This window comes from Colias eurytheme, chromosome 16 (assembly GCF_061535395.1).
Source record: "Colias eurytheme isolate Ceu_HAF_F1 chromosome 16, ilColEury1 Martin Lab GWU primary, whole genome shotgun sequence".
Lineage (NCBI taxonomy): Eukaryota > Metazoa > Arthropoda > Insecta > Lepidoptera > Pieridae > Colias > Colias eurytheme.
The window spans coordinates 9946172-10090350 of NC_142995.1; the positions used below are offsets into that span (position 1 = coordinate 9946172).

At 32.2% G+C, this 144179-nt stretch overlaps 1 protein-coding gene across 1 annotated transcript; it reads right to left on the bottom strand.

Annotated features, from left to right (window-relative positions):
• Positions 1-24376: 24376 nt before the first annotated feature.
• LOC149902036 (uncharacterized) lies at positions 24377-107189 on the bottom strand. The gene is made up of 2 exons (XM_090111103.1): positions 106705-107189; positions 24377-29744 (listed from the first exon to the last, which is right to left on the bottom strand). The coding sequence occupies exons 1-2, from the start codon at positions 106822-106824 to the stop codon at positions 29031-29033; spliced, it is 834 nt and encodes a 277-aa protein (XP_089967229.1). The 5' UTR covers positions 106825-107189; the 3' UTR covers positions 24377-29030.
• Between the last annotated feature and the right edge of the window lie 36990 nt (positions 107190-144179).

Consider the following 144179-nt stretch of genomic DNA (forward strand, 5'->3'; position numbering starts at 1 on the left):
ACGATAAATAAACAAAGTTGCAACTAAAATTGCTCTAACCAGCCCTTTAAGGGGATACCGAGGTGAGATGTACCTTGTTTCGAAACGTAAGCATTGGAGCGACACTACAATTAACTAGTATTTTACTTATTCTGTTACTGTGATGGGAATCGAACTTGTGACCTGTGTAGATTTAAGGTAAAAACACTAAAAAGGTTGACGAAATCTGGCGATGCAACTTATCATCACTTTTCATTGCGTGATAGGCTTTTACAAATTATGAGAATACAAAATGATAAATAAAATCATCGTTCTCAAGATATTAAATTTTTTATTTGTGTTTCATAGAATAATAATAAGTTTCCACTAGATAACTGTTTTTATGGTTCATGACTAATAAATATTCTATTCTTTTCAGGTGCTACGCCGGCTGCCGTCTTCAGTTTTATAATGCTTAGATGTTTAGTTGCTCAATCTATACTAATATTATAAAGCTGAAGAGTTTGTTTGTTTGTTTGGACGCGCTAATCTCAGGAACTACTGGTCCGATTTGAAAATTTCTTTCGGTGTCAGATAGCCCATTCATCTAGGAAGGCCATAGGCTATATATCATCACGCTAAGACCAACAGGAGCGGAGCCAGGAGGGTGAAACTGCGGAGCGCAGCTAGTTACTAATAACAAATGACTTGATTTGAATTGTAAATAAGTAATTATTCCATAAAACCTGGATGAATCCTTGTAATTACATAAATGTAAAAGTTTAAAAGACAGTTTCTTTACGATGCAATGTACAATAATACTTTGTTGACATTTCAGTTTGAAATACAATACTTATACTCACTACCTATTATAAAACAAAGTCGCTTTTTCTGTCCCTATGTCCCTATGTATGCTTAAATCTTTAAAACTACGCAACGGATTTTGATGCGGTTTTTTGTAATAGATAGAGTGATTCAAGAGGAAGGTTTTAGTATATAATTTATTAGGTTTTAGATAAAGCGGGCGAAGCCGCGGGCGGAAAGCTAGTTAAGTAATAAATGAAAATATAATAACTCTACTCAACGAAACGTCATGTTAAGTATAACTGGAAAAGGCTGCTATTAGCTATTTTGAGTCGCATGAAACAAAGTTACATGTAAAAATGAAACCAGTGGAATTACATTTAAATTAAATTTAAGTGCAAGCGCTGTCACAATTATGTGCTTGAAGTTTTTAATGTAGGCAAAAAATATTTAACGTCAACTTGGAAAATCGTTAATTATACGAAATGTGGATTGTATATCATATTTTGGGGTTCCGTGAATATAGGTAAAAACCGTTTGTACATGTTTTTCTCTTATTTTATGTTCTTTCTGTGCTATTTCTTATGTGTGTGCAATTATTAAAGTTTAAAAAAAAGAGCGTGTGTGCCGAGCACACGTGTCTGGAGTGAAACTTCTTTGTCAAATTCAAAAATACTAAAATCGTCGCCTTACACCATGACGTGACGGTATTGCCTTGACACAACCTTGAAATTTTACTCTTAACGCGCTTAAAGTTCATCAATAAATAAAAAAGTTGTCAAGTTAATAGTTAATACGAGTAAGACGTATAATAATCTAAAAGTGTTTGTTTATATATGCCATGCAAAATATCTTGAACCAATTTGACAAGAATAGGTTGTATTTATATCATATAGATTGTAACTTGAAATTCTGTATCGGAGTTTATTTATATTGGTCGATATTACTCGAGAGAATCTAACCCATATTCCATTGTATGTATCACAATTCTCAATAGAAACTATATTTGTCAAATCTGAATTGTAATACAGAAACAACGATATATGTGTATGTAGAGAGAACATTTAAAACATGTACGGAACCAAGGAATATGTTTTACTAAATACGTCCTACTAATATTATAAATGCGAAAGTTTGTGAGGATGTGTGGGTGTGTGTTTGTTACTCTTTCACGCAGATACTACTGAACCGATTACAATGAAATTTAGCACACATATAGAGGGTAACTTGGATTAACACATAGGATAGGTTTCATCCCGGAAATGTCACGGGAACGGGAATTATGCGGGTTTTTCTTTCAAAACGCGGGCGAAGCCGCGGGCGGATAGCTAGTCCTTTGTAAATGTGAAAGATTGTTTGTAGGTCTGCTTTACGCCTACACAACTGAACCGATATTCATGATTTCTTTTATAATATTTAGAACAGAAATTGACTAATACACTACAGAAATAACTTATATTTATCTAGAAACCTAAATTTTATGGATTTCATATAGGCGATGTAAATAATATTGTACGGCTGTTTTTAACGGTGGATTTACATCGAACGAGCGAATGGTCATTCTACCCCACTATGTCAATTTATTTTAATGTAAACAAACGTTGAGCATTCTTTCATTGTTATTAGTGCGAAAAGATTCTATGCAATGTAAAATGTTCTAATACAGAACTGGGGCCTTAGACAAAGTAACAATTAAAAAACGATAACGAAGTTAGAAAAGGCAAAAATGTATGGGATTGACATACGCCGCGTTAGATCACGTGGTCTATCTAATGTCAATCCCATACATTTTTGCCTTTTCTAACTTCGTTATCGTTTTTTAATTGTTACTTTGTCTACGGGCCCTGAACATTGAATACGAATTATTGTTTACACTAAAAGAACACGAAAGAATGCTTTTGCTCTAGCTCTAACTCTACGTCCGTTTGATGTTAGTTACATGAAAGACACGCCAGGAAAACCGCGATGAAAAGCAAGTCCAGAAAAACTCTACATAATTCCAAATAAAAGCTTTTTATTAAATGCATATTAAATATAAAATACGGAACCATTTAATACGTTAATGAACGCAACTCGAAACTTGTGTACATCTGACATTTTATTGTATGAATGTTTAATATTTTTGAACGTAAGTATCATTGTACATGTAATTCGAATATTCATCGTAGGTTATGTTACTTCCTTGTTTCAGGAAAAATAAATATAATTCTTAGCGCTTTTTATTGTGTGGGGCCTGTAGCTGGACCCTTTGGATTTCCTTGCAGAGTTTATTTGCAAGGAAAGCCACAGGCTCTAACGAGCTAAAAGTAAACTATGTTTTAATCAAGATTATAATCAATCTCTAAGTAAAACTACAATGGAGTACCTGAAAACAGGAAAAAAGTATATTTTCTGTATTACTTAGGAATCATGTTCTTTTCCCGTCTTTAATATGTTCTACTTTTTATGTGTGTTACCAGAATGTTTAGTACAAAGGTTTTGATTTTACTTTTAATTTTACAGAATATTCCGATATCATATGCAACAATAAACCCTAAAAAGGCCCAATATTAACAGATTTTACGACTTATATTCAACACCCCAATTTTTTAATTAATTTTTATTACACTTTTCATTCAGGGGTACATACATAGGGACAAAAGATTGATCCCAAAACGACAGTCGAATCTGTAAATCGACTACTAAGAGCCTGATTGACTTTTTATAGGGGGAGGGGATGTATATATGTTTGTATAATTAATAAGGAAACCTGACTGGATGTTGTTTTGTCCAATATAGCGGGTTTATTACAGGCTTAATTAATTGTGTTAACAAAAGGCAGTTTATTCGATAGGTATAGGAAAATCGCGTCAAAACCGGTCCTGCCATTTCAGAGATTGACTGACACAAAGCAATTTTAATGTTTTTTTTTATAAGTTTTGCTTTCAAATGCGATTAATATCTGTCATGTTAACGTTACAAAGGGACAACTTATTTCGTCGTATAAAAATTTAAAATACACAACACGTACGAATATTTACGAAATACGACTATAATACTGTTTTTGACGCGAAACAATTTTTTCAAACGTCTTAATCTTACATTCGTGACATAATCTCAAACGTTACTAAATCTGTTGGATCGTAAAATTTTTATTCAAGATATATAGAAGCGTAGAAGTCGCTTTTTATGTCTCATTTTAGCTTTTTATGTATCGGATTTTCATAATTTATACTGTGCCAAATCAAGTTCATAAAAGAGTCAACTTGATGCACAAATACTATGCTAATAAGAGGAGGAGGAGCTAAAGGGGGGAGGGGGTTATTTAAAGTGCAGTTTATGTATTCTCACTTGCATTCGTTTTTATTTTCTGGAAAATAAACTGTGTGTAATGAAGGAGGAGTATATGCAGTACTAAAAACTTGCAAAGATAGTTAGTTTTAGTTATATTTATATTAATTGCGTAGTGGTTTGTGGTTGCAATTTTCTTAAAAATCGATAAAATTATTTATACAAAAAATATCAATAAAAACACAATCCCGAAGGAGATAATGTTAAGATTCTATAAGTAATATTTATTTTCAGGGAACAAAATAAATATTTCACATTTATATAAATATAGTTCTAAGAATACACAAATCCTTACAAGAAATGTGGATTTCAAGGATTTGTGCAAAGGTTCCTAGTCCGAGAATTTATAATGTTTCACAGTTTTTAAATAACTAGCTGTGCTTCGCGGTTTTCCCCGCATTACTCCGCTCTTAATGGTCTAGACGTGTTGCCTATAATAAATAGCCTTCCTCGATAAATGGACTATCTATGTGTGAAGTAATGTGCACCACGATCAAATCGTGTCGATTTATGTGGTGTTTCTTCTGTATGCTTAATGTATGTTTATTTTTCTATCAATAAATGGTTGAAAAAAAAAATTGTCAAGACCCGTGGTTTTTGATATTATCGCGTTCAAGCAAACAAACTCTTCAGCTTTATAATATTAGTATATCTACATAAATAATTTATGTAGATAATAGTAGGTAGTAATTATTACCGATTCAATTTAGCTATCGAAGACGGACAAAGCCGCGGGCATAACTTGACACATATGTATGAATGATTTATCAAATGATAACCAATATTACAATTACATGCGGTAACTGACAACGAAATGTTGGTTTACGCAACCTGACAGACAGACAGGGGTGTGTGTACATATAAGTCACTATATACAAAAAAATATAAACAATTTAAAAATTGTTAAATGTTATTCTAATTCAATTTCAACTTATAGGCATAAAACTATTTAATACAATGCAATTAATCCATAAATCTTGTGCATCGTTTATATAATGTATACTTATTATGTGAATAAAAAATCTCGAAAACGTTATACGATATATACTGATAAATAAGAATGCAAATCTCTTAAACAATATGAACATCTTCAAAACTTCCATATACATATTATGATGTACGAAATAGTTTTAATAAATATCATATTTTATATGTTGCCTAAGACAGAAATATTAAACATCACTGTTACATTTTTCATTACGGGCAAGAACTTATTTTCTTTAGACTTTAAGTTCTAATAATAAGATTAGTTCGGACCTTCATTTTGTCTCCTAGCTGAAATTTTTAACTACCTATTATATATTTATCAAACATTTAATTTATCCATATTAAAACCAAATATGTACATTCACAAAGAAAATGTTATTCCTCAGGCCGCAGGCCGCGCAGGGCTGACTCACATTACTTATTCATACCGAGGGTTGCTACTTGCTCCCAATCACTCCTCTAAATGTTAAATTATTATACACCAATTCAATAAATGCTTGTAAATTATGGTTTTATATGAGAGTATACATAAGGTTACCAATAGTACCCAAACTAAATTTTTCGGAGTACTATATTGACCCCCAGGGGTTGAAAACTGAGGGGTGTAGATAGCCCTAATGTGTGAAAGGAAGAGGTTAACAGTAATTGAGAAATTAATATTAGATTATCGGTTCAATAAATAATTTAAAGTTAAAAACTAATTAAATTAAATGAACATACATACTACATACACTGTGTGTGATATAAAGTGAAGCCCCATGTCCCCAAGTGAGGTAAGGGGCAGATGCATTATATGCATACATCTGTTTCACTGATCGATTTTTCTTTAGGGACAATTAGGTTATCAGCCTTCTGTGTCCTGCCAGACCGAGACATATTTTTTTTATTCGTCTTCACCGGGAATCGAACCCAGGACCCCTCGGTTCTACGCTCACGCGTCAACCACTGTACCAAGGAGGGTATGTGTGATGTATTAAAAACTAAATTAACGTAAATGACCTGAAAAAATTAGTGAAGGAAAATGCAAATAAAACTGCACATATTACATACGAACAAAATTTATTACTTTTAGGACAGAATAATAACTACTTTTAGATACAATTTTAGGGATAATGAGAACGAGTGTTGAATATCTTCGAAATAACTTCTGTTTCTTCTTTTTTAACCGACTTCCAAAAAAGGTGGATGTTCACAATTCAGTCGTATATATATTTTTAACTAATAACAGCTAATTGGTTTCGTAGCTCCAATGCTACAAATAAATACACATAATAAACATATATCTCAATGTCGTGGTAAAAAATACCAAAGGTTTTCCTCAGCAAACTTTATGCATCCTTCAATAAATTATTTATAAGGATGTATGTCTGTTTATTTGTACAACATGACTATTTATAGTGAAGGACCTTCTATATTTGGAGATATTTTATTCATATAAATTATTAGCTTATTCGATACATTTAATCCTTAATAAATATTATATTTTGTGTATATGTTTTGACGTTTATCTCTTAAGCACTCCGTAACGACTGAGCATTATTGGATGAAATTTTTGTTTATATAATTTGCTTATTTATTAGTTTTATAACAGTTTTACAATGTTATAAATATAAAACATTTATAAAGTTATTTATTGTCCTTTTAGCTTTCCACTATTAAATAAATTTCCGTGTTGTTTTATCTTTCATATTATTTCCAAAAATATGAGATATGGTTCATCACAAACATACGCGCAGACCATATACATAATTAATATATTTTTTTCGATTTATTATAAGTTTTTGGACAATAAATATCAAATAATTTGGAAAATCCAAAAGTGCACGCCTCATAATTTTTTTTTAATAATTATTTATTAATTATTATTTTTGTTTATTTAATAACAATTAAACCACATCGAATCAGACCCTGAAAAATGAAAGGGATTCCTGAGCATACTCAAGCGTAAGAGAAAAAAAAAAGACTCGATTAGTAAAGTATTTCGGTCGCTATCGTGTTAACAAGAAAAAGGATCCGCACATACAGACACACGGACGTCCAAGACAGAACTTTTTTAAACTGTTTTTTAACTAGTTTAAATAACAAAAATGACATCAAAAATATCATGAACGTTAAAAATAGTGTTTTTTCTTAATATGTGTGTGTATGTATTATCTTACAAGTGCAATGTATGATACATAAAGACATTTTAAGTTTGAAAAATCAGATGTTTTGCGCGAAGTGACAGTAGTACCCACCTCAACGCTTCGCTTATGAGGCGTGCAATACTGGTTAAGTTCACAAAGTTAAAAAAATAAACCATTTAAAAACCAATCACCAAACCTTGCACAAGATAATACGAAATAACATTTCGCTATTACGAATCTAATATTCTAAATAATCACGTGGCTGATAAGCGCGGGGGCAATGACCTCTTATCACTGACCTTTCTATCCCGATGCTGTTATGACCTGCACGTGTTATTATTATTATTTAAGTATGAATAATTTTAGCATGATTTCAAAATGGTACCTGGTTCGATTCCTGGTCATAATAAGTTGATAACACTACTTAATTAAAATTAAAAATGTAAATTATTGTACTTAGTGATGAAATATAAGAAAGATAGGCTAATCGCTAAAGACAATCTCTTCCAGGCAACCATTCTAGAATATATAATTATATGTCACTACATAGTATAAAACAAAGTCGCTTTCTCTGTCCCTATGTTCCTATGTATGCTTAAATATTTAAAACTACGCAACGGATTTTGATGCGGTTTTTTTTAATAGATAGAGTGATTCAAGAGGAAGGTTTTAGTATTAGTATTAATTTATTATGTTTTTAGACAAAGCGGGCGAAGTCGCGGGCGGAAAGCTAGTATTTTAATAATATATATTTTTACGAAATTTAACTCCAAAATTCGTTAGACTTCAAAGTTCAAACATATATCTATAAATAACAAATATATAGTTTTTATTATATTTTATGTTCCAATAATAAGTTCAAATGATAACAGGTACATAGATAACAGAACGTTGAACTCGTGTATTTTGTTTTGACTTGATTTCCATACTTGACGGTCATTTGCGATTATTTTTACGATCGTCTGATATTTTAACTAGCAGTTAAATTATGTATTTTAGGACCGATTTTTCAATCCATAGTTAAAACTTTTTTTTTTTTTTTTTATTCATAACAGAGCAGGCATTTGACCGCGATCCCGCCTGGTGGTAAGCGTGGATGCGGTCGATCGCAAATGATGCCTGTCCTGAAAAAGCCTATTCACTCTGGTTTTAAACAATTCCAAATTATAGTTCTCAGGGAACACAGAAGGCGGGAGGGAGTTCCACTCCTTCGCAGTTTGACTTATCCGCCCGATAATATTAAAATGTCACCCGTAAACTCTCAAAGGCGGGCAAAGAATACATTTTTGAAATAGTAGTTTAATACGTTATTCGACGAATAAGTATTAACCAAGGAATGAAAAATTAGCCCTTAGTGTAATTGTGAAACTTAACATTTAAACTTTTGCATTAACAATAATTTAATTTTTTAGTGTCATAAAAAATAGATTATTACCTTACCTTTGGTAATCTATTATGCATTATGCATGTCTCATTATTAATAATAATAAAACACAGTTAATTAAGATAAAAATAATGTTATTTTATAATATAATGACAATGACATATTTATATATATAAAATTCTCGTGTCACAATGTTAGTCTGCATACTCCTCCGAAACGGGTGGACCGATTCTCATGAAATTTTCTGTGCATATCGGGTAAGTCTGAGAATCGGCCAACATCTATTTTTCATATGTACCACGGGCGAAGCCGGGGCGGACCGCTAGTATTTATATATTAAAGTCGAAATTAGGTTGATGAGTTTAAAATAATTATATATTTATACTTTAACTAAATAAATATAGTTCAAATTCTAACATTTCATGTACCTTTTAAATCCATACTGATATTATAAATGCGAAAGTAACTCTGTCTGTCTGTCTGTTACTCAATCACGCCTAAACTACTGAACCAATTTACATGAAATTTGGTATGGATATATTTTGATACCCGAGAAAGGACATAGGCTACTTTTTATTGCGAAATATGTACCACGGGCGAAGCCGGGGCGGACCGCTAGTATTACATATTTATTAACTCAAAATCTAATTATTTGACTCAGTATTCATATTTCATACTACTCAATAATAATGATGATTTAAAGTTCTTTGCACTTTAGGCTGATGACCTCCATCTACAAAACAATGTTATTGATAACAATATGATGACAGATAAAAAGATTATAATAAATAGCAGATAATCTCTGATAAGCGGTCAACGACCTTGGTAGAAAGTTGATAAGGGTATTACACAATTTTTTCGAGTTTCAAATCGGTGAAAGTAATATTAAAAAGATTGTGTACTGGAAAACAATTCTTAGTAAGATAGTATATTTTATGATAGGGATTATTTATTTTCATCATATCTATAAATTAATTATTTAACGATCCGCATAAGCAATCAATATTAAGGTGATGAATTAATTTTTCTAACATTTACGGCCCTTTTTAAACCTTCGTAATTTTTTTATTATTAAAGTTGTCGTGATGAAAATCCTTGACAAGAAAGTTCAATAGTAACACAATACGTCTACCGTTTTAGAAACATGATTCCATGATATTTTCTCGATAGAAAAAAAATACAAAGTTCTCATTGTTATTTTTTTATAATCTCTGGCATCTTCAAAATAACAAACGTAAAGTTACGACTTTTTGGATATTAACTATAAAATATACAACCTATACGTCTACCGATTTAGAATTTTGAAATATGCGATGGTTTTGAAATAAACAAGAAATACTTGAAATTAGCGCGCGACCAGCCAATATAGCGAGAGCCGCCCTGTACCTTCCTACCCCGATCGCTGCACGAGTCATTCCCGCTACGGCCGTCACACGGGGAACTTGTGTCGCTCGCGCAATCGTAACAAAGGGTGACAACACGATAAGACAAAATGAGACAAATGGGGACAATAAAGAAAATAAGAAGAAGAAACATAAAGGTTGGAGGAAAAAGAATGCTTACAATGGGAACAAATTAATGAAGTAAGTTGGTTTTATTTTAAATTTGATGATAATTGTATTATAGACGATGTTTGATATGTACCCCTGTTTTAAGTACATAACGAACGTGTAAGATTTTTTCATTTATATCATAGATAATCTTTTCAGAAATCCGGAATCCAGAAGGAAAATAAACCCACTGATTGTTCACAATGTGAACCCACTCCTTCGTAAGTACCTTTATTCAGTCAAAAATGTATGTTATCAACGCTCTACTGGTTTTATCGCATGATTCCATTTTTATCAAAAAGCAACAAAGTGCAAAGAAATAAAAAATCATGGTGAACTTAGTGGAAGTATGGTGGACATAATATGGAACAGGAGCTCATTGGAGTAGTATTATATTTAAAAAAAATACGAAAAAATTTCAAGAATTACATTTCTTAGTAGGTGGTAGATAAGTATGTTGTATAAAGAATTTGATGTTGATATTTATTTCATTTATAGTTACTACACCTGTGCGGGAAATTGCTTAGTACTAAAACAGGTTTATATTCATATTTACATAGTAATGTGAGTTTTCATTTCGAATAATTTTGTGTAAGTATATTAAATTGAGTTCCTGGATGATCTGGAAACACAATTGGGCCCGGAAGATGGCGCTGCAGTCACTCCTCCTAATCGCATGAACCGATTTGGATGAATATTTGTGTGCACATTTCATTGTTGTGGGATGATTGGTTGATTCGTTTTCACATTAGCTAATATTATGTATTTTTGTTGTAAACTTAATTTAATGTTTATAATACATTATTATTGGTATAAATAAGCCAGTGTTCGTCTCACATTGCTGTACCTGCCTACCTACCCTACCAGGGCCTAACTTTGTTCTGGCTATTTTATTTTGATTATTTGTAATGAATAATTACAATTATAATAGAGTGCAAAAAATAAATACATGCGTCAATATATTTTTTGTCTTTTTTAAAACAATTTTTTTATTTAAAAAAATATCATTCCGACCGCGGCTTTGCCCGCGTGGAATTAGGTTATATCGTGAATCCTGTTTTTTCCCACAGAAGTGTTCAGTTCGGATAAAAAGTATCCTATGTGTAAATCCAGGCAATTAGCTATATTTTATCAAAATTGGTAATGTAGTCTTGACGTGATTATGTAACAACTAACAAAAAAATATACAAATTAACATCCAAAGTTTCACATCAGTTTTACTGTATTAGTGATATCTTCCACTCTTGACTTTGACTGAGAAGAATTAGGGTTTATAACTTCTTTCAGAAATAGTACCTTTCATTTGTGGGCATGATGTAATATCTACGTCAGCATCAAATTCTATCTAAATGAATTCAGTAGTCCGCGTTATTGAGTACCTACCATTTCATTTTTTCAGAGTATCAATATTTTTTGTTATTTTAAAGATTATTTATAACCTGTATTATTTTGTAATAAAGTAAACATTACGAAATAATAATAATTATTAATAATGTCTAAGTAGTTGTTAAAAAGAAGATTATTTGTTTATAAGCAAGAAAATAAAACCAATAAATCAACAATTAAATAAATGTATAACAATATTATAACTGTATGACGACTCCATACATGTTTGTCCCGAGTCGGCCAGCGGCAGCGCGGCGAGTTTGCAAGAATGACTTCGCGCACACCCGCGTTAGCTATTAGACTCCGCCCGCCAAGCAGTGGATTTTTTTTTGTGTATCGTCTTAAATAGGTGCATAAGACTATGTGATATTACAATAATTATAAATACATACGATAAAATAAAAAAATTCATACGATACATATGACAACAGCTTCACCCGCGTAGTCAAAGGAAAACCCAAATATAAACTATCGTATGTGTGCCTTTCATGAAAATCGGTTCAGTAGTTTTTGCGTGAAGGAGTAACAAACAAACATACACCCTTTCGCATTTGTAATATTACTAGGATTAGGATTTACGTAAAACCTAGTTTCAAGGCTTGTAGCACTGGTAATATCAAGTATTGCTTAATCTCAGGGCTCGGCCATGAATCACAAACTATTAACCTAGATACGAAGCTGAAATTATAAGTTATGTAGGAAGTAACACGAATGAGTCAAAAATCGCGTGCGCGTGCGGCTACTGTGTATACGGACTTGGGATTTGTTTTGATATGTGGTGCATCAATTTTGTAGACTACATAATATTGTAATGTAAATAGTTTTTTGTGGTAAAACAGTTAGTAAAATATTACTAACTGTCTTACCACAAAAAACTTTAGACAGGGATTAACTTAAGATCTCTTTAATTTGGTGTTGTCGTATTTCACATAGACAACTATTAAGGTGACAGATCCCTGGTTTAAAGTTAGACTGCGCTTAAATTGTTTTGTGGTAAGACCATAAAATATGTTTCTTGTAACTTTTTTTTTGTTTATTGATTAGATTAGATTGGCTTGGATTAGCTTCGTCGGATGGTCACGTGGTCTAGGAGGGAGCATGTTTGCCTAAATAATGCCTACATCATTTCTTTGGAATAAATCCATTTTGTATTTTCTGGGATAAAACGGAAACCGGCTTTTACTTTTAACTAGTTAAATAGGGATTTGAACTCTTATCCAAAATTATATTTCTACGATCATGGTGTTCTAGATAAATTTTCAGGTAATAAAACTCACAGGTAGATATAAATATAATTTGCATTTGGTTCTATCTGTATGATTGTGAATATTATACAGTATGTTTATATTAACATACATACACATAGGAATTGATGTACATATTTATTAAGAAATTTTTTTTTAAAGAATTTTCAAATATTTAACTTATTATTTAAGATGTGAAGTCGATATACATAGTGATTACCGTCTATATGTATATTCGTGCGTTGTTTCAATGTTTTCTTTAATTACAAACAAATAGGACGAGTAACCAGGTCATTGGTGTTCAATTAACATTCAGTTTTATCTCAAGATCGAGATCATATTTAATAGTGTTATTATTTATTATGATTATTCAATTAAAAAAAGCAGAATTGGTGGTATATGAATCTATACTAATATTATAAAGCTGAAGAGTTTGTTTGTTTGAATGCGCTTATCTCAGGAACTATGTACTGGTCCGATTTGAAAAATTATTTTGGGGTTAGATAGCCCATTTATCGAGGAAGGCTATAGGCAGGAGCGGAGCAATGCGAGTAAAACCATGGGGCACAGCTGGTTAAATATATATATTACGTTTATTTTTTTGATTAGGTACAGATGGGAAATGTGATTTTGTGTCATTCTCAATAAGTTTTTCTTTTAGTGTAAGTTATCTTAAATTACTACTTTTATTGAAATATATGAATTTCTTGAAATGTGTGTGTTTAAATAAATAAAATAAATAAATAAAAATCATTTATTGATCAATTTGTGGGTTAGGTACAAACATGTAACATTTGGACCCCAAACTAGGACAGCCTGTATTTTGGGGTCCAAATGACTAGTAAAAATAAAGATTTATTTTCTAACTTCTTCTTTTCTTTTATAGATATATCATCAAACTACATCATATAAAGACTTGTGTTTCAGGTACTTATCCCGGAAGTGGTTATTAAAATGAAACATTAGTGCATCGATGTGTCATTTATATAAAACTAGCGGTCCGCCCCGGCTTCGCCCGTGGTACATATGAAAAATAGATGTTGGCCGATTCTCGGACTTACCCGATATGCACAGAAAATTTCATGAGAATCGGTCCACCCGTTTCGGAGGAGTATGCAGACTAACATTGTGACACGAGAATTTTATATATAAGACTATGTTGAGTCTGCGGCGTCGCTCGTACGGTAGTTGGATAAAATGCTACTCGTTTAGAATCTATGAGAAGGTATATTAAACAGGTAATTAATATAAAAGCATATCTTTTGTTTTCGGAATAAAGGATTTTACTACAATGTAACAATTGTGTTTATTTTCAAAATCGATTTAGCAGTTTCTAACTTTATCCAGTTTAAATACACAAAATTCAATCTTCGTCTTTAATATAGACTAATGCAGATTGAAATATATAATTAAAATTAAACACATAAAGAAGTGCACTTTGGATTTATGAACTTTATAATTATTAATAACTATTATAAAGGCGAAAGTTTGTAAGGATTTATGGATGTATGGATGTATGGATGTTTGTTACTCTTTCACGTAAAAACTACTGAACCGATTACAATGAAATTTAGCACACGTATAGAGGGTAACTTGGATTAACACATAGGATAGGTTTTATCCCGGAAATCCCACGGGAACGGGAACTATGCGGGTTTTCCTTTGAAAACGCGGGCGAAGCCGCGGGCGGAAATCTAGTTATTAATAATTATAGTATTAATAAAGTATTAATAATAAATAATCTAGATCAGATCACAATAAGGCTCAATACTAGTCATTTGTTTACAATTGTATCATATTATGAAAACTGACTCATTCGCTTGTTCAAGGTATATAGGTTTTGAGTTAGGTCACAGATTACTAAATAGGAACTACTTTAGGTGCACTATTTAAATGAATTAGTAGATACTATTGTTACTTTTCCTTTTGTCGGTAAGGTAGGTCTAAGGATAATATCCTATTACCTAGCGGGAAAAAATGAAATGAATATGATATACTAGCGGTCCGCCTCGACTTGGCCCGTAGTACATGTTTATGTTTTTTTTTCGTAAGAACCATCCTCGTACTTCAAGGATTAAATTAAAAAAATAATTATCGAAATCGGTCCACCCGTTCACGTGTGATGCCGTGACCAAGGAAAACGGGTTTCATTTTTATATATATTACTAACGGCCCGCCCCGGCTTCGCCCGTGGTACATATGAAAAATAGATGTTGGCCGATTCTCAGACTTACCCGATATGCACAGAAAATTTCATGAGAATCGGTCCACCCGTTTCGGAGGAGTATGCAGACTAACATTGTGACATGAGAATTTTAGACTAGCGGTCCGCCCCGGCTTCGCCCGTGGTACATATGAAAAATAGATGTTGGCCGATTCTCAGACTTACCCGATATGCACAGAAAATTTCATGAGAATCGGTCCACCCGTTTCGGAGGAGTATGCAGACTAACATTGTGACACGAGAATTTTATATATAAGAAGATATATAGATGTCAATACGTTTTATTGTTTGTTGTAGTTCGGGCTTTTTTGTAATAAATAAAAAAATACTATATAGGTTGTAGTAATAGGGCTAAAAATTTGATTGAGCTTTAAATAAATATAATACCTACACTGTATGTGAATGACTGAAATTACTCAGTACCAAGTTTTATTTTCACTTTGTGTAGACTCAAACTCAAACATATTGTATATTTATTCAATTCGACTTCGTCTAGAAGCATAAAACTTTGAATCGTCGTAACACATTAAATACAGCAAGTAATTGGTACAATATATATTTTTATGAAGACGATTCTAATCAAAAATAAAGACATGTACTTGCGTGTTCAATAAACAATTGAAATAACAAAAACAGAATGATGACGAAAAAAATAAAACAAACAAAAAATAGAAAAATTCCATATCACTCATATCAGGCACTGCGACCTTGAAAAAAAAGAAAACCAAAACAATGTTTACAGACTGACAAACATATAAACATATCTAATGTCACGTCCTAGACAATTTGAGGTCGTTTGGAAAATATAACGACCAGTGTGACGTCAGAATAAACGGCCCAATCAGCTGCGACTGCCGGTCAATGACATTCGCTCTGACGTCACAGATTAAAATTTATTATCAGCTGTAATCGGAGAAATTTTACTTTTTAGATTGTGCACTGTGCAGGAAAATTTACAAGTCATAATTGTTTGTCAATATGCAAACATATTTCATATCGAACGGAAATTTTATAATTTTTATATTATATCATTAGGTGAACAGTGAACACAGTACCTATCTATAAATAAAAATAAAAATATTCACTTGAAGTAGAACAAATGTTGTTTCTTATGATGTTAGCTATCTTGTCCTGCGAGGTTGCTGGTGTTTTACAAATAACCCTGTATACTAAAACCTTCCTCTTGAATCACTCTATCTATTAAAAAACCGCATCAAAATCCGTTGCGTAGTTTTAAAGATTTAAGCATACGTAGGAACAGAGAAAGCAACTTTGTTTTATACTATGTAGAGATGACTAAATAGTCCGATTGCGTGAAAATATAATGTTTAGTTTCCTTGATGATAAATTGCAACGTTATAAGAGTTGTTGAAATCGAGTACTAATTGATAAGGTGATTATTATTTATCATTGCGAATGTATCTTGTAAGTAGCCCTGTCGGTATATTTAAGTACTACCCTATAGTGCAGTGGTTAAAGAGCAGGGAGAGGTAATAGGTTCGATGTTAGAGCAAACATTTAATGAAAATTTCCAAAGTTAATGTTATTTATTTTCAATATAAGTATCATGTAAGTATATTAGTGTTTAGAAAATGAAGTTATACTAGCTGCGCTTCGCGGTTTCACCCGCGTGGCTCTGCTCCTGTTAGTCTTAGTGTAATGATATATCCTCCTTCCTCGATAAATGGGCTATCTAACACCGAAAGAATTTTTCAAATCGGACCAGTAGTTCCCGAGATTAGCGCGTTTAAACAAACAAACTCTTCAGCTTTATAATATTAAGTATAGATTAGTTGATGTGTAAAAGGAAATGAAATTTTGAATAAATTGTAAATGGAAAAAATGTAATTTAATGTTTTAATTTTGATTTATTATTCAACTTTACTTCTTAATATTATATCTTGTATGCAATCGATTTTGTAAGAATATCATAATAAGATAATCTCTGTAATAATTTTCCTCAATTGAGAATCGAATTGATGTCAATATTCATGAACACTTACCATTGTTATTCTTTATAAGAGCATCAGGAAAATGTGAAGGAAATAAACTCGACCACCTTTAGTTTCATTTTTGGATCGTCATAATTCATAAAAATGGTTAACATTCGAAAAGCAGTCAAAATCACGTTTTGAATTCCATAAATAATAGATTTAAGGCTATTAAATCTACACAGCCTATAGCACTAAAGGACCACGTACATTGAAAAACGGTGAAAGTATTTTGGAAATCGGTCCAGTAGTTCCTGAGGTTAGCGTGTTCAAACAAACAAAAAAGCAAACTCTTCAGCTGTATATTATTTGTGCTACATACTAACTAATAAACGTTAAAATTAATTATTTTAAAAACAGAACGAATGTACTTTTACCAACCACACTCGGGAATAATTTTACCTCTCTGCTCGTGAATTCATCAAAATCGATCCAGTATTTCCCACCATATCTAATACATACAAAAAACACTATAAATTTAGTGTTGCCGAACTATCGATAGTTTGACTATCGATAGTTGACCTTGAAAATAAGTCAGAATATCGATAGCACTATCGATAGTATCGATATTATCGATACTATCGATACTATCGATAGCGTTAATCATAGAATACTATTGATGAACTGCAATAGTATCGATAAAATCGATAGTATTGATTGCCAATAGTTGCTATACTATCGATACTGTCGATAGTATCGATACTATTGCTACTGAATATTGCAACTACAATCGATACTATCGATAGTACTGATACTATCGATAGTTTTGAGCTATCGATAGTAGTAAATTGTGCAATAGTATTGTTCACGATTTCTTGGTATAATGGGTCAGTCAATGGGCTTATTGGATTACGAATTAACGAACTAAAAAAAATGGATTGTACAAAGCGCCAATAGATAACTTGAAAAGTATTATAACCAAACATCTAGTTCTCTGTCATTCCACTATAATATTATTGATAAAGCAATACTATCGAGAAAAAGGTCACTATCGATGGGACGATATTATCGATAGTATCGACACTATCGATAGTATCGATAGTTCGTTCGATATTGAGCTTCGATAGTATCGACACTATCGATAGTATCGATAGTTCGTTCGATATTGAGCTTCGATAGTATCGATACTATCGATGGTATTGCTATGTGTCGATAGTATTTACGCTTATAGGACTATCGATACTATCGATAGTATCGACACTATCGATAGTATCGATAGTGCTATCGATACTATTGCTTTTCCCCAACTATCGATAGTTAATCGATAGACTATCGATAGTGGACTATCGAGCGGCAAGTGGCAACACTAAGTCTATAATATAACAATTCAATTTAAAAATAAACCATATCGCCGACAGATTGTCTGGCACGGTCGATTAGTTGAAGTGTCTGATAGCGATAACAGTAAACGTGTCGTATTTAATATCAATATTTTATTATTTTTCTATTAAATATAGTTTTTTAGTGCCTCTTCTATATCATGTATAATCAGGGCTTCGAACCACGAAAGAAAAAAAAGGAACCCTTATAGTATCAATGTGCTGTCTGTCTGTCTGTCAAGACCATTTTTTTCATGAATGCATGGAGGTATGAAGCTGAAATTTATATCAAATACTCAAGTCCACTGTCCCTTGAAGCTGTGAAAAAGATATACTTCGAAGCAATCACAATCAAAAGATACAGCTGTTTATATTTGTACTACAATCAAATTAAAACCTACAAGGTACTTCCCGTGAACTCTGAATCTTGAAATTTGGTACGAAGCATCGTCTTAAAGCGCATTAGCTTTCCTCCCGCGGTTTCGCCATCTTTGTCTAAAACCTAATAAATTATATACTAAAACTTTCCTCTTGAATATCTATCTACTAAAAAAAAACGCATTAAAATCTGTTGCGTCTTTTTAAAGATTTAAGCATACATTGAGACATAGGGACAGAGAAAGCGACTTTGTTTTATACTATGTACTATTTATCTGCTATACATAAATTTTGAGCTGTAACTTTAAACATTTCTCCTTTACTTACATTGCAATAAAAATACTTGTTCCCTATATATCCTACTAGCTGCTCCGCGCGGTTTCACCCCCGTGGCTCCACTCCTGTTGGTCGAAGAGTGATGATAACTTTCCTCGATAAATGGGCTATATAACACCGAAAGAATTTTTCAAATCGGACCAGTAGTTCCCGAGATTAGCGCGTTCAAACAAACTCTTCAGCTTTATAATATTAGTATAGATGTTACTGACCAATAACCATTCTATCGTAATATGAGTACATAATAGAAAATAGAATAAAATAATAAGAATAGAGCGTGCCTTATATTTGCGTTTGTTTGTCTGTACTCTGTATATGTATATCCTGTTCAATTGGTTCTGCCGCTTCTTCAAACCCTATTGAAGATAACGTCTCTAATAATAAGCACACAGATAATATAACACGGTAGTGTATGTAGTTTAGATATCGTTGCTAAGTTCCTCTCAAACCTAACCTAGATTGATTGCGCAGTGGTTAGCGAAGGCCAGGTACAGGGTTCGATACCTGGGTAAATTTTAACACAGACAACACCTGACACAGGTTTTTGTAAACTTTCTAGGAGGACCCATCCATTTTCTGTCATTGAACAATTGTCTGTATGAAATAAATATATTTTTCATTTTCATTTCCATGTTGTATGACAATTTGGTTTGATACTTACCCGGTTATTTATCAGGTGTAGGTAATGGGTTCGATTCCCGGTGCAGACTAAAAAAAATGTACACAAAAGCTGACCGTCTATTTTTGTCCGTAAAGAAAATGTGAATTCATTCTCACATAATATTATGTATGTCACAGACAAGAAAAATAAGTATTCACGAAAGAATGGCTAAACTAATCTTGATGAAACTTTTCATAAATATATTATAGATTTCGTTACCATGGCAAAAAAGTATGCAAGCTCAATCGTTTTTAACAAGTAATTCACGTTTTTTACTCATGTTTTATACATACGACGTATTTTAAGATGTTAAATTTAAAGCCAATTCCTGATATTTACTGAAGATAAGAAATCACGATTATTTTTAAAATACTCAATACCGGTAATCAAAATATTTATTTTTATGTTTCTGTTTTCAATTACTTAGATGTAGTTTTGTTTTATTTACCAACTACAAAAGAAGTTATGTTTTTCGAGTGTGGTAAATTTTTTTTGACTTATAATGTGTCGTTGTTAAAAATAATAATCATCAAAGTTGCCTAGATAAATTTGCAGACGGGTTTTATGTTTTCATAATAATAATAGTTCACTTACAAAACATAGTTTACAACCTATTCTCGGACCTGTGAAATATAATTGTATTTTTTTATAGTCTAAGGTTCAAGAAATCGTTCACTTGACACTATTATAATATATTCTGTGACTTGACAGTTAATAAGACCGTAAAAGTAAGTACCTATTGTATGTGTTCATTTGTCTAATTAATAAAAAAATAATAAAAAATGTCGTTATACCACGCGGCCATTTCACTCCAACATAATTTTCGCAATTTTTCGTTATTAAATTAAATTCTGAATTCTGGGCAAAATTTGATGGCGTCATCAAAAATGAGTAATGCGTCGACTAATATACGGAAAGGGCATATAAAATTAAGGCGATAAATTTGAATAATAGTCACTAAGGGACGGTACTCGAATCTTATTTGCGAGTTTGCTTAATTAAACGGCCTTTCGGTCATTGTAGCCAGGGCCGGATTGGAGGGACGCGGTTTGACGCCCTTGACCGTAAACATTTATTATGTTGTTGGTGAAATTAATTGCGGGAAAGTAATCTTGTGTGTAATGACACTGTAGTGTAGAGGGACGAAGCAATTATTTTTAACATTCAAATAAGTGGTATGTTGCTACCATTTAAAATACGAAAGTTTATGGTTTATATAGATCGGCGATTATTACTCTCAAAAAGTATTCAGTAGTTCAATATAAAGAAACTTTACAAATTGGACCATTACGGTTTTATTTCCTGAGATAGTGTAGATATTAAAATTTTAAATAGCGCATAGGATACTTTACCGGTCGAGCCGTCCGTGAACGTCGCTCAGCCGTTAACTGCTCGAACTGCCCGTGTACGGCCGCTGTAAGAAACATTATTATGCAATATGCAGTCCTGTATCGGTAGTATAGTTGCTTATGGTATCGTATAGAAATAAACTTATTTAAGTTTATTAATTAATTACTGAATCCGGCCCTGTAGCTAATGGGTCTCACAGACCCTAACAGAAAACTATGAAGGGTGAGTTTAACAATAATAGAGAAAGTTGAAATAGATAAACTCCAATGTAAATTACGAAATCAATGTCCCAACTTGTGTTTGTTAATTGAATTTACAGAATGTTTCTGCTAATGGCATGAAGTATATAATATATCTATACTAATATTATAAAGCTAAAGTTTGTTTGTTTGAACGCGCTAATCTCAGGAACTACTGGTCCGATTTGAAAAATTCTTTCGGTGTTAGATAACCCATATATCGAGGAAGGCTATAATATATCATCACACTAAGACCAACAGGAGCGGAGCACTGCGGATAAAACCGTGGGGCACAGCTAGTGTATTTAAATATACTGTATATATATTGAAATTAATTTTATTGCTGAAACGTGCAATAAAATTAGCTGGTCAGGGACGTGAGTTCGATTCTTGTAATAGTCCAGTTGCATTTTTAGGGTTCCGTAGCCAAAATGGCAAAAACGGAACCCTTATAGTTTCGTCATGTCCGTCTGTCCGTCTGTCCGTCTGTCCGTCTGTCACAGCCGATTTACTCGGAAACTATAAGTACTACAGTGATGAAATTTGATGGGAATATGTGTTGTATGAACCGCTACAAAAATATGACACTAAATAGTAAAAAAAAGAATTGGGGGTGGGGCCCCCCATACATGTAACTGAGGGATGAAATTTTTTTTTTCGATGTACATACCCGTGTGGGGTATCAATGGAAAGGTCTTTTAAAATGATATAAAGTTTTCTAAAAAACATTTTTCTTAAAGTGAACGGTTTTTGAGATATCAGCTCTCAAAGTCGTAAAAAGTATGTCCCCCCCCCTCTATTTTTATAACTACGGGGTATAAAATTCTAAAAAAAATAGAGGTGATGCATGCTAATTAACTCTTTCAACGATTTTTGGTTTGATCAAAGTATCTCTTATAGTTTTTGAGATAGGTTGATTTAACTGTAATTTATTATATTTGCTGCTACGGAACCCTTTGTGCGCGAGCCCGACTCGCACTTGGCCGGTTTTATTTATCTTATAAAAATATTCGTTACATTCTCAAATTATTTTTAAATCTTTCTACAAACATAGATACTAATTTCCTTTCCTATAAAACATGCTAGTAGAACATAGTATCATTACACATTTTTCCCCAAAATCGAACCTAGATACCTTAAAAAACCAGCACTAACCACTACCCCATTGGTTTACATTACCATAGTAATAATGTGTACCTCATTAGCGAATCATTTCCTTGATTACATGCAAAGAAATTACTCGTCGACATTTCGCACTTGACAATTATCTGTTATTAAGTACATTATGTATATAACCTCGGCGCTACATTCCTGCTTCCTTGAGGCCTTCCGTCGAGTGTCTTCGTGGAGGTTGCTTCGAGGGCAAGCGTCGGTGGGCGCGGTCGAGTGGTGGATGGGTCGCAGTGACGTCACAGGAGCTATATAGATACGACTATCGGGAGCTATATTGTTTGTAATACAAGTATATTATGGGAATAAAAATGGTAGGACATTTCCTCTTTACAGGTAGGTAATTTCATTAAATAATAACTATTGAATAGGTATTGAATAGGTATTGAATTATATCATAGCGCATAGTGATATTCTTGCATAGTGAATGGTCAATGATCCTGGGTTCGATTCCCAGAAGGAATTATTAATTTATTTACTTTACGTAATACTCATTAGGTAGGTTGTTATTATATTAGTATTCTCTCGTATTATATCGTTGTTTCAGTGTCACAATGCAGTTTTCTCGAATATTACATTATATTCAGTAGATCGAGTTTTGACCACTAGGCATTCCTAGTTATGCTTATATTTCATAGACAATTACATTGTAGTTAATATTTTACGTAATAAATAACAATCATGAAGTGAAGTTTACTGTGGTCGTAAACCCTGACTATATTTAAACGTTTTAAAGACAATATGATACTGTGAATCAATTGCACAATGTTTTATTTATATTTTTACTAGTTATAGCCCGTGACTGCACTTAAAAACTGTTTCAGAACTTCTGAATATATTGTTGTCAGTTTATCTATCAGATAAAATGGTATGTTCCTAATTATAGTAACATATCAGTAACTTTAGCAGAAAGTTGATAATGCTATCCGTTAATTTGCATTCAAGCATTATAAAAATTGGTTCAGTACCTAGTTTTAAAGTGAGAGAACAATAAGCAAGTTCAAATTATGACAGTTCCTTCAACAAATTTCTTGAAAAAATAAATTATTTCTATTGTACTTTATATTCATGTAGAAAATGATATTTTTGTTATAAATAACATCAGAAAATTAAGTGCGTATACGTACTCGACCTAGTAATTCATAATTTGATCAATAGGTGGCGCATGTCTATGCATATTATGTGTATGAAGTATATATATCTAGTTTCATTTTATGTAAGAAACTCATAAAATCATTTTCTTTAAAGATAAGTAGTTTATCATCTGTATTGATTCATTAAGTTTTATAATGCCCAGTTTATACCGGGAATCGAACCCAGGAACTGATTCTTTTACTTCAGGAGCATAGAGCATTTTCAGTTATATAAGATACAGGTTATGTCAATGAATATGGCTCCATTTATTTACAACTAGACTAGTAAGTAGTTCATCATCTGTATTGATTCATTATACCTATAGTAAACCGGGAATCGAACCCAGGGTCTAATGATTCTTTTACTTTAGGAGCATACAGGATTTTGAGTTGTATTTGTTGGTACTTATGTCAATGAATATAGCTCCATTTATTTCAACTTGTAATTTGTGAAATGAAAATTTAAACCACACCATTTTATGTAAGATATAAGACAAAAAAATCTGTTTTCTTTTCTTGTTGTTTGACTAGTAAATAGTATATCATCTGTATTGGTTCATTAAGTTTATTGCCAATAGTAAACCGGGAATCGAACCCAGGAATTAATGATTCTTTCACTTTAGGAGCACAGAGGATTTTAAGTTATATGTATAAGTATAGGTCAATGAATATAGCTCCATTTGCTTACAACTTGTAACTTGTGAAATTTAAATTTAAACCTCACCATTATATTTTTCATAAGAAAAAAAAAAAAAAGAGTCTGTTGTCTTTATTATTAAAAAAAGGGTAGTAAAATAAAATGCCGGTTTAAAAACTGGATGATTTATTTTTACCATATAATAATATATATTCATTATTGAAACAAAGTACGATACAAAATGTACACGTTTGCCTTACTACTACAGTAATGTTACTTCATACTTAACATTTTAAAAAACTACGTACATTATATGCAATAATAGTATCTTAGAAATATAAGATAATAATTTATACACCGACGAGGAACCGCGGCTCCTCAACTTATCCTTACAAGAACGAATGTCTGCTTGCTCAATGAAAATACCCACTCGGGCTTGAATCGGTTCAAAGCATCTACATCACATCACATTATATACATTTTAGAACCAATGTTATCGAAAACAGAGTTATTTGGTCTGCCGAAAGCCATAGTGCTACTTAATATAGAGATCCATCGGTAACGGTGTCTAACAGCATCAATTATTTTTGGTATCAATTGAAAAACAATCTAATAAAAATCAGGTATCAATCATGGAAAGGCCACCGTAAGTTGATCCGAAGCGACTGCTACAGAACGTCTAAATGAACACAAATATCTGCCCGAATACTTCTAGACTAGAAAACTTCACACGAGCGAGTCTAGTGTGGCCTCACAATAAGCTATTTACAATACAGAACTACAGAAATGACTGTCAAATCAAAACTTCAGTCCAATCATTAAAGCCATGCTTTTTAGCTTCGAAAATAGAAATTCGTTTGGCATTATGCGCTTTACAGTTTAAGCACACACTATTCCAAAGGTATACGTATGCGGCTAACCAACTACCTTAAAGTTACGTGATAAAGTTTAATGGACCATTTTTTTATAAAATTTTCGTTTAAATTAAAATTTATTTACAGTGGAAATGAATGGAATATGTCTAAAATTATAAGCTTTGTTGCTGTGTACTAAAACATACAAACGCTGAAAAGTTTGACGTGTGTATGCGTTTAGTACATTGGGTACAAATAGTTCCATACAAGGGGACACCTAGAGGACTACATCAGAAAACATGGAACGAAACACTATCACGCTTACAATGTTTATTTTTACTTTTATATTAATTATTATTATTGTTACACCTACGTTAGTTCCTTGACTTCATTGTGCGAATTTTGTTTTTTATATAATATCATTATCATTATTTATAATACCAATATTTATGACACAGCTACATCAACAAGATCCTTAATACGGTAATACGCAAACGCTACAGTTTGTTGTCTTATTCATTAATATTAATTGGTTAAAATTGTTTACGAATTATAGTTATAGACACCAATTATAATTAAGTAAGTGCTAACAGAAAGCTGAAGTTCGTTGTGTCTCAAAGTGGAAAAGATTATAAACCTTATAGAAGACGCTTATCCATAAAATCAACAATACATACATATGATACAAGTAATATAATTGTTCAAATTTCACAAACAACATAACGAGAATAATTTCAACCTTTTTTTTCAGTTCTGTGAATAAATCACTAACATTTTTAAAACGAATTTAAAAGACCTATTAATATACATGATAATAGTACAAGCTTATATTTTTACAATGACCTTATATTTTGATTCTACACTCACGTTTATTTCGTGATTACATTGATACAAGAGGAAAACAAATCTTTCATTCTCTTATCGGTCGATTTATTATTTTGATTTCAGAAAGAAAATATTTATTGTTTTCAGCAAAGTAAAAACAATGTCTCGTTTAAGATTCATAATAAAATAAACCAATGAGAATGAGAGTTTTAGAAAAGTGAAAGAAGTTCTAAGAAAGAGTAAATGAAATATAGAGATAGCTTTTGAAGACCACAACAATTTCTTTCATAAAGATACTTTATATTACGAAACTACAACAAATACTACGTCCTCTATGATATTTTATTTCTTTGAGACGCATATATTTATAATCTAATATTTCTCACAGTGTCGCTTTATTTTGACTTTTTCAATATAAACAATTTTAATACTTATTTACATTTATTACATTTACATATTTGAAAAGACAAAGGCTACTAAGATAAGAAGCCTATATTCAAGCAAAGAAAACACACGTGGGACAACTTACACCGACGACGGCGAACAACGTTTACAATCTAAATTTTTAAACGAAACATCAAACCCTGATAAGTCCAAATATTGAACCTCAACAAGCGCTACATACATTAAATTCGATGTTGTTTTAAAAATACTCAGGGGTTCATTAATAATCTTCTCTCGAATCGAAATTACAATCACGCATTGCAAGAACTCGAAAGTGGTAATAAAGTTTAATCCATGTGCTGTAATTTAAACCAGAGAGAAGATTTTACACTTATTTGAGCGTTCTCGTCACTATAAGTTTATTGCTTTGAGTCGTTGAATCCAAATATGCAGTGAAAGCAAAATTTAGCATGTAAGAAGCCATAAAAATAAACGACAGTGGTAAAGCTAAGGTGTATTCAGAACGTACTCGCACGAACATTCTCGTAAGTCTGTTCCAAACTTATACAGAAGTAAAATTTTATTGTCCAAGTTTCAAATACTCGTCAAATAAAGCATACAAAACGTGAATGTGAATATATTGAAATAGTGTGCAGTACATACTGAAAAATTGATCAGACGTTTAACATAAAATAGATACAACTGAACATGTAGACATTGCAATTGGTAGAATTCGTTATCGTAACGTTTAAAAGCAAACCATACAAAATGCAAACCTGGCAATTGAAAATCTAAGTGTTAATAATTTCACATCGATATAACAGCAACTACATCTACTCGCTTATAAAGATAAATTTGAGCATCACTAAAATATACATTTGAAATCGAAATTTTTCTTAGGCACGAATTTATTTTTTTATCTTTTATAAAGTATCGATTGTATATATAATATATCATATTGCCCTACAACACACAGTAGATAGTATAAATTACAGATTTGCAATACAAATAATGTATAGATAACACGTTTTATGCATCTTTAAAAATAATTGGATTTCGTAGACACTCACTAAGTACACGAAGTTTTTACAATATGTTTATAAGAATATAATAGTATAAGTAAAGCATTTTGTTTTTTATTAATAGAGCACAACGGATCCCTTATTTTATATGAGGGACACAGATTATCTACAAATATGGATTCGTTATCTGAAGTAAAGTTTACACCGAGTTTACAAATATCTTAAAACGAGAGAGGCTAATTTGTAAATAGTACGCAAATAACTGACATGATTTTCAATGAATTGACAGTTTATGAAAATACAAATAGTTTTGTTGAGCGCTTTGCTGTGGTAATCGAGTCGGGCTGGGTTGAAAATGTAGCTATGTTCGTAATTACAAGCCCGATTGCCACAGAGAAGCAAAATATCAAAAATATGTCTTGTTTTACCATTAGAGTTATGCCCAGTTCTAAAAATAAAAAAAGTTCGAGAAGCTAGCGCTGCTAAAACTAATCTATGCGATATCAGTCTCCACTATATATCCTTATAATTTAGAAATTCCGTAAAGTAAATCACAGAGTATGAAACAGCAAAATATTTGAGTGAAAACGAGCTATAGTTTTGTTCGTTTGACCATAACCGTCCCGCGATACAGTACGTTCCCTTCATTGATATGTATCTTTCTATAGACTTTGTGAAGCATGAAGACTAAAGAAATCAAGGAGAAAGTTGAAGTGTCCCTTAGCATCGATCCTGAGGTGCCGTCGTAACTTTACATTATACCTTACCATCGTACGTAGAAACCTTATCTTAAGCAACCTAACGTATATATAGCGAGACATACAGACTCGAACCTACGCTCCCCGTGCCGTGCGTCCAACGAAAGGTTTGGAAGGAGTCACGCGCGCAACGGTAAAAAAGATAACCGACAAAAGTGGTACGCGCGTGGCTCTTTGCAAAATGCGAACACGGCAAGGGCCCTTCCCAAAAATAGCTTACTCGAAATCCCGCACTCCGAAATTCTTACCAATGACATTCCGATCAGCTTCCGCCAGTAAATCATAATCCAACTATCATCTATGTGCATCAAAATATAAGTGAACTTACGTACGAACGCAAGAGAAGATGACTACAAACTAGTTTAATTTTCTATTACGAATTATACATGTTTAGTTAACGTAAATAAAAATTGTCTACAGGGTAAAAGTTATAAAATAAAGTAAGGGAGCGAGGGTTGCAAACTTACTATAAAGAAGCCAACTCGAGTAATGTACACTTATAGAATAAACGGACGCGACAACGCGGTGCGAGCGTGCGGCGATGCAAGCTCCGCGGCTTGCTAACCAGGCGACGGAGAGTAAGACGGATTATTTACTGAGATGCGTCTGAGACGTGCCGTTTGGAAATCACCCCGATAAATTTGAAAAATCAACGAAAGCAACGGTTTAAAAGAACCAACTCACAGCCTATATTAACCAGATCCGACCTCGCCTTTCCAGGACGCCGGCTTAACTTTCTAAACTAAACGATAAACCGAGAGAACCAAGGTGAATCGGCCACGTGGCCGATCGGCGAACTAAACACACTCGAAACCTTATTAAATAACTTTGTACATTGAATCCAAATGTCGACACGTCAATTGGATGTAGGCACTCTCTAGGCGGGGCGGCGAGCGGTCGCCGCGTCGTCGGCCCCCGTGTGGCGGCTCGAAAATGAGATCAGTGGTACCGGCCAGCGGCCGAGGCGACCCTACACCGCTCTAAGACGACGTGAGGTACGACGAGAACGCGGTCTCGTCCCAGGCGCTCGTCACGCCGATCTCGCTCAGCATGTCAGACACGTCCGGCGTGCAGGAGAACTCGAAGTGCGAGCCCGAGGAAGACGACGCCGTCTCGAAGGACTCCATGTCCGTGAGCACGTCCAGGTCGACCTCGCAGTCTGCGGGCAGGCGGAGGAGGTCCGTGATGGAGTACAGGTCCGTTAAGTCAGTCTGCTCGCGACGGGAATTGTCATCGTACAAGCAAGCTGATTCGGGAGAATCTGGCGAGCCAGCAGGAGATGCGGGCAGAGCTGGCGGTGCGGGCGTCTCTATGGGCATCATCGGGACGCTGGGAGGAGTGGGCCGCGATCGCCGTCTGGCCACGCCTCTGTTGTTATTCGTATCGGCACGTTGTTTGCGCTTCTGCTTAGTGACACCGCCGTTCCTCTGCGCCGGTTTCGCAGTCTTCTTGCGTGGCCTGTACTTGTAGTCAGGGTACTCTCGCATATGGAGCTGCCTGAGTCTCTCCGCCTCGTCGATGAAGGGTTGCCTCTCTTCATCGTTCAAAGTTTTCCAAACGCGGCCGAGATTTTTGGATATTTCCGCGTTGTGCATGTCCGGTGTTTGCTCGCATATTTTTCTGCGCTCAATCTGCGACCAGACCATGAATGCGTTCATCGGCCTCTTGATGTGGTTCGGATTGTTCTTTTTCGTCTGCGAACAAAGAAAGAAACTATTAATAACGTAAAAGGTTCCCTAAATTAATGGTCGAAGTGGAATCTATTAAGTAGATTTATGGTTGAAACAGAAAATCGGTGTTATCAGTTAAAATGTAGAGAACGTGATTATTATTTCAGGCATGTCCGATCTGGCGAGCGCTGGCAAAGAGCTGGCTACCGAATTAGTATGCATGAAGTGGTACCATTAAGTTTGCGTCCTTACTATTAATGATATTGTTATCATAGGAATTATTACTATTATTACAAACAAGTCTAAACGTAATAAATTGTAATGGACCGCTGGAAAATTTTATATAACACACCAATCGAATGTGTAATTGGATAATTCGATTTCACGAATGGTGCATGTTACGCGTGACCCAATTTTATTTCTATTTCAAATTATCTGGTGCGTAAATGTAATGTGAAGTGCTCTTATTCGCTTCCGCGTCTCAATCGAATGTTATAAAACATTGAATCGAATCGCCTAACGAGGATATTAAAGGACGCAGGAAGTCATTATCAAATCGTATAGGAAGCGTTGAGGACGCTCCGATATGACGATATGAGGGATTATTGTTGATCATTTTTCTCTTACGTCAGGAACGCGTAATTTCAAAGCATATTTCGTGGCATGGAAAACTTTACGATATTATCTTCGCGGAGGAACAAAAACAACACCGCACTTGAACATAAGCGAATATCTGTTTTATTATTCAAATCTTACTTTCGCTAAACTCGGCCTAGTCCCAGTGGAAACGACGAGGGGAAAAAATCTCACTCGACTTTATATTTTTTGCTCGTCTTATTTATATTCAGGACAAAAAAAGGGTTTGTCAGATGGCGACTAAATCAAGTTTGGTACGCCCACTGCGACTTTCAAGGTGAACTAAACTGTTTTTTGGAACCACTCTAACCTATATGTTCGGTTTTGTAGGATCACGATTTCTGTATTTGGTAAGGCGAACCGTCGACAGGTAACAATCCTGTTTCGTTAAACTTTAATTTAGAAGCAATTAATCACTCGCTTAATAAAATGTTAAATCAGTTTGAAATCTGTGAATAAAAATATTTAATTTAACGTTCTATATTCAAGCTTAAAGAAACGCTTTCAAAGAAAATAACTAGGATAAAATAAAAACAATTTTCATTCAAAGCTGAAAGTCATAAAAGGGGATAGCAAAGGGACAGCAGAATAAAAAGAACATAAAAAACTCAGGGCTTATAAAGGTTACAAATGAAGTTATATTTTGTAAAGCGATAAGAAACTATTTGCGAGTAAATTGACAATTTTCTACGACGGGAAAATTACTTGATTTCTAGCGGACATATAATTTGTGAGTGCTTTTAAATTTTTCAATGCTTCAAAGTTGTTTTCGTTTCTTTTATTTTTCTTTACATTTGCTGGTGATTACGGGTTGACTTTGTAATTTAGCTCGCATTTAGCGTTATTATACGATTATGCTGTTATAATAGGCTTTTATTAGGGTTTAATATTACGTTTGCATACACTAAACATTCGTAATTTTGATACAGGACTGTAATCTTTTCTTCACATTTATATTTATCCTTATGTAGATGACATTATGCATGCTGCAAAAAGATAATATAATTTTTTATTCTAGACGACTTGTTATAATTTTATCTAGCAATCAATCTGGAACTTTATGAATGTGCAGTGAATGTTAAATAGCATGATCTAGGAAGCAAACGACTGTGTATAAAACTCGAAATACTTCACAATTGTTGATAATTTGAGCAGCGATAAAAATGTTGGTTGCTTAATCACCATGCCTTGAAGCGTACTATAAACTATTTTTGACATTACAAGAAAAATATATGGGATTGGCATGAAATAGAGGTTAAGAGAAACGGTGCTAACCCAAGGCCTTCTAAAATGAACGGCTCAGGTACATTTACATAATTTTAAAATTATATATATTCTACAAGACCTTGTCACGGAGTAGGTTTTGCGTTGTAATTGGGAGGTCGTTGTGCTCATTATCTCTTATCAGAGGGAAATTAGACGGAGGCGAGGCTCCAAATACTTGAGGTTAGAGTCTGGTATTAATCTAGGCTTTCCCTTTCAATGTCATTCGATAGTTAACAATTATATTAATCGTCTTGAGAATCTAAGTGTGTATTGGAGTTCTTTATTGATTTTACATTTATTAATTGTGCTATTCTAGTATTATTTATTTGTTTGCTACCTTAATATTTTTCTTCAAAACCAAATATGTATATGTATTTAGCGTTTATGGCATTTATAGCCAATTTTATAAGATTTTAGGTACAATAGCAGTATCGTGACAATCCCATATCCTTCAAGGAAGTGGGAACTAGTTCCTACCATGGGTTTCAAGTTTAACTCAAGGAAAACCTAATATTCTGTTAGGGAACCTAATCAAACGCCGATGGCGGTACAACCTTCTATTTTAGGCAACACATGCGCGCACGCACAAGGGCATAACACTTCCTGAACTCCGTATTGAAGGCTTTTTAGCTAGATTTGGTTGTATATTATCGATACCGTAAGCTGCATTTAGGAAGGGTTCAAAGGGAAATTCTTTTTGACATGAACTGACTTTTCGAATGTATTAATTTTAACTAATGATAATGATAATTTTAGCTATGATGAAATATTAGAAGATACATCTAATATTTTTAATTTTTATATTGATCAACATAATATCTTATTTTGAAAATTATACAATGCGATAGCGAAGTGACTGCCTTTTAAAAAAATTGAAATTAATTGTGAAAGCTCTGATATTGCTCTGTTACCTTATTAATTTATTATCATTATTTGAATAAATTAACAAATATATTTTCTTCCGATGTAATATGAATGATGATTTTTATTATCTCCTTACCGAAACATCCAATGCAAATCACGACAGATTTAAAAATTCAAAGCATATCCCATGACATTTAATTCAATTACCGAGTATTTCAAAACGCAACACAATAGTATAGATTACGGTTCAATATTAACCTTTTGCTTATTATAAGGCAATATAAAGCTTACGACGTAGGATTCAAGGTCCATTATAATATGTGAGCACACGGCCGATTGCGAAATGAGTGTGAATACTCAATCTTCAGTAAATTAAGATTTAATTCACTTGTGTGCCAATTTATTCGAGCCACTGAGTTACTAGGTACTAACTGATCATGTCGCAACGATAAGATGCTGAGAGAATTATAGAAATTTGACACATTAATTGTATTATTGCATATGCATCTATACTAATATTATAAAGCTGAAGAGTTTGTTTGTTTGAACGCGCTAATCTCAGGAACTACTGGTCCGATTTGAAAAATTATTTCGGTGTTAGATAGCCCATTTATCGAGGAATGCTATAGGCTATATATCATCATGCTAAGATCAACAGGAGCCGAGCTAGTACATACATAGATTAGTGCTTTGAGTGCCGATTGTTTATGACATGAAGATATAAGAAAGGTTTGTTTTATCGCTTCTGTTATTTTATTTACTAAACAGGTAGTAGCTATTACAATATTCAAATATTCACTTCGTTCGAGCTTTAAATTAAGCATGAATAAAAATCAATAGAAAAAGACATTCTTAATTAAACTATAGAAGAAGGTAATCATATTGTCTAATGATCTAAGACTCATCTAGACCTATATTCTGTTCATAACAGTAGGTACAGCAGCTCTCGAATTCGATTCCGTGGCAGGATTCGAACCCACGTCTTCTGCCTTACCCGCGAAGACCAGAATTTTTTCTTTTCTATAAAATTTATAGCCATCAAAGGAGTTGACTCCCCATTGCCACACCCGTAAATAATTGCTGAGGCGACTCCATCGGTTTCCGTGTTTCGAGCACGTTTATTTTTCAATTCCGGCCGTTTCGCGACTCCGAGGCCGCGATAAGGTTTTTTAAAGATGATTTATAACAACTTCCTAAAAGGAAACGCTTCGATACGTGTGTGTTTTGAGCTGTGTTCCAGACGTGCTAAAAATTGCTACAGTTTTAAAGTTTTGTAAAATTTTAAGTGGCCTATTGGCATAGTAAAATTTTATTTGTTTACTTTGAGTCTTATAGAACTACTTACTAAACTAATTTATGGGGTTACATATTTAAAGCCATGTTCGTATATTGCTAGTCTAAATTAAATTACCTAAAGCATTAGGTACCTACAGTATGGAATATTCTTTGTATTTTCAAATTCAATATGTTAACATCAATTACAATTAAATTATAATTAACAGAGAAGTACAATTCTAAATTAGGTAAAGGAATATTAAAAAAGGTCAAGTGGGAGTTGCATACATTCTACAAAATTAGCATAAAATATAGCCTAGATTTGCCTAGATCACAGCCGATGTGAAAATCCTTGAAAGTCCTTCCCAAGACACTTACTATCTAATGGCTGTTGCTTTAATATTATTTTATATATTGCGTTAAATATTAACTTGTTCCTATAGTTTCTAACGGATTTAAAACCAGTCAAAATTCATGTAGAATATATTCATGTTCTGCTTTCCGAATCCGTGGTAAATGTTAAAAATATGCACCTAATAACGATTCAAGAGTGCTTCTAGAAGAAGTCTAATTAAATAAAGAAATGTTTGAGTTTCAGTTTCAAAATCTTTTTTTAAATAAAGTACCTATTCATAGTGCAAAAACAAATTGATAAAATTCCTTAATTCGTAATCGAACCTGCGATATTTAATTACCACTCATAACCACTAAGCCATTTCGCTATTTTAACAAAATTATTTACTCGATACTAAAAATTCCAAATTTAACGACTCGTAATTAATAAAATTAATTATTTTAACGTATGGTTTCATGAGTTATACTTTAATAAACATACGGAAGCTGTTCAAATAATTTATATATAGATAATTACATAAAATAACATAAAAATGACCAATGTTATTATTTATGAACTAGTTGTGCTTGTCACTGATTTGTTAAACATGACATATGTAAATAAGCATAATATAAATAAATTTAATCGTTTTACTATTTCATAACGATATTTTTAGCGCCCATTTATATTCTTCATTGATTTCTTTCACCATCTAAATCATTATAACAGTAAATAATTATATTTCTCAACACAAATGTTCATAAAACTAATAATCACATTTACGACGCAGATAAAATACAATAACACCGGTCTAGTAATTTATGCGATGTTAAAACAACAATGTACGAATTAGCTTGAAAATACTTCCATTACGTCTGCTAAGATTTCACGTCAGTATTATACATTCAGGAATTACAGTTTTTAGATTAGATTAGCCTGTCTACTAGTGACAAAACTGCAAACAGTTGAAAATACATCACTACATAGTATAAAACAAAGTCGCTTTCTCTGTCCCTATGTATGCTTAAATCTTTAAAACTACGCAATGGATTTTGATGCGGTTTTTTTAATAGATAGAGTGGTTCTCGAGGAAGGTTTTAGTATATAATTTATTAGATTTTAGACAAAGCAGGCGAAGCCGCGGGCGGAAAGCTAGTAATTAATAAATCGTACTATACAATATTTGAAATCCAATACAAAAATTTATCCTCACTTCCAGAAATAATATAATAAACTAGACGTCGCCACGGGCGATAAACAGTCAATAATATTAATGTGAATTCTTATAATTTCACACAAACAATCCGACTGAAATCCGAGTCAATATTGCAAGATGGCGACTAAATTTCATTCTTTATTTTCAACGGACCGATCAAATTGCTTCAGTAATAAGGTTGAACTTTAATAAAATCTCCGGTCAAGCGGAAACTGGATATTTTTCGAGGGTTCCGTACCCCATATCGAAAACCTTCTCCGTTGCTATGGGAAACGATGAACATTGCCCTATTTATATTTAAATAATAACACAAAAATAATAAACTGGTCAGTGAGATGTTTAGAAAATGGAATTGATAATAGGCAACAATATTCTGTTTGAAAAACCAAATATTTTAAAATGTTGCCGTTTAATAATAATTTGCCTTATAACTAAGTCAAATACATATTAGCGCACCTTGATAATTTCTAGCTTCCTACTTGTACAAAGCTACACGTTACCACGTTAATCCCTTAAAAATTGACATCCACTCGAAATGAAGTCCTCTTTTTGATAATTTCAATAGCCATTGTCAATAAGTCTTGGAAAGGTCCCGAAAAGTTTCATTTGGACTATTGTCATTACCCACGAACAATGGTGCTCATCTGTACCCATACAATGGGTCTAATCGGGTCTTTGTCAAGGAATGGGGATTGTCAACATCTCCATTAATATTTTACTCATTCAAAAGAGGTATTACGCGTTTAACACTAAATTTAAATTGTCTTTGAGATAACGCTGGGTACGGTAGCTTTTGTTTTGGGTGTTTGTACAAATCATGATCGTAGCCTTGATATATACAGGACTAGCTGGTTTCTGCTCGCGATTTCACCCGCGTTTTTAAAAAAAACTCGCATAGTTCTCGTTCCTGTGGGATTTCCGGGATAAAAAGTAGCCAATGTCTTATCCTGGGTCTTCAGCTGCCTACATACCAAATTTTATTGTAATCCGTTCAGTCGTATTTGCGTGAAGGAGTAAAAAACATTCATCCTCACAAACTTTCGCATTTATTATATGAATAGGATATAGGGCAGAAGTGACCATTTTAAAGGAAGTTACGCTAACAATAAGGTTTATCGTACGTCGCCAGCCTTTGACCATGTCAGTTCAAACTTCGGGCTTTCCAAACTTATAAATCCTAGCCAAATACATTGGAAGACTGTTACATACATTTATTATTAACTACTTTCCGCCCGCGGCATCGCACGCTTTGTCTAAAACCTAATAAATTATATACTTAAACCTTCCTCGAGAACCACTCTATCTATTAAAATAACCGCATCAAAATACGTTGAATAGTTTTAAAGATTTAAGCATACATAGGGATATAGAGACAGAGAAAACGACTTTGTTTTATAGTATGTAGTGATTGTCAAAGATTAATATTGCAAAAGTTAGAGGATAATAGACTAGGGCAACAAACAAAAATATGAATTTATTGTAATACGCTTTAGATAACTTTAAGCTGTATCCCATTGTAGTATTGTAATTGTACACATTTTGTTGGGTTGCGATCTGCTCGTAAAATTGATGTGGCGCCTATGGACCCGGCAAGATCGTAGCCTGTTGTGTGTATTTAATTTGAATAAATAAATAAATAAAACAATTAGATTCTTAAAACTAACGTAATCTCTTTATAAATAAGTCAATAAATAATACAATGAGAATACGAAACAGACGCACAGATGATAAATAAAATCTCATATAATTATAGATTGGAAACGCATTTCAATTCATATTTAATGACTTCCTCCTTTGCACGGGCGTGGTAGGTTTAGGTCACGATTTATATTTCACAAGCCTATATAATTATAATCCTTATGTTTGTTTAATAAATTTAATATACTTATTAGTTTTAGGTTTGATAAGAAACTAAGTGTTGCCCGTAGCTTCTCTGCGTGGAAAAGATAAATTTTCATGGTACTTTCATCCCCTATTTTTCCCCTTGGGTGTAGAATTGATCGAAATCCTTTTTTAGCGGATGCCTACGTCCTAACATCTACCTGCATGCCAAATTTCAGCCCGAACCGTTCAGTGGTTTGGGCTGTGCGTTGATAGATCACTATGTCAGTCAGTTAGACCTTTGAGTTATATTTATATTTAGATATTTTTACTAATCATATATAATTAAGACGAAAAACTGTACGTCCGTTTGTAATTTTAAACAAAAAACCTGGTTGGATTTTTATTAAATTTAGTGCATAAAATATTTAAACGAAATAATAATTCATTTTTTATGATACAGTAGTTTTTAGATTACCTTGAATATAACACTAGGTACATAAATTCATAACTTTAACACTATCAATCATAATAATTAAAAACTACGTATAAATAACTAAGGATTACAATAAAAACAGAAAAGTATATATATATATATATATATATATATATATATATATATATATATATATATATATATATATATATAATAGACTTGTTATCTACATTCTAGACCATAAGATGCCTAATTAGTTTTTAAGTGTTAAAATCATAATTAGTAGCTGTAAACACCCTTTTTACGCTCTGTTGGTTAACAACGTTAATGCTGTAATTATATCATACTGGGCGTTCATTGTTCATAGAGCGAGTAAGGTTAAGCGGAGCTACGCGCTGCCGATTTTCGGATGGGATCAGGGGCATTTTGTTTACCTTTTTTGAATCTAAGGTCTTGATGTATATTTGGATTTCTAATATTGACCACGCCTTATTCTAACGATTTAATGGCTGCATATAAATAATTTTATGCTTGTTTATGGCCTGTAAAAATATATCTGTAAATACTGACTGAGCTGTCAAGTTATTTGATACTAGCTGTAACCCAAAGTTTTACCCGAAGTGATTCTCTACTGTTGGTCTTAGTATGATGATACATTATAAATGGGCCATCTTAAACTGAAAGAATTTTCAAATCGGACCAGTAGTTCCTGAGATTAGCGCGTTCAAACTAACTCTTCAGCTAAGTACTATGAAAGAATCTATTACCTTGTAATTTTTTACCCATACCTAAGAAGGTAAAGTGTATAAATTATTTACAAGCTTGAGAATCGAACCCACACCCCTCTAATAAAACACTAACCACTATACGGTACATAACTATACCTAACTAATGAGATTATCAAACGTAACCACAAACAAAATTGTACACACAAATCATTTCTATTACACCTCAAACCACACGCGAAAATCATTCTTATTACTTGGGTAATAGAGTACATTATTGCGTACATAATATTGATTGATTGTACGAATTTGTGTGTGTACAATAAATAGACGTATCAATTAAAACAGATTTTCAATTAATTTCGTAATATAATAGTTAGGATTTTAGTGGTTTTAGCAGTCATGTATCACAAAACCTATCAAATATTTTTGCTAAAACATTGTCAATAGTGAACTAAAACCACATTATTTAGGTATTATATTGTAGAAAAATTACAGCCTTCTCCAGTTTGAACAATATCAGTTACATTTTAAAAATAATAAAGATGTTATATGCCCCGCGGTTTTACCCGCGATCCCAACCACAAAAATTTTCTACTATTTTTAATCCAAATTTCAGCCAATTACTAAAAACATCATTTTAATATGATTTTTAGTAACCAATTAGTATTAATTTAAAACATAATAAATTCAGATCACATAGCCAGTCTATATACAGGGTGTCATCTATAAGCCTTAGGCTCCGAATTCAATGGCTCTCGGTAACAGCTCAAGCCGTATCATGTTTTATTCAAACTGTATATTTGATATGTATTATAATACTAGCGGTCCGCCCCGGCTTCGCCCGTGGTACATATGAAAAATAGATGTTGGCCGATTCTCAGACTTACCCGATATGCACCGAAAATTTCATGAGAATCGGTCCACTCGTTTCGGAGGAGTATGCAGACTAACATTGTGACACGAGAATTTTATATATAAGATTATAGAGTTAAAATAATATTGTTTTTAGATAGCTATTAATATTAGTAGTTGTTTGTTTTGTATATACATATATATATATACTTTGACAATCATGTCTGGTAGAGATCGCTTTTTATGAAAAGGCTGCTTTTTGGTGGATATAAGCAAGCATGCTATTTTGTATTATATTTTATAGTTTTTCTTTGTTTTTCAAACCTCTTTTATTTCTATAGGCATTAGGTAAATCTATCGATATCGAATATATCTATCTAAATATTAAGTAACAGCCAAAATCATTCAGCAGTTTTGCACGAAAAGAAAACAATAAAAAAATATTAAAAATAAAAAGGTTTTATCAAGGGTCACAGTTACTTGTACATGTCTATTCTACATGTTAAGAATGTAAATCGTTTTCTTATGTATATATGTATGTATGTATGTTTTTATGCAAATGCTCTATATTGTTTGTTGATGTCGCTAACTCGTGGTTTGAATAAATAGTGACACGTGTTTTTAATATCGGGAAAGGCTAAATTAATTTATTATAACTAGGCTGAGTAATGCTTACTATAATATTAATTTAATATTATAAAGCTGAAGAGTTTGTTTGTTTGAACTCGCTAATCTCAGGAACTACTGGTCCGATTTGAAAAATTCTGTCGGTGTTAGATAGGTAGCCCATTCATCGAGGACGGCTATAGGCTATCATCACGCTAAGACCAACAGGAGCGGAGCCAGGCGGACGAAACCGCGGAGAGCAACTAGTACTTTAATACAATTACTAGATTTTTAATTAATTGTATGTGTAATATAAATATTTAAATAATAAATGGCTTCATTATACAACACCATGTAAACTAAAAATCTTCGATTATAAAAACTATATATTATGTATGTACCAGTTTCTATCTAATCAAAATCTATCTTTACCCAAAAACTCATCAAAATCGGTTCATCAGTTCAAATGTGGAAATTTAACAGACAGAAACATGTTCGCATTCATAAAGTATGGATAACTTTAAAATTACGTAACTCAAAGTTAACTATATAATATAAAGAGATCAGTAAGTCAAATATCTTTGTTACAAGGCCATCGCCTAGAGCACTTTTTTAATAATAGCATATATATTTTATAACTATCATTTTTATGATTTGGGTCGGTATCAAAATTGTGTACGGATAGCAAAAAAATATAATGAATTTTATATTTCATTAGGTATTTAAATTATTTTCTCTTCTTTCTTTATGCTTAGTAAATTAAGAAATATGTAATAAAAGTATTTCTTAAAGTTTTTAATAACATCAGAAAGATATGATTTCATATCCCTTCGTATATTAAAAAAAAAAATATACTACATTTTGAGTTCCATTTCTTTCATTCATATATATATATATTTATATTTGATTCACAATAAAATTTTGCTTAGGGTTAATACCAATAAGTACTTAACCGATTCATGGGTTTATTCAATTTAGTCTGTTTAAAAACATGTAATATATTATGTATCACATAACATCAATCAAATTGATTAATATATCCATTCGTCTCAATTTAACAATAAATTCGTTTTTTTGCTGACGGTACGTACCTATTTCGAATCACGTTCTAGTCGGTAATGATACTTGGTTTTTTGTTAAAAACCACAAATAATAGCTCGTTTTGTAGTTTGTGGAGGTGAAATGAAGGTCGAAAGTACATTTTTTGTTTTAAATTGATATACATATTACAACTGTAACGGTCATGTTTGTTATTAGCAATTGTTGTTATAAATTCGAAGTTTTTTTGTGTTCTTTTTTTTGGTAAAGAAAAATCCCACAAAGCATTTGTTATAAACAAAATCACTGAGATTTTGTTCTTTTATCAAGAGCCATGAAAATGTGTGCTTAAGATATTTAAAAAAAAAGTTAAAATTCTAAGAAGCAGCCTTAATTATTTCTAAATAAGTTATACAGTTTAAATCATGATCGAGATGTTAACATGTAAAAATGTTAAATGTAAAAAAAAAATGTTGATGTTAAAATGTAACCTATAAATTGGTTGCATTAGCTTGTAATATGTTACTAAAAAGTTTTTACCTCGCTTATTTACATTTTCCACTATAACATTAAACCGGGAAAGTAAAACTATAATTATAATTCAGATAGATAAGTAAATTAGTGCTTAGGTCTGGTTTGCACTAGGTCATGCAACTCGTTTGAAGGGGAGAGTGTGCAACAGCTTTTGATTGTAACATGCAGTGAAATCGCTGTGGGTAATACTATTTTAATAGAATTAGAAACATGTGAAAAATATTGTAAAAAAACAGAGATTTTTTTAACAATGAAAGGAGAAAAATTTATCTATGTATCATTTACTAGCTGTGCTACGCGGTTTTACCCGCATTGCTCCTTTAATAAAGCCTATAGCCATCTTCGATAAACTGTGAAACATTTTTTCAAATCGGACACGTGGTTCCTGATATTAGGGCGTATAAGCAAACAAACATTTCTTTAAAACATTAGTAATCTAAAGATACATAAAAAAACAATCAACTCAAAACAACTGTTTAATGTTTATACGTTTAAAACATGTACTATTATGTTATTAAGTTGAAACTTGTTACAAATTGGATACAGAAAGAAAGCAAGTTAACAGTGCTGCGATGGAAAATTTTAAACAAACAGACAAACTTTTTCAACTCCAATATGTGCCATTGGAAACTCGATAACTTAAAAGTAAAATGTTAGTCTTTTAAATTATTATTATATTGAGTTTACTACTGTTTTATTTAAAGGTAAGTAGAGTTTTCTTGACGTTATTTTTATACCTATAAAAGTGACGAAAAGAAAAAAAAGACGTGTGGCACTCGGGGACTGCCGCGGTAAAGCTATTGCATGCTATGCCTTCAAGCCACACCTCCGTGCCCGTCGGAGTGGGGAGCGTGAGGTTTTTCGTTACGCAATTTCTGGATTCGGTCCCCGCGCTCAAGGCCCGCGATAGAAGCTATGCAATAGCTTAAAATATGTAGATAGGTACATATTTAATAATATAACACATGACTCATATTAAGATAAACGTTAATTTAAAAATATTCATATATAAAATACATTTTACGTTCAATTAAAATTGAATCTTGGACTTTTTAACCATTGCCAGCGCTTACCAAATACGTTAACTGCCTTGTAGATTTCGCTCGTAACTTTCTTACCACAAAAGTTCTACCGAAAACTGTCTACTGTTTTGATTAATTGAACATATTTAACCAAAAGTAGTATATTGTTGCGGCAGTTACCTGAAAATAAATAAAAGAATTATTAGTTAGTTTATTTTACATTCATATTGAAGTAAATACTTTTTTCTTATGATTATGACAATAAATTAATGACATTTATATCCATAACTAGTTATGCCCTGGCCCCTGCGGTTTTACACGCATTACTCCACTCCTATTGGTCTTTGCTTGATGATTTTATATAGCCTATAGATGGAATTATTCAAGTCAGACCCGTAGTTCCTGAGATTCATTGAACCAAACAAACAATCTTCAGCTTCATAAAATTAGTATAAATAAATTATTTTAAATTAAACTCAATTACATTAAACTAATTTATTATTTATAGAAAATCACACACGTTTCACCAAATAAACACCATACATGTCGGATGCAAAATATCATTACGGTAGAATATATGAATTTAGAAGATAAATCGACTTGTGGACCAGTTCGTGATTTCCTGTATTGTAATGTATGCGAGCGAGTAACGAAGGTTGTCATAGAGTATGTGAAACAGATGTGTTTTATATATAGTAGATTACTTCTTACCATTATTATATTTTTAAGATTTTTTGCAATATATTTTTAAGCTATTGCATAGCTTCTATCGCGGGCCTTGAGCGCGGGGACCGAATTCAGAAATTCCGTAACGAAAAAACCTCACGCTCCCCACTCCGACGGACACGGAGGTGTGGCTTGAATGCATGCTATGCAATAGCTTTACCGCGGCAGTCCCCGAGTGCCACATATCTTTTTTTTAGTCTGTGTTATTCAGGAATAATATGATTTTGTATATTTCTAGCTAAGGTATTGCTTCGAAAATGTAAAACAATTGTGAGGTCAGTAACAGTCTATTTCATTGGCGAAGAATTTTGAAAATTGTTGATGAAGTACTTTTTGAATATTATCCTATTTTGTTGAGCTTTAAATCAAAGCAAAAAAAGGTAAAATTTGATCATATACACAATGTTTAATTACTATTCAACTAAATCTCTATTCCAACCTTAAAACACTAGCTACTCTGTTACCATAGACTAACATACAGACATGCAAACACATCTGTTTTATATTTACTTACAAATCACGTTCGCTTGATAAGCAGTTTTTATTCACAACACAATGCTTATTGAATCCAGTGTATGTATGACCTTAGTGTCGCGAAAGTTCAAGGTTTGCTGTTACGGTTTTGATAGGATTTTCACGGAAAAGCGATCATGTACGGAAATGAATTGTATTAATTATAATGAGGGGGTTTTTTTGTGGTAATTTTTATCGATGATAGTTATTAATATTGTAATAACTTTATGAAAAAGGTTTGTAAAATCTCTTTCTACTGATTATTAAATTATACGTTAGGTTATAGACTTAATAATAAAATTAAATAGTGAGTAAAAAAAATAACAAGTAACTCTTTTCATTTCTACTAAACTAAAAACAAAGTATATTTATATACATACATATATTTTTATTGTATACATAGTATATTTATCTACATCAGAGTTTCAAACACGCTAAAAGCACTTCACATAAAAATCTACTTCCAAACAAAACATTTCAAAAATGAACAATCCAGATTTGAATCTCAAAGCCATTCCCCGATGTATATATTTATTTTCAATTTTATGTACATATAAAAAGGTAATGCAGTCCGTCTGTCTTTTATGAGTGCGTCCACCGTCTCATACCGAGACATAGAGATTTTATTCGTGTCATAAAAGCTTAGTATATTTATTTTATTTTTGTTGGTATTTTGTTGTAAATTATTATGTATGGATTAGGTATTAAAATCAATACTTTATATACCTAATATAATTTTCATACAATATTATAGAAAGTTATAGGAAATTTTCAAGTACAGAATAAGTTAATAATGAACGTTTCCAAACGAAATATCTATAACAAAATATAATATACTAAGCAAGCATGTTTAATTTTATTATAAGCTTTGTTTAAATAACTATCGTTTCAATTGTCTCTCTAGAATCTCTCTAAAATATCAAAACTAAACCATTTCTATGTAACTCCAGAACACAATCTACATTATCATTATGCTGAGACATTAAGATTCGTAACTTCAAACTCGCAAAAAGGAGTTTTCCTTTTGAAAACGAGCAGACATTTAACTTTAACGTTTTGAATTTTTAATTGTTCGTATTTACGTAATTTTCTTTTGAATAAAACATACTGTTAGTTTTATATCAGTTAAAATTGTTTTGTTACTTGTAAGTAGTTATTTGTTATTTAGTTAACTTAAATGAAGTTTTGTTTCTAAAAATACGTGAAACCAATCCCTTATTTTGTAATTAATTACTAGCGGTCCGCCCCGGCTTCGCCCGTGGTACCTACATGTTTAAACTATCCTATCTCTCAAGTTGGATCGAACTGCACATAGTGTGCGAATTTTATTATAATCGGTTAAGTGGTTAAGGAGTCCATTGAGGACAAACATTGTGACACGAGATTTATATATATTTAGATGAATACTAAAGCCATAAGCCCAGATGAATAATTTTCCAAGTATGTTCTGAGTACATAATAAAATCTCATTTAAAGTGCTAGGATATAAAGAATGCTAAAGCGAAGCCTGTACTAGCAAGGAATAAATCATTATAAGTTGTTAAGTGCGTAGAATTTCCAATAGCAAGCAGCTACGGGTCAACATACATGTATGTTATAAATGGCTTTATGGTAAGAGCCATTCAGTACATTGTTGATGGACTTAATGTGAATTTTAACGACTGCAGCCTTAATTTTGTGACTTTTTACGATAGCTTATTTTATAGGTACCTAGTGTGAAAGTTTAAAACTTTTTCATATTATTTGAATCAAGATATTTATAGGTATGAAAACAAACTTCACTACATAGTATAAAACAAAGTCGCTTTCTCTGTCCCTAAGTATGCTTATCTTTATAAGTACGCAACGGATTTTGATGTGGTTTTTTTAATAGATAGATAGATGATTGAATAGGAAGGTTTTAGTATATAATTTATTAGGATTTAGACAAAGCGGGCGGAAAGCTAGTCATAAATAAAATAATCAAGATTCTAAGTTTAGGTACATTGGTACAATACAATCAAAACCCATATATTTTAGAGTTTGATTAAAAACGAAAAACTCGAAGACTCCATAAATCTAATAGATTTTACAAGAGCTTATGAATTCATTCCACCATAAGATGAAGAAAATTTACCCCAAAAGCATTAATATCTTACATCAAAGCAATTACAAATAAACCTAGTTACCAGACTCGTGTACGCATAACTCCGAAACACATTTAGCGAGTACAGGAGATTTATGTTAGCCGGCAGGTGAATACGATTATGGCTTTGTATGACTAAATATTTGCGTACTAAGCCAATTTCTGGAACTTCTAGCCGTCTGCGAAAGTACGGGTGTTTTTCGAGTGTATATTTCTTATTTTACCCAGAGAAATCAACTTCTTGATTGAAATGTCAAAAATTAATAATTTTTTGCACTTTTCACTAAATGTTTATGAACTTTATAGAAATACAATTAACAATTTCGTTATAATTATATTTTTACTTAAGTACAAAGACGTGAAAATTCAATATTCAGTCGGGCATACCACTAAAAGAAACTAATTAACGTAAGAAAACGAACCCTAAATAAGATACTCTAGCGTAGGTACTTACTCCCAGAATTTGATAAAAGTATAAATAATGTAGTAACCTATTTACAAGAAGAGCCAGAAAAGTCCAAACTTGAACCACGAAGACAGATTGGCTCTTTAAATAATCATGTAACTAAGCTCCTGATAACAAGGTTCCTAGTTTCGGCGTCTGTCTGAAAATTGGTTCATCAAACTCTGCGATTTCATAGCCAGCCACCGTCCGTATAAAATATTAAATTTTCCTTCGCTAAAAATTTTTGCAGCTCATCCTCGTTGAGGTTGAACGTCCGTAAATTCTCGATGAACGTCGCAGCGAAGTTTTTGCTCACAATTTTCCGACATGCAACCCCATTGAATGTCGAGTAGCTATATCAGAATCGTGGAATTTTCGACGTACAAATATCAAAACATAGACGCCGAAACATTTTTTGTATAACGTCATCTATAGACGCGAATGCTTTGTAACCTTTTTAAATTTTCAAATTAAAGAGACTGAAAGAGACTAATTGAATTCAGACTCATTAAAATTATCAAAACATTTTTAAATGCTCTAAAATGTGCAAAATTATCTAGTGAAGCTGGAATAAAAGGTGTGTTTTCTGACAAAAACGTATTACATGGTACCAAAACATACACCCAATACAATGTTGACTCCGATTTCACACTGTTAATTATAAAATCAAGGCTTTAAAACTGCGATAGCGGTCAAGAAAAAAGGCAAGAATTAATTTGCATAAGGGATCACGCCACGAGCAGATTTAATCTTAATAATTAGGTACAGTACGTAAAGCATTTGATATACTGGTCTGTAATTTACTGTGTATGGTGAAATTGTTGAATATTTTTTTTCACCGTCACAATGATTAATGAGAATTTGATGTGAATTACATTGTTGATAATTATAGTGTCATTATTTCTGTTACAGCATATTTTTTATCTGATAGACAATAGGAAGGAGCTATGATTAGAAATACATAGTACCAAAAACAAACAATAAATTTTTGTCAGTGTTCTATAAAATCAAAATAACAACGTCTAAAAAAGAAAACAAATAAAGTAATTTTTTTTCAATATTGCTGAAGCAATTGAAGTTAATAATAAATTCGGTGATCTCAATTTTAGAATTGATAATTGTAATAATGTACCAGCTTCCTAATATTCATGTAACTATGTTAATTGGTGCAATCTACATGCAAACGCAAACACGTTAACAATTTCAAAGGCAAAACATTTTTCCTTGAACTTAGTACCACAGTATATTAATAAAACCAGTTGATAACGCGTAAAGATAATTCAACCATCTATCTTCATTTGCGAATACTCAAGGGGATTGATTAAAGTCCAAACATACGAATGCGCAAGGGAGCTACCAGACATAATCGCACTAAAGTAACGACTAATTACGTTACAGTCATCTCAAATGTACCAATTTGAAACTCCAAGTTACAGGGTTTCAATGGAAATTTATTAGTCCAACAACTATTTGTCAAAATTGTCCCCGAGGGTCGGGAATTGCAAATATCAGTGGAACTGCCAATTTGTTGACCCTCTACGGTAGAACTCTCGTACAGTTTTATTAACTCCATATTTAACGGCAATTACTCATTATTTCGCAAAGGTTTATGGATCCCTTAAGTTTTCATAATTATAAAAGTGGCTCAAATATTTCGGGTAAGCCCGGTTTTGTAATTATTTCTAAGCTCGTATTTCAGGTCGAGAGCTTGCTCGACTGGCCTTGGGAATACCTTATAATTGACGTATAAAATAATCTATAGTTTCTACAGGATGTGGTCTACCGGTGTGCTGAGTTTTATCGAAATCCGTTAAGATTTTACGTGATGGGCGAACAAATTAACAGACAGACAATCGGCAGACATCTGTTTTATTACATTTAATTGTATAGTGCCCTAGTATATTGTCTTCCATTCAGCGTAGTCGTTAAAAAGGCTATAAAATGCAGTTGACATTCATTTTATAGACAAGAAAATAACTGTAAAATAAATTTATTAGTTCTAGCAAACGATAAATAATAAAAAAAAAACATTTCGATGAAATCTTTATTTATCTACCTAATAATGCAAGCACTAGAAAGCAGTACGATAAAAAAGCTCCCAAATATACGACAAACTGTTGCCCAGTTTATTTTACAAATAGACATGTCTTGCCAAGTATTTCAGGCTGTTTCGCGGTCTAGCAAGTCGTATCGATAGTGACTTTAAAACTCACTACTAACTCAAGCACAACTTAATAATATATAGGGAAAACTTGTTTCAATGGAGTCGAGGAGCGCTCCGAGCCAACTCTTTTGTTTGCTTATTCCATTCCTTCTTTCTTTTTAAATACGACACTTTGCATGTCGCCTGCAATCGGGTCTTCAAATCGCCCGGGAATCGTTCGAGCAGATACTTATTGCCACCGAACATAGGATTGTTCTTTTAACTGTCCCGAGAGAACAACTCGACACTATCGTGTGATATAATAAGTCGCAAAGTCGCCCAAAAAGCAATAAGCGTAAACAAAACTCCGGCAAAGTTCGTTTGGAAAGAGGTTCACAATATTCAAAACAAGAGAGGGATGTTTAATGATATTCATGAATGTTAAAGCGGAGCGTTGTTGTGAAATGTCGCTTAGACTTGTAAGTTACAAAACAATGACACTAACTTAAGCCCGGGATGTAGAGCCGGTGCTATCTCCATTTGATAGCGTACATAAACAACAGACAGTCTTTATTACCACTCGGCAATTCCGTATTATAATTCAAAGTTTTGGAAACTCTCGATTCGGGAGCGAGATCCGAAGCACCTTAATACTTTGGCATTAAACAGAGCGTAATTCACTTAAATTCAAAGCAAATGAGACAAGTTTGTTCGCTTATCGCCTCTCTGGACCCGTCCGAAACTTTAAATAACTAACTGTTTAAGAAAGCCAAACAAATTACGGATTAACTTCCAGCCGACCCCGGGCGGCGGGGGTAGTCCGACGAAAATATCTTTTATAGTCCCGGCGGAGGAATAAAAGCATAAACGTGTTGTTTTAACGCAAAATGAAATGACGTCCAGCCGCGGAAAGAGAATAAATTAAAAGTAAGGATTCGGTTTATTCTGCGCTGCCTTTTGCGAGTCCTTCTATGATATTACTTGAACGTGTTTCGAAGAACCTCCGCCATGTAATGTGAATTTATTAAATCTCCGCTTGCAACAGTTTAATATCATTTACATATACTTGGCTCAGCTTTTTGTCTGTCCACTGCGCTCGGAGCCACGATAAATTCTTCCTAGCCAAAGGACTGACATGGCGATCTCCGATCATAAATCAAAATTTAGTCAGCGCTTGTACTAGCGAGGATATCGTCTCTTTACTCCGTTATCTTTTTAGTGGAATATATTCTGAATAATAATGCTTCGTTCTAATCAAACTTTGGATATTGTTGCCAATGTTAACAGACTGAACTATGAAGGTTTACAATAAATACTCAAGGTTGTCTGTTACTTTATTCTGATGGGATGAAATTTTTCACAAAATGATATTACACCTGAATTTTTTGTATGTGAACAATCCCTCGACGATACATATGAGGCGAAACAAACGAAACACTAAAATTTCATAAAGGTAACATTAATAATATGTCTAGCCGCAATCGATCGCAATTTTATTTCTATGCAAAATCGTCTGCATAAATACGCTCGCCCGAACCCCATTAATAGATCCCGCAAACGGAATTTTATATCAGGGACTTATTGAAAATAAACGCGATAAAGCAACAAAGTTGTATTTATGAGAGCTCTGACAAAACGTACAGCTGGATACAATTTTCCATTTCAAAATGCTTTACTTGGGCCACTATAATTTAATATTACACGAGCGAGGAGCGTGGGGCTTTGCTTGTATTGTGAAAGTGAATAATTTGACTATAGAGATTTAGTTCGAGCATGCGGCGACTACGGATGCGTCTAAGCAATTTATTTGCGACTAACGAGTGATGGGAATGATGCATTAGCAGAATTTAATTTGTGCTAGAATTGAGTTTGATGTCGGCCATTATTCGTGGCTTCGTGGATAGAATGAGTCGTAATGCCTCGATTACGACGACCCGTTTCGCAATTGTTTTAAAAGGTATGAAACTATAAAATTACGGCTACAATGAATCGGTTGTTTTACTGTGGATTGTTTACGTTTAAGCTTAACGTAAAAATAATAAAGATTTAATGAAATAGACGGAATTTGTTTTGAACAACAACTTAAGGGTTTTGGTCGTATTGAACCGAACTATAGAACGAAGTAAGGTAATAAAATTATTAATGTAAATAACAAAATGCATAATGTAAATAGTTACCGGTGGACTAATTTAAATAGTTTATGCATTTGTTTTGTAATTATAATAGGTTTTTTATTATAAACGATGTTAATTAAGCTGCAGTTTAGAATTGATTATATAATTATTAGAACAAAAATATCTGACCTTTAATGTGTGTTTATTTTGTACCACATGTATGTTTGTTTCTTTATACATATAATAAGAAGTTATTATATGAAAAATATTCTAAATAAAACGTGTTTTAAATCGGTTATCTGTACATCTGCTGTAAAGCAAACAATCGCAACAAATAATGTTATCAAAACAGCTGATATGACGGTTTATTGATTCCCCCGAGTATCGATTGCTCATATGTAACGGTAATTTGAGTTTTAAATACAATAATGTATGACGTATATATATAGAAATAGTATATTAACATTATGTATGATGTTATAGTAATAGTGATAAATTGGAATGTGGAAAGAGTCGAATTTTGAAAAAAGAGTAGTCAACTTGAAAAATTTGCAGTTACGTAAAATTTGAGTGTATTATATAACTTACAAGTGCAATCGATTGGTTGACACTTTTAAATTAAAAAACTGTCTATAGGAAGTTCGAAGAAGTATCTTGTTTTTAAATAATAATAACAATATCAGTCTTAATATATTTCGTATCGAAATCTAAAATATAAAACCACCAAATATCAAACCAAGTCGATTTCAAAGTAAATTGAACGCAATACACTAAGTATTCGGGCCTAAAATGATTGTGCTTTGGATCATTTTTCAAAGTAACATGCACTTCGTGTAGTACGGTTTATTAAATTTTAACAAGATTGCTCCTAGAGCGTGTGTGGATGCGCTTTTTGATATCACGATAGCTTTGCCTTTGTCCAATTTGGGGATATTATTTTGGATAGTGCCTTTATATAAGCTGGTATATAGAAAGAGTTCTGTGTAAGTGAACGTTAGCAGATATTTTAAATCAAATTTACTTGCTCGTATATGGTAATTTGATTGATTTGATTTCAGAGGAATATTAATAATATTAATAGTCTTTTGTGTGTGTTTGTGTGATTTTTTAATATGTATTGTTTCTTATACTTAAATTTTAGATGGCAAACGTACTTTTTTATTAGCCACTTTTGATAATAATAATATTTATGTATTTTAATACATGTTTTGTTGTATACATTCTAAATAGAAATCCAGTTGCCCATAGCAACGAGTAAGTACAGGATTAGCATCGACGGGTCGTCAAACTAAAATCACCGTGAATTACCAACTTGGCGTAAAAAAGAGTAATTGATATTTAACTTTTAAATGCAATGACAATCAATTTATAGAACTCAATCGTAATAAAATCGTAAAGACAAGAAAAACTGTTGATTTAATATATATTTCTATTCCTAGAATTGATCAGTTCACTTAAGAAAAACATTAACGTACTTATTTATTAAAATTTTGATAGATACATATACATGTATAGTATGTGTTTAGAAGTAATAGCGTAACAATACTGCTACGCTTTTACTTCTAAACAACTGAACAGATTCTACACGACAAGTCTAGTAATACTAGTCTATGCACCTGGTTTTGTACGCGTCTGAATCTTGCATGGGCCACAGCTAGAAGGTACAAAATAACTTCCATTAATTCATAAATAAGTAATAATATATTAAAAAATCTTTCAAAGCACTCATATATCCCGTTAATGACCAACTTATCTTATACTTAATAGCGGAAAAGCAATCAGAATGGAAAATATAAAGAAAAATGAATATTTTGTTTCATTTCAACATATCTTGTGCCTAATTTAAGTACATAAGCGTGTTTTTGTGAAAATATGCAAATTCCTTATCTTATTTAAATATATAATTATGAGGATCCAGGGCTTTTCATATACATATATGTAACTGTAATCTATACCTACTAATATAATAAAGCTGAAAAGTTTGTTTGTTTGAACGCGATAATCTCAGGAACAACTGGTCCGATTTGAAAAATTATTTCGGTGTTAGATAGCCCATTTGTCGAGCAGGGCTATAGGCTATATATCATCACGCTAAGACCAACAGGAGCGGAGCAATGCGGGTAAAACCGACGGGCACAGCTAGTTTTTTATATAAGTCCTGTCTCTAGTGGGGTAGATACATTTATTATCTCTTTGAGTGATCGATTTTCTCTAGATAAGTAGGTCATCTGTTTCATTCCTATCACATCAGGATAGTTTTCCTCTACTGGGAATCGAATCTAGAACTACATGATAACGTATTAACGTGATTTATAAAAAGAGGTTTCAACTCGTATTTCAATACTTATTTTTTAAGAGTACCTAAATTGTATTTGTTTATGTTTGTAACGAATAAATTAAAAAAAACTTTTGGACCGAGTTTAATTCTTTACCGTTATATGTTTAAATTCTGAAGTTATTATTTATTGAAAATTAAGTTTTTAGGCACTTTCTTTTACAGCTAGGTACATTATGCCAAATGAAAGAGGGAACATAATTTGAACGCGTTAGCAACAAAAAATATTTCAAAAATATCTCATTGTATTCACTTACAGAATTAAATTCGGCATTGTTAAACCCCCGAATGGCAGTCATAACACCGCAGTAAAGCAGCACCATCTGGTCTGCATCCAATTTCACAAAACGAAATCAAAATAGTGCGCGTGTTCACACGCGCGAGGCGAAATTCGCGCGAATGTTCGCTTAGAATCTTTTTTGAGTATACATTTTTAGAGAATATTTATTTATTTCATACATTTCAGGTAACAGACAATAAATTGTTCAGACCCATTGAATATATACCTTACAAAATGACATACATAAAATATTAGAAAAAATTAGATTTCTGCCTTATCGAGGGGAAGCCTCACCACTCGGCCACCCGTGATCCCTAAAATTCAACCACGAAACGGGATTCTTTCTTTAAGTTAGGTTTCATTGATTCGTAATATTCTGTTTACCCTGTCGGTAAAAATTATAAATAATGAATGCAATCTTTATTAAAACCCAGTAGTATGTATAACGCTGAACATTCAAAACAACTCTTTCCTCTCAAACGTAAGTATAGATCAACGTTAGATTAAGTTGATTTAAACACACAATTATCTACACGCTCTTGAATACACACGTTATTTACCGGTTCAAAAACCTTCTATCAGCATTTTACACAATCTTCCTTTAACAAAACGAGTAAGGAAACGTGTTTATATAAAATCTGATCACGTTCACACAGCACGATCTCAGTTCGAGGCCAGGGCGAGTGTGAAGGTGCCATAACTGCAGGTATATGGAAAATATGAAATGGTCCGTATGAAAATTTTATGGCCTGTACATTCTTAATTATTAGTACACAATAAGACCTTAAAGTACCTACTTGGCCGTGAACGTTGAAATAATACGCAGTCAAGTAGTTTCCGATTTTATTTTGTTTATGTATGATTAATGATTATTGAACAAGTGTTTTTTTAAATAAATGTACTTAAATAAACCGTGAATATTGGCTGGAAAATTATTAAGCCTTACAACATTCAGAGAAGATATAGGTACGTTAACAGGTAACAAATAACTCATCAGCAAAATGAAAAAGCGACCGAAAATCTCATAATTGTAACCCATCAGTTTTGCATAAAATGACTCATGAAAATTCACTTGGAGTAAGCCCGGCTCAGTCGAGACAAGACGTTGTTACTGCCTGTCAAAATGTCCGCCTGGAGTTTGGAGTGAAATACTAGTTCGCTATTTCTCTTGAGCACAATTTTTTTATTAAATTGCCTTTCATATTGCTAATGTGGGAGATTAGTTTTGAACGAAATTGTTAGAATAAGTAGTCTGTAACCTGACATAAGTTTAAGTGGGAATTGATTTAAGGATCTTACAGTAGCAATGCTTTAGTTTTTATGATAGTACCGTAAAGTGTGATACTATATGGTTTAATTAGAGAAAGAATAATCAAAATATGAACAGCATTTCCTGAGTTAACATAGTTTGTACAAAGACATTATATTCATAATTGAAATCACGTAAAATTGTAATGTAAATTTATAGTTAGTAAAATTTAATTTCTATAAAAAAAAATATAGCATCTGTAAACAATATTTTACCATTTACCAGACTGACCGGTTGGCTTGGTTTGCCACTGCCCTGTCTACCAAGCCGTAGGTCGTGGATTCAATTCCCACCCGGGGCAAATATTTGTGTGATGCAGTACATAGATGTTTGCTTGTCTGGGTGTTAATTATCTATATAGGTATTTATTTAAAATTATATATGTATGTTTATCAGCCTTTTGGTTTCCGTAACACAAGCGAAAGCTTCGTATGGGATCAGATCGTTCCGTGTGTGAAAATTGTCTTGAAATATTTATTTATTTTAAAAGTAGCGTACTTAAATAGGTTATTTGAATTCTACTTAAATTTTAACAATATTGTAAAGTAAAATAATACCAAAATAACTCATTGTCAAAACTCAAAACACATATTTTTAGGCTTTTCTGAATGGGGATAATAAATTAAAATGTCGTGACTGTTCGGTCACGAGCCGAGCGTTATTTTTGTCGATACAATAACGGTTAATATTGTATAGGGCTTGCAAGCTAGTGATTTACCACGACTTTGCTCGTAATATTTAACAAAATAACTTTATGTAATGCCTATTTCTGGTTTTTCATAATCTATTCATATCGGTTCCATTCACTGGAGAAAATTTTATTTTACAAAAATATAATACATACTAAAAGGTGTCCTCTATAAGTGTGTGGATATTCATCAAAATCGGTACAGCCGTTTCGATGTGGAGTGGGTGAGCAGAATGTAATAAATTGCTTTGATTTAATCTGATTTTGAAAACATAAAATAAAATATGTACCATATTCACACCACCTCTTCGAAGTCGTATAAAAATGAGAATAAAACACGAACACAGAACTGCGCAAAAGTTAATAGTTTATGAACAATATTGCATTAACATTTCCAGAAAGTTCTCTTTTACATCGCCCCGACTTATTTATTTTCCAAACTCGAGAACACAAAAGGAAAACTTATGAAAAAGCTGCGATGCTCAAAACTTGAGATATTCATTCGATTTTAAGATTCTTGTAAAACCATAGAGCAAAGGCAAGCAAAGGCTGTTTATTGATAGATTTTTATATGTTGGTAATAAGTCTTTTGTTACGACTTTTCTTTAAGCCTTCACTTAAAATTACTATTTTGAAAAACTCGCATAGTTCTATGTGTTAATCCAAGTTACCCTCTATATGTGTGCTAAATTTCATTGCAATCTGTTCAGTAGTATTTGCGTGAAAGAGTAACAAACACACACATACCTACACATCCATCCTCCCAAACTTTCGCATTTATAATATTAGTTTAGTAGGATAGGATTGGCTTAAGGACATTTCACACCAAAAGTCAAAATAATCCGGATAAAAATGGCCGCTTCGACATTTTGATTCCGGCTTAACCGTATTGACCGTTCGATAACCGTGGTTAATCTACGGTTCAGAGACATATCCGCCATAATGCGCGACAGCTTTTGATATAGTTAAGTTATTGATTTATTTATTTTATGAAGTATATAATTTCTCTTATACTCACAACATAAAGCTGTCTCGAAAATAATTGTAAGTTCTATTTTAATTAATTTTTGAAAGTTTCGTACCTACGCATGTTTATTTCCTTTTTTTTCTGTACAAAAATAAAAACGAATGAATATTAATATTTAATTACCCGTGATGAAATTATTTACTTATCTGTAAATTTTACAGTTATTTTTTTTAAATTTGATAGGATGTTTGTTTTTTGAACAAATTATTCAAAATTCAAAATTTCGTTCTTTATTCAAAATTCCGCTTCTATGATATTCTAATAAAAAAAAGAATAATCAAATTATCTGAAGTATGAATAAGTAAATAAATTTTCAACTGAGTAAACTCTTTCTGTAGATATAATGCGATAAGAGTAAAAAAAAATATTACGAAGAATGTCATAAAATTTAAATAATTTTCACAAAAGTATTTAAAACGCCGAAGGAAAAATAAATTTAAATAAAATAAATATGTATTATACGAATGTCTACTAATGTGTAGTTGGGTTGTTGACCCCGATGGCGTGCGATAGGATGCGCGTACGCATGCTTCGCGAATTGCAATAAATAACCGATTTTTTTAATTTTTTTTGCACGCCTCATAAGCGAAGCGTTGAGGTGGGTACTACTGTCACTTCGCGCAAAACATCTGATTTTTCAAACTTCAAATGTCTTTATGTATCATACATTGCACTTAGTAAGATAATACATACACACACATATTAAGAAAAAACACTATTTTTAACGTTCATGATATTTTTGATGTCATTTATGTTATTTAAACTAGTTAAAAAAACAGTTTAAAAAAGTTCTGTCTTGGACGTCCGTGTGTCTGTATGTGCGGATCCTTTTTCTTGTTAACACGATAGCGACCGAAATACTTTACTAATCGAGTCTTTTTTTTTCTCTTACGCTTGAGTATGCTCAGGAATAGAACCCTTTCATTTTTCAGGGTCTGATTTGATGTGGTTTAATTGTTATTAAATAAACAAAAATAATAATTAATAAATATTTATTAAAAAAAATTATGAGGCGTGCACTTTTGGATTTTCCGAATTATTTTATTACTTTGTCTCAGTTAAATGCAAAATCGATTATTATTATGTAATAAAAAATGACCCTCCTGAAATGTAGATTTTAATTATGTCAAAAATTTGTCGTTATGATTTTTCAGATTATTTACGGAATTAATTTGTAAGTCGTTTATCTCATAAATTTTTACCATTTCAAATCCATACTAATATTATAAATGCGAAAGTAACTCTGTCTGTCTGTCTGTTACTCAATCACGCCTTAACTACTTAACCAATTTGCATGAAATTTGATATAGAGATATTTTGATACCCGAGAAAGGACATAGGCTACTTTTTACCCCGGGAAATAGGATAGGTTTTATCCCGAAAATCCCACGGGAACGGGAACTATGCGGGTTTTTCCTTGACTGCGCGGGCGAAGCTGCGGATGGAAAGATACCTTATAATTTGAATGAAAATAAGTCTCAAAAATTAACTCAGTATTTTGTTAATTCTTTCATTTGTCTTTGATGAGACATTTTAGTAATTATTCTTTACCGTTTTCTTTGCGAAACCGTTATTTCAATAAAAACATTTGACAAAAAGATGGAACGGGTCACATTAGCTTTGTAATTTTGTAATAAATACTTTTTCAAACAGTTTTTGTCGTTTTATAAAATATGAGAAGATTGTGCCTGCGGCTCTCAAAACATAATATCATTTAGTTTTTTTTCATTTGTGAATAAATATATTTTTTGAGGAAATTCTCAATTCTTTCAAGTCTGAATTATTATTGGTTTTGTTACCTAAGAATTTTTGTTTGGATGAAGTGATTTTTATTATGTTTTATACTTTTATCTATATCTTTTACCTACTCTATATTCCTATGTGTAGGTATGGGAAAATAACCCTGATAGATATTATCAAAGTTTCGTCAATTACTCTGATAGATACTTTCTATACTATTTAATTCCGAACCCCATACCTAATTGTAAAACCTCTAACCACTGAACCATATTCAACACCTAGAAACAAACATACGGAAGACAGGTTACAGATAAGGCCCAGGTCGACAGTTATCAAAAGTGGGTCGCACGTACAATAATATTTAAAATAATTATATAAACAATAATTTCTAGATTACTATTTAAGGTTTGTCAATTGCACGCCTCATATTAAAGCGAAGCGTTGAGGTGGGTACTACAGACTACTGTCACTTCGCGCAAAACATCTGATTTTTCAAACTTAAAATGTATTTATGTATCATACATTGCACTTGTAAGATAATACATACACACACATATTAAGAAAAAACACTATTTTTAACATTCATGATATTTTTGATGTCATTTTTGTTATTTAAACTAGTTAAAAAACAGTTTAAAAAAGTTCTGTCTTGGACGTCCGTGTATCTGTATGTGCGGAGGATTTTCTTGTTAACACGATAGCGACCGAAATACTTTACTAATCGAGTCTTTTTTTTTCTCTTACGCTTGAGTATGCTCAGAAATAGAACCCTTTCATTTTTCAGGGTCTGATTCGATGTGGTTTAATTGTTATTAAATAAACAAAAATAATAATTAATAAATAATTATTAAAAAAATTATGAGGCGTGCACTTCAGTAGTGTCTCACATCTTGTAAATGTATAAGCTGTACGGATTTTACCCAAATAAGTTCAGCATTTTTCACGTAAAATAGGAACAAACATCCAACGATATTAAATTTCGAGTTTTTTTTTATTAATGGCCTATTTTAAGAAATGCTTACGGGACACTGGACAACTATTTTTATACCAAATTTCATCCGTAACAGACAAATATGCTTTTAAAATATTATTTTTACATATTTTTAAAAGCATATTCTACATATTTTTGTAAATAAATTCCAATCTTTGTGTACATTAGTAAATTAAAACCATACAATAAAATACTAAATTGCAATTGTATTAATGAGCGAATACAAAAAACGAGTTAACGAACTCAGTTTTGGTTAATTGACGGTACATTGACATAGGTTTATGAATGTATAGACGCGACCAAACATTTTTTAATAAAATGATTTATATTTTTGTGACTATAGTGTGTTCATTTCAAATTGATTAAAACAACTTATTTAAATGAGTATTTCGTTGAATAAAATTATTTATCTGATACATTTATAAGTAATTATTATCCTTTAATATATTATTTAATCGTATCTATTTATAAATAACGCAAACATAATTCAAAGCGCCAAAATTTATATATGTTTTGTGTATCCTTTAACAGCTTTTTTTTCACTACAAAACGCAAGCAACCCCGCATTATAAGTATAGCATATAAAATTACCGTAAACCAAGGTTGTGCCACCGAACATCGGCCGAGACAGATCCTTAGAGGTTACTTACCCGGTGATTAGCCTCTGTGCACCTTTACAGTAAACGAAATTAAACTACGTTTTGATTAATCTAAGTTTAAGGTAACGGCCGTTTAACGTAATTTGGCAACTAATAATTGTATATTTTAATTGATACATTATAATCATAATTGTCAAATGCTCAAAAAAGCGACACGATGTAATTTTTCTGTAATTTAATAGTAAAAACTCAACCCATCCAATTTCCGGACTCTCATAGCGTCGCTTAACCCGATCAAAACATCGAACGTATAGCAACAAATTTGAATTCAGTTATGCTAATATCAGTCCGAATATTATAAATTTAAAAACTAAAGTCAATAGACGTCCTCACTTAGTTCAAAGACCCCACGATGCTCTGAAATCAAATCAATTATTCGACCTCGGATGAAAACTTCAGAAGGGTTTTTATTTGGCTATTTTTAAAAGCAATTTAATGGACATGCGAACAGGATTTAATTTGTGTTTTATTGACGATTGAAAAAAATAATAACAAATAATTTATTGAACTGTCAAAGTGACGTTTCTCTCATATCTATGTATTTTTCAAAGATATTCAAGAATTTAAATTAAAAGCCTTACAACTACGAATTTAATAAGTTAACGTTACGTGATACTTTTAAATCAAATCTATGTAAATGAAATCAAATTTGATTTATTCCTTTAAAATTTGAATTTGATATGACGAAATGTAATAAGCTTGCAAAATTGTCCTATATATTATCTTCGTTCTGATAATGAGGTTGTTGACCTCGCTAAAGTATCAATAAATGAATAATTTTGTAGACGTTAGGTATTCATTGCTATTCTATTTTTAGACGGACAGTTTTAATTTTTTGACACTGTATTATTGCATTTAAACAAATTAATTTGTTTAATCTGGATTGTACCTTTTTTGCTGACCATACTGTCAAGTATACCTTTCCGAATGTAACTTTATCTGTTGACCATACAGGTCGTGGTGTATTCTTTCAAATACACGTGAACTTTTAACCGTTAGGTACCTGTTTTGTTGACTGTACTGTTTTGCTTCATTTTCCTTGGGTCTTACCTGTGAAAAGAAAAGTTTTATTAAATATATGTAATTTAAACAAGATTAATAGATTCTAAAGTAGATTATAAACTATGTTTAAAATACTACAATCGGCTGGTTATGTTTCTTTGAACAGCTGTTTTAAATTTATCTAGTACAATGATGTGAAAAAGTATTTAAAAACATTTTATTAATTCTAAAAAAAAAACAGCTCCGCTTCCTATAATGATTAAAATAAATAGCGTGCTTAAGAAAAAAATCATTTATTTCAATACACAAATTATATATTTTATAATATTTGAAATTATTTTTATACGTAGTTTTATCAATCTACGTTTTATGATTTTAATGTTAAATTAAATTAAAATTGTTTATTTAATAATAATGGTTTAGTTACGGCGTGTTAGTTACGTGTAGTATATTTCTATAACTTTGATATAAAATAAAATTATTCATGGTAGAATCTACGTTGTTAAGTTAGGATAGGTTAGTATTTCATATAGTAATGTTTTGAAAAAGAAATAAATCTTTGATATATTAAATTTAAAACATCGTGTTTGTTTTCTTTCGAGTCTGGACAAAATTGTGGATAGTTTAAAAAGGGATTCTGTAATTTGCAAATTAATAGCATTAATATTCGTATACATCTATGACAAGTTTGATTAAAACTAGGGATGTAACGATACATGATTTTGCCGATACGATACCGATACCGATATTTGTAGTAATGTATCGGCGATACCGATACCGATACCGATATCGATGGCTTGGTAGAACAATAAATAGTGAATTATGCATAAAAAGTTACCAACATTTAACAGAGACAACTGTTAATCGTATTCTTTTAAATAAAAATGCCAAATCAAAAAACAACAAAACCATTTATTTTAGTATTATTATTTTACGAAGTCAGTTAAACTTTAAGTAATACACAATACACATACAATCAGTACCTAATAAAAGTTTACTATAATTGGTAGAGTTTTTTCAGAAAACAAAGTGCGCACGCGCGGGCGGCCACCCGCATCGTTCATTGGGCGCGGATTTTTGAATTATTTGATATCAAAAAAATTGGTTGTTTGTAAAGTAGGTTTACGATCGAGATGTTTACGTGATAACATAATGCAATGGCAGCGCTCGAGATGAAACGGGAGATCGGTCCGTCTCTCTCTCGTTATACCTGCGATCGCGCTCGTGAGGTTTTGGTGTGACACAAGTTTATGAACATGTCACCAGACTAAAACGATTTTAAAAACGTTATCACGTTAAAAATTAAAAAAATTCAAAATTATTTATTTATTTCCTTTACATAAACAAATTTGTGATTGGAACACTCCTAGTAAGCAAATAAAATGCTTGTGTCAGGAGGTTCCGCTCTTCCTTAACACTATTACAGAAACAGAAATAAAACAATATGAATACAATGAATAAAATGCAAAAACATAAAAGAAAAGAAAGAATTTAATAAAAAAATATCGGTATCGGTTGATTTATTATCGGCGATACCGATATATCGGCTTGCCGATATATCGGCCGATATATCGGTATCGGTATCGGTATCGTTACATCCCTAATTAAAACAATTTCTAAAGCATAGAGAACATAACATACACTATGACTAAACGAATGTAATCATAGCACATGCAATATTCTAAGTACAGTAGCACCTCGTTAAGTCGAACCTCGATAAGTCAAAAACCTCCAAATCTCGAAAAAATGTCTTGTTCCCTTCCCTTCAAACCCGAAAACCTCCGTAACTTGAAATCTCGGCCCTCTGTTAGTCGAAATAATCACCGAGTCCCTCCAAGCCATTTTGGTACATATTTTCACTCTATAACTCGAAAAATTAAATTTGACCTCTGTATCTCGAACATGGCAACATTTTATTTTACAATCTTTATAACTTGATCATTTGGACTTTAACAATTTGCCGACAGTGCAGTACACTATATTGTTTCTTAGAAAATATTTTAGGAGTATACGATAATAAATTTATGACTCACGTAAACACGTGTTTGCATTAAGTAGGTATCTGATGACGAAATTATCGATTCAGTAGCTCAGAAAACCGATACTAATGATTAAGATGACATAGAAGACGTGAATAGTACATGCGCTCCATGCGTTTCCATCAAAGAGGCAAGAACCGCATTGAATACCTTACGAAATTTTATAGAGCAAACCAGTATCTCTGAAGAAGAAGAATTTTCTGTTCTTTATAGATTAGATAATGCTAGAGAACAACCAAATTATCTAAAGCAAAAAAAATACTGACTTTTTTAATGCCATATTTTTTATTTTAAAATGATTTGAAATAATGTTGATTTATAATAAATAAAAACATGTTCGTCACCTCTGCAAGTTGAATTTTAATGTACTTTACCTCTCTAACTCAAAATTTATAAGAATAAACCTCAAACTCTGTATGTCGAATCAAAATCCGCCTAAGTCGAAATCCTCCATAAGTTGAAAACTCTATAACTCGAATTTTTTGGCGTCTCCCTTGATATTCGACTTATAGAGGTGCTACTGTATATACATATTGTCAAATCAAAATAATTGATTCCAATAAAATCGCGCGATATTCGCGTGGTTTCCGGCTTTTTATTCACTTATAAAAAAACGATGAACCCATACATGAATATATAAACGGAGTCCATTCACAAGTCCATATGGTTCTTGATGAATAATGTAAACATATACATAGTATTAACATGTTTTTACATGTCAATATCTGGGCTTCGAGAGATGTGTAAGAATTTGGCCGGTCGTTCAACCGCGCCTTACGTCAAGAAGAATGATATCGTTTTGTGACGCGATCTGACGTTTAGAGTAAGAATGGAGAGGTTAGAGCTTCTGACTGCATAGTCCAGGGTTCGAGTCTAGAACTAAATATACCACGTTATCAGTCACACCAGTCTACTTAACTATTTGACTGATGATATATCAATATTGTATGAAAAGGGTCTGGAATTAAAATATGACTAAATGTTTTGGTAATTTCTGCCTTTTTTCAAGTGACTTATATGTACTAGCATACCACCCGCGGCTTCGCCCGCTTTGTCTAAAACCTAATAAATTGTATACTAAAGTCTAAAACCTTCCTCTTGAGTCACTCTATCTATTGAAAAAAACGGCATCAAAATCCGTTGCGTAGTTTTAAATATTTAAGCATACAATGGGACATAGGGACAGAGTAAGCGACTTTGTTTTATACTATGTAGTGAAGACCACTCTATATACAGAAAAATAGTAAAACTATTTCGCATAATTATATGAATTTAAAATTTCTACCTTGCAAAATGTACACAAGGTATGTAATAGGTTTATTCATTATTGTATTGCACATAAGCAAATATGTTGGAGGCTGAATGGTCAGGCTTTAAAGGGATTATATATGAATAGAATTGTACACGTAAAATGGTTTATTTCATATTGGAAGAAAATAATACAGTTATCTGTCAAGAGAAGTAAAACTTGTAAAATGCAAGATTCTACGAAAAGTTATTTAACTTTTCAGTTTTTACTATTAAATTTTAATCCATTTAATTACAGAAATAGGTCTCATGTATTCAAGTTTAGTTTATTTTGTGAGCAAAGCCGCGGAAAATGATGAGTATTAGTATTTTAATTTTTCAGATTTCTATTTATCAATACATAGAACAACCAACTATACCGTGGCTATACTTTATAAATAACTGATTTTTTACTAATTTTAAATACATCCACAAACGAGTAACAATTAAACACGTACTACCATACACAATCATTTACCTTTCCATCAAAAGAGCTGCACAAAAAAACAATATCCAACCAAATCTTATCCACAGTTATGAACAAAGGAAAACCGACTAACCGTACCCATAACCGTACTATATTACCCCGAATATTACCAAAATATCCCTAAGCTACGGTGTTGCAAGTTAAATACGGTGTCGTTGAATAAAGTTACGTATATTGGGAGAAATTGTTTTTAGCGCGGCAACACTGAACATGTTTATGTTTTGTTTACTCGAGTTTTATGATGCAGTTGCGATTTGATTGAAAAAATACTGAAAAAATGCTTTTATGGGAGGAAACGTGTAATTTACGGAATAAATTGAAAAATAACAGTTGTCAAATGTTTTCGTAATTTCAAACGTGTGTGTTTCAAATTATTTTAGAAAATGGAATTCTGTTTTTCAATTAGCACGCAAAAATATATTTAAGTATTTTATTCATAAAAAGAGAAATTTTTTATCCATTTATTTATGGGCTTTTAAAGAGAGATTATAAAAACGAAATGGGATTGTAATTAACTTATTTTAAATACTTTACAGGAAAAACAGAAATGCAAATAAAATTATGTCAATTTGTTCACTACACAGATTTGGATGTACATACATACATCTATATATATATATAAAACTCAAAGGTGACTGATATAGTGATCTATCAACGCACAGCCCAAACCACTGGACGTATCGGGCTGAAATTTGGCATGCAGGTAGATGTTAGGACGTAGGCATCCGCTAAGAAAGGATTTCCCGAAATTTTTGCGGGAATGGGGAAAAACGGGGATGCACGTACAAAGCCGTGGGCGGAAGCTAGTATTTTATAATGTAAGTACATATAAATAGAAAACAAATCTAGGATTTATCTATTTGATTATATTATTCATCCCGACGCGGATGATACCACTTTACAGCAAATGCAATTTATTTCACATAGGTACTTATTTAATAAACATAAACAACACTTCAAACCGTACGCAAGGTATGTTTTATGAATACAAAACATACCCCCTTAATAAACCCCAGAATTAACCCCTAAAGCTGTAAGATGAAACAAAAAGAAATCGCTAAAATATGACAAAATTTCCTTCAATTTACGACGCTGCATAAAAGGTTCTTATGGGTGAACACGGCTTCCGTGTTTTAAATTACGCTTAATGTAGACTAGCTTTCCGCCGCGGATTCGCTCGCATGCACTTCTTATTAAGTATTACATGTGAAAGGAAAAAAAGGTACATGTTTATTTATTCATGTTTTTGGGGTTTGGATGTCTTTGTGTTAAGTAAGCAGCTTTTTAGTGATAGATATCTATACTAATATTATAAAGCTGGTGAGTTTGTTTGAACGCGCTAATCTCAGGAACCACGTGTCCGATTTGAAAAATTATTTCACTGTTAGATAGTCCATTTATCGAGGAAGGCTATAGGCTATATAACATCACGCTAAGACCAATAGGAGCGGAACAATGTGGGTAAAGCCGCGGGCACAGCTCGTATCTTATAAAAACAAAGAAATTATAATAAAATATAACTTTAAATTCTTTGTCTTCTATTGGCGTCGATTTTTATAGGACTTTCTAATATTATTAAAGCAGAGCAATTTATTACAAAAAAACGTTATATCTATAAAATAAAAAACAAAGCGATCTCGTTAGCATTTTCCGATAGTTTATAATTTAATAAAAAGCTATAAAATAAAGCTGTGTAACATGACCCATCCATTTATGGGCCTCGCACGTGGGCGCTGCACCCAATCATGCGCAACGCGATAATGTTAATCTAATCTTGACCTTAATGTGATGGTATTTGAACACATTTTGCTTTAACGATTTGGGATGGGCATTGGGTATTAAATATTAATTATGTCAATTATTTTTTATCTTATACATTTTTAGTAAGTTTTATCAAGTAGGTTAGTAGTTTGCGAACTAGTAGAAAGCTTTGAAATGTAAGCTTAAAAATTATAAATTTCAATAAAATATATAAATTTTAAACTAGGTATTATTTATAATGTTATTTCGAATTAACGAAGTTCCTTTAGACTGTAACAACACAACTTTAACATCTATCAACTTAATAAGATTTTACAAAAATCGATCCATCCATTTCCGAGTACTTGACAAACAAACACACATTGCCACTCAATTGGGCTAAGGCCAGATCCTTTAGCGTAACGGATCGGAACAACTATAAGTACATAAAATATAATTACCTACTAAGGTGTAAACGTGATAATTACTCCGGTGATTCACATAATAACATCTTTGTCACGAAACAACAATATTCCCGAGATCTTCATTATAAAAATCACGCAGAGGTTGAGGTTATATTGCATAAGCGGTAGCGGATTTGGATTAATTTAGTTTTACATTTAGGTAAGCAATTTCATGTTAAGGCTAAGATAAAATTTCCATGTACATAATATTTCAATTTACGAATGGTAAAGTAGTACATATATCTTTAGTAACTATTTGTATTGAACGATAGATAATTTGTTACTGTCTGATTTCATGCGAAAGTTTACATACAAACAAACTTAGAGATAACGAATCACTAACTATGAATACAAAATTTAATAAACATAATAAAAACAACTCAGCCCAAAAAAAAATCACAATCACTTGAAAAAATCTTATAACTCCTATAAATTGTCTTTCCAGACATTAAGATACCGTACAATTTGTCAAAACAACTCAAAGCTCAAAATCGAGATAAAAACAATTAAAAGTCAACACGACACGTTTATTACACACGAAAATAGTTTGTCAAAATGTACATTTATAAGACGTGGAGATCGTAAAAATGAAAATAAGTTACTTAAAAAGTGACACATTAAAAACGCAATAAAAGTTTAAAATACATTAAATTTTAGTCCGTCTTTTGTATAATAAATCCGGGATAAATATTGTCGGCTTTTAAATTTCAACGTACTCGTTAATATAATAATGCGTTTTTACTTTGACTTTATACCGAGCTAGTACTCTTGACTCAAAGACGTTTCTCAGTTTCATTGCATTTTCAATATTCTTAAATTTGAAATATTTAAGTAGCGTAATATAAATTGCATTAAAATGATATAACCTCGTAAATTGAACCTATGATTAAGCGATTAATTACCAAGGCAACAAATTGTTTCAAAAGAAATTTTACAAGTCCTCCGAAGCGATACTTAATTGTATAATTTGACTATCTTTATTCATCAGTTCAGTACTTGAACATTTTTCTGTAAACTCATAGAATTAAGTACAACAAATTTAAAATTAAACCGCTTCGCTTATCACGCGTTTCCATCTAAAAACCAAGGCTTAAATCTCATTTCGTAGAACCATTGTTGATAACCATCTTGCGTGTATACCTCAGCATTAAATTTGGGGGAAAATTTAACCAGCCAAATAAAAATGCAGGTCGCCATTACATTATAGTACTATAGCGGTGTTCATTTAATTCGTTCGTGTTATAATAATAGTGATAATTGCAGCGAATTTAGTCGTCACGTCAGGTGGTTATATTAAGATCACTGATACTATTACTTTGGGCTTTAATTATTACAATTAGCTGTTAATTTGGAAATGCAGTGAAAACTATCACGCTTGGCTTGTCTGACAGAGATCGCTCAAGGTGATAAGACGGCCTATGTTCATGTTTTTAGTATAGCTACATGGAGTAATTTGTAATTTTGGATGTACAATAATTTAACTTTTCATTCTGATTAATCTATACTAATAGATATTATAAACCTGAAGAGTTTGTTTGTTTGTTTGAACGCGCTAATCTCGGGAACTACTGGTCCGATTTGAAAAATTATTTCGGTGTTAGATAGCCCATTTATCGAAAAAGGCTATAGGCTATACTATACCAGCTCGCTAAGACCAACAGGAGCGGAGCACTGCGGGTAAAACCGCGGAGCACAGCTAGTTCAATTATAAATGGTCCTTAATCAAAGCATTAAGATTACTTTTCTAAGTTATTCATAATAATAAATATTATTAATATTAGATTCACGGGCGTAATTTTAAGATATTTCCACATTATAACTATTACAAACATTCCACAAAAATATTATAACGAGAAAAATAATACGCATCAATTTAATTAGTTTCTCCACGATCTTAAATAATTGTTATTTTAAACAATCCTAATTGTAATAGGTATATTAAAACGGTATTTTTAAAGTTAATGAGCCCATTTTAGAATTTATTTTATCTTTTAAGATATATTATCTACTTTATCTATTTCCTTTTACCTTATATTCATGTTTTAACAGTTCTTTCGTATTATCTATACTTTAGTATTTATTTTTAGGGTTCGTCCCAGATAACAGACTAGGGTATGTGAAATCAGTGCTAATGAGATCAAGGTTTGATTCCTAGAAATAGTAACTTGCTAAAATCAAACAAATATTATAAACTAGTTGTGCCCCGCGGTTTTACCCACAATGTTCCGCTCCTGTTGGTGTTAGAGTAATGATATACATATTATAGCCTTTCTCGATAAATAGGCTATCTAACACCGAAATAATTTTTCGAATAGGACCAGTAGTTCTTGAGATTAGCGCAAACAAACAAACAAATTCTTTAGCTTTATAATATTTAAGTAATAGTGAAACTGTGAGGATGGATGTAGGGATATCAATTATATTGCCGCAAAACAGCTGATTGGATCTGTATTTTTTTTTTCGAGATATACCTATATTATATGGATTAGCACATAGCTTATTTTTAGCTGAGTATCACGCAAGTGAAGCCGCAGCCTACAGCTAGTTTTTAACATTTTATAAACCCTTCCCGGATGAAAATTCATTAACTAATTTTAGTGGGTAACCTCGAATTTTTTAGACCTTGTAACATTATTGTTAAAATATGCGTAGATATCATACTATGAATACTACTATTGCAAAAGTACGTAAAATAAGTCATAAAGATATTTAAAAAACAATGTATTAATTACACTATATTTTTGTATTACGCTGCAAAAAGTTTATATACCTATGTGTGTTACGACCTTAAACTATATTATATATATTAATTATAAAAACTACATTTATATATTAAAACATAGTATAAAACCTACATTTTATTATAATCTTTTCTTAATTGGTGTATTTAAATATTAATGGTCATCCATTAACAGATAAAAAGCAATCTCACCAAAAAGGTATGCGCTATAAAAATATTTTCTTCCCGAACGATAAACATTATCTAGTAATTTTAAAAATATTGAAACTTATATTATTTTTTTCTTCATATCTACCGTTTATAATGTCTTAATTATGCAAAATATTTATAATATTATGGTAAACTACTGAATTGAAGAGTTCTATCGAGTTGTTTTAGTTCACGAAAATCTATCAAAAACTGTGTGAATATTTATTTCCAAGATGTAAGATTAATTACTTTAATACATAATATATGCAAATTTTATTTACTTACATATTTTAAAGATTTTTTTTGTTTGATTAGTTTTAGCTTAGGTAGGTAGGTAATATAACTGTCAATTTAAGAAAATTAATACAGCCAAAGCCGGGTCGATCAACTAGTATTCATATAAAATAAATAACCTCGAGTTTAGCAAGAGGTATCATTACGTGCTTAGCCGATGTTACGTTATCAAGATTTGACCTTGTTTTTATATTTGAATTAAATTATCCGAATGCATATGGATTGAAATTCAATTTTATGATTTAATTCCTAATTATTTTAAAGAATTATGATACTTATTTAAAGAAATAATATATGAATTTCTACAATTTTAACATGGTTAAATGGTCATCTTTATAAAATTGAAAGGATAGGTATTTTTATAAAAACCTAAATAATATTGCCTCTAGATTATCCTAAATGCATATGCTAAAGAATAATTAGGATACATATATCTTCATATAAAATCAATTCCTAACATTAGCTATAAATAAACAAACATACATACTAACTTCCTCAATACTATGACCATATATTACTTCCCGTAGAAACCAAGAACGTATTATATTAAAAAAACAGGTCCTAAATTGGTCATTTCTATAAAGTGATATAGAGTGGCGCCAACGCTTACAAATCAATAAAAAAAAACTGGTTTTTCATTTACATTTATTTTTATAGGACGTATGAGATTTGCATCTCCATGGCTTTATTTGTTAAATTTAACAAAAATGTACTCTATTTCAAGGCAATAGAGTTTTAATTTGTTTATTGAACATTATAGTTTGAATGCGTTGATTTAGGATACGAAAAGATAGAGGCTGAACCTATGGATTTATCGATTTGAACTATTCTAAGATAGTTTATAAAAAATCGTATAATAAATATATAAATATCGATAGTAAAACAAAATTGATATCTAGTATAAACTATATATTTTATGTATCTAAAAATATAATTAAGTACCTTCTTACTTAAAAATATGCATCATAGAAAAATATCGTATTAAAAATATCTATAACTAGCTGTGCTCCGCGGTTTTACCCGCAGTGCTCAGCTCCTGTTGGTATTAGCAAGATGAGGACCTTCCTCGATAAATGGGCTATGTAACACCGAAATAATTTTTCAAATCGGACCAGTAGTTCCCGAGATTAGCGCGTTCAAACAAACAAACTCTTCAGCTTTATAATATTAAGTATAGATTTATTAATTAGTAACTACATAACACATTAAATCTCATCACTAATTTAAATCTATAAACTTTAGTATACAATCTAAAAAGTCTACAATAAGGTAAACTGATAAGTATCAATACTAATAATCATTTAGTTAACTGCGGTTTAAGCCTACATGGCTCATTAGTACCTAATGCGCCTCAGGTTACAGATAGACTAGTGTATTCATGCGGTTGCGTCCGTGTTAGATTACTTAATGGGAGAATATGATATCGTATACCTTTCTATGTGAGTTTATCTATATTAATATTATAAAAAGATTTTTTGAAATTTTGTATGATTGTAGGTAATGTTCGGAAGGACTGATCCGATCATGATAATTATTTTAGAAACAGAAAGCTCCTAAACTACTAAGCAGATTTTGTTGAAATCTTGTAGGTTAGATAGATTAAGACCTGTTATAATATTGATAAGCCGTGAACAACAAAACATGAAGCTATTATGTAAATTAAACTATTATTTTGTTTTTTAAATATATTTTATTTGCACATTTTAATAGAAAGGTGGAACCTATTTCTAAGAATTTTCAATAGCCCATAAAATAACTGTTATTTTGCTTTTGAACAATACAATAATAATATTATTATTATCAAATACAATATTGCCCACATCGAGGGAATATATTGTCGTCGCAAAATCCAAGATTTATTAATCAATCTAATCATTCATGACTAAGCCGTTCCTGGGTTTAGATAACTTGGCCAGTCGTTTTCGAAACCCACCCACGTAATATCTATTTTCGACTTTATTTTCATAGAAATACACATCAAATTCGTGTGATACGATTTATTGGCCCTTTATCATTTCTGAGGTCATAGGTTTATGGTATATCTATTAATATTATAAAAGTGACAGATTGTATTTCACTCTGTTATGCAAATGCTGAATTGATTGGGATGGTAATTTTGCGTATTGATAGCTTATAAATTGCATTGCCACATAACCCATATTATTAGACACCTATCATGATTTTAGTGAGGTAAAGGATGATTTTTTTTTCATATTTTTCGCGCATTTTTAGGGTTCCGTAGCCAAAATGGCAAAAACGGAACCCTTATAGTTTCGTCATGTCCGTCTGTCCGTCTGTCCGTCTGTCCGTCTGTCACAGCCGATTTACTCGGAAACTATAAGTACTACAGTGATGAAATTTGATGGGAATATGTGTTGTATGAACCGCTACAAAAATATGACACTAAATAGTAAAAAAAAGAATTGGGGGTGGGGCCCCCCATACATGTAACTGAGGGATGAAATTTTTTTTTTCGATGTACATACCCGTGTGGGGTATCAATGGAAAGGTCTTTTAAAATGATATAAAGTTTTCTAAAAAACATTTTTCTTAAAGTGAACGGTTTTTGAGATATCAGCTCTCAAAGTCGTAAAAAGTATGTCCCCCCCCCTCTATTTTTATAACTACGGGGTATAAAATTCTAAAAAAAATAGAGGTGATGCATGCTAATTAACTCTTTCAACGATTTTTGGTTTGATCAAAGTATCTCTTATAGTTTTTGAGATAGGTTGATTTAACTGTAATTTATTATATTTGCTGCTACGGAACCCTTTGTGCGCGAGCCCGACTCGCACTTGGCCGGTTTTATTTATTTTGTAATATGTAGTTTTGATACAAAATAATCTGATGAAAATTACCAAAAATTGACTAACTAATGAATCGAACCCACGTCCTTAATCAATTGCGGCACCTAGCAGCGTCGCGAAGGCTACCTATATTTCATCATGGGTTCACCTTGGTGGTTGCGATATCCCACGTGCAAATATTAGATATTCTAGATCAATATTGTAATTTACTTGTGTCTATAGAATTTATTAATTTTAAAAATAATATTAAAAAAGTGACAAAACTTCGAAATCTCTCGAGATAATTTTGATAACGGGTTATTGACTCTAGAATATTTACATCACCTGACTGCATATCCTTGTAAAAAATATATCTTAGCTACCTAATAAGTAATAATTAAAATACTTTTTATCTTCGGCTTCGGCTCATTAAAATTGTATATTCGTCTCTATTAAGTCATCTAAAAATAATTACAACAACTCCAGATCAATTCAAAGATCACATTCAAAAACTACATCAAAATCTAACTCAAATAAACGATAAAACCTCACCCTCTTACTGAACAAACCCCCATTTCCTTGAAACTTAATAAAAATTGCTCCCAAATAACTGCATAAAAGTTAAACATTCGATACGAAAAGCTCTTGAAAGCAATTTATCAAGGAACTCCTCTTAAATTTGTATCTGATTTAGGTATGATGGATTCGTGATTAATTAATGAACGATTTAATGGTATTTAATTTGCGTTAGGTTAAATGTGAAGACACCATTTGTATTTTAGCAAATGGTTAGAATTTATGTTCCCATAAATGTGCTTTTTCTGTGAATCTTATGTGCTTTATGGCCTCGGATCACACTGTAGTTTGTGTTTTCGTTTAGTAGTTTTGCTGTGATAAACAAACATGAGAACAACACTTTGTATATATGAAATAAGTTACTAATACTACTACTTTTCCTACTTGTTTAACTAATACTGAGTATACTATAGAAAATATTAAGTATTACAATGACTTAAAAATAAAACCGAAGTCTTATTTTAGTGTTTCAAGCTTTAATGTCTATTAAAAAGTTTCAACCATTCTCCAATTTTTAGGAAAAGGTTTTCATCTGCATTTTTATAGATCTCTCTGGATTATATCTTTAGTCGGTGAAGGGATTTTACGGCGAATTTTTAAATAAGATCTACTTTATAGCCTCTTAAAGCTCCTTCCGATTTTTACATTTCGATTAATGTTTTATATACGTATTTAACAAGCTTTCTACTGAAACGTTATAATAATCTTCATCTTCTGTATAAATATTATCAATGTCTGTTTAAATATCATTATCAATTTCTGTATAAACATCATTAATAAATTCTATATCAATTACATTTTAATTTCTGTCAACAATAATTACAACATCCACATCAAACGCTTGTTCAATAAACTGTCCAATCAATAAGAATATTCCCCAGGGCACTTCCCCCGATCAAAATATACCCCAGTTTAGCAAAGCTCATTTAGCAAGTTACTTTCCCCATTATCAAATTATGTTTAAATATTTGCACAATATAAAATAAAAACCTTCCCAAGAATCGCAAGTCCCCTCCTGTCAATTACTTTGATTAATGAATCTTGGAATATTGAATCGTTTTCCGTTAAAATATAACTTTCGAGTGGTAGCAGTTGCTAACTTTTAATAAAGTGCTCAAAAATAATACGCCAACTTCGCTTTGAGGCCCACTTTTAATTGTAACAAAACGTCCTTTATTTATTTTTTCGCTTGAGTCAACACAAATAAATGTACTACTATTTATGTCGAGTAAATTCCACATGTATTTTATATTTCATAGAGAATACAATTTAACAAGAGAAATTGTATCATTGAATTTTCAAACCATTTGTTAGAAATATATTTAAAGGAATGCTTTCGAAATATCAATGTAATAACTGTTTCATTGAAGACAGAAGAAAATTTATTTCTATAAAAGTATAAGTTTTTGATTCGACCTAAAAGCTGGAATTAAAGTTACCTTACTTTGTAAAGAAAGTCAAACATTCCATCTTAAACAAGGCCTAAAACGATAGCAAATAGATACTCGAATTTCTACGAATGAAAAGGTCTAAAAGATATAGAATTGTTTGAAAAGTTGAAGAACAATACAATAGGCTGTCCCTGGTGTTTCGGACGAGTAAATTAAACATTTTCAAAGCCACGGGCGCTGCTAAATTAAATTACAAATTCAAAATTGATTCCGGAATCCCGTCGTGAGCTATTTCGATGGGCTATACTCGAATAACTTATCTGACAACTGCAGATGACTGACTCAAGACAATGCCGACTTCGATGCCGTTCCGTTTTATAAAACTCGTAAATTTGTACCAGCCACGACGTCGTATTTCATGTACACTTCCTGGGTACTCGCATTTAATTAACGGAACTGCCAAACGATTCGAACGAGACAATAACAATTAACGATTTAACGAACGAAAGCGGAATCCTTCCGACCACAAGGGGCAATTATCTCATAATATCTGTTCGCTGCCAGAAAAATAGTCACTTCCCAAAGACAACTGTTTTTTCCAAGTTGGCAACATCTAGACGTTTTATAGCGACACTTTACCGCAATCAAGAGGATCATTAGCTTGTAGGTGCCTGCCAAATATCTTCGCTTCCCTCTCAATGTTTCTCACCCTTTTACGAAAAAAATACTGTTAATGCACACCTTTTTGGAGAAATCCCTAATGTACAATGCCAACTTTTGCACTTCTTGCTTCACAGAATTTTCTTGTTTCACCGTTCTTAGATCTTTATATAAGTAGGGTAAATCGTGAGGATTGAACGCTACATTAATCTTTTCGTAAAACAATTACGTAAACATGAAATGGGACATCACAACGATCAAGCACCGGACGGAGGAAGTCGGTCTCGGACAGGCGGGCGACGGCAGAAAAAAAAAACAAAACATCAATTTTAATGAGTCGAAAACCGAGAATTTTCTCTTCCATTTAGAGCGCAATATTTTTTCTACAACATTTAATCAGAGTAAGAAGTGAAATGGTAATTTGTATGGACCGCTCGATGTAAATTTTATGCAAGAATTCGTTCGCTACTCCCTCGCCCTAAAAAGGGGATGATTTTTGCAGCGGACAGAAAATTTTGCTTAGCCAAGTGAAATTTTAACTGCCTCGACAGGCACAGCTCTGGCACTGCGAATACTAAATGCTAACTCACTTCCCGCTGCTTCATTATACTACATAATAATTTAGAGAAAAAAAGGGGCTTCAAAGGATTCGTTGTATTATCATTTTTCTATGCTATGGCATTGAATTAAATACAGCGATATCTTGTATTATTTGTTGGTTTGTTCTGTTCGAATAGGTAGCTTTATTCATTACAATGACGCAGCAATTTTTGTGGCAATTCATTAGACGTGTCAACGAATGTATGGCGATAAAAGGCATTGATAGTATTACATTTTTTGACAGTTATCCCTTGGGCATTCATATATCTTCACATTAGTTGTTATAAAATTCACACTATTATAAAACTGTGTTTTTTACCCTTTCATTTATACGTAATTGTATAGCAGCTTTATCCAGTAGTAATGTAAACAAATAGGCTAAACATTAATAGCAATATTCATCAAAATCTCATTCAATTTAATGAAGCTTTGATATTAGCGCAGTAATGGAGTCTTTTGAAGAAGTTAGCGGCTTTCCGTTTGTTACAATTTGTCAAGTGATGGAAGTTCAATGGATATGACAGTGTTTTTGTCGCAAACAAAAAGGTTCGTTTCATTCCCCTAATGTCATTATCGCAGTATCAATTGAAAAAGCCACTTCCGTTTCCTTAATATCAAGTTCAGTATCAATTTTGTTTCCAAATTCAATTTGTAAGTGAATGTTATGCTCATTACTCATAATGTATGGGAGGGATATTACCATTTTACGTTATATCGATGTTTACGTATAAAACAATGTCATTTGAAAATATGTACGTTCATACAAATAGCATTCTTTTATAACGTTGAAAAATATAATTTTTCTGTATACATTTCAAGTCCACAAATAAAATTAAACGTAACAAATGAAATATTGCCTCCCGCAGCACGTCTGCGTGAACCACGAATAAGAACCTGAGGATTAACGATTTTATATTTAAATAAATCCCCAACCCTTTGAGGCTCGTAAAACCTTTTCAATCTTATTGGGCTTTTGCCTTGACGCTTTACTGGAACAAAATTCACAATTTCACTTAAATTACTAGACGAATTAGCTATGAGGTTGAGGTATTTAATTTTTCCTTTGACTTCTACAATTATAAACGTTTTTGTGCGCTGTATTTAACGGAATAGTAGATTTGAGCTTTTGAAATCTTTGTTAATCATAAACAGAATAATAAGTTTCATTAAATGTTAACAAATCGTAACTTTTGAAAGCTATCCATTTAATGTATTAGATTAAATAATTTACAAACAAAATCTAAAATATCAGCACAAAACGACAAAATTTACAAGGCAAATGTCCGTCAAAGTATTTTGAAAGCAGGTCAACCGTAAGTAATTCTTAATCGTCTAAAATACTATCCTTGGATCATATTGTATCAAGTAAAGTAAAATCATAGTATAAAGAGAACAGTAAGTTATCTTCAAACAAAGCTACATTGCGCCGTTTGAACGTACGCAAGCTTTACGCACGCACACAACGCCGCTCGGTTCCTTCTCATGGACCGTTCTCGTGATGGTCTTAGCGTGATGATATATTATAGCCTATAGCCTTCCTCGCCAAATGGGCTATCCAACACCGAAATAATTTTTCAAACCGGACCAGTAGTTCCTGAGATTAGCGCGTTCAAACAAACAAATTCTTCAGCTTTATAATATTAGTATAGATATCAATGTGACAAGTGCGTCTCGCGAGTTTAGGTACCGTGCGCACTTAAACGGAGGAGTCGGCCTTCTCTCTTTATACTATGGTAAAATGTAGTCCCGAATTGCCTCGGCTGCGTATGACAAGTCTTTATTTGTATTTGAGACACGCTCCGTTGTTTACGCTGTTATTATTTTCTAATATTATTTTGTTGCTGTGTTGAATCGTAATTTGTTACCTCCGGATTATACTGACAACATTAAGTATACGTTTGTGCTTTTAGCCATGTTTGAATATTGATTCTTTAGTAATGTATATTTTATACATAGAAATCTTCAAGTTACTACTTTCAACAGAATGGATATTTATTGACTGTGTTATTTTGTTCAGTTAGGTATCATAGCTGTGGACCACAGTTTTTACTGTTCTGTGCTGTTGACCAAGGTATAAAGAATAAATAAATAAATAAAATAAATGAATTTGTTTTAACCAGATAAAGCGATAACAAATCATATTATATTGAAAAAGTCAATGCCTAAAATAAGCTTACTTACTGCCTTATCAATCGAAAAGTGCTGTCAATAAAAGTAATGTAAAACCCATTCATTAAACCCCAGAAAGCTTCTTATTATTATCAACTAGATTTCCGCCCGCGGCTTCGCCCACGTTTTCAAAGAAAACTCGCATAGTTCCCGTTCCCGTGGGATTTCCGGGATAAAACCTATCCTAAGTGTTCATCCATGGTACCCTCTATATGTGTGCTAAATTTCATTGTAATCTGTTCAGTATTTGCGTGAAAGAGTAACAAACACACATCCACACTAACTTTCGCATTTATAATATTAGTAGGATATTAACCAACTCAACCAATATTAGTCTAATAAATAGTTACAATCAATTATATCAAAACAGTCCTAAATTCTAAAAGTGCTAAAACCAACTCAGGGTCGAATTAACGCTACAAGGAAGTTACTCAAATAGTAATTCTCAGAATTATCTCACAATCTAGTGTTATACCTCCTAATAGAGACAAACGATGCAATTAAAATTAAGGTAGATGAAGCACAAACAAACATTAATGAGGATGTTACTACTTAAACGTGTTAATATCTGAAATGCCTAGATTAACAACTTGGGTTATATTGAGATTATTTATAACTAGCTTCCGCCCGCGGCTTCGTTTGCGTGGTGTTTTGATAAAAGTAGGTATGTTCTTTCTCAGGGTCTAAAGATTGTCTGTGCCAAATTTCATCAAAATCGGTTGAGAGGTCTAAGCGGGAAAGCGTAACAGACAGACAGACAGAGTTACTTTCGTATTTTTAATAGTAGGTAGTACTAGGAAGTACCTAGTTATGTTTAATATGAGGTACCTACAACTGACGAGTCATAGAGAAAAAGGATTAAAATTGTTTTTTTTATTAGTTATACTTTGACGAGAGTACATACATAGACATCGGACGTTATTAGGAAGCTGTTTGATTGAAGATGGTTAAAAAGAGAACTGACGATACATAGAGAAGAAAGTTTATATTTAATAATGATAGTTTAAGCATAGAAATTGACTTTTTAATAGGAATTTGAGTGGTTGGTTTTGATATGGCGTGGGTTAAGATTAGATAATTATTTATCGTATGCTATAAGTTGACTTTTATATTAGTGTTTTTTGGCTTACCATCGTTGAACTGGGTGTTTAAAACGATAATTACCTGAAAAATACAAATTAATCATTAGTTAAAAATTAAAATATATCTACAGCATTTTTATAACATACTCAAGTAAGTATAAACATTTAGCTTTAAGTTTTTAATGTAAATGATACTGAATTAAAATTTACAACAAACGATCTGAAAACAATACCCACTTACACTTACAGATTCAGCAATTGATTAACACGATAAAAAATCGTATCGACAATTAAAAAGCTCGTCGATCGCATAAATAATGCGTATAGTTTTTCAATACGTTAATCTCATTCGCTCAATCAAGGATCCGTAATTTATTAAAGAATCGTAGCTGTTGTTTGAATGGTTTTACAGCCCCCGACACGATAATAATGTCGGACGATATTTTATTGTTTTATTTTTATGACACAGATTATTATATAATATGAATATTTCAATATACTACAGAAGTAGTATATTGAAATATTCATATTATATAATAATCTGTGTCATAAAAATGTAGTATATTGAAATATTCATATTATATAATAATCTGTGTCATAAAAATAAAACAATAGAAATAGAAATATAAATAAATAGAAATATAAATAGAAATTTTAAATTAAATTTTATTTTTTTTTTTTTTTTCAAATAGAAATTTGATATTGAATTTAATAATATTAGAAATTTTAATAATTGTAATGTCACAGGAAGTTAAATACTTTTTCGAGTATAATTAGTTAGTGGTTACCGTTGTATGCATGTCATTCGGTATTGATTGAAGTATCCTCTGGATAAAAGAATATATAAGATGCATTCCTTCTACTTTCTCTTCCAAACAGTCTATACTGTGTGTATGTACTGTCACTTCCTTCACATTTAACGACAAATCGTATCGGACACATTAAAACCCTCAAGTCTCGTCTCTTAATTACTGACTTAAATCAGTCTGGTTTATTGTAAAAACTGTCGTCTGTCTGCGACCGTAAATTAAGTTTATTCTCGAGAAATAAAAGATTTTACAGATGTATCGTATTAGAATGTGCATCAGTTTTGCATCCATCTATAATACTGACAGACAGACATGCTGAAATCTCATTCTGACGGCGAAATAAATTGAATTGAAACAATACAAGTTGTATATATAGAAGACTTTAAAGGCAGACTTTTAAAGGAATACGTTTAAGATCATTTAACCCCCAGAGATAGATTAAACTTAACCTGAGTTATTCAATTTAATCTAATAAAGCACCCAATTGAATTGAAAATAACAATAGAACGTATAGAACTACCAATTTAATTGACTTCAATGCTTAATTGCTACAAACAAACAAACCTACAGTTGTATGAAGAACAGATAAACGAATAACGATTGAACTAGAAAAGATCACGAGGTGACCTAAGTCAGAATCGTGACCTGAGATCATGCAGCCAAAACCGTGGAACAAGGCAATGTGATTGTAACAGAAATTGGTGGTGGATTGTATATTCACCTATTTGAAGACACCTCAGGCAATTTGGATACAAAGTTGACTAATTTACTTAAGAAAACTTCTAAAATAGTTGACAATATTGAAGTTCATGTTTTGAGAGTATTAGTAAGTACTTGGTTATTGAATTGTTGAGTGAATTAATTACATGATTATCACAAAACATCAGTGTCTTTTATACGTATAGAATATATATAGACCAGTGAAATAAAAACATTGAAACACCAAATGAAATGCAAGTCTCCTTATTTATTCAACGTATTGAGCAAATCCCGAAGCAGCGCCGATAAAATCTCCATATCTATTTACGCAATATAAAAATACAGACGATTCTAAATAAATGTCCTTAAACGTTGGCTAAGTTATGCTCGAGCACGTACAAACGGACAAAATAAAATGGAGCCCGAAATTCTCCTTTGAAGAGGTTTATACAACAAATCTTTTAATCTTCTTATACAATTTTATCAAGATTGGCCGGATGAGCATTTCGCTTTAGGTAGCTGGATACAGTTAATATGTTTCGATGTCCGGTGTTTAATTGCTATCCGCGTTAAGATTGTTTGATAAATGTAGTTTTATAGCTTTTTGTGTTGCTAACGGTTTATTTATTTGTTTTTATTTCGTTTTTTGCGAAAAATAACATGTTCTAGACTTGACCTGTTGTCGCAAATAATAACTACTTCAAAGGAAATCGCTGTCAATACAATACAATTTAGTCGTAGCTTTCACGATATTTGATTTGAGCTACATTATTTTCTAGTACGACAATATTTTCAAACAAAAAAACAAATAAGAAATTGTATCCGAAACTCAGTCTGGTAAAGTCAGAATACGTCAAAGCTGATCCTCAAAGTCCTCCGTATTCCTCGTATCAATCAAAAGAGACGCGTTAGACAATACTAAACTCCATAAAAAATATTATTGATGAAGACAGGTAGACTTATATCAGATAGAAAAGGACGTTTTGATGTATTATTCTATTAGATACATATCGCCTCATGTGCCACGGAGCCTGACTCTGATAATCGTGATGTATATTTTATCGTTTGCAAAGGAAACGTTTAGGAATAAATGGTTAACAATCTTGGCGTTAAATTTTATCTTTGTGTTTTGATAAGTGATTTATGCAACTCGGAGCATGTGTTAACTATAGTAAATATTGTCTAGCCGATTGTAATTATGTAAACAGACACCGTGAAATGATATTAACTATTAAGGAATGAGCGCATCGTCAGTGGAATAGAACCCTGGTAACCACAAACGTCCTCAGTTTTTTCACGCTTTTGGCTTCGAAAATATAATCGTATAGTCACATATTCATTTCTCGAATTCGAAGAGCCAGTTTTTGTTGTAACGCGACACTCGAGCAGCCTGTGTCGGCCGAGTTTTTTTCGTGTTGTCATGGGCCCCCATATTGTGGTACAATAAAACGCAGCCTTATCTTCACTATGTTTTCGTTTAAAAACCATTTTCGATGCTTCTTTTTTTTATTTGCTTCCTCACTTTACATGGCCCTCATCGTTGTTTCAAAGCAATCTGGCCTTTAAATCTGTTATGGCAGAACGAACATCGTTGATATTTCTCTCGAATGGGGGATAGTTCTTTTATCTACTTTTTGTTCACGGTATCTGTCTACGGCTATAAAACCGGGAAAAATTAGCGGAGCAATTATTTTGTATCTAGAAGTAATTATTATTGAGTTTCTTCGAAACGATGAAGATTTACTTCACATTGTTCAGTATTAATTAGTCATAGAGGGAAAAACAGATTTTGTGTAAAGTTCGTTCAAACAGCAATTTGTTTGCGCAGATGATCAAATAGCATTACAACTGTTTCTGTTTCGAATTTCTTAAAACAGATGTTTCCTTCATTATTCAGTTGCAAAAAATGTGGACAAGTGGAGTCAGGTGGTATGATTTGCAACCTACAATTTAGTCCCCTTTGAGCGAAGCATTATTTGACCATACCGTCCCTTTACCTGACGTTTTTGTACTTGAATTACCACTTCCGACCAATTTTACACTTAAAGCTTTAAATCTCGTTTTTATGAAATGCAATTTAATAGAATAAGTTTTTTTTATTTACTAGTATCATTATTATTCATTTGCTTTTGCTTTGAATGATGATATATCTGGTAAATTAAAAAAAACCTTCTTGAAATTTACTGAAACTTGATAAACTTAATTAACATCACTCATTACTTCACATGTCATTAACCAGTTAGCTTAAGTAAATAACTCGAACTTTCCCCCATAATTACTGTAATTTAAATATCCCATTTTAAACAGCAACATAATGTTTAAGTTCATTGTTGAAAACAGCGCAGCTATTAAATTGTCCCTTATCATTTCACCGACATTTTATCACGATAATTCTTAAAGCGGCTTTAGTTTGAAACTTGTTTAATTTGATGTCGACATTAAGTGGGGGCTTTGAGAAAATATTGTTTGGACAAACATTTGTGCAGTCTTACTGCCTTGCGCGCTTATCTCAGTGTAAATACCCCTTCGTGGTGTAACTGACTAGCGAGAATTATTTCGCCGGCTTGTAAAAGAGAAATGTTGATCTAGATTTAAAATTAATCCCCGAACATCTTTTTAAACAGAACTATCGTCTTGCAAAACCGAGCTCCACTTGGAACAGAAATAAAATGCAAAAAACTTTCAGCGTTCTGGCAGCTACGTCAATAAGCGCACGCCAGATTTCTAACTGATGTTAATACTTGAATACGTTGTATTTTCTAACAAATCGACAATTGCGATTAATCAGAGCATCCTTGGCAGCAGATACATACAGAATTGGCCATTGTTAGAAAAGATAAATAATGTAAACGAGTTAAAGAAATATTGGTAAAGACAGTAACGAAATAAGATACGAGCTAACAGAAAATAAATCTTCCAAGATACATATCTAATATTTAATGATTGTCAAGAGAAATAAAACGTTACATTTATCATAATCCTATAAATAAATATGGTCTTAGTTTATCAGGCTGGTAAATAGCAGGAGAAAACGGGTTTCGAAACTATAAGCAAGTTCGCAAACACGACGGACGGGAATGAACAATTGCGATGACAAATTCACTATTTAATTGAACAATGTGTAAGCTATTTTAACGATCAAGATATTTTATATCTCGTGTATGAAAAACTATAGGTCGCTTTGCAATGGAAAATATGATGCTATAGCAGGGTTTTTTTCTGTTTACGTCGACGTTAAGTGACGTTCATTTTGCGTTTGTTTTTAGAAAATACCGCTGGAATTTTTAATGGAGACTAAGAATTCTTACAACGCTTGTAAGGTCGAAGAATGTTAATTGAGTCACTTAAATTTTTGATCGTTACATACACTATTTTTTGGAAATAACACGAAATTACTTTCTTAGAGAAATTTTGAAGTATGGGACTAAAATTTGATTCGTTTTGTGACAGTAAATACATTTATCCTATGGAATTAAATAAATACCTAAAAATATTGTTTGATAAGATTGTCCTGCTACAACGCCTAAAATTACCTACCACATAGAAATTGCAGCAAGCTTCAAATCCAACATTACAAGAACCACCCGAAAACGACATCTGATATTATGCTTCAGCAAAAGTAGATACAAGTCCTTGTCTACGGATCCTCTCGATTTTATCTATGATGCTTTTGAGATCTTATAAGGAGTGATTTGACATTAATTGGAAGACTAACTATAACTATACGACTAACTATAGGTATTGAGTATTGACCACATGAATGTTGGTAGTTTTTATCTTTACAAGGTTTAATCTTTTTCTACAATCTTTTCTATTTCATTAAAGATCAGACAGTAAGAGAATACTATGATGTTGTATGAACTAGTTGAAGACGATTGATGACCAACTCAAAAGATATTTTTTCATTCGACTACAAGTTTTTAAAAACACTATGTATTTGGAGAACTTAGAACTATTAGGCATTATTATGTATTCTCTTATCTAATGCGTAGAGAAGAAATGTTAAAACGTCGGTTTATTATTATTTAAACGTTTTGATAGTTTCCAGAGCAAATATAAACTGTATAATAATATTATGTAAGTACAAATAAAGAAAAATTGGTTGATTTTTCTTTATGAACGCTCTTAAAATAAATTATCTTAATCCAAATAAACTTAAATGGAACCCCAAAATGGGCAAGCTTAAGAAATAAATACGCATTAACTGATAAGGAAATGGAAAAAAATATATATTTGCGAATCATTACTTACTCATCTGACCTTTTTAGGGTTCCGTAGCCAAAATGGCAAAAACGGAACCCTTATAGTTTCGTCATGTCCGTCTGTCCGTCTGTCCGTCTGTCCGTCTGTCACAGCCGATTTACTCGGAAACTATAAGTACTACAGTGATGAAATTTGATGGGAATATGTGTTGTATGAACCGCTACAAAAATATGACACTAAATAGTAAAAAAAAGAATTGGGGGTGGGGCCCCCCATACATGTAACTGAGGGATGAAATTTTTTTTTTCGATGTACATACCCGTGTGGGGTATCAATGGAAAGGTCTTTTAAAATGATATAAAGTTTTCTAAAAAACATTTTTCTTAAAGTGAACGGTTTTTGAGATATCAGCTCTCAAAGTCGTAAAAAGTATGTCCCCCCCCCTCTATTTTTATAACTACGGGGTATAAAATTCTAAAAAAAATAGAGGTGATGCATGCTAATTAACTCTTTCAACGATTTTTGGTTTGATCAAAGTATCTCTTATAGTTTTTGAGATAGGTTGATTTAACTGTAATTTATTATATTTGCTGCTACGGAACCCTTTGTGCGCGAGCCCGACTCGCACTTGGCCGGTTTTATTTAAAGTGTAAATAAATCGGTACTGCATTACCGTATATTTAACGATATTTTAAGATGGACTTGCAAAAAACCGGTTCCGTTACAAACTAAATGTTATTTTAAGTGTTTATTTTTAACTTCCTTCGATGATCCGTACGTACGGTTGAATGTCATCAGTAAATTGTTTTTTTTTTACTTTTGTATTGGTATTTAAATCGGTTTTTTACCCTTTAATAATAATATGTATATTTTTTATTCTTTCAATAGATTGGTGAAGGGTAAGATTGATTATAATAATGATTAATATCTAAATATTCATTTATTAGTAATTAATACATTTCCTAGCTAACGGGAAGCCGCAGGATGCAGGCCGGATCAGCCCTTCTGGAAGTCTTTGAGGGAGGCCTATGTCCAGCAATGGACGTCCAATGGCTTATTCTTCTCGTAAATATACAGGGTGTCCCAAGAAGTAAAGATGAACATTGAATGGAAAAAAATGCCAGGAATGCTGAAAGCTACTATGAATTTCCGGGTTATTTCATCCAAATTGTGGCATTGGCACGTCACCATGAGTAAAAATCTCTGTATTCGGTGATAAGTGAAAAATTGAAAAAAATAGTCATAACTCCGAAACTACGAAAAATCGCACAACATACATGGGGGCGATTCGGATAGCCCTCTAGGTCCTCTACCTCCTGGCTTCAGTTCATCCATACTTCTTGGGACACCCTGTAAAGTTGTGTTGTGTGTGTTAAAGAGTGTTTCAAAGCTATGCTACATATAAATATAATAAACAATTATAATACGATTGTTTCCTATCACAATACAGATTAGTCCAATGTATTCCATCGCGATACGTGCAGTGGAAAGCGTGCCTAATTTAGTTTCATAGAAACCACTATAATAATATAATATTGGCATTTGGCTATATGCAACTTATTTACGCATCCAATATCTATACCTACCTATTGTTTATATTCAACTATTTACTATGTAACGAGCGTGTAAGACGTAAAATTACTGTTGCGCAATTCGTAAACACTGATAACTAGAGCCACGTGCAATCTAAAAGCGTAGTTCATTGCAATCGATATACATTGCTGCGTTTGTTTTGAATGTACATATTTTGATAGTACGTAGCGCGCAATGGATGTTAACATTTCTGTGCACGCATACACGTGTGAGTATCAAAAATATTTACGTATTATTAAAAAGCGTAGTACATTGCAATCGATCGTACATTGCTGTTTTTGTTTTGGATATAAATCCTGCAATAGTACATAACGCGCAATGTATCGTAGCATTGCGATATGAACGTACACGTGTAGTACCAAAAATATTTACGTATAACTCGTGGCAGTGGCGTATTTAATTGACAATACATGAGTGACATTGAATTAAAAGCTATCCCATTATCCCACGTATATGGGATAGCAATATATTACTATGTGGGATATATCCCATCAGAACATATCCGTTGTTTTTGAAAGTATTTCATCTTAAACCGATAAAAAATAAAACTGAACTAGTGTATTATTTATTCATTTGTGTATTGTATCGATAATATAAAAATTAAGTTCGTCATTGATTTATAATAACTAATTTTATAGACTACAGGCCCATGTTGAAAAATTTATGGTTCATTTGACAGCTTACAAGTGACGGCATAGTGCTGAATCTTATTATTTTATGCTCTTATAGCGTTCTAGATAGGTCACCTGGTGGTTCAAATGACCCATAACTTTTTCAACATGGGCCTGTAGTCTATTATATTAAGAACGTACAATAAGAATTAATATTTTACATAAGATAAAACTTCGAATCACCGTTTAAGAAATATTATTTTGATCTATTGCGAATTCAAAATAACACGAAAAAATAACCAAATAATATTAACTGGAAATAGATCCTCATTTAATAAAATAGGACACGTTATTTGATAATGTTACATCGACCACGAAATTAAATATTTGCTCTGATAACGTCGCTCTAATTAAATAATCGGTGCCAAATAATAATTAATTATATTTATTGTAATTTAAATAATATTTCGTATACATAACATAACCTATAAGTTATGTATAATGTTAAGAGTAGTGTAGAAATTGGCAACTCAGTAGTAATATGTTGAAAATTCAGTGTGTGTGTACTTTGATATGATAAAACTACTGAACCGTTTTGGATGTAATTTGATAAGTTGCTTCGCTCTTATTGGGCTTGCGTGATGATATAAGGCTATAAGCCTTTCTCGATAAATGGACTATCTATCACTGAACTATTTTTTTAAATCGGAATCGTGGTTCCTGAGATTAGCGCGTTCAAACAAACTCTTCAGCTTAATATTAGTATAGATATAATTAAAATATATATAATATTAACTAGAGGTCCGCCCCGGCTTCGCCCGTGGTACATATTTCGCAATAAAAGGTAGCCTATGTCCTTTCTCGGGTATCAAAATATCTCTATACCAAATTTCATACAAATTGGTTCAGTAGTTTAGGCATGATTGAGTAACAGACAGACAGACAGAGTTACTTTCGCATTTATAGTATTAGTATGGATGTATAATAATATATGAAAGGGCGTGTGGTCCACTATCGTTAAGTACTTTTATCATAAGTGGTCCTTGGAGGGAGCAAAGGCCCGGTGTTGTGTCGAGATAAATAATTGCTTCTCCTTGATTGGGACATTTTTATTGAGGGAATCGAGTTTTTTATTGTGTTTGTTGTTATATTAACACGTAATTGTGTGATAAATTTGATAAGAATAGGTTAGTTTGAATGTAAATCTCGAAAATAGTAGTGTACAGAATCCGATGATCTTTTTATTTAAAGTAAACTTCAATTCTTGGTGTATTACAGAGTTGTACTATTTTTATAATACAAATAAACAAATATGATTTTGTGCATTTTTTTTTGAATTGTCAGTAAGTATATTTCGTATTTGACAAAATAATTTATCACTAAGTAACTACCTTTTTTATATAAAATTTACCAAATTTGTCCCTAATTGCTTGGTACCTACTAAATTCAACAAAACCTATATTATATTAATTATCAGTGAGACCATTATATTGACATAACTATATAATACACAATGATATCATAGTGAACATGCACTATCTACAAACGATATGAAATAATTTAATATTATATTAATAATAGTTACAACTAGCTGACCCGGCAAATGGTCTGCTGATACAGAAGAAGCTAGCGGTATGAAAAATTAATTATTCTTAGACTTATAAGATTGCAAAAGTTTCATAAAAATCGATCAAGCAGTTTCGGAGTATGGTTTCATACGTCACGAATTTCATGTTTAATACTTTTTTATTTTAATTATTCTGTGCCTAAAACATATATTAATAAATTTTGACAAAATTAACCTTATTCTTATACCACAACCACAAACAAATTAAATCATCTAAAAGAATACTTCCAATATTCAAGTACAAATTTTATTTTTTTAATCTATCTATACTATAGGTACTAATATTATAAAGCTGAAGAGTTTGTTTGTTTGAACACGCTAATCTCAAGAACTAATGGTCCGATTTGGAGAAATACTTTCGGTGTTGGATAAGACCATTCATCGAGAAAGGCTCTAGGCTATATATCATCACGCAGACCAACAGAAGCGGAGCCACGCGCTAGCTAACTAGGTAACAAGAGCGCAGCTAGTCAATTATATATTTTAGTACTAAATCGCTCGCCTAGCTCATGTATATAACCTAGGCCTTAACGACACACGTGCATTAATATCGCGCGTGTAGTGATGTAACAGATAGTAATGTTTATGTAACTAGCTTTATACTGCGGCATTGCTCGGTTTTTTGTTTGAAATGAATGGTTGAGGAATTAAAAAGGATTATCAACATCGGTTCAGCTGTTTTTGCGTGAGAGCCTTTAGAAAGGTTCGTTAGAAGTTAGTATGAATATAATATGTAGTAGAATAGTATTTGTAATATTACGATATTGGTATAAGTAATGGTATTCTAAAGATAAACGAATTTTACAAGTGTACTAATGTCTCAACTATTACGTAACTAACTATATTTATATGAAGAATATTCATTTCATAATATCTATTAAATTAAGTATTAAAAATATATTAATTCTTATTCCTTATCAAATGTATTTTCATAACTTTTAAATCAGAATCAAACTCACATTTAACTTTGTCGTATTTTCAGACGCGTAGTTAAAACGGTCAGCAAACAACATTAAAATTATCAGTTATTAATTGCCAAAAAGTAACTCTTTATCGAGAATTCTCTTTAAAGTATGATGGTATTAATTTTAAAATATTAATCGTTATACGTTAAATTGCTGACCGTACCTGCAGAATATGTACAGAATGCAACGTAAAATACATTTAATTAACAACACTTTATATTAATAGAAATAATGTTAACGACTCTGTTTACAATTTAGTTAATGACGCCATTAATTTACATAAAAAATATCGACTTTCATTGCTGACCGTACCAACACATGTACAACGTAAAAATATATTTAAATAACAATATGTATTAATAGAAATAATGTTAACGACTCTGTTTACAATAGATATACTTGGCGTTACACGGACAGACGGTAAGACGCCAATAATTTATGACATACGTAATACATTACTATTTACTATTCACTATACAAAACAAACGAATAAAATTTTTACGTGTGTCATTCACTCTTTGCTATTTGCGTTTTATGAAGTTCCATCAAAATTTGTTGAGCAATCGCGCCGTTGAATTTAACATACAGACAGACAACAATTTTTAATTCAAGTGAAATAAATGAAGCATCCAGTTGCAGAACGGCAAGTAATTATAAGTTTTTCTATACGTTTTTCATAATATTACTAACAGAAACTTACGGCTTTACTCGCGTTATGTAAAGCTAAGCTATAATCTGTGTCTGTGCTAAATTTACAATTACTACATACGCGTTCGATCAGCTGTTTGTTTATGAAACATACAAACATCCACACTCACTTTCCTTTTAATAATATGAAATAGGAAGTAAGCTAACCAAAATATGCATCCAGGTCGTGGGTTCGATTCCCACCCCGGGCAAATATTTCTATCTATTTATTTAAAATTATATATGTATGTTTATCAGCCATCTGGTTTCCATAACACAAGCGAAAGCTTAGTATGGGATCAGATCGTGCCGTGTGTGAAAATTGTCCTGAAATATTTATTATTTACTAGCGGTCCGCCCCGGCTTCGCCCGTGGTACATATTTACGTTTTCTCTACATAAAAACCATCCTCGTACTTCAAGGAATATAATAAAAAAAGAATTATCGAAATCGGTTCAGCCGTTCTCGAGTTATGCGCTTACCAACACATTTTGCGATTCATTTTTATATATAAGAAGATTAATTTATATATTTATTTATAAAATATAAAGGAACTACACTGTAGTTTAAAACAAAAGCCACAAAGTAAATAGTTCAATTCATAATTACGTAGTGACCCAGTGGCCTAAATAACCGCATATATTTATATATACGTATTTTTCATAAATTTGCATTCAATACGTATTAATTTTATTTCGAGAATGTATCATGACTCATATCCACATATTCTGTGACAGTGAAGTGACATAGTTATAACTGGACCTCATTTTGACCCACGGTCCTGAGTTCAATGCTTTATTGGTAATAAACATAAAAATACAATGTACATATGGGTAAGTCGATTAAATATTAAAGTAATAAGATGTATCTTTTCAAGTGAAGAAGAAGCTGAATGTCTTACTCTGCGTTTGGATTTGAACAAAATAAAAAATAATAATATAGCATAATATGTCACTGAAAAATAATGTTGCTTTCTACTAGTAAAAGGATTTTCAAATGCGGTTAAGTAGTTAATGTAATGTAAAATAATGTACATTGTAGCGCAATACACATTGAGCCCGCCGGGCCGCCGACATATGTCGGCAACTTTTTGTCGGCGGTCTAGTTGGCGGCTTCACTTATTACAAGCCGGAAAATTTGGTCGGTGGCATGTCGGCGGCTTGAGATGAGAAATTTATTTGACAGTCAACTACAGGTCGAGCGTCGTCGGGCAACTGAGCGCAGGCGTACCCAAGCCGCCAACATGTCGGCGGGCAACACGCGCGGACGCATGTTGCCGACATGATTCTTTTCATACAGGCCGCCGGGTTGTGTCGCCGGGCTTTGTCGGCGGCCCGGCGGGCTCAGTGTGTATTGCGCTTAAACAAACATTGTAACATAGCAACACATCAAAATATGCGTCTTTAAAGGTTTGAGTTAAGAGATCAGAAAAAAGCAGATTAATACATTTTTGAGAAGACTTGCCTAAGTACCTATGCATATAGGTACTTAGGCATCCTATTACATTATTACATAGTACATAGGCATTATGTTATCCACCCACAATCCACATTATATAAATCTATGACATATCTATGAGCTATCTAGTCATTTCATTTTCACCTACGAAGATGTATTTATCTATAAGATTTACCTAAATATATATAAACTCTAATTGCACAGCGTGATCCACCAAAATCAATCCAACATAGTATCCAAGATAAAGTCTACCTATACATAGTTAACTACAGTTTATCGTAACATTTGCGTAGCATACACGTGCAACTATTTCTAGACTTTAGTGATCAAACCGAAGTCTAGATTCGATTTAGCACTTAATCTGTTTAGATTGGTTACGATCCTGGTTCGTAAGTGAATTTTGGACAATTGGATAAACATGGTATCTTTGATACGACGCTCTTTGAAGAGTGTTTTCACTGGGAATCGAATTTGAGACTATTTGAGCAAGACTATACAATAATGATTAGAGATACGTCTTGCAGATAAAAGTTGTTACTTATATACAGGTACAATTTTTTAAAGATTTATGCAGTTATTTTAGTAATTTAATCAATCGTGATAAGATATATTTTTCATACCTACTACATGAGAAATTTTTAAATAGAACAAATTCGATCACGTAGCGGGATCAAACCTGCGTCTTTCGCCTTACCTTAAATACTTGGGCACAGATTTTCAAAAGTTATAGTTTTTCATTTTATTGCATAAATATCACTGACGATTGCGAAGTTCCCTTTATAGTTTTAGTATATTTTCCCCATACCATCGGACCATTTCAACCATCAAAACCTAAATATACCCACGTACTGAAAAGAAACACCAGTAATCGGATAAATACATAGAAACCAACGCTGCAAAACGCAGAAGCAGCTGATATAATTATGTAATGACATCATAGCATGAGAACAAAAAATGTACCGTAATTTTCCTATGGCCGATTCGCTAGCCACTATGTTTGAAATAACGGCTCTGATGGGAACTGTGCGACTTAAAATGAAGTGTGTGATTTACTTTTTGCTACTTATGGTCGTGTGGGCTCAAAGCATGCATGTTCTAAAAAAATTGACTAGTTGTCATAGCAACAAATTGATATTAAAAATTGTATATATTGGATGCCTATGTATCTTATGTGTATGTTTGAACTACTTTATAAACATTATTATATTCGTTATTACTAAAAAAAGGTTTACAAACATCGTCATTCCAATTGTAAGAAAACATTAAGCAATTAATTTTATTTTTCTATTAAATAGCCATCGACTTCTTATATTTTCAGCTTTAGCTAAGTAGCCATCTGATTTAACTTAAAGCACAATAAGAAAACAATTCAAAACCGCATCATAAACCGCAAAGCAAGCTTCCAATATTAACAATTCATATTAAACACAAAACAGCATTACCAACACATTTGATCCTCGTAAAAGCACGGTCAGACCATTACCTCGATTTACCCGTTACTGTCACGAACCAAGACACACATAAACGTATAATTATAAACACATTACCTTAAGAGCATTGCACAGAGCCTTCCGTTTGATATCTATAAGAAACGACTCCTTATAATCTCGAGTTTCGGTAATGACAAGCCAATTTATTGAGTAACTTTTACTCCAGATATAAGTATTAATATATAGTCATTTTGATAATTGAGTAGGTAGGTTTATGGTAGTTCGACGTAGAGAATTTCAAAAGAATGTAGGTATCTATAGAGAATACGGGGCTTCATTAATCGCATTAGAAAAAGGGAATATGATCCATTCATTGATTTACATGATACCGTTTTTATCGCTTTGATTAGACTATTCAATGGACTAGAAAACGGCTCTAATTAAACTTTGAACGAGTTACTCGACTCCGAATACTCAGGGCTGTCTTTGTTTTCGAGTTAATTTCAACTTTGGATCAAAGGTATCGGAGCGCTCGACTTAAGGGCCATTCTTTTCGGGGTCGTCAGAAGTTTTCTTATCCTCTAGATCCGGTAGGAAATGAGGCGAATTACCGAGTCGATACAAACGTAATCTGAGCCACTATTTATTCACCCTTTTGGAGTGACCTGCCAGAATCAGGCGTCACAATCAACACTGATTAGACTTTCACGGGTCCGGGAAACGGCGCCGTAAAACGCTCGCAGTTGATATTCAAAGCGGATACCGGAGTCGAAAAGTTAGTAACCGCTTGGGATAATCTCGATTCCACTTGAATATTTTGATGCGGAATGACGTATACGTCTAGCATACGAACCTCTGCCAGATGCAGCCAATCAATAAGTTTAGAAACGGACGCAGATGCGATCCGTTGGAAGCGATCCTGTACTTTGTTACGAATTGAACTTTTTATGGCCTACCAACAAAGTGGTCGAGTTTTCAACGCTGTAAATGTAAAATTTATAGCTCACATGCGCTTAATAAAAAGTTGGTGCTCGCTCGTTACGGCCCTCGATGGAGTGAGCACTTTACGTTCGTTTAAGCGATCGTAATGCCGATGAATTTCATTACAGATCACTTCAAATGTATTATAGATGAGAAACTATCCGATATTTTATGCCGTAACTATCTCGAAGAACATCTTTATAGCGTCAGCTTTTATAACGAAAGTCTTTATATTTTATTTTATCTACTTTCAATCAAGCTGGAGATGTTATTTATACTTGAATACTTTCCGCTGAAATTGTTGAAAGTGTTTCAGTTTGTTCGTTGTACCGCATTATTTATTCATTGATTAATTTACGCTCCACGTTAGAGGTTATTTCGTTTACTAACAATTTACCCCGGCGTTGTTCGTTTATTTTTGTTATAACCACATTTCTAATAACTACACATTTTATATTATCTCGTCTAGTGTTCTCAGCATACTTAATGAAAATGCTATTTACCTAAAATCAACACAAGATTCTGCAAAGCATGCTAGTTTTTAATTAACCTATACAATAATAGAAGTACATTAACATCCACCACTATTTGTAAGATCTATTAAACCGTTTGTTCTTATTTCATAGAATACTTATCGTGATCATTATTACTGTTTATTCTCCTTTGCATCGCATAACTATTTCCTCTGTGATTCTATTTGTCAGGGAAATGGTTCGAACTATAACAAACAATAACGTACCTTGTGTCATCAATATTAGAGTCTATTATAGTCTGAGCATTGTCAACAGTGCCTTAAATATTTGTCATGTAGACGATTATCATAAAATCAAACAAAATATAACCACAAACTTAACACGGTTAAATTTCTTTAGAGCGGAACGGTGTCCATAGAGTGTAGCAGAGTATGGACATAGAGAAGACTAGATAGTATTACAATAAAAATATTTAATTTAATAACTGATTTATAAAGCATTAGCGTATAGGAAATGAAAGGATATGTTTGTCAATTTGTTTAAGAAGTATTAATCACCCATCTTTGTTAGTAACCATCATTATTTATATTTCGAAATAGGCTTTCAATAAGCCTATGATATATCGATAACGTTGCATTTTAATTTTATCGAAATCGGCTCAACAAATCAACTTTTCCGTAACCTAGCAATTTGTATTCATAAAGTTACTTTAGTCTACTAGAATCTAGATCTATGGAACAAGTTGTTTGTGAATCCAAACATCCTAGGTCCTAAGGGAGGGTAGCAAATATTAGTCTGACTACGCTTCACCTATTCGAGACTAGTCGTTTCCGACGGCTTTGTCTTCCATCGGTAGAAAGAATTCTATATGAATTCAAGTTCTAAATTCAGAATCTGAACCTAGTCTAGGTTACTAAATTTGATAATAATATAGTCTAAACAGTATGTTTTCTTCTTATAATGATTTTGATTTTGGCCAAGAGGTAAAAATAACAAACATCTATTTAATGGTGTATTACCAACTTATTTACGGCGATTGCTCCGATACGAAGGCATAAATAAAATTGGATACCGGAAAACTATACTCAATCACGATTTACCGGAATCAACAAAACTAGAAGAAAACCGATGAAGGGGACACGAACCGATATCAATTCCAGGTATTTGCAAGTTCGCCGAAAAACGCGGGAAAACTTCGAATGTGTACGCCATATTTCGGCGGCCATCTTCATAAATCGTCTACATTTACATGTCGCCGAACGCGGCATTCATTATACTTTTTTTAAACGACGGCCATATATTTTACGGTATTAAAATTTACTACGAGTCTCAAGTTTCGTGAAAATTTAGTTAACTGACACGAAATACATTTAATAGGGTATTTTAAGCGTGGATGTTTGCGAAATTTCCTCATTTCGCAAACATCCACGCTTTGATTACACGTTTTGATTACGCTAGCGGATAAATAGGTTTTTGACATTTTAAGTAGGAACGTTTTTCGGCGAATTTCAGCTATTTAAAAGTTAAACACATGTAGATAAATGTTTATTTGTATGAAAACGAATGCATTATAATATAAGCGTCATTAAATACTAAGGTTATAGAGAGGCATTTTTTGTAAATGTCGTAATTTTGCTCACTTAGCAACAGTTCAAATAGGAAAATTTATATTGAAATTTTAATTACGTCTGCCAAGTCGCAGATTCCAATTTTGCGAAATATTACCGCTCTGTCAAACGTAATAACGTTTTATCAAAACAAGATTTTACTCACGGTTTTGCTCACATTTTAATGAGAAAAAAAATCAATATCATTACGACCTATTTCGAAATCTCTAAAACCTTGACTTATCTACTATAATAACTAAACATGAAAGCAAACAGCACATGCATTTGACGTTATCAAAAAACACACAAAAAAAGCAACGCTTACGAAAATGATATTTTAACGGTGTTAAGCCCCTTTAACTTATGGGACAGTAATGCGTTGTTGACGTTCATTTTAAAATGATAAATTAATAAGTCCGAAAATGATGCGCAAGATTCTTATCGGCTTACCGGACCGGTCTGGCCTTATTTTTTATGCTGCATCCACACAATCATAAACTTGCTGGAGCCCGCGGCTGCACTCGTGTACTGTATACACGCGTTAAAAATAAAGTATGTATTGATAGAGATATTCGATTAGCTATTTTTGCGTGAGTAACAAACATTAATGCATCCTGACAAACTCATATTAATAATATTAGAAGATATATAGATATTGTATATAATAATATGAACTATTAATAATGTATTAATACGTACATCAAAACAATATTTGAAAATAGATAGTCTGTTAATAAAATAGTTTAAAGACTAGACGATAATGAATTTAAATAAAATCTTATATATAAAATTCTCGTGTCACAATGTTAGTCTGCATACTCCTCCGAAACGGGTGGACCGATTCTCATGAAATTTTCTGTGCATATCGGGTAAGTCTGAGAATCGGCCAACATCTATTTTTCATATGAACCACGGGCGAAGCCGGGGCGGACCGCTAGTAATTATATAAACTAGAAGTTAATACATGATAACCCTTCACTAGATACAGTCAATAAATTGCATAGCATTAAAAAGAAGATAAGCGTATTATTTGGATTACAAACTACTTATTAAATTGCATGCATGCATTTATAGATAATATTGCATTCAACTGTATCGATGTGTCTTAGTGAAGCCTTTTCTTGATTATTTCAAGGCAATGAAGATTAGGAATTTATTGATCATATTAATTAATTAAACCGAATCTTACATACACTATTATATTCCTAAACTAAGCTACACTCCTACAGTGAAAGCTAGACAACTGATAAACATAATTCAATAAATTATTTTGTTAGTAAATACACTGTTAAATAACCAGACCAATATATTTTTCAATTTCTCTATCACAATAGTTTACCTTCAATAAATGTACACAAACTTCTAAATTAAAATGTATACAAGACACAACACTGTATAGCATGAGCCAAAAATTGGCATGACTCCAAATCGTCATGCACAAAGCATGATATCGTGTCACCGCATCACATGTCAAATTGATTAAGGTGACTCTTAAAGATATAATCCTTTTTATTGCATGACCATTTTAATATTAAGGATCGATGACGAATTTTATGCAAATACTTGCTTGATTTAATTAAGACATTTATTTGATTGGCTGATAATTAATAATGAAAGAACGACGCTGTAGGTTTTATTTTATTTTAAATGATGAAAATATATAATTTTTTATTTCGTTTAGATTCAGGTTGATTAGTGTGGTCATATTAAAAATATTAAGATTTTTAGTTGTAAGTAATTTTCATTTCGTTTGGAAGAATTAAATTAGCTTGAAACTGCTCTACTTATATTGATAATACTTTCGCACCCTGTTTATTGGAGATTGATATACTTACAATACGAGTCGTGACTAGCAAAGAAAATTAAATGTACCTGGAAACAAAACATATCATTAGTATTATCATAAAATGTTTAGCGTTTTAGCGATATCAAAATTTAATATATGTACCTAATTCCTAAAAATATGCTTTAATATTAAAAATACATAACAGGATTTTAATTGTATGAGTAGATACTATAGTATTAAATTTATTCCAATTTTTTAATTAAATGAAATATCTAGCTATCTGTGTTCAAATTTAATATTTATAATCCCACAATGACGTTCGAAAGGACATCCCAATTCAGTTTTTATGTTCATTTAACAAGTTGAGAATATCATACTAATAATGACAGACATTTATGGTCCTACACCATCCATATCCATAGAATTAGTGGGGTATGGGGCATGATATAATGAATAACTAAAATTAATAAATAGTACATATAATAATACGTCTTGTATAGGGCAATTTTTATCCGAGTAGAAAACAGACGAAACCTGGTTTATAAAAACTCTTCACATCAAATTTTATGTTTTGCTTTTAAATAAAAAAAAAACTGATTTATCTAACTTTGCTAAAAAGTTTCCATAATTTGTAGTTCGTTCTTAAATTCACGACCATTAAAAAGTCTTGGCTCGTAAAAATATCAAACAAAATTTGTTCGCCCTGTTGTTTGTATAAAAATCAATTACGTCTAGACACAGTTGAACTATCAAAACATTTTAACCTAACGTTAAGATATTATTTTGGGCGTTAATCCACTATTTTCTTAATAAACTGTGAATTTAGAAGAAACACGGTTACTTTTTCAGCCTTCGCGATAAGTAATTTGTTAATGAGTTATTGCTATGTTTTTCTGTCTTTATTCAGGGTTATAAAATGCGATATGTTCATTCAATTTACCATAACATTTTGATAAACTTGACTATAGCTTTTATCTTTAATCAATATCTACTGTAAACTTGCAAATAAATTACTTTTCTGTAAACATAATAAAAACTTATCGTATTCAAAGTCGAAATACCTTTGAAATATTGGCTATAACATCGCGGCCGCTTTATTAAAATCAGCTGTTAACTTAACCAGATGTTCGACTTTGTAAAAAAAGCGTAAAAGGGAATTTCGAAGGCAAGGGGAAATTCAAGACGGGTGATTAATTTCACTGACATCCAAGGGATTCGCAGTTCTCTAAGTCACGCTACGGGCGACGTAAATCATCCAAAACCTCTTGAGCCGCAACAAAATAACGAAACAAATTACGCGGTTCCCTAACTAGATAAAACAACAGACGAAGATAACTCTTACGCTAAAACTAATAAGAATTACGAGGCAACCACCAGCGTATTTCTAAGTGAAATATGGACGGAACCCGTCTTACTGCAAACGAATCGTGGCTGGCTGCAACGTGTTTAAATTTTAACTTAAGCGTGTTAACTCCCAGGACGGCAGCCCGCAAAGAATTCTGTATTGACTTTAACTGTATAATACCTGACGAAAATGTTTCACGGTCCTAACATACCACGTCTGCACGCAAAATATTCTCGATTTCACATATAATGCTATCGATTCCAAAGACCCAATTTATTCGGTTATGAATCACGAATCTAGAGCTCGATTGCCGTTTTTTGAATCGGGAAGTTCGAAGCCTCTCGCCAGCCGAACTTCGCTAAACGCAAGTTTTTTTCCAATTGAATAAGAAGCTAATTGTATAAAAGAATCTGTCCACAAGTTAAACGGCTAACGCGATTACCGGAGCGAGTGAATATCAGAGGAAAAGTTCCCGGTCCGAAACTTTCGAGATTTCACTCGAGGCTCCAGAAGGTTCGTTATGTTCAGTTAAAAAAATAATTTCAGTTAGCAACAGCGAAACTTTTACAAACTCCCATCGAGAATAAAGAAAATATGATAATTTGTACGGCCAAATGTGATTCCATCGCTCAAAGCAATATGTAGTTAAACATAATAATACGGTAACATGAAATACACGAGATTAGATCGATAGAACATAGAAACAGGTCTGCCTTAGATCGCAACCGGTTCCAACTGAACGAAATTAAAGTTCTAAAGGTCATTGCCGATACGGCAACAACTAAAAAGGTGAATTTATCCAGCCTAAATTGGATTCTGTTACGTTTTCTTAGAGGTCAAGATTGAGAAACACAAAAGGAAATCTCGATACACAAAAAAGGACTGTAACAACGATCTGAAATATTATGTTTGTTTCAATAATTTATCAAAGACGTATGCGAATAATTGTGGGATAAAAATGTATTTAAAAATAAAAGAGGCTAGAAATATGCTGTCGACACAGCAGGAAAAATGTTAGCCTCAGCAAGTCATATAAGCAAATTAATTACGCCGTAAACCAAGACAGCTGATAAGGAAGGGAGTAATAAAGTTAAATAACTCGAAGCTCAGAGGTTCTAGTTTTAAGAAATTTCTTTTTAGAAAGTTAAGACGTCCTGCAATTTGAGAGCGTCGTAAAGTTTATGGTTTTCAATGTTCCGTGGTGCAGAATTAAACGAAAATGGACAATTACCAATGATTGTTCGTCTTCGCTAATTATCAAGTCAAAAGAGCCTTCCATTAAACAATTTTCAAATACTGCTATCTTAATTAACTCAATAAAGCGCCTTTTTCAAGCTTTCCCCCGGAAAATAAGGACTCAGTAAAAGCGAAATAGTAGCAATTATGGCACATAATAAAATTAGTATTCAAATTTGCGCATTAAAAAATAATAAAACGAGCGTTATCAGAAGCAATTTTTCTGACCTGACAGATTTTATTAGCTATACGTAACCTTTTAAATTTTATAGAAGGTCGACATTTATTTTGAAAAGTTCAAAGTAACTTTAATGACACTATTAAAGACGTTTGACTTTTTGTACCGATACCATAATGCGAAAATAATTCGTCCGAGACATTTATAAAACTATGAAAATAATCTACAGTCATTAACATACGAGTTTTACTGCCTATAGAAAAACAAGACAGTAACAACCGCACCAAATACGGCGCATTACGGAAAAAATATTGTAAAACTGTCCATTGAACGCGAAATTAGCAATAAATTCAATTACAAATACGGAATAAACACAATAAGAAGGTCAGCAAGAAACAAGTCGCAAGAAACAAATCTCAAATCAACAAACGAAAGTATTGTTAGCCGTAACCCGACGAAAAAACACCAATAATATGAGTTTTATGCTTCCACGACCTTCCATTACTTTCCAATCAAACTTATACAATAAACATGTCCCTGTACAAACACCTAATCAACTCGTACGAGGGTTAGGCTACTTTTCCTAAAGGCAAATATAACTACAGATAATTACGTACCTCCGACCAGAATATATATTTCACAAGAAATATCAGCGCCAATAAAATCGAAATGGAGTGAGCTTGGAAAGGAGTAAACACGACGTATTAAGTTTTAGCTCGCTCGAGCGTCTGATGCCCTCATTCCGTTTATTACCTCCCAACAATCATAGCTGTAAAGAAATTACAATCCCAAACATTTACAATCCCGCAGTCAATTTGTGATTTATCGGAACTAACTATCCAGAATTCGCAATTACAATGTTGCCTTTTTAGTCCATGTGAGCTGCAGTTCAAATAAAAGAGATCTAATAGAGCACAGAGCGACATTAATGAAGCTCAATCCCGATTCAATTTGGACGTCCAAAGTTAATTGGTTCGCTAAACTGAAGATAATCAGACACGGGACATTAATAAGCGAAACCATGTTGCTACTGAATCGACATTCAGTAGAGAGTTTCTAATTTATTTACTGATTAGATCTTGCTTCATTTCCGTCTATACAAATGGGATCGTTAAAGGGTTATAGTCGCTTCTAATGAATAGTTGTAAAGAAATCGATGAAATTGATGTTTTTCGTTAGAGCTAACTGTTGTGCAATATTAGTCATTAAAAGCTTGAAACGTCTGATTAGACTCATAGTCGTGGAAAAGTGCCACGGACAGTGGGATTTCCTGTCATTTAAAAGTGATTCACCCTAATGACAACTGGTTACGCTGAAACAATTTTCACATATTAATGCACGAGACGAGGAAAGCAAAAGCGTCGAATCGGTAATCTTATCCTGTTGTTTCCCCTTCCTATAATGCAGATTTATAGCAGTTTGCGAAAACAACGTAAATAGGTTGAATGAACGAATTTCAACTTAATTTGCTAAAATCCGGCGTGTTTACAATCAACCGGCGAACTCGAGCTTATGCGGAATTGAAAGATATATGGTTGAGTTTTGGTGTTTCGTGGGGAAGTTGCTCGTTGCGATTTTCAGTCGGCGTCGACGTGGCCGCCGAGGATTTATTGCTATTCGCTGGACTTTCTGTTTTCACATGTCACCGGCTGAGTTTCGCAACTTGATATTGTGGCTTTAAAATTCCCATGTTAAATTTTGCCAACGTTAATATAACATTAGAGAACCCGATCCGATATTCCATCTCACGCGGAACTTGTGCGATATAAATTGAATCCGTTGAAATGTCAGCAAACGTTCGCATTAAATTGAGATTTTAATATCAAACAAACATCCAGGTAATATGTCTATACACGAAGGTAATTCTTGTGCAACAATCGCCGTTCTCCACTATAATGGCACCATTAAAACGCCACCCACAAGTGTAGAGCAAATTGCATACGCCGACATGGGCACGTATTTTACAATCAAACGTTGATTTCCAACGCTGCCAACGGCGCATTAGGGTACATAAATTTACTTACTTAAGCGATAAACTTGAGGAAAGGATTCACACAAAATTGATTTTGAAAGCGTCCAGCCTTAAACGTTTAATTTATTGTCTTACCGTGCCGGCGCCTCATTCAAATTTCAATTTAAGTCATGAAAATATCTCGTTACTTTCCACGACGAAAATTTCTTAATCCATAAATTTTATACCTTCACTTCTTCTACAGTTCGCGCTAATATCGTATTTTATTCGGAATTATGGCCGTATCTTTGAACACACAAATGGATCGTTGGAAAGTCAAGTACGATGTTATCGCCAGGTTTTAGATGCAATCGAAAAACTTAATGCAAAGCTAATGAGAATTCCCTAAATACCGAGACCTGGAGTTTCGTGAGTGGAAGTTGTAATCGACATTATAGCAGACTAGCACGAAGAAAAAGCCAACTTTGGTCGTGCCTTTTATTTGCAGGAAGTGTTAAAAGTAAATTAAAAGCGGTCGTGGATAGTTTTTCAGATCCTTAATCTAACAATTGGTGAATGCTACGGTCGCAACTTGTAAACGTTGCCGTGCGGCTCAACCTTGAAAATAGATCTGGTTGCTATACCTGCCTTCGATACATGTCGAGTAAAAAACAGTACAAAAAACACGATAGAGGTTCGCTCCTCGTCGGACGGATTACCTACAGTCCGAATCTCCACGCTTTTATGTTTTATTGCCAATAAAAAATAACTATTCCGTTTTTACCTCGTGTAATCTATGACCTTCAAAATTTCTCAATCGATGATAAGCGTAATAGAATACAATTAAATTTTTGCATACAATATCATCTCGTGACTATTGAAATCGTTATAATTACAAGCGCTATTGTAATTTATCACATAACAATGTTACAATCCTAATTAATCGTTTCCTTATATTATTACAGGCACGATTTGCGCTTGTAAAATTTTAATACGCTATTGTAAGTGAGCTGGTTAGCGGAGGTCAAAGGCCCCGAGCACAAATTATTTTACGTAGTGACAGTATAATGACTAACAGCGTCGACCTGGCATTTCGGAGACCTGCTGAGACTCTGCGCGTCGTGATCGGCATAATCTAGCGCTTAGCCAAAATCAATAGGGCCCAACGAGCGAATGATACTAGAATGATTTCAATGTTTTGTTCGATTGCGATGCGAATGACCCGAGATGAACGTTTCCTAGTACTGAACGAGTATTTTGAATGTGGACGTGAAAGGCCACGCACACACGCGAGGGGAACTAAAAATATTACGAGTTGACATTGAAATGTTAATGCACTCTGGGGTTCGCTGGCGCATTTTACGTATTTCACTCGATCTGTGCAATAAACTGAGACTCAATAATTTCATTTTATCAATTGTTACGACGGCTATAACTTTGTACTTCGGCGTCGAATGAGCGGGATGCGATAACGTGGAAAAATCGACAATTTCATACGAATTGGTATTTCTTAGTGAATCTTATACCTTCTAGATACATGACCTTATACAGGACGAGTTACAGGCCTTGAATAGCCATGTTTATTTATACTTTTTATTATTTATGTATTAATTTTATACCAATATGAGCGTTATAGCTCTGAGTAGCGTGACTAAGCGTTTTAAAAAAATAAAATTCATATTTTAGTAGAATTAAAAATGTATATTTCAACTCGAACGTGGTCGAAGATTACGTGCCTTCTATCGCATATTATTATATTGCAATGACTAATAAAAATGGAAACTTATCTATCTGTATAATACAGAATATTAAACTAAATGTGTACCGAATCAATTAATGTAATATTTCTAAGTTTCTAACTCGTGAGGATGCATTTATTAATTACTTTTATTATACTTTTAAAATATTAAAACATAACATTCATTTTAAATCAAGGAAGTGTTTTAATTCAAAAACTAAGTGAATATTGAAGTAATAATATTTAAGTTTTATTATATAAAATATAAAAAATTTATAAGGATATTTATTAATTAGAGTAAATATATATTTAATTGTTTCGCTTAGCGTAAGTACGGTATTTAATGTAGATTTTATGAGTCCTTTTTGTGGTTTAAAAGATTATTTGAATATTAAATTGTTTTTATCATAAATACACGCAATGGTAACGCCAAAAATTTCTTAAACAGCAATTAATTATGAAAATTTGTTAGCAATGTTAGCTCACGCAAAATTAAAATTTATTCTGTCGTGTTTCAAAATTTTTAATCTTAAATCTAGACTTCTAAGGGCTGTAATAAAATCTAAATACACCGATTGTATCTATTTATTAAATTACTTTCCTGACAAGCAATAAATTTACTATAATAAAACGTAATTAATTTGAGGGCGTAATTTAATAAAAAGATAGGTACATAGGTAAGTACATAGACTTCTGAAATCAATATTTATGATATTCTCTATAGTCTCTACGGTTTATTAGATTACAATATATTTTTCAAGTCACTCTATAATATACCTAAATAAAATTAATAAAAATAATTGTTACTGCGTACCTAATTATTTATTGAAAGTTTATCAGTTAATTTTAGAACTGTTGATCAATTAATTTTTATTGGCTAGCGTGATATAATATTTTTTTTCAGGATCTAGGTAGGTAGGTATCTACGTAATTTACAAGTAATATCGTTTATAATCAAATATGGTTATGATATTGTTGTCAAAATTTCATTATTAGGTACATAGCCCAATAGGTAGGTACCTATAGTTATGTAGTTATAGGCTTTTTCAAAAGTATTTTTAATACATACCTACCTACCTATAGTATCTAGATTTTTTTCTAATATAAAAAAAAAGATGTGTGAATTGAATGCTTATAAATAATTTTAACATTTTTCCAGCATATTATCTACCAATTTTATTGATGTAGGTATTTAAATGTATCCTTAATTCGAATTTGATTTCATTTGAACTAATTTTAATTTATTTATTTTATTTCCGTCTTAGGTACCTAGTTAACTAGTTACTATCAATTTGAAAATAAATTTTAAATGTTAAAATATTTATTTTATATAAATAGCTGTTAGGTACAAGTTTTTTTACAATTTAGTTTAAAAAAATTGATGCACTTATTGCAAATTTCAAATTTGTTCCTTGCGAAATATTAACGTAGCTATAAAATTTTCAGATTTGTTCCTTGCGAAATACCTATATATATTTTTTTTAATTAATACCTACCTACCTCTACCTACCTATCATTGATTGTCACTCGTATTTTCCTAATTCAGTTTTGTATCATATAGGACCTAGCTGTAACTTCGTCGGTGTAACATATTTTCTATGAAGATCGTAAAAAAGTTAATTCCGAAGATGTTCCGAAGATACCTATTTTGTTTGTTTATTATTCTACCGAAGTGTAGGAAATGATTTTATGAGATATGCGATAACAAATTTGCATTTTCTGTTTTATCAAAAACAGTTTACGCGTTTTTATCTATATCCTGAACAACAAACACTACGCACTTTATTTTCACAACATGTTTACAGTTTTATTTAACAAATATATAAATTTCCACTTTAGTCATCATTATATTACGCATTTTATTTAATCGAATAGGTATTATAATTATACATAAGCTATAGTAAATAATTTACTATTGTTATTATTTTAATAATAATAATTAATAACAAATGTAGTTTGAACGCGGAACAATTTTTGTTGTTAATTATTGCAAAATTTTTAGTGAAGTTTGTAAACAAATCATTTGAACGTAACTCATAAATTAATTAGATGTATGCAAATAAAATATTATAATTTTGCAAGTTTAATTATGTTTACAAAAACTCGAACTAAAAAGTTATAATATTTTAATTTTCCACTTCCGTCATTTAGGAAAAATTGTTAATATGGCCACACGATATTTTTATTCACTTTAAATTATTAATAATCAGTAATCACTTTATTTTCATACACTATTTTTAAACACTTATTACAATATAAAAAAAAAATTCGTTTAATTTTACGTTTGACAGTTCTTATTTCGAACGAAACGGACCGTTAATTTTCAACCGTTTTCTAGCACCTAAGTTCCAAATTCAAAATGAATCCTAGGGGCTCACCTGAGTGGCATCAGTGTATGGTGTCGACGAATTTTTGTCGACTAGTTGTGAACCAAAAACAGGAACACCATTGGACGTAGGCGTTAAGGACCTCACATCCGAAATTTGTTGCGGAACCATTTTGTGAATCCAAAAAAAATCCCCCAAAAATAAAAACAACACAACACAGTTCACCTATTGCACTTAACACTAATAAAAATTTGTTTGTGTCTATAAAAAAAACTTTCGCGAAACTTTTAAAGTCCAAAAAGTAGCCTCTGCTTGGGGAGCCTCTCGGCAGTGCATTCGCCGTCGACCTCCCAATATCTGGACACTATTCTTAATTTTCGATCGAGAACTAATAATCTGCCGCTTTCTTCTGTTCCGGCGATTAGTCCAAAAGTCATAATTTCAGTGTGCCGCGTACGTTTATTTATCAAGCGGCGTAAGTCGCATAACGTTTGGCGGCTACGTGCGCACTCCGCGGTGACAGAGATCTTACTAACTACTCGGCAACATGCAGAGTGGTGTCAATATACACGCTCAGCTGTTCGCCGCCCCCCGTCCCCCGCGGCCCGCCGCCCCGCGCCGCGCACGCGCCCCGCCCCGCGCTCCTCACTCGCGCTCGACCCGTCGAGCCAAACGTACATATTTACAGTCCAGAGAGCATCGACACGTTAATGCACGATAAAAATTAGTTTTATAGTTTATTTCCGATTCGTATGCATTGAATTTATGACACGAACGTGAACGTGTTTTGTTGATGTATGAGATCGTTTTGTATGTGGAAATACAAATATGTATTCAATTAGAGATGTAATTACGAAATAACAAAATTATATTATTGGGTACTAAAAAACATATGAATTGTATCTACAATATTATACTTTAGAGTTTAGTCCATTACCATAATCCATCATGAAGATAAACTATAAAACATAATTGAATTATTACGTGTAAATTAGAAACTATTGTAATATGAACAATTGAAGCCATTAGTCACATTGACATCTTCCTTCAGATAATAATAATATACCTATCTTGTTTAGTAATCAATTAAAGATGTCCTCAGTTGATTACAATTAATATACATTTATAATTAAAAACAATCCCCAATGAAAAAGTAAAGTGAAATTTCTAGCTACATTTTTTACTATTCACTTTACTAAAAGCTCATCAATATTGATTCATCTGTTTGGGAGCTTTGATCTCGTTGACACACAGCTACAGATACAGGTAAAGATGCGTATATTGTATAGATAACAATATAGTCTAGGTAGTTTAGATATTGAATATATAGAATGTAAGATATCGATTAGGGTGTTTTATGAGATATTACAGACTAGATTTCCGCCCGCGGCTTCGCCCGCGTTTTCAAAGGAAAACCCGCATAGTACCCGTTCCCGTGGGATTTCCGGGATAAAACCTATCCTATGTGTTAATCCAAGTTACCCTCTATATTATGTGTGCTAAATTTCATTGTAATCGGTTCAGTAGTTTTTACGTGAAAGAGTAACAACATCCATACAAACTTTCGCCTTTATAATAGTACTAGCGGTCCGCCCCGGCTTCGCTTATTTACGTTTTCTCTACATAAGAACCATCCTCGTACTTCAAGGAATATAATAAAAAAAGAATTATCGAAATCGGTTCAGCCGTTCTCGAGTTATACGCTTACCAACACATTTTGCGATTCATTTTTATATATAAGAACTAAGAAGATTACAGATGTATTTCCTAAGACATAATTTTAAGGGTTAAATCTATTTAAAGACCAAAATAAGTATAGAAAATTACAATGTTTTAAATTAACATCAACTTACATAAGTAGAATTTAATATATCAAATACATCTGTAAGTACAAACTAATAAAATTGAAGTTGGTAGACCTTATACAGAAATAATGTTTAAAATCGGTCAAGTTCAATATCACTACATAGTATAAAACAAAGTCGCTTTCCCTGTCCCTATGTCCCTATGTCCCTATGTCCCTTTGTACGCTTAAATCTTTGAAACTACGCAACGGATTTTGATGCGGTTTTTTTTAATAGATAGAGTGATTCAAGAGGAAGGTTTATATGTATAATAAGATCCATTAAGTAGTGGAGAAGTACTGTTATTTTTGAGGTTTCTAATGTGATGTCGTAAAAAATTACATTTATTCCGCTTACATTGCAAACGCAGGCTGAACCCTACGAGCTTTATCAAAATAATGTACTAAGTATTATACACATTGAAAAGGTCTACAGAAAAGTCCGCGATGGTATATGTCTATCTCTTATGGATAACCCACAATAACTTTTTTTTGTCATTTACTTTTTACGACAAATAATGGCTAATTTTCGAAGCGATTTTAACCAACACAGCATTAATCCTTAACCAATTAAATACCATGGATACATTGTTCATTTAATATAGATCTATATGGCCCTTTACACCGTATGATTTAAGTGAATATTTTCGAAGATATTACAGATTTAAAAATTGCAGGACGTAGCGTTTGCGGCCGCCCGGCTATGTATTTTATACCCGTGCGATGCCGGAGGCCGGAGCGGGCCGCTATATTTTTATACCTATACAACGTTCACAATTTTTCTGTAGTGTATTTAGTATCAGCATTGCACCCGTGCGAAGCCGGGGCGGGTCGCTAGTAAAATACTAAAATAAACGCAAAACCTAATCAGATTCAGCCTAGCAACTTGCACATGTCAACGGAAATATAGGGATTAGTATAAATTTATGCATATCTAGAAATTATCATGGTCTGTACTTGCATTATAGGGGTACCTACCTTGGCTTAGCGTAAGAGCTAGACATGTTTGTAATTTAATTCGATCTTTTTATCGATTGTTTTATCAATGGAAAGCTATGTCTGTATTTGTATAACTTTAAGGGCCGATTTTTCAATGCTTGGATAAACCTTATCCGTCCAATAATAAAGTATTACACGATAATATAAAAATGTCACGTAAACTGTCAAATACGGGCAATAAGAATACGTTTTTAAAATGGTAGTTTTATACATTATTCGACGAATAAGTTTTATCCAAGCATTGAAAAATCGGCCCTAAGATAGGTAATAAGACATATATAGACTGTTTTAGTCAAAGAAATCAACAGGCAATGGGATACGGCTATAACGTAATTTTTTCTCGTTATTATTGTTAATATATTATATTCCTCTCGCAATTTAAAAATATAAGTAATTGAAATAACATTATTCTTTGTTAAATTTATTTTTATATATGTAAGAGCGACCTGTAGGTACGTTGTATAAACACATTAGCTATTGTATTAGTATTAGCTCAAAAAACACATGATAAAATGAAAATAATAAATATTTAACCAGCTCTTAAGCTATAAGTAATAGAAATATCCCAGTTCCGCCCGTATATTATAAACAATATTCATACAAATGTCTATCAGGTGTCCATGGTACATATATTTTTACTTTTAACGTATTCAGCTCATGTTAATAAAATAAGTAGGTTCTAATTCTTCTTATATATAAAATTCTCGTGTCACAATGTTAGTCTGCATACTCCTCCGAAACGGGTGGACCGATTCTCATGAAATTTTCTGTGCATATCGGGTAAGTCTGAGAATCGGCCAACATCTATTTTGCATATGTACCACGGGCGAAGCCGGGGCGGACCGCTAGTACTTAAATAAGGCCTATTTCTATACATTTCATACTCTATCTCACACGTTAGAAGTAATTAGGTATCTAAAGCCAGTTCGTTTTTTAAAAAACAAAAAATATAAGTACCTAAAACCTATTACTAGCTCTGTCCCGCGGTTTCGTCAAGTATTTATTATATGTTCTAATAATATAGGTATTATAATATCGTCGCGTATTTGAAGTTAAACTCCTCTGTAACGGCTGAACCGATTATCATGGAATTTTGTGAACATCTATTTTGACACATTTATTTTTTATACCCCTAAGTGATAAGAGTAAGGCAGAACATCGTTTGCCCAGACAGCAGCTAGTAACTCTATATAGAGTTATTCTGGTACTTAAGCTACATCGTTGCCAAGTATTATCAAATTCCGTTCAGTAGTTTTCTCGTGAAAGAGTAATAAACATACATCCTTTCTTTCGCATTTATAATTTTAGTAGGATTTTACATATCTCATCATATTTGAGCAACTCAACTTTTTAAATTTAAATAAATAACTTTAAAATACGAGTAATTATTGAACAAAAATGTATCGAAGAGTTTCCCAATATACAACATAACATACATACAAAAGCACATCAATTTTATGAACGCAAAATATTTGGAATTCTGTTAAAGGCTCGACTCGGTAATTATGGAATTTTATTCCAAGCGAAAGATTTATTTTCGGCACCGAAATTCTTTACGGAAAATATTTCATATTCAATCGGCTACCTGTTTATGTATATATTTATATGTTAATACTAGCAAATAGCTCCGGGTTTACTTGGGTAGGCTACACTTCACTACATAGTATAAAACAAAGTTGTTTTCCCTGTCCTTATGTCCCTTTGTATGCTTAAATATTTAAAACTACGCAACGGATTTTGATGCGGTTTTTTTTCAATAGATAGAATGATTCAATAGGAAGGTTTTAATATATAATTTAATAATAACGGCGAAGCCGCGGGCGATAAGCTAGTTAAAAATAAAAGGGAATACTAAACTATTGATTCTACAGATTACTAAAAAAAATCAAAATTATTTTACATTTAGTAAGCTACATGTTAACGGAGTTACAACTTAATTCAACTTATCCTATGTGCTATGTGCATATATTAGATACAAGCCGCATGCCCCGGCTTCGTCCGGGTAAAAAAAGCCTATGTTACTCGGTAAAGACAGCTAATTCTGATAGTATAAAAGTTTAAAATTGTAGTCTTGACTGTGTATATTTTATAAAAAAATAAATCTTTCCTCTGTATCATATTCGTATCTATAGATAAAGATATGGGTCATTATACAAAAATGGGGTAACTTTTGAGGATATTTTGTTTACTATATTTTTTATATCAGATTGTTACAAATTAGGGTGTATATGATAGCTAATCTAATGAATATATTGTTCCAAATCGGGCCAGCCACTTTTTTAAATAGATTGTGAGATATTTTAAATTTTCTGGATTTGGCCTCCAGGGGACTGACGAGGCTAACATGGTACTGATAAAAAACTATAACTTGTAATATTCTTAAAGAAATTCAATGAAAATTACTACAAATCTCTCAGTTTTAATAATGGCACATGTCTTTTACGTACTTAACATGTTTAAAAATGATAATTAATAATATGTGATACTGGGAAAAACAATGTCTCAATTTTCAAAACAGCCTTCTGACATTTAACGCAACGTGAATATTCTTACTCTCTTACTTAACTTTTACTACTTTGAATTAGTTTTACTTGATATTTTAAGTAATTCACAAATAATAGAAACAAAAAAACGGCCAAGTGCGAGTTGGACTCCTAACAAACCTATTGTTTATTATGTTTGTAACTTAAAATTTACACTTTTAGCAATTTTTCCTTTATCTGTGTTATAAGACGTTGCTATTTACCGAGTAGAAGTAAACTATAGTAGACTGTATACACAGCAAGCATCCTGTGTGTTTTTTTATTCCCTTGCGAATATTGAATTTTGTGGAAATTTGCAGTATTAACGGATGTAGGTATCTTTTGATTGCGTTGCGTTATAAGTTTGATTTTTTTACAGCCCCAAGGGTTCTTAATCTTGAGTATCCAATATAAATTTCAGATTGATACCTCCACGCGTTCCAAAAAAAAGTCTTAACAGACAAACGGACAACAAAGTGATCCTATAAGGGTTCTGTTTTTTCCTTTTGAGGTTCGGAGCCCTAAAAATCTACCAATATTTATGTTAGAAGTACTAATTATTATAAAATTAAAAACCAAAGGCTCGAATGAAAGTTTCATCTGAGTTTTCATAAGAGCCCCTTGACATTTTTATAATGTTATTAAGTATATTAATTAACTTTTATGTTATTTTGAGGTAATTTTACTTCACAGTATTATACGTATACGTATTTATCTGATAAATATAAAAAGCTATGCCCTGAAAGCATCAAAATCAATAATTAAAAGAAAATAAGATCTTTTTAATAAAATTATTAGTAGTTTGTTTCAATAGCTCTTTTCTTTGCTACTCTTTTTTAAATGTTTCTTCCCTAGTCAAATTCAGTTTCTTTTAGCGTGGCGCATGATGTTTTTAACTGAAATATAATATAGAAATGCTTATACCAATAGCAATCAAGATAAAAGTTCTCAAAAATGATAGAGTCATCAGTACTATGGGGCCCCGTCAGTCCTCTGGCGCGATATCTGACAAAGGACTGATGCCAGCGGATTGATGAAAAGGGACTTAATATGAGGTTATAATCACAAATTAGGTTTTTTTGCCTAATTTCTAATATCAACAAACTATATTTTTACAAATCATAGTTAACCATTTATAAATGAAAATAAAAATCGGATTAACAATAAAATAACGACTCACCATAGGACTGAAATGTTGACTGGCGCAGCAAGATTTTAGAGGACAAACACAACCCTAGCGCTGGTACAGTTATGACGGCCGTCAAAATATGCGGTGCACAAGTAACTTCATTACCAACATTAATACTTAGACAGGGATTTGACCTCGACTTGGTGATATTTAGCGAGAATTTCGAATTTAAAAAACACACAACGGACTGACTAGTGAAAACGATGACAAAGTTTAATTTTATTTTTTAAATAAAATGGAAAACATTGCGTTATGAAAGTTGTAGTATATAATACTATGTACATCAAAGATTGTAGTGAATTAGTAAGTTTTCTTAAATCGATGATAATGTTTAAACGATAGTCACTTGATTGTTGGTTTTCGGAGTTGTGACATGCCAAAGTACTGACGTTTGAGGTATTAATTTATTATTTTTATTCATTTGTATTTTAAATAAAGAAGTGAAATTGAGTGACCAAATAAAGGACGCTTCATTGTTTTAAAATAGATTGTTATTTGAATAAAATATAATAAGACTTTGTTTAAATTGGCTGATGACATCGAGTTACCCCATTTTTGTATAATCACCCATATATATTATTATTTATTTCTGAACCTTGATACAATTTCACAGTCATAATCATTTTAAATCAATTATAACTACTATAACAATAAAACACATAGGAAATATTGAATCATCAACAAAATGCTGACACAGTATAGTCAGCCATGCATCATATTATGTGTCATTGATCAATAGATATAAATCAGTAGAATTTTATAATATCTTAATGATTGATTTAAAAGATGAGATGGGATGCTAAAAGAAGCAGTCTCATTATAAATAGGTACCCACCTTCTTTTTCTGATATTCAATATTTTCAATTTAGTGTATCCTTGTTTCATGTCTAAATAGAGTAACAGATATAAATTAAACAGAACATTTATAAGCGAATGAGATATAAATTAAACAGATTGGTTGTCACTTGTCGTTAATAAGTTCTCGTAAAGGTTAACACTTAACATAGATGGACTGAGCTTTCAGAGCTCTATATTTTAATTAGATCACAATATTTAAATTTACTAATCTAAATCACAATTTACTTAATTTCGAAACAGATTCTTTTATTCATCCTCGTTCATCATTAATAAACGAAGTAAGAAAACCTTGAGGTATTCATTTTTTAGAGAAACATAATTATTCAATAATAATTGACAATGTTGAGACAATGTCTCACAATACACATTTTTGTTTATTATCTAAAAAGCCTCTACATATTGTTACCAATATTTCGTGTTTTAAGATCTTTGGAGTCTTCCAAAAGCCTTCCAGATGACAGCTTACCATCTCATCCTTAGCATATTTAGGGCCGATTTTTCAATGCTTGGATAAAACTTATCCGTCCAATAAAGTATTACGCAATAATATTAAAATGTCACGTAAACTGTCAAATACGGGCAATTAGAATACCTTTTTAAAATAGTAGTTTTATACATTATTCGACGAATAAGTTTTATCCAAGCATTGAAAAATCGGCCCTTAGGGAAATAAAATGAAAAGCAAAGCAATACAAAAGCAGTAGTTCACAAAATTCGCTGACTCTACATTGACTCCTTCGCCCAATGATTCAGACACAGATATTCGATACCATTATAAACATATGACTAAAACATTAGTTACCTACCTCAACGTGATCTAATTATTTTGATGTTATTGTTATTTATGGTATGATATGTAATTGAAGGACAAAGACAAACTAAGTGTGTATTAACTGATCGTAAATCACGATTTTTCTGTATTTTGACGATTGAATAGCGCCTCAAAAGTCAAAACGTAGTCTAGTTGAATAAATAATTTTATATTTATAAAATTATAAGATAAAACATTAAACATCTAGCAGTTATACATATAGGTACCTAAATATGTAGCGATAATACAAAAAAAAGCAAAAAGCTTTCCTCTTTAAAACATTAGTAGATCTACATACTTAAAAGAAATTGATTGTTTTTGGAAAGGATTGTTTTTTAAAGGAATTGATTGTTTTTGGAAACATAGTAGGTACATATTTTGAGTTATCGTATCGGTACCATTTTTTACCCGACCAGTGCAAAAGGAGTCGGTGACACTGTATCGTTAACAGCTGATTTTAGTTTGAGAACCATGAGCCAGCTTTTATGACTTTTGAGGCTAAAATTTGGTAATTTCACAATTCAGAACCTAACGCAGTGAACGGTGAACGTATGAAAATGAAGCGTTCTAAAATACATCTTCGCTTTAAATGAATTTTAATTGTCTTTATGTCCGAAAAAGAAATTAGAACTATATGTAACATGCACCAAGCATTATTTTCTTTAACCATAATTATAGTTGTTTTTGTAAATAAATTTATTCGTTTACTGTTTCTCTGATGGCTAAACTTGTTGCAATGAATATTAATGCCGCTACTATAATATACGATAACATTTCAATGTCATTTATCAAATTAGTTATAATAATATTAAACTTATCTTTTATGAAATGTAATACAATCTTATATAAACTTAAATTATAAGTATCATGCTTAAAAGCCTCAGAAAACAACCTCACAAGAGTCATATGATTATAACAATATGTATCGCGTTAAAAACATGCGCAAGAGACCCGGCCAAGATCAACTTTTAAGTTTTAACTTACCCAACAGCATACAACCTAATAATACTAACAAAATTCAAGATACAATGCGTTGTTACTACCACTGATCGTCAACACAATTAGTATTGAAAAAGCAATGTACGTTAAACAATTTTTTACCATCGAAGGTTCGTTTTGAAGTTTGTATATTGGTAAAGGTCTAGTGAACAATATTAGATAGGTCATCTAGTGGTCCCGCTACGCTGTCTCTTTCACTCTATGTTGTTTGTATATCTGTCTCTTTTACACTATAACCGGTCGAGTTCATATTGTAACAGAGTTAAAGGCAAGTATGTAATTGTAATCTGATTTTCTTTTAGGATCCTACTAATATTATAAATGCGAAAGTTTGTGAGGATGGATGTTTGTTACTCTTTCACGCAATTTCTACTAAACCAATAACAATGAAATTTGGTATGTAGGTTGCTAAAGACCTAGAATAAAACAAAGATTATCCCGGAAATCCCACAGGAACGGGAACTATAATATTTTCTTTGAAAACAAGGGCGAAGCCTCGGGCGGAAATATAGTACTGTTATAATATTTTAATATGTTTGATTGAAGGTTCAGTGGATGTTGCAGGGGTCATGGATTCAACACTGGATGATGTAAAGTTGGAAATTAATAGAATCAAATATTAATCTAGCTGCCATGAGGTACGAGGAAGATGTATTTCTAGATTTTAGGTACCTTTTTACTATCTATTGTAAGTAATCACTTTTATTATAAGTTTTAGTTTTGCGTATTATGTGAGCTAATCAATTAAGGTTATATACTTAATTTTTTTATGAACTTTAGTATTAAAAACTATCGTACATAATATTACTATGTAATTTCGATCGAGTTTATATCCTCAAACTTTATGTATATCTATATAATCTACTTTATTAGCACTTAATTGTGTTTTGCACAATTTTATTAAATTGCGACTGGATGAAAATTTTGTTCGTGGTCGTCGTCGTCGTTGGACAAATCCTTAGCAAAACATCATACGCTTATGTCAATTAGTATCGATAGCGGATTCTATTCCTTTACGTTTTGACGTTTGCCTGGGCACTCAGTTGCTGCACAATATATTGTCAAAAACATCCATACAAGGAAGGAAGGTGATTTTGGAAATTTGCTCCTCTCCCTCCTGGTGCCTAAAAAATAATATGCCATAATTTAAAATAAATTTTACGTAGAAAATTAATTAGGCACTTATTTTTTTATTTTTTAGCTCAGTTTAGTAATAAATTTTACGAACAGTTCTTTTAATTATTTATGGTAGTACGTGTTTATTCAATAAAAGTTAAGTAGTAACTACTATGCAGTCACTATTCCACGCGGACGAAGTCGCGGGCACAGCTAGTCGCTAATAAAAATGATGTTTTATGTTTTATTTAATAAAACGATTGTAGAGTCTATTTACACTTAGACTAGTATATAGTTGTTAAAATTTTAAATAAAGTTCACCCGGGCGGAGCCAGATGGAGCAGGTAGTATATAATTTACAAGTAAACATAAATATATAACGAAAAATAAAATAACGAACATAAAAGTTGATGAGGGTTTTAAAAATAAATAAACATTTATACAATCTAATTGCTTTGATTTCAATTTTATAATATTCATTTAGAAGGTCACTAAATACGGAAAAAATATAGAATTGATAATTTAATAAAACTTTATTGCTTACAAAATTTAATAATCCTTCAAATATCGTACTTTTCAAAATCTTATACTCTGTTTATATTAATAACTAGCTGCTCCGCGCGGTTTCACCCCCGTGGCTCCACTCCTGTTGGTCGTAGCGTGATGATATATAACCTATAGCCTTCCTCAATAAATAAGCTATCTAACACCGAAAGAATTTTTCAAATCGGCCAGTAGTTCCCGAGATTAGCGCGTTCATACAAACAAACAAACTCTTCAGCCTTATAATATTAGTATAGATTTTTCTTTCTTTCATGTTCTAGTTGCAGATCACAAAAATAAAAATTTAACGCTTCTCCAAAGAAGATTAAACGTTACATAGAGCCTTATCTCTTTGCAATATTTAATCTACATCTAGTAGAATAATAATAATCAGATAACGAATATAATGAGAGCCATCAAAGCGCTGAAGAAGCTTTAAGTCAGCCTTTGTAAATCTAATCACGTCTGCTAAAGGAAATTCAACCTTATTCCCTTGTAAGTCAATTTAATTTTCTTCACCATTAAAATCTAGATCTGCAAGAGCGTGTGAAATTATTGTTTGCTTTATGTTTTAGATTCATTATTGTCGGTTCATTAATTGAATTAGACGCTTCTTAATTTTTAAATCCATCAGTAGTTTTACTTATATCATGAGTGATAGAAAGGCGACCTCCTACCGTTTTGGAATGATTTTTAGGTCAATTTTTAAAGTGAAACTTTTATTACATCGTCTCAAACTTTTTGGTCTGTGTAGCGCATGTCGCGTGACGGTCGAACCGTACGATAATTATCGTACAAATACGATAATTTTGTGCCTAAGTTTCACTTTTACCGTGGTTTCATAAAACCACACAACATTTTTTTCTTCATTTTTACTTTTATTTGACGTTCTAATTGTTAGAGTAGTGTATTATATGTGGAAATGTGTAATGTTGCCATAAAAAATGACAATACTAGAAGCTCGTGGAATGTAAACTTACGTACTTTAAATAAGGCATCGTATGTTGTGCTGAGCTATGTGGGTAGGTAATAAATTTAGGACATTTATTTAGACTACTCAGTCTAAATAAAATATGTCCTAAATTTATTATTTATTGCACTAATGAAGCTCTAGTAGTAATTATATGTAATAAAAATATTCTGGTCTGGCCTATAAATATTGGTAGATACAAGGAAGCTATGACACTCAAATTCAAACATTTATTTATTAAATTAGACTTCTTCTAGAAGCACTTTGGAATCGTCACAACATTTTTAACATTTACCACCGATTCTACCTAGAACTCCCGTGAACCCACTATCAGCAAACAATACCTCAAGCACCAGAAGCTACTTCTTACCCGAATCGTAAGACACCTTCCACACTTGTAGCTAAAAGAAAAGGCACAGATCCAATATAATCCAATAAATGATCTTGACAACGCTTCACGAAATCGCGAAATTAATCCTAATTTGACACTTGATTGAATGTACGTTTGAAACTTATATCCCCGCGGACTGAAATCGAATGAATTGATATAAAAGCTGTCAGAATTTCACAGCAATCTTTTCAGTATATTTTTAAAAACGTTTTCTGCGTTTGTAACATTTTTACTGAAGAGTGGATTTTTTTTCTGGAATACTGAATTGTCTTATATTATGTGTAGCTTGTACTGTGTAATTAGTTTGATAATAAGGAAAAATGCGAATAAAATGTTGTTTCTAACCTTCCATTTGGGGCAGGTTGGCTTCTTGCTTCGAAATTGTGATGCCATTGGTTAGAAAATATGAAAATAACATCAATGGACACCGGTCTATAGATAAGTGGTATAGATATTATGTTAAATGCATAGTAGAACTCAGTACAATGTAGTACTCATTACTTCCATGGTCGAATGTGATCGATATTTGTTTAAGCTTAAGTGGCATAGGTCACTATGAAAAAAATACACAATGGCTGCTGTAGGAAATTTAATGACAGACAAAATGACTAAAAAGTATTAAGGCAGTTTATATTTAACTAAAATTAGTTAAAGGTTTTATCTAAATCAATTTTTTAAAAAGGAAGATTGTTTTTTTGTTATGATTGAGCTCAAAAACTACCTGAACGGTATTGAACATTAGATTTTTACTAAAAGATAGAGTAACATCATAGTGAGAAATACTGTGCAATATTATCCACCACTACAGTATTTCTATTAATTAAACTGAGTCTATTAGAAGTCATTTATACAAGAAATAAATCATGTGGGTCCGGAATTAACTAATGTTTCATTAGACGAAGAAAACAATATCGGTAAGTTAGACCAGTGTGAGTGCGAACTTTGATAACAAATTTGATATTTTATTAATTTGTTTACGAACGAGCATAAAATATACAAATTTGACAGATGTAGTCAAAATCTATCTTTTTAGGTCTTATAAATAAAGCTAAAAAACCTTTTATGTTGGTTTAATAATAATTCAGATTTCAATAATTTCTGATAATTTCATTCGGTTATAATTATGTAGTTTAAGATAATGTAAAAATTTCTACACTTCACTTACAAGTGTGAGTACAGATCACAGAAAATATAAAAATCACAAGTAAACTAGAAAAAACTACTAAAAAAATCTTTTTTTTTTTTTCTTATAAACCGAACTCGAAAGGCTCTGATGTGTCGCCGCCAGACGGTGCACCTTTTCGACTAATATCCGCAGATATCCTAATTAAGGAACAAGACATAGGCGGTATATTGCGACCTTTCAATAATGAACGTAGGGGATCTTTGGCTTGAGGCACGAGCTTTAGCGGTTTTTTTATAAATTAAAAAAAATCTCTCAATTAGTCATGACAATCTGCTGAAAAAGCACAGAGATGTGATCATGAAGTACAAACATTAAAAAAATACGCTACGAATACGACTCTCGCCGTTTTTAGGAGCTTTTATAAGAGTGTAACTTTTATCTTGAATATAGTTTCAAATCTCAGTAATAACATTTATATCCATTCATTACTTTACCGTATTATTAAATAAATATATATGTATAATTAAATAAATCAATAGATATTATTTTAAAAGATAGAAGTCAAACATTTGATAAAAACTTTCAGAGCTTGTGCAGTAGACCATAAGAAGGCAGACGAAAGAAAATATTTGGAAATTAAAACGGCAGTATCCTTGTAATTGTGGACACAGTATGGCTCCCTGCTAACTTAATTATAATAAACTACCCTTCGCCCCGGCTCCGCGTGGACTGAAGCAGGATATAAACAGAAAAAAAATAGAACTTAGGAGAAATGTAGAGTTTTGTTGGATGAATTTAAAAAGAGCGTGTGTGCCGAGCACACGTGTCAGAAGTGAAACTTCTTTGGCAATTTTCAAAGATACCAAAATCGTCGCCTTACTCCATGACGTGACGGTATTGCCATGACGCGACCTTGAAATTTTACTCTAAATTGAAAAAGAAAAATTGAGCATGTAACTCAAAAATATATTTCTGAATTCTGATGTTGAAAGAATTTATGAAATTCATCCAATAGTTTAAAATTTAAATACATATATGTTTATTCTTTACACACTTTTAGTTTACTTACTTTACTTACTTTTATACCTACTCGTGTAAAACCACGCGGAAAACTTGTACAATGGAATAAGGAAATCGGAAATTTTTGTCATTAAAATTAGATTGGAGCAAGAAAGTTCTACAGGAAAAGAAACACAGCGATAAATAATTAACTTTGGCCGAAAGCAAATAAGTGAGCCTATGGACAGGGATGCCATTCACATAATAAATTAAGAAAAAACAATTTAATATGTATTAACGGAGTTTATAAATCGTTTGATGTTTCTGAGTAAAAATATGTCGAGATAAAAACATTTTTAAAAAAGTATACTATATTGTTCAAAGAATTGTTGTTTCTTTGAGATATGTACCTATTTAGTTTTAATCTAAGTCTCCACAATGTTATGTACTTTAAAGCTATGATTTTAAGTTTTCTATGTATATAATATACATTATATAAAGCTACAGCCTTAATTATATATTAACCATTGAGATAATATTACTACGTATGGAGGAGACACCACGAACAAAATCTGTGCGCCATTTTTTGCTCTAACTAAGTTTTAAAAATTATTATCTAGTTAGGTACTTACCGATAAAAGTTATTCCTTTGCACGTTTCCGTATTATTAATTGTATTATTTGTGCAATATCGTTACACACACGAAGGCATATTTGATGCGTTTCACTTTAAAACAAATAAAAAATGAGTGTGCAGTTACGCCATATGGCGTATGTTGAGCGGAACATAAGTGATGTAGGCGGTGTCGTCTCCATATGTATATCTCAATGCTATTAACTTGTTATTTGTAGTGCTATACGTGGCTATAACTACTACCTATGTATTAAAATACTTAAATTATTTTCTTCAAATACTATTAATTATAAGTGGTAAAAAAAATATTATTCAAGGTGGCAACCCTAGCACTTAGTAAAAATCTACTAATCCGGTACAACGCAGTTTGTTTTATGCGCGAATTGAATTCTTGAGGCGAACTTATCTCGTAAATAACCAATGGAACACGGTAGGGGATTTATGAACACCTCTATTTTACGGAAAGTAGCAGCCCTGAATTCTATTTATCTTTAATTTTGATATCTTTTCGTGGGAATCTTTTCTGGTTTGAACAAGAAAGCTAGATATTTGTGTTGAAGGAAACCTGACCATATATTATGAACTAAAAGAAACAATATGTAATAGCGAACTTTTTCGTATACGTTTTTTATAACATTGTAATTTCTTGTGTAATAAATTGCGTTAAATATTCGTAAATATGTAATGATGATGTCTTTAAATAATACTTATAGAACATTTAGCATAATATTATTTAAAACTTTTAAAAAACTTTTAAATTATGTAAAACTTTCGACATTTCATAGTTTCAGACACTCTACGTTTTGACAGGAAGTTTCTTTAAGAAAAAAATCGTACATGCGTAAACAGCCTATACATCCATAGCCTATATTTTGCTCTCTGCCAAATTTATTTATCATCAGCATCCACGGAACTATTTTGCGAGTCAAACGCCCCCAACATTTTTCCATACGATTTAATTTCTTGGAAAATATGCTGCGTGATCTAACTCAGCAGAATGTTAATTTGAATCATCGGCCCGTACGAGCACGGTGTAAGGGCGTGGAGTAAGGCTGAGTGCGGACGAGCGACTTTTTTGCAATTTTAATAATGAAATTGTAGATCACGCATTCTTTAAAAAAAATCAATGTACAGTTTTGACTTTCCTTCGATTTTATTATATGTATAGATGAGTGCACTTAGTGCACCTATTTCTCCTTATCTGGGAATTGGACGTTATTAAGGCACATTTTGGTATCAATGTAAAGTCATATAACACCGTAATCAGCTTGCGACTATGTGTTAGCTTTTAAGCTGTCTGAACCGGATAAATAATATAGGATTTATCACGTTTGAAGCTTGTTCAGGTTAAAGATGAATTACATACATATTATGAGTGAATTCTCAATTTACGTTACCTTATTTATAATATAGGATAGTTAATTACTTTATAGTATATACATAATATATTATTATAAAACAACTTCGTCGATTTTATAATTTATATTATAACGATACTGTAAAGTGTAAACTTATTTAACTTAAAAGATAAGGCAATAGGAGAATAACTTATAATAATTAGGTAAGGCTACTTGAATATAATTAAACCCAGTCGCACGTGTACCAACAGCCTTAGATAATACGTTATTTTGATAACAAAATCAGATCGTTACTAACTAAAGATTCGTCCGCGGACAGGCATCCTCGGAATCCATTGATAACAATTACTAGAAAATCGTTATCTCAACTGTTTTATATGCAAATAGCATTGTAAATGATCAAATATTTGTTTATTGTACTCATGAACCTCTTCGTGTTGGAGATATTGAATTATTGAATTAGGTCTTTTTGAAAGTGACTGGTTTTAGTTCCTAACTAGGGTAATTTTTGTTGCTCTCCTGGCCGAATTACAGTGACGGTGGCCTATTGTTTAGTTAACTACACAGACAATATACGTGTTTGACTTTTTCTTTTGGAGCTTTAGTATCTTATTTCGTAGTTTATCTAAGTAACGAATAACTCAGCGAAGTATTCACAAACGTGAAATAAATTAAATTAACTAGATAAACATTCATCTTTGTGTGTATGATTAAATGCTGTAAAAGTTTGTAGAATTACTCTAAAACTCGAAACTTTTCCATTCATTGTCATTTTAACAAGTGCTTCCATATCATTGTGTTTTAAATACGAGTTTATTTCTGTACATTTAGGAAATCTATTACTTATGGCATCCTCAAAAAATGTATCCGGAAACATAACAAAAATCCTAATTCACATAATTACACGTAACACAGTGTAGATTACATGGAATGACTATAAATGGTAACGCATTCCACACACCATATGCAATCACGCAAAAATTTGTGACATAATTATTATTTTTGTAGTTATAAACAAAGATTTTCTCTGTTTAATTTTACTGACTGTTTGTTATCTTCTCAATTATACTTTTATACAATACTGTTAAAATAGCAGTTCTTAATTGTATAGACTTTAAAATTATCTAATAAAGATCACGAATTAAAATGTTTTTCGGTCTTTTTGTTCATCCGAGCTAATCGCGGGCACGTCTGAACCGATTTTAATGGGACTTTCACGGGAAGATAAAAGCGGATAGAGAGCTTTTTATAATGGAATTCCTACGTGATTTACATAGGATAAACTGTTATTAAATTTCATAAACAAATCCACAGGCACAGCTAGTTTGAATAAAACCCACTTCATCCAAAATAACATGAAAATTATTTCAACCAGTTATATCCACGAGACGCCTCAGTTATTCCAAATAAACAAACATACAAACATACAAATATTTGTTTGTTTATAATCTATTTAAGTTTGTATCCATTAAATTAATTCCATAAATACACAAACCAAAAAGCCCAAAATGTGGGAATATACATTTAGATTTCGATGTACGCGCCTCACTATTATATTTATTTATTTATTTATTTATTTATAACACTTCATTGTACAAAACAATATAGGAAATGTGGTACAAATTAGTGAGGTACAAAAATTTTGCCTGCAATTATAATATAACAGTTTGAATTGTATCGACGGTAGAATTTTTATGATTCCCGAGATAGCTAGTGATGGGATGGGTTGTCGATAAAAGCATAAATAAAATATTAAGATAGAACCACTTTTAAAGTTGTTTGAACACAATGAAAGATCTATAATACTAGGGATGAACAGTGATAGGCCAAGTTATCGATAAAACGTTGCATACAAGATATGAGTAAAAAAATATTCCTTAAACCTAATTCTCAAATTCAAATATAAATGAAATCAATTAATTTACTACTTATTAAAATACAAATTCAACACATATCTGTTTACACAACTTGCAAAACAGTTTTTCTCATTTCGTATATGTCAGTTGCTAATTAAACCGCAATAAATAATAAAAAACAACACGTTTTTACACCGGAAATAATCTTCTTTATGATTTATTATATTAATATAAAATATTTTCCCATGGCCCGTTAAAATGTACGTTTATAAATAAATTGATTCTCTTTACTGAAACCGGTCATATTACGCATGTGCGAATTTAATGGTTATGCTAATTGGAACTAAATTTGCGATACTGCCTCGATTTTAACCAAAACAGGTTAAATCTACAATTTAATTATACGTTATCTGGTGTATGGATTTATTATGTGTCCCATTTGTTAAAGGATTGGGAGATTACAGAGGTTTAGTGGTTAGAAGCACGGGTTTTTTACTTACTAAAATGTGAGATTTGATAATATTCAATCCTTTTTTTGTTTATTGACGTGACAACGTCTTATAATTCGATAGAGCCGGCTGCACGCACGAAAAATCATGACTCATGCGGCGTTACCTCGCTCTGAGGCGTTCCATGTAAGGCTTGAAGTGCAAGCGAGAGCGCGGAACGAGCGACAAAGAAGCGGACGTTGTCACGTTCAACTATCGTCAGTAAACCGACTTTACAGACAACCATTTTTTTTTATAAACGTAAAGGTTTGTGAAGATGAACGTGTTTGGTTTGCATTTTGGTAAAAACATATTAGTATGAAATTCCAAGAATCCTCGAACTCCAGGAACTATCCTAACAGAATTTTCAACCTAATTTCATAAATAAATAGTACCTATATTTTATTATTAAACTTACTAACAAACTGTAATATATAACAATTTGTCAAGTTCAACTATGTACATTGTACAGCTTATAAAAAAAAATAAAATAAAATAAAAAGCCCGTTTATTTCCAATCCACAAGAAATTTTGTTACAGGTAGTTTACATACTAAAAGCTATTTTACATATTAAAATTACACTATTTTTTTAACTTAAATTTTAATCACTAATACTAATTTAATTTTTTTTTTTCTATTTATTTTTAATTTTTGACGTTATCCAGTATCAGTACCATTGATTGGAACCCCTTCTCGGGTATAGGCCTCCTCCAACTTTTTCCAGGTATCTCTGTCCTTTGCCTTTTTTCTCCATTCGTTTCCTGCTATATTTTGTATATCTTCTATCCACCTTTTTTTAGGGCGCTTTTACAGCTACATTGTACAGCATTTTACAAACAACATTGTACAGCTTATACAACCAACAAAAATATAATCGAACTATAAACATTTCACCACAACTAAAATTTTATGAAATAAATATCGACACGCTCACATCACTAGCCGCAAGCAATGAGGTGAACTCTTCAAATATTGACACAAGACTCGGGAGACGCAGAAATGTTACCAAACACAGAGGTGTCTGTTTGTCTAGCAATAGAAATCGCAATAATGTGCTACCAGCATGTGACACCGTGTAACAATTAGGGATGTCTCATGTCGATGTTTGCACATCACTATGTTGGTTTTGTAATTATATCGACTATTAATTATTATACCACGTTATTTAAGGCTTCCTAACTACGATTGGATGTTGTTTACAGCAAAATACGGGAATTTATAATTTTTTCTTAATTAACATAAAAAGTAGAGTTACACCGATACATGTCATTTGATAGTAAACAGACATTAAAATGGAATTTCAATCATTACCAATATTTTAAAACATAGTTAAAATACACTCAAAAACTATTACACCGATTTTCATTCTGTTCTCACCAATAGATAGCGTGTTACTCGAAGAAGGTTTTTGCGTATATTTTCTCAACGTTAATACAGCGCGAGCGAAGGCGAAGGCGGATAGCTAGTGTTTCTAAAAACTAAGTACATACTATTTTATTATATAGACAAACCTAATTTTTTGTGATAATATTATGAACTAAATAACAGGGCACACCTAGTAACTATAAAGCCTAAAATATATATACGAATTATGTATACGAATTATATTCAAAGAGATAAAAATAGTATTTATAATATTTTAACAACAATACAGCCTTAATGATCACTTAATGGGCATCTTTCCGTTTGTCAATTTGAGAAAGCTCCAAAGAATTCGTCTATTCGCTGTTCATTTTAAATCACGGTTAAGGATTCTTATAAACTGAATAAAGAAATATATTCCAAATGTGATTTTACAATATCTTGTACAATACAATTGAAGAATTTTGAAAATTCTGTCAACGTATCTTTGGTTTTACGCGAGTATTAACGTTTAGAAATACTTATAAAACACATTATTTATTTTGTGATTAATAATACATAATAGGTTTTAATAGTGGTCACGCGCGCTTTAAAGTGTCTAAACGTCGCTCGGGTTATATTTTAATAGTCACTACATAGTATAAAACAAAGTCGCTTTCTCTTTCCCTATGTCCCTATGTATGCTTAAATCTTTAAAACTACGCAACGGATTTTGATGCGGTTTTTTTAATAGATAGAGTGATTCAAGAGAAAGGTTTTAGTATATAATTTATTATGTTTTAGACAAAGCTGACGAAGCCGCGGGCGGAAAGCTAGTCTTTAATTAAATTTAAATATCTGATTTCACTCAAATTATCATTATTAAAAACACATTTTTAAAGAAAACATACCCCATCAGTGAACACAGGGCCTTACAAATTGTACATCAAAACGGTTTGTTTTATTCATAGAGAAAATTTCTTGGGCCAAATAATTACCATTTGTAGAGAGAATTAGTAATGAAGGTTTTACAGGAGTGATTTCAAGCGTTTGATGTTGGAATATTTCGTACTTTTCGTATAGAAATTTGATTTTAAAACGGAATATTCTTTGAGGGGGATTGATTTTCAAATCGTATTTAGTCTGGGATGTTTTTGAAGAGTCACTGTTTTTTGAACGGCAGTTAATATTATAGAAATATCAAAAGCTACGTTATGTACCAAATAAAACGCTATGTGTACTACTAAAACTGTATTTTTTTTTTGCTATAAAAATATATACAAAAATCTAGTTAACACCCACGACTTCGTCTGCTTAATGAAATGAAACTCTTTTTCCAAAATAAACCTTTCTTACTATTTTTTGTAATATCTGCCAAATTAAGGGCCGATTTTTCAATGCTTGAATAAAACTTATCCGTCCAATATGTAAAGTACACGATAATATTAAAATGTCACGTAAACTGTCAAATACGGGCAATTAGAATACGTTTTTAAAATGGTAGTTTTATACATTATTCGACGAATAGTCGAAAGTCGAAAGAAAGTCGAATAAGATATTATGCCAATCTACTGTTTAATTATGTTTGTCTGTACTCTGTATACACGTTTGGTGTGACTTTACTAAGAAAATTGCCAGTATTTTAGTAATTAACTCTCTCTTTAGTCGTTCCCTCATTACTGAGGATCGAGACTCCTACCACCAGGGTTGTTAATTAATTGACGCCATCGAGTCCGGTCTGTGGCCAGATGTAGCGCCATATTCATCGGTAGGTCCATGTGTTCCGAAATCTGGTCAGACCACCGCTTGGGACTCCTTCCTCGTAACCTCTTGCCTTCAACCTTGCCAGTAATAATTAATTTTTCTAGGTTGTCGGGATTCCGGCGTGAAATATGCCCAAAGTATTTCAACATTCGCTGTCGGCATATGGTCGATAATCGTGGCTGGTTTGTAAGATGTAATTCGTTCAATATTGAAATGTTTGTTCTATGAGCGGTCCACGGAATCCTCAACATTTTGCGCCAACACCACATTTCAAAGGCATCGATTCTATTTCTATCTGTCGCTTTGAGCGTCCAGGACTCTGCTCCGTATATGAATATGGAAAAAACCAATGACTGCACGATTCTTATCTTTGTCCGATTGCTTATGTTCCTATCCTTCCAAAGTAATTAACTAAAATAAGATAAATTATGAGTATTCAATAAAGCTTCTTATTTAAAAAAAAAGCTCTATATTTCAATAAATACAAAATTTTAGGTCGATTTTTGTGACAATAAATTTAAATCTATACATATAATAAAATCGTAGGAAAGTCAAAACTGTACATTGAATATTTTTTTAAAAGAATACTTGATCCATGATCTATAATCGATATAGAAGCCAAAAATATAGTTTTTAGAATTTTTGTCTGTTTGTCGGTTTGTCTGTTTGTCTGTTTGTCTGTATGTATTTCCGGGCTAATCTCAGAAAGTACTGCATAGATTTACTTCAAATTTTGCATGAATATTCCTAAGAGGTCGGGTGAGGATAGTTTAAACATATTATCATGATATCACCTTCGCGGGAGGAGCTGTGAACCTTTATTTTTCTTACATATTCCGTGTACTACGACAGCGTGCAATCTAAAGACTCATGTTTAAATGTTGGTTTCGAGTAAGCCATGCTATTATCTAGCTTTACAAAATAAAAACTATGTCATTTACGTAATTTGGGCAGAGAATCAGTTTAATGAATTTAGTAGTATAAAGACAAATTTGAAACAGCGCCATCTATGAGATTTCGTAAAAATCAAATCAATTTACATGTTATCACTACTTAATTTAAATATAATCATGTTATTTATTTAACTCTTTAACCCATATCTTCCCTTCCCTATAAGGTGCGCTTATATTTCGTGTGAATATACTACATTTTTAAAAGTGAGGGTAGATGTTTATTATTTTAAGTCAAACTAGACACCATTACAATTAATCTAATATTGATTGTGTTCATTGGTTACATTTTTAATCTTCGTGTTTTATAAATTTATAAAGAATAGAAAAAATTCGATCACGAGGCGGGACTCGAACCCACATAATTTCGTGATCGAATGTTTCTATTCTTTATAAATTTATTATTTATAAATTTATATTTATAAAGCATTTGAATAAATAAATAAATAAATAAATAAAATTAAAATAAATGTCATAAAACCAAAAATATCAAATTCAATCTTCGTGTTTTGTGAATTTTCACCATGCGTTCCCACAAAAGGTAAGTTGTTACTTTTATAGGTATTTTTTTTATAATGATAGCAATTCATGTTTTTTATTGGTTTTATAATGGTTTTATATTACACTTTTAGAATGAAATAATAAAATGATGAATTCTTTTTGACTTTTACAAGATTTTGAGGTGCGTTGGGAACAGTAGTTTGTTGATAAAATTTTATTTGTAAGTAGCTTTTTTTATTGATTTACAATTATTAACGTTTGATTTTTTATTTACAGATTCAATGTTCATAAAATTATATCGCCTTTGGAAGACTATTTCTGCTGATAATTTTACAACACCACTTGAAAATTGATGATTTGATGATGAAGATAGTGGCAGCAAGGATTAAGTGGAAATTAGTAATCATCCGCTTCGTCAATTTTTGACTGAAGTTAATGTCCAACGTATGGTTCAATCATTGGAAGTATCTCGGGTAATTTTGGAGGATATTTTTCAGGAAGGAGAGGAGGGGCAGCTAACCACATATCAAACTACTACGTTTTAGTACCGAAAAAAATGTTATTGCCAAATGAAACATAAATTTTGCACTCACAACTGTACAAGTTATGATTTTTATTCTGACTTTGCTGTTATCTGATTATAATATTTATCGTTATGGCTATCGAGGTACCGACCGTACTGGGATGAGAGTACATGATATTATACCTACTCATCATCCAGGATTGCTTAGAGCATTTTCACACTGAAAAAGATGTTTTCTTTGAATCGTAGTTGCTTCATTTATTTATTTTTAATCATTTTACATAATATGTTTTATATTTGCCCATTTTCATTATATTTTATAAATAAAATGGAACCAACATAACTTTGTTGTGTAGGTATCATTTCTCTATTAATAATCCGTAGGCATATTTTCCGAGCACCCCATTTAAGGTGCGGTCCTGAAATTATAAAAAGTTAATGTATACTTTTGCCTAATATAAGCTCAAGATCATTTTTAGATAAAAATAACAAAAAGAACTTATTTATTAAAAAATTTAGTAGATAAAAGAAATTATGTTACGATTTTATAAGAAAACACAGTATATTTATTAGGCGGCGGTGATCTCTTCCAGGCAAAAGATATTCATCAGCTCAATAAAATTGAATAGTTGTTGTTAGTTATTCTTTAAATTCACTGATTGTAATGAGCATTTCCGCATGCAAGTTGTATCGTAGTTTAGATATATCATAGTTTTGACACATTACAGTTCCAACAAAACCCTCTTTTTGAGTAGAGTTGAGCAAGATAATTTAAAAAATGTGCTGTGTTAAGTATTATAGAAAAGGTTAGTTCGTTGATAATTATCATTTCTTCATCATTTACATGGGTGTTGTTAAATGTTAGTAAAAATAAACTTTGACTGTTAATACTTTTGTTCAGTATTTACCTGTATGATTATTGCTTGGTAATTAATATGTATATTTTCATGTCGTATAGCTAATTATAAACATAAGTGTGATGTGAAACTAGCTGGATTTATTTTTACACACTCACAGCCATATATTTTATATTAAAATAGTGTAAATCATAATATTTTTTCACAATTAAAAATATTTCCTTTTTTCTGATGGTGTTGGCATCGAATTAAACCGCGCTGTCGTTTCGTTCACTAAAAGTGATGTTATGAGGACCGAATATGTAGCCGCCTCAACTTACGGAAACGAGAGTAACCTGCGTTGTCTGTTAGTTATTGTATAGTCGAATTTAACGTTACATGGAAATTGGAATCTAAATATATTATGTATACTTAGGTATATTAAATCTGTACATGAAATATATTTCCTAAATAACTATCACGGGGTGATTAGGGATCGACACTGATGCCAAAGAAGCAAACAGTAAAATTTTTGTCCGTATAACCGGTATAGAAACAAAAACTACTCGACGGATTTAAACGAAACTTGGTACAATTATTTTTCATATTTCTGAGCAGAGCAGTAACTCCATTTTTAAGCTTTCGTCGCGTGTGCAACCTTAATGGTTAAAGCTACACAGAAATCATGTATGAAAGAAATGTTCTCCTTATTATATAAAAAATATCTCCCGACATCATAAATGTCTATCTTTTATGGTTGACTCACAATAACACGTATAACTTCCGATAGCTTAGGAGTTCGAAGCTTTCTGATTATATTTGTCTATAACACTCTCAGTCCGTTTTAACTCAATTTTTATTTTCATGCATCAGTGCCACCTAAAAAATCTTTATCTCGAAATTCGAGCAAAGCTAAGAAAATGAGAAATAAGAGTTCTCAAGAATCGTTAGAGGTATACTCTAGGCCGAAAACAACACGTGTTATGCCGAGAACCTGAAACCGCTTCACAACGAGAATTGCGGCTCACAGCTGACCGCGAACGGCATGTACTATCCCGTGAGACCGAAACCTTCACTGAGAGGGTATAACGTCTCACAGCTGATCACGGCCGTCACATTTTATCTCGAGAATCTGAAACTTTTACTCAATATGAAGACCGTTTGACAAATGATAGGGTGCACCATAATATTATTCGATCTCTTGAAGATGAACATGAGCATAAGCAATGACTAGAGTAGGGACGCGAATATTACAATTAATTGAGACAAAAACGATTATTAAGTTTGTTTAATGAAAGATTAAGAATTGAAACTATTCGGTCTCTGGAAACGGACGAATAGCGAGAGGCCCCTCTTACTGCAGACAGATTTCGCATAGTCTTAATGACTTAGAGGTAAACATAGAAGATCAATCTACGAATTCGGTGGTGGGGTCCGACAAATATAAAAGTGGGTTTTCTTATAACCTCACAATTGATTACAGATCATCTTCTGTATAGGCGATATTAACGTAGTATGTTATTTTTGTAATGCTTTAAAGTGGAGTAAGGAGTCGGCTTTCGTTTGAAGATACACCGGAACCTTTGAAATCACTACTTTTAGAGGAACATGACGTGCAATCTAAACAGTTCTTAGACAATATTCGCTCTTATAGTAGTGCGTTTCAAATGATCCTTTGGTGCTCAACAATTATCAGAAGGTCCTTTCATGCTTACTTTTAAGATACAAGGTCAAGTTTACCATTTGATAGGATCCCTTTTGCCTGAAGGCCAACCTAAGTTTCTTTAAATATATTTTGTATTCGACTACAACGAATAGTCGAATACAAGAATTATCAATATTTCTCGAATTTAAAACTGAACTCATTTCACAATTTTAGAACATGTTTCATCAGGTTAATTCGTATGTATGCAGTTTTAAATCGACATTAGAAGCTTTTCCTCAAGATGGTGATATTAATATAAGATTGTTATAAATGCCGATAGACGGACATCTATCGGCACTCAGGAACTCCCTGGGCGTGTATAACGCCCAGGCCACAGTATTACAATTTTTCCTACAGCAGGGCGACGAATGTATTTTCGCATAGCAAAGGAGGGGAACTCGCGGGGGGTCAAGTGACGCGGGCCACGTACCATTAACATGCTTAGTTTGTGGTACCGAGCGCGAAAGAAAGTCATCGTGTTTTTGTTTTGTTACTATGTAAACTAACGTAATTTAATACTTAGGTACATATTCTATAACGGTGCTCTCAAACTGTTAATCTACATTTAATTTAGATTATTATTTGAAATACTAAGTAATGTAGAATTTTAATCACATTCCTTCATGTTTTCCTCAGATTTTCAATTTTCTCCGATTTTAAGATTTTCAGAGTGTTCAATTTTAATGTAGTTAAATTTTATAAGAGACAATTAAGAACATTCAAAAATAAAGTGTCACGTATTTTTTTTAAACGACGAATGACCTAAAACGACGTAATCGCGGACGAAGTCGCGGGCAACAGCTAGTTTAAAATAAAATGGCGTTCACTACATAATGCATTACCGTTATCGTAATAGGTGATAAATGATAATAATGTAATTATTCGTCTTTTATTCTAACCCAGATCGAATCTTGTTTCCGCTTAGGGCCATGTCATCGACCGACTTTAGGGACCAGCTATGCACGAACCAGCCAAGCGTGTGCCGGACTGGATAATTGGATTATTTAATTTAAAAAAGAGTGAATCTTATTTGACATATTATCAAAAAGTAATTTTACAGAGGAAGATATTACCTACTTACTTCCAAAAAAAAAATCATTAAACTGATTGGTCAGACAACTGCAGCTAAATTTTAGTAAAAGAAAATCATGAAAAAGTATAAATTTATTAAAAGATTTATCAAGCTTAAAATTTGCTCACAACACGTCTTTGTTAAAATAAAAAGACTGAAAAATAAAACACGAATAAATTAAAGACTCTCGTCAATGTCAAACCAAATAGACCGGGAGATACTGACACAAAATTTCGAGTCATTTGTAACAGGATGGCGGTTCTGCAGGGGTCTTAGTACGCAATGACAAAAAGAAAAACGATGGCGTGAACGCTGGTACCGGCGGCTTAGTCGCGTGGGCGTTAGTCGAACTCGTTGGAAAAATAGCGAAAGTCAAACGATTTGTAACACAAAAATTTTAGAATTTACCGATAGCCCATAAAAAAGAAGTAGGCGGTAGTGTCATGCCATACTTTTCCGGTGTGACTTACAGCCCGCCATACCGACGCGAATGTGTTGATTTAAAAAAAAACAATTCAACCATTTGTACCAGGCTAACTTTTGCACAGGTAACCATCGTCGTGCAGCCATTTACGAAAATCGCCATGCCATACTTTTCGGACGATTCCAAATGGTCGCCATACCGCCGAAAATCTGCAAATTTTTTTTTCGCCGAACCATTTGTAACACCCTAATTTTTTTTTCAACAACTCCTGAATGATTATAAATAGAAGTGTGATAATGCCATACCTGTGGGAGGTGGCGAATGTGTATAAGATTTTTTTTTATTGTATGATTTTATACGTATTTTGAACGATTTGAACAGTATGGCATTAATCTTTCCTATAAGTTTGAAGTTCAACAAATATAAATACAAAATTTCAAAGATCTAGATGGTAGAAATCTTCAAATCTATAAATTAATAATAAATTTATTTATGAAGTATGGCAGCACTTTTTCTCCCTACTAGATGTATGGCAAATATAATAATGGTCACATTTTATCAAATACTCTCCAAAAATCCAAATGCAATACTGGTACAAAAAGTTTGGCGAAAAAAAAAAATTTTTGCAGATTTTCGGCGGCATGGCGACCATTTGGAATCGTCCGAAAAGTATGGTATGGTGATTTTCGTAAATGGCTACACGACGATGGTTACCTGTGCAAAAGTTAGCCTGGTACAAATGGTTGAATTGTTTTTTTTTAAATCAACACATTTGCGTCGGTATGGCGGGCTGTAAGTCACACCGGAAAAGTATGGCATGACACTACCGCCTACTTCTTTTTTATGGGCTATCGGTAAATTTAAAATTTTTGTGTTACAAATCGTTTGACTTTCGCTATTTTTACAACGAGTTCGACTAACGCCCACGCGACTAAGCCGCCGGTACCAGTGTTCACACCATCGTTTTTCTTTTTGTCATTGCGTACTAAGACCCCTGTAGAACCGCCATCCTGTTACAAATGACTCGAAATTTTGTGTCAGTATCTCCCGGTCTAAAATAAATATTATAAAATACATTGTCACAAAAAATGGATGACATAATCAGGGTAGCTATTAGAAATCGTCTATCATAATTCTTTTCTACAACCATCCTACTAGTATTATAAATGCAAAAGTTTGTGAGGATGTGTGTGTGTGTGTGTGTTTGTTACTCTTTCACGCAAATACTACTAAACCGATTACAATGAAATTTAGCACACATATAGAGGGTAACTTGGTTAACACATAGGGTAAGTTTTATCCCGGAAATCCAACGGGAACGGGAACTATGCGGGTTTTTCTTTGAAAACGCGGGCGAAGCCGCGGGCGGAAAGCTACAAAAGCTTGTGAAGATGTATGTTTGTTCTTTTATACAAAAAATCCAGATCTGCACGAAACTGAGTACAAAGCTAGATTATTATCTGTATTACCACACTCTACATTTCAATAAAGAGTGTTTTTTCATATCTGATACGCGAGAAACTATAGTCAGCCCCACATAAACTTGACAGCTTTTATTGTACATATTTTACTAGCTGTGCTCCGCGATTTCACCCGCATTGCTCCACTCCTGTTGGTCTTAGGGTGATGATATATAGCCTTTAACCTTCCTCGATAAATGGGCTATCTAACACCGAAATAATTTTTCAAATCGGACCAGTAGTTCCCGAGATTAGCGCGTTCAAACAAACAAACTCTTCAGCTTTATAATATTAGTATAGATATTATGTTTTAAATTTTAATAATGAATAAAATCTACTCTGTTATAAAAGTGTCTCTACTTTTGATACCACGCAAGTGAAGCCACAGTTCTTCATACAAAATCTTGACAGTTAACCCGAAAATGATCGCGTGGCCGTTATCATTAGGGCCTCACCGGCCTATCTTAATTGTAAATATAACGTGTTAACCCGGGCGCGTACAGCGTGAAGTATATAATTTAGTTTGATTGTTTGTGGGTACAGTTTCACCCATTTTGTAAGGCATTTACATATTTTAGTCGACTTCCTGGGTGCAGTGGTTACTAGTTACGTTAGTTAGGAATGGTTTATTTCCCGAGTTCGGCTTTATAAGTTTTTATTAATCATAGTAGGGACTTTTTAAAAATCTAGATGAAGTTATAGGCTTGAAACTTTAAATACTGTTTTGTATATTTAAAGTTAAATTTGAATTAAAATTAAAATTAAATTTAAATTTAAATTAATAATTATAATAGACGCTTGTCTCAAAAATTGAGGTACTTAATAGTACTGTTTCATGTTACAAATTGGAAACATAACAATAAATTTACCTAGGACGATGTTTGCGCCCTCTTATAGCAACAAACATTAACAGTGGTATTATAAAATCGTAAACATATAATTAAAGGGAATAGGTATTCTAATTTAAAATGTATTTTAAACTAATTGTGTGCCAATATAAGCTAAACTTTTGAATACATCCAAACCAAAAACAAAAATCGTCACATTACGATTAATATATTCATAACAAATTAATAACATTTTATATAAGTCGGTTAAACATAAAACTATTAGCCTACGAGTGTTGACGTTGACGAATGGTGTTTCCTTGTGAATAATTAAATAATTCTTATCCAGATTTTAATGAAGGCCTGTATAAAAAATTAACCTTGTAGTGGAGTAGTTAGCAAGATAATATAAAAAAACGAGGTACTTGGTTCGATGCTTGAAAAAAATTCGTAGGAAAAATCAATCAATTAAAAAGTCGATAAATAATATTATTGCCCCGTGTATGAAGCTGATAAAATATTGTTATAAACTTTTTCAAAATTTGTTCAGTAGTTTCGTGGTAGGGTTACTACTTACTAACAACACATTTATGGTATAAGTTTTTTATAGCAAGTTATCTAACCACAATTAAAATTAAACTTATTAAAGGAAAAACATAAACTTTAAAGATCTTTTTTTTTACACGCTTTATATTAGCTTCACCTGTATGTTTGTAACCGACTTCTTTGGGCGCGATTTTTAACCAACTTTAAACGGCCAGATTTTGTTCAAACTTTGTTGATTTATTTAGGACCGATGACAATGTACACTAATTTGATAAAATAAATAATAGTTTAAAAAATATAAAAAACACGCGTTTTATAGAAAATCGAACTAAAAGTGTGTTTTTTAGTTTTTTTTAAACTATTATTATTACCTTTTAGTTAAATCTGTTTAGGTTTAACTTAAAGGTTAGGTTAGATAACCTAGGTTAGACATCGTTCGTAATTTTAAACGTAAGTAATTAATACTTGTCAAATAAAAACCCCGTAAAACAGGCGTGAATGTTTTATAAATAACTAGCGGTCCGCCCCGGCTTCGCCCGTGGAACGTATTTACGTTTTCTTTACACAAAAACCATCCTCGTACTTCAAGGAATATAATAAAAAAAGAATTATCGAAATCGGTTCAGCCGTTCTCGAGTTATGCGCTTACCAACACATTTTGCGATTCATTTTTATATATAAGATTAGATAGAGTAGAATATATTAATGTAATTAATATTAATGAATGCATAGTTATACCAAATGTACAAATTAGGGGTTCTCATATTAAATACGTTTTGTATACACGATATAATGAGATGTTTGGACATATTTCTTCCGTGTAATGTTTTTAGAAATGTTATTATTTTGTAATACTTAATAGAAACATACTCGTAGAAACGGAAATAAAATTTGTTTTAAAGCAATAGGGCAGCGATATTTAAGTTGAAATGAGCTGTTAAATGTATTTGACGTTTTAATGATTTCATTGTTAACTAATTTTCCGGTTATTGTATTTTTTATAGTATAATCTATGAGTTTGATCAATACTAATACAAGTTACAATTACTAATAATATTATAAAGCTGAAGAGTTTGTTTGAACTCGCTAATCTCAGGAACTACTGCCCCCCTAAAGTTGAAAATATCCCTGTTTCCAATTTGTATTTGAAAACTTGTGTTTATCACCAGTGCTCGGAAAACCAAGCAGAAAATATTAATGAAACAACAGCGTTAAAAAGCCATTACGGTGAAATTAATTACTTAAAAAATATATTAGAGTACACTCGGTATTTAGAGGTAATTTCGAAATACTTGCAAGCGATTTTCATTCTAAACCCTTTAGTGCTGGGGTGTAAAATCGCTTGAATATTTTTAACCTATTGTTGATATTATCACCTGTTTTCAAAAGTTGGTCATTTGCATGAATTAATTTTAGGGTCCCAATTGTTTTTGATGATATGGGAATTTTATCAGATGCACGCTCGAGTTGTTACTTTCCTGGGTTCGATTCTCGGTTGTTTACAAATTAAATAAATTCTAGTAACTTATTATTATTACAATATAATAAAGTAAAGCTGTTTTTTTATAAAAGTTTGTATGAATGTAAATTATAAAGGCAAATTAATATACATATTGTAGACTAGCTGTGCCCCGCGGTTTCACCCGTGTGGCTCCGCTCCTGTTGGTATTTTGCGTGATGATATATTATAGCCTTCCTCGATAAATGGGCTATCTAACACCGAAATAATTTTTCAAATCGGACCAGAAGTTCCTGAGATTAGCGCTTTCAAACAAACAAACAAACTCTTCAGCTTTATAATATTATAGTATAGATGTTGTCACGAAGCTTTTTATAAAATATTTAATCGACCATTCAGTTGCATATTTTAGTATCACTTTACAAAATTAAAATAATTGCACAACCTTATACAATAAGCTAAAATTGCATTATTATAAAAATAATATTATCATACTACGAGTTTTATATCCTACTGACTACATTTTTGAACTATTTAGTAAGTCAGATAATCTTTAGAAAAACAATAGCGCACCAAAAACTAGGGTCTGTATGACCAATCATATCTCAAAAAGGGTTAGAATAGTCTAGGGACACATCCCTAGAGTCGTTTTCCGAAGGGATGGAGTGGTCAAGGTTATATTTTTGGGAATACCGAAAACTATAATGAGTCAGTTATTGATTTTTTTTTAGTCTGCAGGGGTTTAAACTTAAAATACCTACTTATTATATTGTCGTGACAGTTTTAAATGAGAAGTGAATATTGAATGATATTTTTTTTTCGTAATTATAATTGATAGTTTCCTTTTAATTTAAGAAATAATATATTCTGCAATGAAATCTCATCAAAGATTAATAAAAAATACGAAAGTGGAATTAGGAATAAACAAAAACTCAATAAGTTCTTCAAAATCGATCCAGCCTTTTAAGAGGGACACACTTATAATCCGCATACAATGACCAATGCATTTTCGGTATTAAATCCTAAAAACAACGATTCTTTTTTATTAATATTTTATTTTCCATTCAACTGTGTCACTGCACTTCTATTACTTGTTGTTACAATGGATATCATAGTCCAATATTGATAACAAAGCTCCTATTTTAAAATAATAGATTTCCATTACGAAATACAGTTCTGCTTTTCATTTATACAAAAATAAACCTTAAATTGAGGGATTAGAATGCATTTTACCTTCCCCTACATTTTAATAGACCATAAAAGAAGTGACTTTCAAATAAAGTAGGTTAATAGTGTTTTTAACGCCGAAACTTTAGCCTTACAGTTTGTTTAAAACGGACACCTTTTGGCCAAAGATTATGTGGATTATAGATGTTTTTGTTTTAATGGTAAATCTTGAAGATTAAGCTGTTAAAACACCACGGTTTAGGTATGGTAATTTAAATTTAATCGTGTAATATGATTTGTATTGCCTTATGATTTTTGTACCTAAATAAATGATACTTCAGAAAATAATTTAGGTAATACAGTGCTCTACGAATTATTAATTTCTTTAGGACCTAAAAGATCCACCTCCAAATATATACTTTATAAGATTAAACTAAAGCTATTAATATTTAAGAAGTTAACCCTAGAACCGTACCCTGGGGTACAAATGAAAAAAAATTCAGAAAATCTTCTATATCTTTTTTTCTAAACAACGGTTTCTTTTGCGCGTTCGTGTATTTGTCGGGGATGAGGAGCCACGTAGATACCGTATTCGATCAGTGGTCAAGCTATTGAGAACACGTCGTACGAACCTGTCGGGGTACTCCAGTACCCCTGGGTACTACGAACGTAAGTATTTTAAGGTTCATTTATTTTATTTTTTCGCCTTTTGGTCGTTTTATTTTATATTTTTTATTGATAAATTTAATGTACAATTATAAGTTTACTTTACATTCTTGTTATATACATACTGTTATTGTTAAATAGTGTAGGAATTTGTATTTTCAACAAATTTATGATTTGCTGCATGATTTGAATACCTTGAGTTATTCATTTTCTTTTTTTGATGGCAAATGATGGATGCATTTTGATTTTTTGTGGGAGGTGGAATAATAAGAAGAGCTGGTACTTGGTGAGGCATCAAAATATGAACCTGACGAAAAAATTTTAATTTTTTATTATAAAGAACTTCACCTAGAAGAACGATTTCAGTACATAACTTTGCCAATGTCTCTAGAAATAAGTAATGGAGATATTTTAGGACAACAATTACCAATAACTGCAGGGACCACTGCTGTTTCAAAATCTGAGATGTAACTGTGAATATCCACGTTAAAATTCCGTCAGTCCCGCACACAGTGCAGGAAGTGAAAACTTTTAATACATTTTGATCACCAACGTAAAGTGTGTGTAAATATAAAAATGCCATGATAAATTAAATTATTAGGACCTAAATGAATGTTAAGATGACCTTAATAAGTCAACATTTAATAAAAGTTAATAATCTTTTTGTAATCTTGTTTTTTTCATAGGGGTACACTTGTACCCCTGGGTACCGTTAATGAAATTTTAATATGGGTACGGTTCTAGGGTTAAAACATCTTTTCTTTCTTTCTTTCTTTGACAAAATACACCACTATAAAATCCTACTCAATCTACATAGCCCATAGCCCGTATTAGTTATAAATTCATTTTCTTAAATTACATCTAACGAAAGAAAACGATTGACACATCTACAAAATAAATAATCTTTGCCCATTTGAGAGGCCATTCAAACTATCAGCTTATCACACAGAAGCTCATGGTCCGGGAGCCAGCAGCAGATTTTATGACCAAGTTCCTCTCAAGCGGTAATTAGTAAAATGCATCAAAGTATAGTATTATGAAGCCTCGTGAACGTCAGCTGGAGCTCGGTTGGGGGGAAGAGCGGTTGTAGCCTCCCGTATCAGCTGACGGTTTTTCCACCAAGATACAGCCAGCTGACATATATATTTATCCACAGTTACATATAAGCTATCATCAGGTAAATTTTTGTTTGAGAGGAAATAACGGTAAATAAATTTTTCTTTAAATTTAACTTTCATGTTCGAGACACCAGCTGACGTATAATACACCATGTTGTAACCAGCTGACTATTTTTTTTCGTTGAGATATTGGGTTAGCTACAATTTGACAAATTTTTAGCTGAGAGGAAATGAATGAATGAATGTATTTTTTTTCCTATGTGCGTGGGAGGCTACAACCGCTCACCCCCCCAACCGAGCGCCAGCTGACGTTCACGAGGCTTTATAATACTATACTCTCATGCGTCTGACGAATTATCTCTTGAGAGGAAATAGTTAACCAAATTTGCACCTGGCTCCCTAACCATCAGGCCTCAGAGCTTTTGACAAATCGGTGATTAGTTTCAGCTTCGACGATGATTTGTTAATTGCTGATAACGCACCTCTTTTCTTTATTGTAACGGATTTTCAATTTATATGACGTTTAAAAGTTGGTTTATTTACGAAATATAATCTAGAGAGTCTAAAGTCTATAAGAGCTATTTCTTCATGTTAGAGCTGCTCTATATTTTTATGTTATGTGAGGGATCCGGAGTACCACAGGTTACTAAATGCAAAACACTATTATAACAAGTAACAGATAAGTAACTATACTAATCTATACTAATATTATAAAGCTGAAGAGTTTGTTTGTTTGTTTGAACGCGCTAATCTCGGGAACTACTGGTCCGATTTAAAAAATTCTTTCGGTGTTAGAAAGCTCATTTATCGAGGAAGGTTATAGGCTATATATCATCACGCTACGACCAACAGGAGCGGAGCCACGGGGGTGAAACCGCGGGGAGCAGCTAGTAATTTATAAATCAACGACCGGTTAAAATACTTGACCCTGTAAAAATACTAATACTCCCATTGACATTATACGTAACCCACTCACGATAGACCAACGACATCGTCACGACACCTTAAACATACTTATACCTTACAATTTCTAAAAGAACTTTTACAAAACGATATCGTCACGACACACGTAAACATTCTCTAATATCGTACATATTCTTATGCAAGGTCTACAAACTTTTACTGTGCTTTTACCAAACGATATCTTCACGATATCGGATCCGACATCGTCACGACAAATGTAAAACACATCGATACAAAACAAATGCAGTTGAGAACAAGTAACAAAGCAATGGACAAGTTGCTGGGAGTTGCTCGGAGTTGTTCAGATCGCCACCTCGTCCGTGCGGAATTATAAAACTTTAAAGAAATTCACAACTTTGTTCTGTAGGTGACTGCGGAGTTCCTTTGATGCACTGGGACTATGGCTGATCGGAGTTTTTATTAATGCTTTGTGATTTATATTGTGACAGACAAAACGAGATTTATTATGCATATTAATAAGATAAAACAAGTAAGCTTTTATTGTACATCAATTCAAAGCTAATAATATTTGTTGACTTGAGTCCTTGAGTAAATCATAATCATTATAAAATCCTAATAAGTCTGATAATTAACTAAACTTTATGAACTTAAGCTTCAAGATTGTTGAACATAAATGAAACACAGACATATTTTCAAGTATCAACACCATAATGAAGTATTAAGTATCTATCAATAATTTTTTACAGGCAATGTTGTTTCGTTGTTTTCGTCCACCGCTTCCCTATTCTCAAAAAAATTATACAATAAAACTTTTAATTTCAAGAGATATCAAAGTAACTTTGATGTACAACTAGCTGTTCCCCGCGGTTTCACCCGCATTGCTCCGCTCCTGTTGGTCTAAGCGTGATGATATATTATAGCCTATAGCCTTCCTCGATAAATGGGATATCTAACATCGAAATCATTTTACAAATCGGACCAGTAGTTCCCGAGATAAGCGCGTTCAAACAAACAAACAAACAAACTCTTCAGCTTTATAATATTAGTATAGATTAAAACAATTGCATAGGTACACATACAATATTCGATGCAGGGTCGAAACCCTAATCCATGGTACAGTTTCCCGGCTAATCAGCATAGGAAGTGGACCGGTTTCGAACCTACTGAACTCGGGACCGGTTTGCGAATACGGCTTGCAGTATAGGATTGTATCCACTGGACTGGAAGCGATGGAAAGCTGAGTAAAGAAATAGAAAGTTGGTTTGATGTGAAAGAGATTAGAGATTTTTTTAATAATGTCGAGTTTCATAAGATGGTCAGGCTTTTGACAACTCTGACTGCACTTTGCCACTGTTTTGACCTGCTGAATTATTTAGATTACATAAGACAGAGAAAAACATTGTCGATTCGCTTACTGAGCTGAATAAGACATAACTGGCTCCTAACACAGCTTTTGGATGTATTATTTTAAGCTAAAAAGCTTTTGCTTATTTAAAAGCTTTTATGTCAATCAAATAATTAAAATTGATATACTTAGTGCT

Bases quoted from the DNA above. Each gene is read 5' to 3' on its own strand.
- LOC149902036 (XM_090111103.1), bottom strand. From the start codon at position 106,824: ATGGTTCCGCAACAAATTTCGGATGTGAGGTCCTTAACGCCTACGTCC. The intron at 29,745-106,704 runs GTGAGCCCCTAG...CTTTGTTCGCAG, and splicing joins CATACACTGATGCCACTCAG to ACGAAAAAGAACAATCCGAA.